Raw genomic sequence first — 144,179 nt, 5'->3', positions numbered from 1 at the left:
ACTTCTGTAAGGCAAACGATGCTGCCAAAAGAAAATAATAGCAATCTAATATTGGGAAAAGATCTCTACCAAGCCAACATGTGATGAACTGCAAATATCCAAAATATCCAAAGAATTCAAGAAGTTAGACTCCAGAGAACGAAACAACCATATTAAAAATGAGGCAAACAGCTATACAAATAATTCTCAAATGAGAATTCTCAAATTGCCAAGGAACACCTTAGGAAATGGTCAATATCCTTAGTCATGAAGAAAATGTTATTCTACCTTACCTCAGGCAGAATTGCTAAGATCCAAAACTCAGGCAATAAAAAATATCAGCAAGGATGTGGAGAAATTGTACTCCTCCATTGCTGGTGGGAATTCAAGCTGGTAAAACCGTTTGGGAAATCAGTCTGGTGGTTCCTATAGAGAGCCTTATTGAGTTGCCAAGCCACCTGACAGGAAATTGACATTGACCAATGTCAAGCCTCTCCCAGCCTTTGAGTGGGAACTCCTGTGTTAGCCATAATTTCCTCCACCTAGGGTGGAGTGCTTAGACAAATTTGATGCCTATTGTTCTTCAAGGACCTGCAGTTTCCTGAGAAACACCAGCCAGCTGTGGAGCAACTGAAATGATTCTGCTGAGAAGCTTCCAGCCTTCCCTCCCCCGCCCATCCCCCCAGCCTATATATATTGGAAGTTCTTTATTAAACTTTGAAACCTTGAATAAAAGGTGTTATCTTGGTCTCCTCTTTTTGCCACCTTCCCGTACATTCCCAACTTCCCTTCTAGGAAACCCGCTCAATGTAACTGCGGGCAATTACAGATTGGTACCTGAACATGGGGTTGGATACAGGAAGCTCTCCTGTGGTGAATCTGTCTTGGCGAAGCTTCTCAGAAAACAGAAAAAGATGGTATTCTGCACTGTGAGCAACTACAGGGGTTGAATACTAGTGCTAATCTAAAATTTCATTTTTTAAGCTGTTGTTGTAGGTGCAAAAGGATATAGGCTAAGTGGGACAGTGTTAACCCAGCGCTGAACTTGCTTAGGGGTTGACAGTGGAAAATGGAACAGGAAACTTCTAAACAGGAATTTGTCCGCAGCTGCTTCAGGCAAAAGGAGAAGGTTTTGAAAAACAATGGTTAGAAGGTTTTTTTCAATCAGATAGATTCTTGTTGGTCCTGATTTCAAGAAAAAAAGAACTTTAGGTTGAGAACCTGGGAAAAAAATTGGGAGAGTGTTAAGAGCCACCAAGGCAGATAATACTACCATCTGCCACTGGAAGCTTATAAAAGACATTATTGATGAAGAGAATAGGAAGCCTGCCAGAGAGTACTTTCTCAGAGAAGGATCCTCTCAACCCTAAATTAGAACAATATACAGATACTACCAATGAGCTAACATTAGAGGAGAAAGCTCATTCAGACGAAGGAGATGGCAAATATTGTGACGAGGATTGGCCTCCTAGTGCACCTTCTGCTCTGCCTATGGTCTTTACTGTACAATATGATACTCAGATGGATATGGAACTACATAAATTGGAGTTTGAAATTTTGTTGCAAAAATTGGCTAATGAGATACAGGAGCTAAAAAGAGTATCAAGTGGAAGAAGGAGGATTGATTGTGAGATGCACCAATCACCACCAGAACGAGCTGTAGGACAGGCTCGCAGGGAAGGACAGGATATATCTGAACTGCTGGCTTTCCCTGGTGCTGAGATCATAGACCAGCAGAATATAGTTAGACAATGTCACATCCTGACGTTCAAAGTGATAAAAGAATTAAAAACATCTGTGGCAAAGTGCTGCCCTAATGCTCCTTTTACACAAGCTTTATTGGGTACTGTAATGGAGTCAAATTTAACCCCACAAAATTGGAAGATTCTATGTAAGGCTATTTTGTGAGGAGGAAACGTCTTGCTTTGGAATTCTGAATAGTGTAAAGCTAGTAAGAGAACTGCCACAATGAATGATCAGTCAGGTGATGCAGACTGGGAAACTAACATGCTACTAGCAGAAAGTCAGTATGAAAGCAATGGTAATCATATTGGGTTTCCTGTTGGAGTGTAAGTGCAGGTTGCAATGGTTGTCCAACATTCATGGAAGCAATTACTGACTAAAGGGGATCATAGTGGAAGTTTAGCTAGCATTAAACAGGCTCCTGGTGAACTTTTTCAGAATTTTGTGGATTGGCTACTGATATCAGCTAATAGAATTTTTAGAGATTCTCAAGTAGAAAATCTGTCACACAATTGCCTTAATTGTCTTATGAGAATGCTAATGCAGCTTGTTGCACCACCTTTAGACCTTACAAGGGAGAGGCAGACATAACTGGGTATATTCTCCTTTGTACAGAGATTGGGTCTTCATAATATCAAAGTCTAGCCATGGCTACAGATTTGCAAGAAACCACCGTACAGTGGATACTTTCACAGACAAAATGGAATAAAACCTGTTTTAAATGTGGAGGTTTGGGTGATTTTAGAAGTGATTGCTTTAGGAACAGAGGTGCTATAAGTGGGCAGTCAAGTTATGAGCCAGGAGTTTGTCCTAGGTGCAGGAAAGGTAATCATTGGGCTAGAGATTGTCCATCTAAATTAGATATTCAGTGTCATCCTGTGACAAGAAATGGGCAAAGGGCCAGACTCAAGCCCCCAGACACCCACAGCAAGAAGCTTATGGGGCCATGAAGCTGTGGCCAGGCCAGAGAAATCTGTTTTTGAAATTATCAGGGCAACACAAGGGAGCACAGGTTGGATATCTACTCTAACTTCCATGCAGTATTAACCCCAGAAATGGGAATTCCAACCCTGCCTACAGGAGTTTTTGGACCTTTGCTTGTAGAAACTTGGGGATTACTACTAGGATGAAGCAGTACTATTGTAACAGGACTGCAGATTTATCCAGGTGTCATAGATAATGATTATGAGGGAGAATTTAAAATTCTAGCTGCTTCCACTTATGGTATTATAACTGTGCCTGTTAACCAAAGAATTGTTCAACTTATCTTAGTTCCCTTGCATCCACTACCTTCCAGATTCATTAAGAGTAAGAGAGAACAGAGTGGCTTTGGTTCTTCTTATGTGTATTGGGTTCAATCTATTACTCGTAAGAGATATAACCTTAAATTAACAATTGAGGGGAAAAGCTTTGAAGGATTAATAGATACTGGAGCTGATATGATGATTATTAGAAGACAAGATTGGCCATCAACTTGGCCCTTGTCAGATACATTCACTCACCTCCAAGGGAAGGGTTATGCCAAAATCCAAGGCAAAGCACTAAACTTCTAACCTGGAAAGATGAAGAGGGCAACTCATGACAAATTCAGCCTTATGTTATCACAAATTTGCCTACTACCTTTTGGGGAAGAGATCTCTTGTCACAGATGGATCTTATACTGTGTAGTCCTAATCAAGTAGGGGCTAAGCAAATGCTAGAGCAAGGATTTTTGCCTGGTCAGGGGCTGGGAAAAGAAGAATATGGCATTAAAATGTTTGAAAGTCCTAAGCCTCACACTTAAAATAGAGGTTTGTGGCATTTTACATAATGGCCTGTATCTTGCCTGCATCCCATGCTGATAAAATTCAATGTCTTTATGAAAATCCAGGCTGGGTTAATCAGTGGTCTTTATCTAAAGAAAAAAAATAGAAGCTGCCTTTTCCCTAGTACAGGAGCATCTAGAGTCAGGATATCTAAGAGAATCTCAGTCACCATGGAATACTCTAATATTTGTTATCAAGAAAAAAAATCTGGTACATGGAGATTGTTACAAGATCTAAGAAAGGTTAGAAACCATGGTACCATCTCCAGTGGCTATTCCTAGAGGATATTATAAAATAGTAGTAGATTTGAAGGATTGCTTCTTTACTATTCCTTTGCACCCTGAGAATTGTAAAAGATTTGCTTTCATTGTTCCTTCTATTAACTTCGTGGGACCTATGCAAACGTGTAAATGGACAGCTCTTCCAGTTCTTCCTCAAGGCATGGTCAACAGTCCTACCTTATGTCAAAAGTTTGTGGCAAAGGCCATTCAGACTGTAAGACAACAATGGCCAGGGATATACATTCTTCATTACACAGATGAAATTCTGGTAGCAGGAAAATTCCTCAGGACTTGCTGTTATGCTATAGAGATTTACAACAGGATTTAGCTGATAAAGGCTTGCAAATAGCTCCTGAAAAAGTACAAACCCAGGATTCTTATAATTATTTGGGCTTCAGACTTACAGATCAAGCCATGTTTTCCTAGAAGAAATTTTTCGCAGAGACAGTTTAACAACTTTAAATGATTTTCAAAAGTTGTTAGGTTTTATTAATTGGCTTTGCCCCTATTTAAAGCTTACTACAGGAGAATTGAGACCTTTATTTGATATTATAAAAGGGAGTGTGGATCCTGCATCCCCTAGATCTTTAATGCCAGAAGGGCTACTGGCTTTACATCAAGTAGAAAGAGCTATTTAAAACCAATTTGTTACCTACGTAAATTATTCTTTGCTTTACATCTGTTGATTTTTAATATGACTCATATACCTACAGGATTATTATGTCAAAGGGCTCCTTTTATGTGGATTCATTTGAGGGTGTCTCCTAAATGTAATGTCCTGCCATATTATGAGGTAGTAGCCCAGATGATTACACTTGAATGGAAACAGGTGCTGACTTATTTTGGCAAAGAACCAGATATTATCATTCCGCCTTTTAATGTAGATCAGGATACTTGGCTGAAGCAGCATAGTGCAGATTGTTTACTTGCTCAAACAGGATTTAAAGAAATTATATATAACCATTATCCTCAAGATAGGCTGATAAAATTTTTAAATGTGCATAAGGTTGTATTTCCAAATATGACTTCTTTACAGCCACTGCATAATGCTCTTTTGATTTTCATGGACCACTCCTCTAAAGGAAGATCTGGACATCTTATCAACAGGTGGTAATAGAGACCCCTGGGCTCTCAGCTCTATTAGCAGAGCTGACATCACTACTAAATGTTTTTCACTCTGTAAATGATACTTTTAAACTTTTTACTGATAGTTTGAATGCTGCTGAATCTGTTCCTCTGTTGGAAACTTGTAGCACCTTTAATTTTAATACACCTGCAGGGTCTTTTTTTCACAATTGCGAAGCATCATTCTTGCTAGGGAAAATCACTTTTATATTTACCATATATGAGCTCCCTCCAATCTTCCTGACCTTTAACTTCAGGCAATTATTTAATTGAGAGAGCTCTAATAGGAGAGACCTTAGTTTCAGAACCTGTTCTGTCCCTTCTCCCCACAGCATTTAGCTGTGACCTTCCTGGCTAGCAACCCCCACCCTTTACCAGGCGTTATCTCTGGCCTATTCAAGCTGCGGCATTCCTGGCCTACAGCCTCCACCCTTCCCCTGGCGTTATCTCCGGCCTATTCAAGATAACAATACAGCCGATTTCACCTCAGCAAAGCTCCACGCGGAGACCAACAGAAAACTGTGTGATTGAAAGCAGACAACCCCTTGAGAAGAAGATCTATGAACTCTCGGCCATTTTGGGGGCAGGGTGGTTTTTCCTAAGATTATAAATATTGGCTTAATGATAGTAAAGTCGGTCTCTATGGGCAACTGTCCTCTTGACTCATTTCTCTTTCGCCCCCTTCCCGTTAACCTCAGAATTCTCTTCCAGGTAACCTGGTTCTATGTGGCCGCTGGCGGCCTACATATTGGCGCGTGAACGTGGAATAGACCTGATACGGGAGAATTTCCTGGGGTGACCCTATCTGGCAAAGCTTCGCAGAAAAAGTGGAAAAGAAAATGGTATCCGCACGGTAAGCAACATAGAAGTCAAATGCTAGCGCTAGTGTAAAATTTTATTCTATTGTTGTGAGTGCAGAGGGATACGGTTTAGCAAGCAAAATTGTGCTGACCCGACACAGTGGCCGCTTGGGTTGAGTGATAGGGAAAAATGGGACAGGAAAGTTCACGTGAAATTTGCGCCAGCAACATTCAAGAGTTGCTTCAGGTGAAAGGTATAGGGTTTGAAGAAGGAAGATTGGAGGATTTCTTGGACCAGATATATTCTTGCTGTCCTTGGTTCCAAGAAAAATGAACATTAAACGATTGAACTTGGGAAAGAATTGGTAATTCGCTAAAGGCAGCCAAGGCAGATAATATTACTCTCTGCCTCTGGACACTTATAAAGGATATCATAGATGAAGGAGGTTTGGAAGAATTAGATACTATTCAAGAAATTGAGGAATCTCAAGAAGAAAGCCTGCCGGAGAGGACCTTGCAAAGGAGGACCCTCCACCCCCTAAGTTACAAAAATGCAGAGATAGTGCTGATGAGCCAATTGTAAAAAAGACAGCTCATCCCAAAAAAAAGAGCAACTAAATCTCATGGGGAAGAATGGGCCCCTATCGCACCATCTGCTCCGCCTATGACCTTGATGGCAGGAGACGAGATCCAGAGAGACATGCAGTTACAAAAGTTGGAGTTTGAAATTAAATTGCAGAAATTGACTAATGAATTACAGGAGCTAAAAAGGGTGTCAAATACTAGAGAGAACAATAATTCTGAGACCCGCCAATCACCACTAGAAAGAGTGATAAGCCAGGCTCGTGGAGAAGGGCAGGATACGTCAGAAATCTTAGCTTTTCCAGTCCTTGAGATAGAAGACCAGGAAAATGTGATTAGACAATATCAGACTTTGGAATTTAAAGTGATAAAAGAATTAAAGCTAGCTGTAGCCCAGTATGGCCCAACAGCTCCTTTTACACAGGCGTTATTGGATACTGTGATAGAGTCAAATTTAACTCCACAGGATTGGAGAACCCTGTGTAAGGCTACCTTGTCGGGAGGAGATTTCTTGCTTTGGAGTTCTGAATAGCGTGAGGCTAGCAAAAGAACTGCCATCACAAATACTCAGGCAGGCCATCCAGAATGAAATGCTGATATGTTACTGGGAGAAGGTGTATATGAAGGAAATACTAACCAGATTGGGTTTCCCATCACAGTGTATGCGCAGATTGCGATGGCTGCCCGCCATGCTTGGAATCTTTTACCATCAAAGGGAGATCCTAGTGGAAACTTAACAGGTGTCAAACAGGCTCCTGATGAGCTTTTTCAGGATTTTGTGGATAGATTGCTAAAAACAGCTAATAGAATTTTTAGAAATTCTCAGGCAGAAAATCCGTTGGTTACTCAACTAGCCTACGAAAATGCTAATGCATGCGGCCTGCCGGGAGGCGATCAGACCTCATAGGGAGAAGACAGACTTCGCTGGTTATATTCGTCTCTGTTTTGAAATTGGCCCCTCGTATAATCAGGGTCTAGCAATGGCTGCAGCATTGCAGGGAACCACCATTCAGGGAATACTTTCGCAGAGACTAGGAAATAAAAGGTGTTTTAAATGTGGCAGTCTGGGTCATTTTAAAAGTGATTGCCCTGATAACAGGGGTACTATAAACGGGCAATCAGTTTGTTCACCAGGAACATGCCCGAAGTGTAGAAAAGGAAATCATTGGGTTAAGGGATGCAAGTCCAAAACTAATATTCAAGGCAGACCCGTGTCGGTCTATGACAGTCCCACAGACAGTCTATGGGGCAACGCAACTGCTGCCGAGCCAAGAAAATCTATCTTCGAGCTCGCCAGAGCTATACCAGGGAGCACTGGACTGGACCTCTGCAGTATATTCCATGCCGTATTAACCCCAGAAATGGGCGTCCAGATCCTGCCTACAGGAGTTTTTGGACCACTACCTGAAGGAACTTGGGGATTACTGCTAGGACGAAGCAGTTCTACTGTAAAGGGACTGCAGATTTTTCCAGGTGTCATAGACAGTGACTATGAGGGAGAAATAAAAATTATGGCTGCTTCCCCTCATGGTGTCATAACTATACCTGCTAATCAAAGAATTGCTCAGCTTGTCTTGGTTCCTTTACATCCACTGCCTTCCAAATTCGTTAAAGATATAAGAGGAAAGGAGGGCTTTGGCTCCTCCGGAGTGTATTGGGTTCAATCTATCACCAATAAAAGACCTAACCTTAAATTGACTATTGAAGGAAAGAGTTTTGAAGGATTAATAGATATGGGAGCAGATGTAACAATTATTAAAGGACAAGATTGGCCGTGTAGCTGGCCATTGACGGAGACACTTACGCATCTCCAAGGCATCGGATATGCTAATAATCTAAAACAGAGCCCGAGACTTCTAACTTGGAAAGATACAGAGGGAAATTCAGGGCAAATCCAGCCTTTTGTTATGCAAAACTTGCCTACTACACTTTGGGGTAGAGACCTATCACAAATGAATCTGATTATGTGTAGCCCTAATGAAATAGCCTCTAAGCAAAAGACAGAGCAAGAATCCTTGCCTGCTCAGGGGCTTGGGAAAGAAGAGCAAGGCACTAGAAAGTTTAAAAGCCCCCAGCCAAATCCTAACTCTAGAAGTCTGGGGCATTTTTGGTAATGGCCACTATCTTGCCTGCATCCCACACTGATAAAATTCAATGGCTTAGTGATAATCCTGTGTGGGTTGATCAGTGGTGTTTATCTAAAGAAAAATTGGAAGCCGCCTCTTTGCTAGTGCAGGAACAATTGAAGGCGGGACATTTAATAGAGTCTTTATCTCCATGGAACACGCCAATATTTGTTATTAAAAAAAATAATCCAGCAAATGGAGATTGTTACAGGATTTAAGAAAGGTTAATGAAACTATGTTGCCCATGGGAACTTTACAAGCTGGTCTTCCATCCCCCGTGGCTATTCCTAAAGGATTTCATAAAATAGTCATAGATTTAAAAGATTGTTTCTTTACTATTCCATTGCATCCTGAGGATTGCAAAAGATTTGCGTTCAGTGTTCCTTCTATTAACTTCAGAGAGCCTATGAAAAGATATCAATGGACAGTTCTTCCTCAGGGCATGGCTAACAACTTGGCTTTATGCCAGAAATTTGTAGCACAGGCCATTCAGCCTGTAAGACAGAAATGGCCAGATATTTACTTTATCCATTTCACAGATGATTTTCTAATTGCAGGAAAAAATCCTCAGACCTTGCTTTTATGTTTTAAAGATTTACAGCAAGCTTTGGCTGCTAAAGGATTGCAAATAGCACCAGAGAAGGTGCAGAACCAGGAGCCGTATAATTATCTGGGTTTTAAACTTACAGACCAAGAAAATTTTTCCCAGATGATAATTATCCGCAGGGACAATTTAAAAACTTTAAATGATTTTCAGAAGTTATTGGGTGACATTAACTGGCTTCGGCCGTATTTAAAGCTTACTACAGGAGAATTACAACCTTTATTTGATATTCTAAAGGGGAACACTGATCCTACATCCCCTAGTTTATTAACTTCAGAAGGACTTTTGGCTTTACAGACAGTGGAGAAAGCTATTGAAAATCAATTTGTTACCTATATAGATTATTCTTTACCTTTGCATCTGCTAATTTTTAATAAGACTCACTCGCCTACAGGTTTATTATGGCAAAAGGCTCCTCTGATGTGGATTCATTTGAGGGTGTCTTCAAGGTGTAATATTTTGCCATATTTTGAGGCAGTGGCCCAAGTAATTATGCTTGGAAGAAAGTAGGCACTAACTTATTTTGGCAAAGAACCAGATGTTATTATACAACCTTACAGTGTAAATCAGGATGATTGGTTAAAACAGCATAGCACAGATTGGTTGCTTGCTCAAATAGGCTTTGAAGGGACTATAGATAACCATTATCCTCAAGACAAATTAATAAAGTTTTTAAATATGCATGAGTTTGTATTTCCTAAAATGACATCTTTACAGCCGTTGTATAATGCTCTCTTAATTTTCACAGATGGCTCTTCCAAAGGAAGAGCCGGATATCATATTAATAATCAACAGGTGGTCGTAGATACCCCTGGGCGTTCTGCTCAGTTATCAGAGCTGACAGCGGTGTTGTGTGTCTTTCAATCTGTAAATAGTACTTTTAATCTCTTTACTGACAGTGCTTATGTTGCATTTTCTATACCACAATTAGAAACTTGTGGCACATTTAATTTTAATACGCCAGCTAGATCCTTGTTTTCACAATTACAAAATATCATTCTTGCTAGGAAAAATCCCTTTTATATTGGCCATATACGAGGCCACTCAGGACTTCCTAGACCTTTGGCTCAGGGTAATGAGTACATTGACAAAGCTCTCATTGGTCAAGCTTTGGCTCTTACACCTATAGAACTGGCGAAATGTGATCATGATAAATTCCATCTTTTTAGCCATATATTGAAACTCCGTCATAAGATCACAAAGGAACAAGCAAGAATGATTGTAAAACAATGCCCTAATTGTCTCATTTTAGCACCAGTGCCCCACTTAAGGGTTAATCCACGTGGTCTTATGCACAATCAAATTTGGCAAATGGATGTAACTCACTATGCAGAATTTGGGAAATTAAAATTTATACATGTTTGCATTGATACGTGCTCGGGATTCATTTTTGCCTCCCTGCATTCGGGAGAAGCCTCTAAAAATGTAATTGATCATTGCTTACAAGCTTTTAATACCATGGGATTACCCAAAGTCATTAAGACAGACAATGGACCAGCCTATACTGGTAAGAACTTTATCACATTTTGCAAGGAATTTAATATAAAACTTAAAACTGGAATTCCTTATAATCCAATGGGTCAAGGAATCATAGAGCGTGCTCACCGCCTCCTTAAAAACTGGCTTCTTAAAACTAAGAAGGGGAACCTTTACCCTCCTAGGTCCCCTAAATCACATCTTGCTTTTGTCTTATTTGTTTTAAATTTTCTCCAAACGGATGCTAAAGGTCAGTCTGCAGCAGACTGACACTGGCACCCAGCTACTTCCAATTCCTAAGCCATGGTTGAGTGGCAGGACCCTTTAACTAATACATGGAATGGTCCAGACCCCGTTTTAATCTGGGGAAGAGGGTCTGTCTGCATTTTTTCTCAGGGAGAAGACAGTGCATGCTGGCTGCCAGAGAGATTGGTATGACAGGTAAACACGCCCTAAAACTGCTGGTAAGTATAATTAATTCAAAAGGCTTCCCTAAGCTGCTTACTTGGGAAGTAAGGTTCCTTTGTGTTCTTGCAAATTAAGTTGCAAGCCAGGCTTCTTGCCTGAGGACACTGATTTTCTTTTTCTTTTTCTTTTTTTTTTTTTGTCTTTTTTTTTTTATTTGATATAATTTATTTACATTTCAAATGATTTCCCCTTTTCTAGCCCCCCCCCACTCCCCGAAAGTCCCGTAAGCCCCCTTCTCTTCCCCTGTCCTCCCTAATTAAACTAAACATCTAGGGCCTTCCGATACTGACCAAACAGGTTTTTTTTCTCTTAATCTCCTTTTATATTTCAAGCAGATAACACTCAGAAGATAAGCTCCTCCAGCAATGGCCGCCAGGTTGAGAATGGGTGGTTATTATAGTCAGCCAGCGCTTATCCGCAGAGCATTTACTTTACCAGTGGATTCCTCAAAAAGGAGGCTGCATAGTATTCGGAACTATGCATGTTTGTTAATATAACAAACATGGGCATCAGTTTGAGGTGCGAGGTGAGGCACTGCAAGGGAAAAGGAAAAAATCCTGTCTCCGAATTTCCCTGAAAAGCACATCCAGCTGCATGGGGGTTGACATTGAGAGACTGTCCTTAAATTATTAAGGCAGTCTATTCCCCCCCCCCCTGAAAAAGATGTCCTTAACGTTTAAGTGGGTTGGACCTCTGCTTTCCCTCACTGGTGAAAGCCCATCATCCATTGCATGAATATACTTATGTCCACTGAGTTGTTAAAAATTAATAATTAGGGGGGAATTGTCCCTTCCCCCCACAGCATTTAGCTGTGACCTTCCTGGCTGGCAACCCCCACCCTTCCTCAGGGGTTATCTCTGGCCTATTCAAGATAACAATACAGCAGATTTCACCTCAGCGCAGCTCCACCCGGAGACCAAAAGAAAACTGTGTGACTAAAAGCAGACAATCCACTGAGAAGAAGATCTATGAACTCTCAGCCATTTGGGGACAGGGTGGTTTTTCCTAAGATTATAAATATTGGCTTAATGATAGTAAAGTCGGTCTCTATGGGCAACTGTCCTCTTGACTCATTTCTCTTTCGCCCCCTTCCCATTAACCTCAGAATTCTCTTCCAGGTAACCCGGTTCGTATGTGGCCGCTGGCGGCCTACACTGTTCTGTTGGCTAGATGTGACCATAAGTTTCATCTTTCTAGCCAGCCATACCTTAAGACTCAGACATAAGATCACTAAGGAGCAAGCAAGAATGATTGTGAAACAATGCCCTAAATGTCTTACATTATCTTCAGTTCCTCATTTAGGGGTTAATCCATGAGGCCTTATGCTCAATCATATTTGGCAAATGGATGTAACTCACTAAGCAAAATTTGAAAAATTAAAATATATACATGTTTGTATTAATACTTGTTCAGGATTCGTTTTTGCTTCTCTACATATGGGAGAGGCTTCTAGAAATGTAATCAATCATTGTTTTCAAGACTGAATTTTGTCAAATGATTTTTCAGCATCTAATGAAATGATCATGTGGTTTTATTTCTTTGTGTTTTTTATGTAGTGGATTACATTGATGGATTTCCATATATTGAACCATCCCTGGATCCCTCAGATTAAGTCTACTTGTTCATGGTGAATGATTGTTTTCATGTGTTCTTGGATTTGGTTGGCAAGAATTTTATTGAGTATTTTTGTTTCGATAAGGGAAATTGGTTTAAGGTTCTCTTTTTTTATTGGATCTTTGTGTGGTTTTGGTATCAGCGAAATTATGGCTTCATAGAACGAGTTGGGTAATGTTCTTTCTGTTTCGTTTTTGTGGAATAGTTTGAAGAGTATTGGCATTAGGTCTCCTTTGAATGTCTGATAGAATTCTGCACTAAAGCCATCTGGTCCTGTGCTCTTTTTTTTTTTTTTTTTTGGTTGGGAGACTGTCAATGACCAAATGGATGGAACTAGAAAATATCATGCCAAATGAGGTAACCCAGACACAAAAGGACACATATGGTATGTACTCATTGATAACTGAATATTAGCCCCAAAGCTCAGACTACCCCTGATAAAACTCTCAGAATTCATGAAGCTTATTAAGAAAGAAGTGTGGACGTTTCAATCCTACAAAATAATCCCAGGAGGTAGAGTAAGGTAGGGAACTGGGAGAGAGAGAGAAGAAAAAGGATATCAGGTTAAGGTATGGAAAGTTATAGGAGAGAAATCCAGTGGCCCACGAGAATGAATATATAAATGAACCTGTGGAGGAGTCTTTGGGGGACACACTATAATTCCCTGATGACAAGAATGTGAGAGGCTCCCAGGACCCAATGGGATGACTTTAGCCAAAATACCCAGCAAAGGGGAAGCAGAACCTGTAATGATCACCACTTGTGGATAGGCAGGGCCCATATTGTGGAATGGGGTCAACCAACTCAGGTCAAAAATTTTAACCCATAATTTTTCCTGTCTAAAGGCAATGCAGGGACAAAGGTGGATCAAATACTGAAGGAAAGTCAATCCAGAGAATGACCGACAATGGGATCCATCATATCTGCTGACAAAAGTCCCTGACATGTAGCTAATGTCAAGAAGTGCTTGCACAAGAGTCTAGTATGGCTGACCTAAGTGAGGCTCTGCCAGTCCTACACTGTGAAAGATAAAGATAATGGTAACCATCAAAATGAGCCCAGGTACCCCAATGGAAAAGTTTTGGGAAGCACTGAAGGAGCTGAAGTGGATTGCAACCCCATAGGAAAAACAGCAGTATCAACTAACCGGGTCTGACTCCTAGGGAATACACATCCAACCAAAGAATATAGATGATGGGGTCCATGGCTCCAGCTACATATGTAGCAGAGGATTGCCTAATCTGGCATTACTGGGAGGGCAGGTAACTTTGTCCTGTGGAGGATTGTTGCCCCACAGTAGGGGATACAAAAGAGGTGAAATGGAAGTGTGTGTGTGTGTGTGTGTGTGTGTGTGTGTGTGTGTGCGTGTGTGTGTGTGCGTGTGTGTATGTGTGTGTGTGTGTGTGTGTGTGTGTGTGTGTGTGAACACATTCTAAAGAGAAAAAGGGAGGTGGGAATGTGATGGGTGATTTAAGAATGGAAGTCTGGGAAGGGGGACAATATTTGAAATGTAAATAAATAAAATAATTAATTAATAAAGAAATATTTCTGGACTCTAGGGGTAGTATGAGAACATTATCTTCCTACTGGTCACTCCATCCAATCCTGATATGAGAGATTGTTTCTGCAACTTTTTATTTTTCTTTGGTTGTTATCACTATGAGCACTGATCATTTGTAAATTAAAATAGAAGAAGGAAGCAGTTATTCTGTAATAAAGATGGTGAGTTTGAGTGGAAAACTGGGAGGATAGGACAGAGTAGAGTTTGAGTTCTAGATGCACTTTTGAAAGAAAAGTAAAGGAAAATAAGAGGGTGTAAAAGGAAGACATTGAAGGTTGTCTACAGTTAGATTGTGAGTTTAAGACCATACTGAGCTCCATAAGAACTTATAAAAATGCAACAAGTAAAAATTATATCATAATACTGAAGAGATGTCTCAGCAATTAAGAGTTCTTACTATTCTTCCACAGATCCTGCATTTGAATCCCAGAAAACACATGCTTGCTTACAAATCGTTTGTAATGTGATCTGTTGCCCTCTTCTGGTATAACTGAAGAGAGATAAACTGTACTCATATGCATATTATGAATAAATCTTAAAAAATCATATCATCAAAATATATCAATCTATTCCATACGATGATGTAATAAAAAATTTAGCTGTAGAAAAATTTTCAGGACAAGTAGTCATGACTTTTTCTCTCTTTTAAATGCATTTAATGCACATAAAACAGATACATTATCACAATATTGATAATTAAAAGATGGAGTTAATTATAATTTATTCAGGTTCAGGTCAATAGAAGTAAATTTAAAATAACATTTAACATTTATGTAACAGTGGATAATTAAATACTAGGTAACTTTTTAATAATTATAATTATAACATAATAATAATAATAATAATAATATTAAGAAAAGTGGCAATCCATATTTTTTGGAGATAGGGTCTCTCTGTGTAGCCCTGGCTGTCCTGAAACTCACTCTGTACACCAGGCTGGCCTGGAACTCAGAAATCCACCTGGCTCTGCCTCCTAAATTCTGTAATGTTGCAAAATTTATTTTAGACCCTAAAAAGTAGAACAGAAAATGCAATGTACAAACCAGGCAAATGAACTGTGCAATATTAAAAATGCTCAGATTTTCAATCTGACACACAATATATCTCCCCATTTTCTTTTTAAACTGGAAAGAATCTCAGAAAAAGACCTGAAAATTATATTTTACCACATGAATTTGTAAATCAAAGTCCAAGGAAGATTAACAAAAATATTTTCATTTGCTATTGGCGATGTGAAAAAATATTTGCGAGTGTTCAGGGTAAGTTTTCTAGATGTTGTTTTCTTGTAGCCGTAGCTCTCAAATTCTGTACCCTCTCTTACTAAGAACCACAAACACCACTCAAAAATTGCATGCTGAAAATTTTATTGGAATAATGTAGAATCAACACTGATTCATTTATATATGTATTTCCAATAACTTTCTCATGTATGCCCTAAAAGAGAAAAAGAGAGGAGAAAAATTATTGAAAATTTGGAACTAGCTGGAGGTTCTTCAACTTTGACTGGTTCTACCATTAGAGTGTGATGGGTGGGAGCACAGTCCCTCTTTTTCCTCCATATGCTATATTTCATTGCTTCCCCATTTTCTTAGGTTTACATTTCTCAGGCACAGAGAAGAAAATGGAAATATGTTATTTCATACAAAGTGGATGCGAATGAGTATTCTTAAATTGTTCATCCATTTTAAAGATTAAAGGATATATTTCTAATATTTTTCAGTGCTGTGAGCCCCGACTAGTTGAAAAACTGAAACTAGTATAAATATTTATGAACCCAGTAAGCCCTGAACAGATAAAGACATATCATGCAATTTAGCATTTTACCAAAAAGAATCCTGAGTGTAAAAAACAGCAAAATAAAACCAAACAAAGCATACTGTGGAATATCCACACTTATAAAGCAATGAAATTTTCTAAGAACTGTGATTTTTAAATGAATCCCTTATAAGTCCTCATAGAATATTATTCATATAATGCTCAATTTTATATTACATAAACCCACATATACATACTAATATTTCTAAGCAGATTGCCAAAGTATTAACAGTCACAACATTTAAGAAAAAATGAGAACTTAGGGTAATATAAAATAATAATATTAAGTCATTTGTACTCTAAAGGAAGATAAATTCTGAATAATGGAGGCATACACACATTTAACAAAAAAATTATATATCTGAGCAAGGTTAGAAGTGTTTCTAATGTATCACATAAAGACATTTGCCCTAAACATCCCTGTGTGAGTGGGGCATATTTTACATACTTGAGATGAGAGGTCAGTGAGGGTGAATTCAAAGAACATAGGAACAAAAGGTGATTGTTTCTGTACATCTATAAACCAAGACAACTGAAAATGTAAACATGAATAAAAACATAAAAAAATAAAATGAATAAAAAGTACATGAGGAACACAGACTAAAGAAGCAGTGGATCCTCAAAAGCACTATTACATTTGGGAGCTTGGGAAAATTCTTCTTACACCATCAAGGATATGTCACTTTTAATATCAGAATGACAAGATTTGAAATGACTGAGGCTAATGTCATGCCCATATGCTTCCAGTTAACTAATTTTCATACTATGATTTGACATGTAGAGACAGATGGTATTTATATCTATTTATTTTGACTCATTAATCTTACTTATATATTCCATTTGTTTCTCTCTTTTAAATGTCTAGAAAGAGAGTCTATTCCATTATTTCCTGTTATAAGTGTAGTAAAGAGTATCTTACGTTATCCCTTTGAAAGTATCTTCATTTAGTTCTTCTTCATATGTTTCTGGTGAATTTTCTGGAAAAGAGAAAGGGAGCTTTTAAACTGGTTCTGTGATTTGTTGCCCCTGTTGACTTTTCTGTTCGTTCTCATATTTGGTAGAAGGCTCCTTATTCTTAGCTGGTGGTGATTCCTCCTGTAGAACTTTATTTGAATTTCCACTAGCAGAAGAGGGCTCAGAATTTGGGTTCTGTGTTTGTGGCAGAAAATCTGCATAGAAAGGGTCACAAAGTATTGGACACTGATAAAAGTCTTTCCTCTTGTTTTCTTTCCCTGACCTAAAAAAAAATCCTTTCTCTCAGCACCTTTCTGCCAAATGTTAACTTACTCTCCCATGCATCTTCATCATGCCTTTCTAATTCAACATTTCAAAAATACAGAAGATTGTGCATTTGTAATTCTCTGTGCACAAGTATAAAACCTTACATCTGGCAAAGAAGAAGGTTTTTGACCCTCCTTTATCACATTAGGTGTCTCTAAAGTCAAAAGAGTAATAATGGAAACAAAACTAGATTAATGTTAGGAGGGATGCAAATTGTACTACAGTTCATGATATTAAGCTCTTTTCTTGTGCAAAGCGTTTTTGTCAGAGGTTGCCATCTCTAGAATGAAATACACTTTAGTTGTACAGTACATATACACTACAATCTGAAAAGAGACTAACAATTCTGGTGACTAATAAATTCACTAAGTTTCTGCAGACATTATGTCTCTATTTTCTTTTAATCATTGACAAATACATAGAAACAGGAGATTCAAAGAGAAAATGGGGAAAGCCATGTATTTCTCCATTTTGTTCATAACGGTCTATAATTACATACATACACACCAAGGAAGAATGAGATCATGGACTCTCTCACAATCAGAGGAGTCAGTATTAAGGCACTTTTGCTTTCTGCCTTGTCTTGAGGTGGTGATTTGCGATAGGAAGTAAACAAATTTCTTCTGCAGTTAAGGAAGCATTATTTCTCCTTCATTGAGTTTGCTAAACTCAATCATATCTGCATTATAAAGTTGGGGATATTTGTTAATATGTATATAAAGAGCAATATTTACTCATCTCTAAAACAAATATATGATGAGATAGCAAACTGAATTACAGACAGTTAAACAGCATGCAAGGATGATGGATGGAATTTACCTGACTGAACATCTGAGGTCTCAGCATGGTTGCCCTCTAGAAATAAAGAATAGGATAAAGAGAAATTTCTGACCATAATCTTTCAGAGCTTACCAAAGTCTAATAAAAACAGGACTTTCAGAATCAAACTTCTAAACACAACTAAGCTCAAAAGTTAGTGTCTGACATGCTTCTGGAAAAGTATTAGGGTGTAAAAGAATGTTTGATTTCTCTGTGTTCTTCACCTCTAGCACATAATGTAAAGATCATTTTAATTGTTTCTAAATAACTACTACCAGTCTGTTCCCTATTTGCAATTATTCTGCATATTTCAAAATTATGTTGAATAATTCTGCTTGAGAATATATTCCACTAATTTGATTCCTTCATGATCCTAAGGACACTCAGGATGCAAATCCCAGAAAACAAATATGATAATGTTCCACTCTTTGCTTAACATTCTGGATGAGGGCTGAGTCAAATATGTAGATTTGACTATGAAAATTGTATGTCAGTGTCGAGTGCATTACATTTATTCTATATTTCTATTCTTTTGAATTAATCTTAATGTGGTTGTCTGTATCACGTTTGGAGCACCCACTATGACAAAAGTGGCTGTTCCCAAGATTCAATCTGACTATGATAATAGACTCACAAATCTGTCCTTTTATTAGATGTCTGTTACAGTATGGAAAGGACTTTTCTAAACACAAAATGGGTCAGATTGTTACTCCAAAAGCATTTTGTAACTTTTACAATTAATATTAATTAGACTATCATATATTCTGAAGACATAACAATTGTACCCTTTATCACAGAAATCCTATGGGCCTATCTTTCTTTAACACATGTCTGCCATTTCTCCCCTCTTTTCTTCACTGATTTCCCTGAATCTCTCCTGATCCCACCCTGTACTCCATGATACCTTGATCTGTGTGCTGAGCTGAGAACAGGGCCAGCAAGGCTGCTGTGAGAAAAACCACCAGCATATTGGAGCAGGCTCTGGACATTTTCCCAACTGTGTGCTGAGACATGAAAGGCCATACGTTTTTATAAAAGGAAGACAAACAATGGTATCTTTGTGCATCAGTTGAGTGACTTTCCTCCATTATTGCTCTTTGGGACAGTAGCCCAGCAGAGTGGAGTGTGGGAAATTGTCAACTTGCCATACCTGTAGGAAAAGCATCTAAAGAGGAAATGTTATTAAAGAATAATTGTCTCTTTACAACCAAGTGTTATTCTACTATTTTTATGTTCTCAATCCACTCAGTAAATGTCAGACATTTATATTGTTTCGTCTTAGATATGGTAACTGGAGTGACAGTGAACATGTGAGCAAGTATCTGAAGAGTGGAATGTTGAATTTTTTGGCATATGCCAAAGAGTGGATATTATTCTGGATAATCTGAAAATTTTATTTTTAATTGGTCAGAAATCCACAGCCCTATTTCCATACTACTTGGCCTTGTTTCTTCTCCCATCAAATAAACGAGATTTCAAATTTCCAATATCTGCAGCATATGTTGTCAGCTCTTTCCTGATATTCACCATTCTTACTGATAAATCATCAAATCTCAGAGGATAATTAATTTGGAAATTTCTAACTTCCAAGAATTTTGAACACTTTCTTAAATGTTTGTTAGCCATTTTTATTTCTTCTTTTTGAATGCACTGTACAGATCTTGTGCCAGTTTTCATTTGAACCATTAGCTTTCTGGGTTGTTTCTTTGTTTTGGCTTCTTTGTGTTTTCTGAATATTAATCTCTTTTTTTTTCAATATATATTTTTATTTACATTTCAAATGATTTCCCCTTTTCTAGACTCCCACTCCCTGAAAGTCCCATCACCCCCCTTCCCTCCCCCTGTTTTCCCACCCAACCTTTCCCACTTCCCTGTTCTGGTTTTACCCTATACTGCTTCACCAAGTCTTTCCAGAACAAGTGGCCACTCCTCCATTCTTCTTGTACCTCATTTGATGTGTGGATTATGTTTTGGGTATTCCAGTTTTCTAGGTTAATATCCACTTATTAGTGAGTGCATACCATGATTCAGCTTTTGTGTCTGGGTTACTAGTATGATGTTTGACAGCTCCATCCATTTGCCTAAGAATTTCATGAATTCATTGTTTCTAAGGGCTGAATAGTAATCCATTGTGTATATATGCTACATTTTTTGCATCCACTCTTCTGTAGAGGGATACTGGGTTCTTTCCAGCTTCTGGCAATTATAAATAGGGCTACTATGAATATAGTGGAACATGTATCCTTATTACATGCTGGGGAATCTTCTGGGTATATGCCCAGGAGTGGTATAGCAGGATCTTCTGGAAGTGAGGTGCCCAGTTTTTGAAGGAACACCAAGACTGATTTTCATATTGGTTGTACCAATTTGTAACCCCACCAGCAGTAGAGGAGTGTTCCTCTTTCTCCACATCCTCACCAACACCTGCTGTCTCCTGAATTTTTAATCTTAGCCATTCTGACTGGTGTAAGGTGAAATCTCAGGGTTGTTTTGATTTGCATTTCCCTAATGACTAATGAAGTTAAGCATTTTTAAGATGCTTCTCCGCCATCTGAAGTTCTTAAGGTGAAAATTCCTTGTTTAACTCTGTACTCCATTTTTTAATAGGGTTATTTGGTTTACTGGAGTCTAACTCCTTGAGTTCTTTATATATATTGGATATTAGCCCTCTATCTGATGTAGGGTTGGTGAAGATCTTTTCCCAATTTGTTGGTTGCCAATTTGTCCTTGTGATAGTGTCCTTTGCTTTACAGAAACTTTGTAATTTTATGAGGTCTCATTTGTCAATTCTTGATCTTAGAGCATACGCTATTGGTGATCTGTTCAGAAACTTTCCCCCTGTACCAATGTCCTCAAGGGTCTTCCCCAGTTCCTTTTCTATTAGCTTCAGAGTGTCTGGCTTTATGTGGAGGTCCTTGATCCATTTGGAGTTGAGCTTAGTACAAGGAGACAAGGATGGATCAATTCGCATTCTTCTGCATGCTGACCTCCAGTTGAACCATTTGTTGAAAAGGCTATCTTTTTTCCATTGGATGTTTTCAGCCCCTTTGTCGAGGATCAAGTGGCCATAGGTGTGTGGGTTCATTTCTGGATCTTCAATCCTGTTCGATTGATCCGCCTGCCTGTCACTGTACCAATACAATGCAGTTTTTAACACTGTTGCTCTGTAGTATTGCTTGAGGACAGGGATACTGATAACCCCAGAATTTCTTTTATTGTTGAGAATAGTTTTAGCTATCCCGGGTTTTTTTGTTATTCCAGATGAATTTGAGGATTGCTCTTTCTAACTTTGTGAAGGATTGAGTTGGGATTTTGATGGGTATTGCATTAAATCTGTATATTGCTTTTGGCAAGATGGCCATTTTAACTATATTAATCCTGCCGATCCATGAGCATGGGAGGTGTTTCCATTTTTTGAGGTCTTCTTCCATTTCCTTCTTCAGAGTCTTGAACTTCTAGTCATATATATCTTTCACATGTTTGGTAAGAGTCACCCTAAGGTACTTTATACTGTTTGTGGCTATTGAAGTTTGTCATTTCCCTAGTTTCTTTCTCAGCCTTCTTATCCTTTGAGTATAGGAAGGCTCCTGATTTGCTTGGGTTGATTTTATAACCTGTCACTTTGCTGAAGTTGTTTATCAGCTGTAGGAGTTCTCAAGTGGAGTTTTTTGGGACACTTAGGTAGATTATCATATCATCTGCAAATAGTGATAGTTCGACTTCTTCCTTTCTAATTTGTATCCCCTTGACCTCTTTATGTTGTCTAATTGCCCGAGCTAGTACCTCAAGTACAATAATGAAAAGATAAGGAGAGAGGGGGCAGCCCTGCATAGTCCCTGATTTTAGTGGGATTGCTTCAAGTTTCTCTCCATTTAGTTTGATGCTGGCTACTGGTTTGCTGTATATTGCTTTTACTATGTTTAGGTATGGGCCTTGAATTCCTGTTCTTTCCAAGACTTTAAGCATGAAATGATGCTGAATTTTGTCAAATGCTTTTTCAGCATCCAATGTAATGACCATGTGATTTTTTTATATGAGTTTGTTTATTTAGTGGATTGCATTGATGGATTACCATATATTGAACCAACCCTGCATCCCTGAGATAAAGCCTACTTGATCATGGTGGATGATCGTTTTGATGTGTTCTTGGATTTGGTTGGCAAGAATTTTATTGAGTATTTTTGCATCGATGTTCATAAGGGAAATTGGTCTGAAGTTCTCTTTCTTTGTTGGATCTTTGTGCAGTTTTGGTATCAGCATAATTGTGGCTTCATAGGAGGAATTGGGTTGTGTTCCTTCTGTTTCTATTTTGTGGAATAGTTTGAAAAGTATTGGTGTTAGGTCTTCTTTGAAGGTCTGATAGAATTCTTCACTGAAACCATCTGATCCTGTGCTTTTTTTTTTTGGTTGGAAGACTTTCTATGACCCCTTCGACTTCTTTGGGGGTTATGGAACTGTTTACATGATCTATTTGGTCCTGATTTAATTTTGGTATTTGGTGTCTGTCAAGGAAATTGTCCATTTCCTCCAGATTCTCCAGTTGTGTTGAGTATAGGCTTTTGTAGTAGGATCTGATGATTTTTTGGATTTCCTCAGTTTCTGTTGTTATATCCCCCTTTTCATTTCTAATTTTGTTAATTTGGATACTTTCTCTGTGCCCTTTGGTCAGTCTGGCTAAGGGTTTATCTATCTTGTTGATTTTCTCAAAGAAATTCATTGATTCTTTTTATGGTTCCCGGATTCATTGATTCTTTTTATGGTTCTCTTTGTTTCCACTGATTTCTAGAGTGGTTTTACAAGCTTGCAATCCTTCCAGCAATGGAGAAATGTTCCTCTTTCTCCACATCCCCTCAAGCATCTGCTGTACCCTGAGTTTTTCCTCTTAGCCATTTTGACCAGTGTGGCATAGAATCTCAGGGTTGTTTTGACTTGCCTTTCCCTGACAACTAAGGATGCTGAACAATTCTTCAGGTGCTTCAGAGTCATTCAAGTTTCTTAATTTGAGAATTCTCTGTTTACCTATGTATTCCATTTTTAATAGGCTTATTTGACTCTCTGGACTCTAACTTCTTGAGTTATTTTATACATTGGATATTAGCCCTCTATTGGATATAGGATTGGTAAAGATCTTTCCCCAATCTGACGGTTGTCATTTTGTCCGATTGACAGTGTACATTGCCTCACAGAAGCTTTGCACTTTTATGAGGTCCCATTCATTGATTCTTGTTCATAGAGCATAAGCCATTGATGTTCAATTCAGGAAATTTTACTGTGTACCCATGTGGTCAATGCTCTTCAACATTTTCTCCTCTATATGCTTCAGTGTATGTTGTTTTATGTGAAGGTATTGAATCACCTTGGACTTAAACTTAGTACAAGGAGATAAGAATGTATAGATTTGCCTTTTTCGACATGTTGACCTCCCATTGATCAAGCACCATTCATTAAGAATACTTTCTTTTTTCACTGGATATTTTTTAGCTTCTTTGTCAAATATTAGTTGATCATAGGGATGTCATTATTCTTAATAGCTTAGTAGTACTACATGTGTAAATGTACCACATTTTATTTATCCATTCTTATGCTGAGTGACATCTGGGTTGTTTCCAGCTTATGGTTAGTATAAATATGACTGCTATGAATATACATGTGGACAAGGAATCCTCCATTGCTCCTGGGACTTCAAGGTGGCAAAACTACTTTGAAAATCAATCTGGAAGTATCTCAGAAAATTGGAAATAGTTTTACCTGAAGATCCAGCTATATCACTACTGAGCATATAGCCAAAAGCTGCTTGAATATATAAAAACAACAGAAATGGTACTATATTCATAGCAGCCATATTTATAATAGCTGAAAGCTAGAAACAACCCAGATGTCACTCAGCATAAAAATGGATACAGAAAATGTGATACATTTACACATGTAATCAAATAAAATAATTAATTAAAGAAATAAAAAGTAAAAGGAGCCGGGCAGTGGTGGGTCAAGCCTTTAATCCCAGCACTTGAAAGGCAGAGGCAGGCAGATTTCTGAGTTCAAAGCCAGCCTAGTCTATGGAGTGAGTTACAGGACAGCTAGGGCTACACAGAGAAACCCTGTCTCCAAAACCAAAAACAAAACAAAAACAAAAATTTAAAAGGAAACCCACATATGAGTATGCATAGCTAGAGTTAGATAACATTTGATAAAGATGCCAAAAATGTAGGTAAGATAGCATCTTTAACTATGATCACAGGAAAACTGAATGTACTCATGCAGAAAATCTATATCCATAATTAACACTCTGCACAAAATAATCAAATAGAAATGGGTCAAAGATCTTACTGTGCACCATAACATTCCAAAATTACTAGTTGAAAACATAGACAGGACTGAATAAGCTTCAAGTTTAGTAAAGGGCTTTCTGAATAAGACTTCATTCAGACAGGATTTAAAACTAATAATTGACAACCAGGGTCACATAAAACTAAAATCTGTACAGTACATGAAATAATCAATCAAGCAAAGATACAGCTTAAAGGGTAGGATAAAATCCTTGACAGCTATACTTCTAATAAGTGATTAATATCCAGAAAATACAAGGAAGCCAAACCAAAGAAACCACCCAGAAAGCTAATGGTTCAAATGAAAGCTGGCAAAAGATCAGGTAAAACTATTTCCTATTTTCTGAGGAACTTCCAGATTGATTTTCAAAGTAGTTTTACCACCTTGAAGTCCAAGAACAATGGAGGACTCCTTTTCCACATGTTGCAAGCATCTGTCATTACCTGTGTTTTGGAAATGAGTCAATTTGATTGGTGTGAGATCAAATCTCAAGGTCCTTTCGATTTTCAGTTCCTTGATGACTAAGGATGGCGAACACTCCTTTAATTGCTTATCAGTCATTATAGTTGAGAATCATTTTAGCTCTGCACTCCATTTTAATAGGATTATTTGGTTCTCTGGACTCTATATTCTTGAGTTCTTTGTACTCAAGTTTTTAGTACTATAAAACTCTAACAAGGATTGGAATCTGATATTATAATTCCACCCAAACATTTTGTTTTCTTAGTATAGCTTTGATGATCCAAAGAGTTTTGTGCCCCTATTTACATTTTATGATTTCATACAATTTTCGTGAAGGAGTTCATTGCTATTTTGGTTGAGATTATGCTGAATCTCTAAATATTTTTTAGGATATACAAGTATTCAATGCTAATGATATCAAACCATGATCATGGGAGATCTGTCATCTTCTGATACATTCTGAAATCTATTTTCTTCAAAGACTCAATGTTTTCATTTTAGAAATTTTTCACATCTTTATTTAGGTTACCTATAGTTTTTGATATTGTGAATATGAGTATTTCCATATTATGCTTTTCAGTATATTTGGAATTTGTGTATGGTAAGGTTATTATTTCCTAAGTTGATCTTGTTTCTGGACACATTGATTAAATATTGATCCATTCTCAAAGATGTACCAGTGATATCAATAGACAAAGAAGTTATGAGAAACAGAAAATCAAATTCTACCTGTTCTCTTTTGTTTATCGTCATACCTGGGAATCTTCAGATTTGAATATTTATCTTAAAGTATACATGGAAGTAAAAATGCCAAACCATGGGATGGAAGAAAAAAATCTAGAAAAAGCAATGATAGAATTAAGATGCTGTAACAAATGATGGAAAAAAATCAGAAAAAATATCTGGTAAATATGGCCATATGGAGGTAGAGGAATGAATTAAGGAACTAAACATGATTCAAATGCAATAGTAACACATTTTATTTTTACTTAATACAAGTTGAATATATAACTATATATGTATCTAAAAATTACAGGTATACATTAAATTAACTTCACTGCTTGTATGATAATGCTGTATGATAATGCACAAGAAATAAAAAATAACAAACAAAAAACACAAAACCAGGCATGGAAAGCTTTTCTTAGTATTGTTGGATCAAGAAACAGACAAAAAATATAACCTATTGTTATTGTTCCTGATTGCATTCTATAACTTCAATTTAAGACCCTGTTATAGCTAACTCTACATACTTTGAACATACGATGGGTTAGGTTAAAGATGGAAACTTTCTGGAAATTTCCAGGATGAAAACTACCTCCCACAACATCCCAAAGCTCCTGAGAAGTTTGTTAATGAAGACAATTACTTTACTTTACATGTACTTTTTCAAATATTTTTAATCAACTTTCAAACCTTTATGGTTTTACTTCTGTTAGTCCCAGATGAATAAACCCAGAGCAGAATCTAAAAAAAAAAGAATAATAAAAGCAGTCAGCAGTCTCCATAAATAAATCCAATTACTTGTACTCTCCTAAATCAGTATAATCTCTAAATACAATCTAAATTCTTATACTTTTGCTATGCAATAATGCGTGTCTATTTGATGGAAAAAATGCTAGCACTCACACAAGCTACTCTATTTATGACTTCATAGTTCTTTCTATGCTTAAGAGCTCTAAGAAAGTTAGAGAAGGTGCTTATTTTTGACAGTTCCTTCTGTAGAATGCAAGGGAACTGTAAGGTTTCTGCAGATACTAAATTAATAGAGAGAATAACCTGAGTGGTTTTCATTGGGTGGTTTAAGAAGGCTTCAATGGGAAAGGTAGAGAGAAAAAAATATAAGAAAGTAGCAGGCTGGCTCTTTCATACTGTTTATTCATGGAAACAGAACTCCTGGAACAGCCCAATCTTGTACTTGACTTTGTGTCCTCAAGCACAGTGGTAGTTTCTGCTAAATGTCATTCAATACAGATCCATTTCCTGACTTCCTTCAGTGTCAACAATGAGTGAAGAGGTAATGTTCCATGAAAGAAAAATATCTCCTCTGATCTTAAAGGAAACACAAATCAGATTATGAACAAGTCGACAAGCAAATATTTTAGGGCAGAAATAGGAGATGATGAGTGGACCGGTGTCAGATTAAAGACACATCTTAAACACTTCTATTGCTTTAATTTTATAATATCTAATACAATTGTTTATTCACAGAATGTATATTTTACTTTTCAAGAAGTCCAAACATGTATAAGTGAAATTAGATTGGATATATCCCCTTTTCCTCCTTCATTTCCATACTCTCCACTGAACTGGGAATGTTTTCTTAGTTTTGTGTGTTCTTTCTTTGAAAGTCACTTAGTTCACCTGCATATGCACTGGAGTAAAGTTAGATTATTTACTTTAGATTGGTGATGTTCAATTCTATCCATTTGCTTGAAAAGAACCTAATTATGTTATTTTCTTATGCATTTTACTTAGGATGTTTTCATTCATACAAAATACAATGTTTTTGATATGTTCATGCATACATATCACTGTCCTGTTCTCATGAACATATCTGACACTAATTTCCTCAATTCTTTCTAACACTAATCTTCCCTTACTTATGCTTGCATGATTCTCTGTCTCTCTGTCTCTTTCTCTATCTCTCTTTCTCTTTCTCTCTATAAATGCACATTTGTATGTGTGTGTATGTATTTGCATGTTTGTATGTGATCCTGCCAAATTTGTATTGCCCAAATGTTTTTAGATATGTACCATTTATGTTGCTCCCACTGACTTTCATACAGCTATGAATTTTATTTAATGGAAATTTTAACTTGTAGGTTTATGGACAATATTCCTAAGTATTTCTCAGTTTGATGTCAGATTGTCCAGTTAGAATTAGGTAAAATTTCAAAATATTCAATAAATAATATTCATTTAAAGTGCCTACATTTTTGCTATATTCAATTTTAAAATTTTAAAAAATATATTCATTGTAGTTTACATTTACTTGATTGAAAGATAATACTAACCCTAACACTGACCCTATCCCTAACCCTATCTATAACACTAACCCTTACCTAATTGCCTAAATAACATAAAGCAAATAGGTCTTTCTGATAAAAATATAAATTGTGTTATCCAGACTTTTAAAGATGAAATACAAAAAGGAGAGTTACACATGTCTTCATGAACACTTCATGAAAATACCTAAATATTAATATAAATGAATGAAATTAACTAGACTCCAATAAAATTAAAACATTAAAATAATTTAATATTTTTTTCATCATGGTATGTTTCATATCATTTGAAATTTGAATGCAATAATCTTAAAGACAGTTGAGATAAAGGATGTCTGTTGAGTATTTAATGAAACTAGAAATTATAATGAAAGCTATAGATAGATAAGGGTGTAGAAAACTGTAAATCTTCGTAGTGAAAAGAAATTATTCCAACAAATACCAAAATGTCAAGTAAACTTAAGAAGAAATTAGGATATATTTATCCTGTTTTGTATCTGATTTGTGCAATGAGATACATTAATTTCAAAGAATGGTTCTGTTGTGAAAGAATCTTCTTTTCTTACCTAAAAGTACAAACGGAAGGAGGGAGAAAGGAAGAGAGTGAGGGAGGAAGTGATTAGGGAGAGAATTAAGGATGAAGTAAATTAGTGAGGGAGAGGGAAAAGTAGGAAGGGAGAGAAGGTAATAAAGAAGGAGGAATGGAGGAAAGGAGTGAGGGATGGAGACAGAAAGGGTGGGAATAAGTAAACTAGTGAAAGAAAGGGAACTTTAGTCCTGGTAAGGTCTGCAAGTGTTTACTGGAACTGCCTTGACTCTTCTGTTCATTTGCATAGTTGGGTAAAAATGTCCTCTTGTTTTGAATACTACAAATTGTGCCTTAGCAGGTTATAAGAACTTGGAAAATGATGTCAAGTTTCCTCTCATGTTGAGATATTGCAATTCAGTGTGCTAGCCGTTCCTCAACTCTGTTATTATTATTATATTCAACATTAAATTTCCAAGTGATATTCTTAAACCACCTTATTGATTGCACAGACGCTTTAAAAAATCTTGTTCAAATTTCTTCTCCTATTGACTGAATCTACTGATGTCTGCTGAAGGCTCTCCCTGAGGTTGGCTGCACACCATTATGCTGGAGCCCTCTTTCCTTTTATTTTCATTCAATATATTCTTTATTTACATTTCAAATGATTTCCCTTTTCCTGGTCCCCACAGAAAGCCCCATAAGCCATCTCCCCTCACTCATTCTTTTTTTTTTGTTTGTTTTGTTTTATTTATTTATTTATTTTTTAATATTTTTATTTTCTATATTCTTTGTTTACATTCCACATGATTTCCCCTTTCCCGGATACACCCTCCTCATATGTCCCATAAACCTTCTTCTCTCCATCCATTCGCCAATGACCTCCCTCCTTTTTTTCTCTGGCTTTATATTCCCCTTCAATGCTAGATCAATCCTTTCCAGGATCAGGACCTTCTCCATACTTCTTCATGGGAGTCATTTGTTATGCGATTTTTGCCTTGGGTATTCAGAGCTTCTGGGCTAATTAATATACACTTATCAGAGATTGCATTCCATGTGTATTCTTTTGTGACTGGGTTACCTCACTTAGGATGATATTTTCCAGATCAAACCATTTGCCTAAAAATTTTGTGAATTCATTGTTTCTAATTGCTGAATAGTATTCCATTGTGTAAATATACCACATTTTCTGTATCCATTCCTCCTTTGAGGGGCATCTGGGTTCTTTCCAGCTTCTGGATATTATAAATAAGGCTGCTATGAACATAATGGAGCATGTGTCTTTATAGCATGCTGGAGAATCCTTTGGGTATATGCCCAGGAGAGGTATAGCAGGGTCCTCTGGAAGTGTCATGTCCAGTTTTCTGAGGAACCGCCAGACTGATTTCCAAAGTGGTTGTACCATCTTACAGCCCCACCAGCAGTGGAGGAGTGTTCCACTTTCTCCACATCCTTGCCAACACCTGCTGTCTCCTGAGTTTTTGACCTTAGCCATTCTGACTGGTGTAAAGTGAAATCTCAGGGTTGATTTGCCTTTCCCTAATGACTAATGATGTTGAACACTTCTTAAGGTGCCTCTCGGCCATCCAAATTTCTTCAGGTGAAAATTTTTTGTTTAAATCTGTACCCCATTTTTAATAGGGTTATTTGGTTCCCTGGGGTCTAACTTCTTGAGTTCTTTGTATATATTGGGTATTAGCCCTCTATCAGATGTAGGGTTGGTGAATATCCTTTCCCAATTTGATGGTTGCCGTTTTGTTCTTTTAACAGTGTCTTTTGCGTTACAGAAACTTTGTAATTTTATGAGGTCCCATTTGTCAATTCTTGATCTTAGAGCATAAGCTATTGGTGATCTGTTCAGGAACTTTTTCCCCCATGCCCATGTCCTCTAGTGTCTTCCCCAGTTTCTTTTCTATTAGTTTCAGTGTGTCTGGTTTTACATGGAGGTCCTTGATCCACTTGGAGTAAAGTTTAGTACATGGAGATAAGAATGGATCAATTCGCATTCTTCTACATGCTGACCTCCAATTGAAACAGCAACATTTGTTGAAAAGGCTATCTTTTTTCCACTGGATGTTTTTGGCTCATTTATCGAAGATCAAGTGACCATGGGTGTGTGGGTTCATTTCTGGATCTTCAATTCTATTCCATTGGTCCTCTTGTCTGTCACTGTACCAATACCATGCAGTTTTTAACACTATTGCTCTTGTAGTATTGCTTGAAGTTAGGGATACTGATTCCCCCAGCATTTCTTTTGTTGTTGAGAATACTTTTAGCTATCCTGGGTTTTTTGTTATTCCACATGAATTTGAGAATTGCTTTTTCTAACTCTGTGAAGAACTGAGTTGTGATTTTGATGGGGATTGCATTGAATCTGTATATTGCTTTTGGCAAGATGGCCATTTTAACTATATTAATCCTGCCAATCCACGAGCATGGCAGATTTTTCCATTTCTGAGGTCTTCTTCGATTTTCTTCTTCAGATACCTGAAGTTCTTGTCATATAGATCTTTCACTTTTTTGGTTAGAGTCACACCAAGATACTTTATATTGTTTGTGGCTATTGTGAAGGGTGTCATTTCCCTAACTTCTTTCTCAGCCTGCTTATCCTTTGAGAATAGGAAGGCAACTGATTTGCTTGAGTTGATTTTATAACCAGCCACTCTACTGAAGTTGTTTATCAGCTGTAGGAGTTCTCTGGTGGAGGTTTTCGGGTCACTTAAGAAGACTATCATGTCATCTGCAAATAGAGATAATTTCACTTCTTCCTTTTCAATTTGTATCCCCTTGACCTCCTTATGTTGTCTAATTGCTCTAACTAGAACTTCAAGTACTATATTGAAAAGATATGGAGAGAGAGGACAGCCTTGTCTAGTCCCTGATTTTAGTGGGATTGCTTCAACTTTCTCTCCATTTAGCTTGATGTTGGCTACCGGTTTGCTGTGAATTGCTTTAATTATGTTTAGGTATGGGCCTTGAATTCTTGTTCTTTCCAAGACTTTTAGCATGAAAGGATGCTGAATTTTGTCAAATGTTTTTTCAGCATCTAATGAAATGATCATATGTTTTTTTTTTTCGTTGAGTTTGTTTATGTAGTGGATTGCATTGATAGATATCCATATATTGCACCATCCCTGCATCCCTGGGATGAAGCCCACTTGATCATGGTGGATGATCATTTTGATGTGTTCTTGGATTCGGTTGGCAAGTATTTTATTGAGTATTTTTGCATCGATATTCATAAGGGAAATTGGCCAGAAGTTCTCTTTCTTTGTTGTATCTTTGTGTGTTTTTGGTATCAGTGTGATTGTGGCTTCATAGAATGAGTTGGGTAGTGGTCCTTCTGTTCCTATTTTGTGGAACAGTTTGAAGAGTATTGGTGTTAGGGCTTCTTTGAAGGTCTGATAGAATTCTGCATTGAAGCCATCTTGTCCTGTGTTTTCTTTTTTTTTTTTTTTTTTGGTTGGGAGACTTTCTATGAACCCTTTTATTTCTTTAGGGTTTATGGGACTGTTTAGATGATATATTTGATCCTGAATAATTTTGGTGTTTGGTATCTGTCTAGGGAATTGTCCATTTCCTCCAGATTCTCCAGTTGTGTTGAGTATAGGCTTTGGTAGTAAGATCTGATTATTTTTTTTGAATTTCCTCAGTTTCTGTTGTTATATCTCCCTTTTCATTTCAAATTTTGTTAATCTGGATACTGTCTCTGTGCCCTTTGGTTAGTCTGTCTAAGGGTTTATCTATCTTGTTGATTTTCTCAAAGAACCAGCTCCTGGTTTTGTTGATTCTTTGTAGGGTTCTCTTAGTTTCTACTTAATTGATTTCAGCCCTGAGTTTAATGATTTCCTGCATTCTACTCCTCCTGGGTGAATTCACTTCTTTTTGTTCCAGGGCTTTGAGGTGTGGCATTAATCTGCTATTGTAAGCTCTCTCCATTTTCATTTTGGAGGCACTCAGGGCTATGAGTTTTCCTCTTAGCACTGCTTTAATTGTGTCCCATAGATTTGGGCATGTTGTGTCTTCAATTTCATTAAATTCTAAAAAGTCTTTGATTTCTTTCTTTATTTCTTCCTTGACCAAGGTATCATTGAGTAGAGTATTGTTCAGCTTCCATGTGCATGTGGTCTTCTTGTTGATTTTGTTGCTATTAAACACGACTTTTACTCCATAGTGATCTGATAGGAGGCATGGGATTATTTTGATCTTATATTTGTTGAGGTCTGTCTTGTGACAAATTATATGATCGATTTTGGAGAAGGTACCATGAGGTGCTGAGAAAAAGGTATATTCTTTTGCTTTAGGGTGAAATGTTATATATATATATATATATATATATATATATATATATATATATATATATATATATATGTTAAATCTAATTGCTCCAAAGCAAAATTATCACTATTTGCAGATGACATGATAGTATACTTAAGTGACCCAAATAACTCCACCAGAGAACTCCTACACCTGATAAACATCTTCAGCAAAGTGGTATGTTATAAAATCAACTCAAGCAAATCAGTTGCCTTCCTATACTCGAAGGATAAGCAGGCTGAGAAAGAAGTTAGGGAAATGACACTCTTCACAATAGCCACAAATAATATAAAGTATCTTGGAGTGACTCTAACCAAACAAGTGAAAGATCTTTATGACAAGAACTTCAGGTCTCTGAAGAAGGAAATTGAAGAAAACCTCAGAAAATGGAAAAATCTGCCATGCTCGTGGATTGGCAGGCTTAATATAATTCAAATGGCCATTTTGCCAAAAGCAATATGCAGATTCAATGCAATCCCCATCAAGATCCCAACTCAGTTCTTCACAGAGTTGGAAAAAGCAATTCTCAAATTTATCTGGAATAACAAAATACCCAGGATAGCTAAAACTATTCTCAACAGTAAAAGAACTTCTGGGAGAATTAGTATCCCAAACCTAAAGCAATACTACAGAGCAATAGTGTTAAAAACTGCATGGTATTGGCTCAGGGACAGGCAAGTGGACCAATGAAATAGAATTGAAGATCCAGAAATGAACCCACACAACTATGGTCACTTGATCTTCGACAAAGGAGCTGAAAACATCCAGTGGAAAAAAGAAAGCCTTTTCAACAAACGGTGCTGGTTCACCCGGAGGTCAGCATGCAGGAGAATGTGAATTGATCCTTTCCTATCTCCTTTTACTAAGCTCAACTCCAAGTGGATCAAGGACCTCCACATAAAACCAGACACACTGAAACTAACAGAAAAGAAACTGGGGAAAATCCCTTGAGGACATAGGCACAGGGGAGAAGTGTCTGAACAGAACACCAATAGTTTATGCTCTAAGGTCAAGACTTGACAAATGGGATCTCATAAAATTACAAAGTTTCTGTAAGGCAAGGGACACCATCAAAAGGACAAAACGGCAACCAACAAATTGGGAAAAGATCTTCACCAACCCTACATCTGATAGAGGGCTAATATCCAATATATACAAAGAACTCAAGAAGTTAGACCCCAGGGAACCAAATAACCCTATTCAAAAAAGGGGAACAGACCTTAACAAAAATTTTTCGTCTGAAGAAATTCAGATGGCCGAGAAGCATCTTAGGAAATGCTCAACATCATTAGCCATTAGGGAAATGCAGATCCAAACAACCCTGAGATTTTACCTCACACCAGTCAGAATGGCTAAGGTAAAAAACTCAGGAGACAGCAGGTGTTGGCAAGGATGTGGAGAAAGAGGAATACTCCTTAACTGCTGGTGGCATTTTAAAATGGTACAACCACTATGGAAATCAGTCTGGCGGTTCCTCAGAAAACTGGGCATTACACTTCCAGAGGACCCTGCTATACTGCTCCTGGGCATATACCCAGAGGATTCCCCAGCATGCAATAAGGACACATGCTCCAGTATGTTCGTAGCAGCCTTATTTATAATAGCCAGAAGTTGGAAACAACCCAGATATCCCTCAGTGGAGGAATGGATACAGAAAATGTATATATACACAATGGAGTACTATTCAGCAATTAAAAACAATGAATTCGTGAATTTTTGGGGCAAATGGATGGAACTAGAAAATATCATCCTAAGAGAGGTAACACAATCAAAAAAGAATACATGTGGAATGCAATCATTGATAAGTGGATATTAATTAGCCCTGAAGCTCTAAACACTGGAGATACAATTAGCATATCAAATGATTCCCATGAAGAAGGAAGAAGAGGGCCCTAATCCTGGAAAGGGCTTGATCCAGCATTGTAGGGAAGTATCAGGACAGAGAAAAGGGAGGGGGAAAGATGGGAGAATGGATGGAGAGAAGAGGACTTATGGGACATATGGCGGGGGGGGGGGGGACTGGGAAAGGGGAAGACTTTTAGAATGTAAACAAAGAATATAGAAAATTAAAAATAAAATAAAATTAAATTGAAATTAAAAAAAGAAATAAAAAAAAGAATAAGAAAAGGGAAAACTACGACAAACTTACCCAGGAAAGAAAAGGACTAGCTCAGACCTCTAGGAGTGGAAGTTTGGGTGAGTTGTTTCTTGGGGTTAAAACTGTGAGCTTCTGAAAATCATGGGAATGCATAAGGTAATGTGAGGGCAGCTGGGAAAAGTAGTTACAAGTTTCTACTGTGAACACATGAACAGTGATGGAACAGCAGACTGTTCTGTTCTAAGGATATTCTCTTCATGTTATTTTCTTATGGGAAGATTTGTGTGTTTATATGGGTAATAAGCAAAAATCTTTGCTTTTTTCCCCAAATCATCTTTGTTTCTCTTGTAACATAACCAATATTGAGTTAATATTAATATTTAAACATTGTCAGTGTTGGATTAATCAAATTATGAAGGGTTAAATTAAGGTAATACTATATGACTTAAGTATAGTATTTAAGGGAATACTATATTTCCTTAAAATACTATATTTTTAGGAAAATTTACACATTTCTTTTTATAATTTCCTTTATCATCTGTCTCATTTTGAGAGCTTTACTTTCTTATTTCCCCAAATATACTTCTCCCTATTTGTTATTAATAACCATATGCCTAAATTTGGAGATTATTGACCATATGTTAAATTTCTTTTCCTGTAAAGCATGATGTTTGGTAGCAAAATAGAATCTTTTCTGCCGATGTATGAAAATAAAATAGATAATTAAGGAAAAAAAATAAAAGAAATATTATTTGGGACTGTTGTGAAGGGTGTCATTTCCCTGATTTCATTCTCATCTTGTTTATCCTTTGAGTAGAGGAAGGCTACTCATTTGCTTTAGTTAATTTTATATCCATCCACTTTGCTCAAGTTGTTTATCAGTTCTAGGAGTTCCCTGGTGAAAGTCTTGGGGTCGCTTACATATATATATATATATATATATATATATATATATATATATACTATCATATCATCTGCAAATAGTGATATTTTGATTTCTTCCTTTCCAATTTGTATACCTTTGACCTCCTTTTGTTGCCTGATTGTTCTGGCTAGGACTTCAAGTACTATATAGAATAGATAAGAAGAAAGTGCTCAGCCTTGTCCTGTCCCCGATTTTAGTGGAATTTCTTCAAGTTTCTCTCCATTTAACTTGATGTTGGCTACCAGCTTGCAGTATATTGCTTTCACTATGTTTAGGTATGGGCCTTGGATTTCAAAACTCTCCAAGACTTTTATCATGAAGGGATGCTGGATTTTGTCAAAAGCCTTTTGAGCATCTAATGAAATGACCATGTGTTTTTATTTTCCTTTAGTTTGTTAATGTAGTGGACTACATTGAGGGATTATTTATGTATATTGAACTATCCCTGTATCCCTGGGATGAAGCCTAGCTAATAATGGTGAATTATAGTTTGATGCATCCTTGGATTTGCTTGGCCAGGATTCTGTTCAGTATCTTTGTATCAATGTTCATGAGGGAGACTGGACTGAACTTCTCCTTCCTTGTTTGGTCTTTGTTTGGTTTAGGTATAAGTGTTATTGTGGCTTCATAGAATGAGTTGGGTTGTATTCCTTGAGTTTCTATTTCATAGGATAGTTTGAAGAGTATACATATTAACTCTTCTTTGAAGATCAAATAGAAATCCTTGCTAAACACATCTGGTCCTGGGATTTTTTGATGGGAGACTATTAAAGACCTATTCTATTTCCTCAGGACTTATGGGACTATTTAGATGGTTTATCTGATCCTGTTTTAAAATGGGCACCTGGTATGTATCTAGAAAGTTGTCCATTTCATACAGATTTTCAAACTTTGTTGTGTATAAACTCTTGTAGTAGGATCTGATGATTTTGTGAATTTCAACATTTTCTGTTATTATGTCTCCCTTTTCATTTCTGATTTTATTAATTTGGATACTGTTCATGTGCCCTCTGCTTAGTCTGGATGAGAGTTTTTCTTGTTGACTTTTTCAAAGAATCACCTCCTTGTTTTGTTGATTCTTTGCATAGTTCTTTTTGTTTCTGTTTGGTTGCTTTCGACCCTGAGTTTGATTATGTCCTGCTGCCTACTCCTCTAGGGTATTTTTGCTTCTTTTTGTTCTAGAGCTTTCAAGTGCACTGTCAAGCTGTTAGTGTAAGCTTTCTACATTCTCTTTTTGGAGGCACTCAGAGCTATGAGTTTCTCTCTTATCACTGATAATTTTGGTATGATGTGTCTTTATTTTCATTAAATTCTAAAAGGACTTTAATTTATTTATTTATTTCTTCCTTGACCAAGCTATTGTTGAGAACAGCATTGTTCAGTGTTCACATGTATGTGTGTGTTCCATTGTTTTTGTTTGAGTTTAAGACAACTCTTAGACCTTGGTGATCTGATAAGATACATGGATTAATTTCAATATTTCTCTATCTGTTGAGGTCCATTTGGTGACGAATTATAAGGTAAGTTTTGGAGAATATACGATGTGGTGCTGAGAAGAAGCTATGTTCTTTTGCTTTATGGTGCAATGTTCTACAAATATCTGTTAGATCCCTTTGGTCCATAATTTCAGTTAGTTTCACAGTATCTCTGTTTAATTTCTGATTACATGACTTGTCCATTTTTAAGAGTGGGGTGTTAAAGTCTCCCACTATTTTTGTGTGTGGTCCAATGTGTGCTTTGAGCTTTATTAAAGTATCTTTTATGAATTTGGGTACCCTAGCAATCAGAGCATAGATGTTCAGAATTGGTAGACTTTTCCTTTGACCAGTACAAAGTGTTCTTCCTTATCTTTTTGGAAAACTTTTGGTTGAAAGGCAATTTTATCCGATATAAAGTCTTCTTCCATTTCCTTCTTCAGAGTCTTGAAGTTCTTGTCATACAGATCTTTCACGTTTGGTAAGAGTCACCCCAAGATACTTTATACTGTTTGTGGCTATTGTGAAGGGGGTCATTTCCCTAATTTCTTTCTCAGCATGCTTATCCTTTGAGTATAGGAAGGCCACTGATTTGCTTGAGTTGATTTTATAACCTGCCACTTTGCTGAAGTTGTTTATCAGCTGTAGGAGTTCTCTAGTGGAGTTTTTTGGGTCACTTAGGTAGACTATCATGTCATCTGCAAATAATGATTGTTTGACTTCTTCCTTTCCAATTTGTATCCCTTTGACCTCCTTATGTTGTCGAATTGCCCGAGCTAGTACCTCAAGTACAATATTGAATAGATAAGGAGAAAGGGGGCTGCCCTGTCTAGTCCCTGATTTTAGAGGGATTGCTTCAAGTTTCTCTCCATTTAGTTTGATGCTGGCTACCGGTTTGCTGTATATTGCTTTAACGATGTTTAGGTATGGGCCTTGAATTCCTGTTCTTTCCAAGACTTTAAGCATGAAAGGATGCTGAATTTTGTCAAATGCTTTTTCAGCATCCAATGAAATGACCATGTGGGTTTTTTTTTTTCTTTGAGTTTGTTTATGTAGTGGATTGCATTGATGGATTTCCGTATATTGACCCAACCCTGCATCCCTGGGATAAAGCCTACTTGATCATGGTGGATGATCGTTTTGATGTGTTCTTGGATTCGGTTGGCAAAAATTTTATTGAGTATTTTTGCATCGATGTTCATAAGGGAGATTGGAATAGCCACTCCAGCTTGTTTGTTGGGACCATTTGCTTGGAAAATTGTTTTCCAACCTTTGACTCATAAATAGTGACTGTCTTTGTTACTGAGCTGGGTTTCTTGGATGCAGCAAAACATTGAATCTTGTTTACTTATTCAGTCTGTTAGGCTATGTCTTTTTATAAGGGAATTGAGAGATATAAAGGAAAAGTGATTGTTGCTTATTCTTTTTTTTTTAAACAAGATATTTTTTTTATTCGATATAATTTATTTACATTTCAAATGATTTCCCCTTTTCTAGCCCCCCCACTCCCCGAAAGTCCCGCAAACCCCCTTCTCTTCCCCTGTCCTCCCACCCACCCCTTCCCACTTCCCAGTTCTGGTTTTGCTGAATACTGTTTCACTGAGTCTTTCCAGAACCAGGGGCCACTCCTCCTTTCTTCTTGTACCTCATTTGATGTGTGGATTATGTTTTGGGTATTCCAGTTTTCTAGGTTAAAATCCACTTATTAGTGAGTGCATACCATGATTCACCTTTTGAGTCTGGGTTACCTCACTTAGTATGATATTCTTTAGCTCCATCCATTTGCCTAAGAATTTCATGAATTCATTGTTTCTAATGGCTGAATAGTACTCCATTGTGTAGATATACCACATTTTTTGCATCCACTCTTCTGTTGAGGGATACCTGGGTTCTTTCCAGCATCTGGCAATTACAAATAGGGCTGCTATGAACATAGTAGAACATGTATCCTTATTACATGGTGGGGAGTCTTCTGGGTATATGCCCAGGAGTGGTATAGCAGGATCTTCTGGAAGTAAGGTGCCCAGTTTTCGGAGGAACCGCCAGACTGATTTCCAGAGTGGTTGTACCAATTTGCAACCCCACCAGCAGTGGAGGAGTGTTCCTCTTTCTCCACACCCTCTCCAACACCTGCTTTCTCCTGAATTTTTAATCTTAGCCATTCTGACTGGTGTAAGATGAAATCTTAGGGTTGTTTTGATTTGCATTTCCCTAATGACTAATGAAGTTGAGCATTTTTTAAGATGTTTCTCCGCCATCCGAAGTTCTTCAGGTGAGAATTCTTTGTTTAACTCTGTACCCCATTTTTTAATAGGGTTGTTTGGTTTTCTGGAGTCTAACTTCTTGAGTTCTTTATATATATTGGATATTAGCGCTCTATCTGATGTAGGATTGGTGAAGATCTTTTCCCAATTTGTTGGTTGCCGATTTGTCCTCTTGATGGTGTCCTTTGCCTTACAGAAACTTTGTAATTTTATGAGGTCCCATTTGTCAATTCTTGCTCTTAGAGCATACGCTATTGGTGTTCTGTTCAGAAACTTTCTCCCTGTACCGATGTCCTCAAGGGTCTTCCCCAATTTCTTTTCTATTAGCTTCAGAGTGTCTGGCTTTATGTGGAGGTCCTTGATCCATTTGGATTTGAGCTTAGTACAAGGAGACAAGGATGGATCAATTCGCATTCTTCTGCATGCTGACCTCCAGTTGAACCAGCACCATTTGTTGAAAAGGCTATCTTTTTTCCATTGGATGTTTTCAGCCTCTTTGTCGAGGATCAAGTGGCCATAGGTGTGTGGGTTCATTTATGGATCTTCAATCCTGTTCCATTGATCCTCCTGCCTGTCACTGTACCAATACCATGCAGTTTTTAACACTATTGCTCTGTAGTATTGCTTGAGGTCAGGGATACTGATTCCCCCAGATTTCCTTTTGTTGCTGAGAATAGTTTTAGCTATCCTGGGTTTTTTGTTGTTCCAGATGAATTTGATAATTGCTCTTTCTAACTCTGTGAAGAATTGAGTTGGGATTTTGATGGGTATTGCATTGAATCTGTATAGTGCTTTAGGCAAAATGGCCATTTTAACTATATTGATTCTACCGATCCATGAGCATGGGAGGTTTTCCCATTTTTTTTTTTTTGAGGTCTTCTTCCATTTCCTTCTTCAGAGTCTTGAAGTTCTTGTCATACAGATCTTTCACATGTTTGGTAAGAGTCACCCCAAGATACTTTATACTGTTTGTGGCTATTGTGAAGGGGGTCATTTCCCTAATTTCTTTCTCAGCCTGCTTATCCTTTGAGTATAGGAAGGCCACTGATTTGCTTGAGTTGATTTTATAACCTGCCACTTTGCTGAAGTTGTTTATCAGCTGTGGGAGCTCTCTAGTGTAGTTCTTTGGGTCACTTAGGTAGACGATCATGTCGTCTGCAAATAATGATAGTTTGACTTCTTCCTTTCCAATTTGTATCCCTTTGACCTCCTTATGTTGTCGAATTGCCCGAGCTAGTACCTCAAGTACAATATTGAAAAGATAAGGAGAAAGGGGGCAGCCTTGTCTGGCCCTGATTTCAGTGGGATTGCTTCAAGTTTCTCTCCATTTAGTTTGATGCTGGCTACCGGTTTGCTGTATATTGCTTTTACTATGTTTAGGTATGGGCCTTGAATTCCTGTTCTCTCCAAGACTTTAAGCATGAAGGGATGCTGAATTTTGTCAAATGCTTTTTCAGCATCCAATGAAATGACCATGTGGTTTTGTTCTTTGAGTTTGTTTATGTAGTGGATTGTATTGATGGATTTCCGTATATTGAACCAACCCTGCATTCCCGGGATAAAGCCTACTTGATCATGGTGGATGATCGTTTTGATGTGTCTTGGATTCGGTTGGCAAGAATTTTATTGAGTATTTTTGCATCGATGTTCATAAGGGAAATTGGTCTGAAGTTCTCTTTCTTTGTTGGATCTTTGTGTGGCTTTGGTATCAGCGTAATTGTGGCTTCGTAGAAGGAATTGGGTAGTGTTCCTTCTGTTTCTATTTTGTGGAATAGTTTGAAGAGTATTGGTGTTAACTCTTCTTTGATGGTCTGGTAGAATTCTGCACTGAAGCCATCTGGTCCTGTGCTTTTTTTGGTTGGAAGACTTTCTATGACTCCTTCTATTTCTTTAGGCATTATGGGACTGTTTAGATGGTCAAGTTGGTCCTGATTTAATTTTGGTATTTGGTATCTGTCAAGGAAATTGTCCATTTCCTCCAGATTCTCCAGTTGTGTTGAGTATAGGCTCTTGTATTAGGATCTGATGATTTTTTGGATTTCCTCAGTTTCCGTTGTTATATCTCCCTTTTCATTTCTAAGTTTGTTAATTTGGATACGTTCTCTGTGCCCTTTGGTCATTCTGGCTAAGGGTTTATCTATCTTGTTGATTTTCTCAAAGAACCACCTCCTGGTATTGTTGATTTTTTGTATGGTTCTCTTTGTTTCTACTTGATTGATTTCGGCCTGAGTTTGATGATTTCCTGCCTTCTACTCCTCCTGGGCGAAATAGCTTCTTTTTGTTCTAAGGCTTTCAGGTGTGTCATTAAGCTGGTAATGTATGCTCTCTCCATTTTCTTTTTGGAGGCACTCAGGGCTATGAGTTTTCCTCTTAGCACTGCTTTCATTGTGTCCCATAGATTTGGGTATGTTGTGTTTTCATTTTCATTGTGTTCTAAAAAGTCTTTAATTTCTTTCTTTATTTCTTCCTTGACCAAGGTATCATTGAATAGAGTATTGTTCAGTTTCCACGTGTATGTGGGCTTTCTGTTGTTTCTGTTGCTATTGAAGACCACTTTTACTCCATAGTGATCAGATAGGAGGCATGGGATTAGTTCTATCTTCTTATATTTGTTGAGGTCTGTCTTGTGACCAATTATATGGTCGATTTTGGAGAAGGTACCATGAGGTGCTGAGAAAAAGGTATATTCTTTTGTTTTAGGATAGAATGTTCTATATATATCTGTTAAATCTAATTGGTCCAAAGCTTCAATTAGTTTCATTGTGTCCCTGTTTAGTTTCTGTTTTCCTGATCGGTCCATTGAGGAAAGTGCAGTGTTGAAGTCACCCACAATTATTGTGTTAGGTGCAATGTGTGCTTTTAGTTTTAATAAAGTTTCTTTTACGAAAGAGGGTGCCCTTGCATTTGGGGCATAGATGTTCAGGATTGACAGTTCTTCTTTTTGTATTTTTCCGTTGACCAGCAAGAAGTGTCCCTCAGGGTCTCTTTTGATGACTTTGGGTTGAAAGTCAATTTTATCTGATATTAAAATGGCTACTCCAGCTTGTTTCCTGAGACCATTTGCTTGTAAAATTGTCTTCCAGCCTTTTACTCTAAGGTAGTGTTTGTCTTTGACCCTGAGGTGTGTTTCCTGTAAGCAGCAAAATGTAGGGTCCTGTTTACGTTTCCATTCAGTTAGTCTGTGTCTTTTTATTGGGGCATTAAGTCCATTGATGTTAAGAGATATTAAGGAATAGTGATTGTTACTTCCTATCATTTTTGACGTTATTTTTTAAATTTGAATGCTTAACTTCTTTTGGGTTTGATGAAAGGTTACTATCTTGCTTTTTCCAGGGTGAAGTTTCCCTCCTTGTATTGGTGTTGTCCTCCTATTATCCTTTTTAGGGCCGGGTTTGTGGATAGATATTGGGTAAACTTGTTTTTGTCATGAAATATCTTAGTTTCTCCATCTATGGTGATTGAGAGTTTTGCTGGATATAGTAGTTTTGGTTGGCATTTGTGTTCTCTTAGAGTCTGCATTAGATCTGCCCAGAACCTTCTAGCCTTCATAGTCTCAGGTGAAAAGTCTGCTGTGATTCTGATAGGTCTTCCTTTATATGTTACTTGGCCTTTTTCTCTTACTGCCTTTAGTATTCTTTCTTTGTTTAGAACATTTGGTGTTTTGATTATTATGTGACGGGAAGTATTTCTTTTCTGGTCCAGTCTGTTTGGAGTTCTGTAGGCTTCTTGTATATTCATGGGCATCTCTCTCTTTAGTTTAGGGAAGTTTTCTTCCATAATTTTATTGAAGATGTTTGCTGGCCCTTTAAGGTGTAAATCTTCACTCTCATCTATGCCTATAATCCTTAGGTTTGGTCTTCTCATTGTGTCCTGGATTTCCTGGATATTTTGGGTTACAAGCTTTTTGCATTTTTCATTTTCTTTAACTGTTGAGTCCATGGTTTCTATGGAATCTTCAGCATCTGAGATTCTTTCTTCTATCTCTTGTATTCTGTTGTTGATATTTGCATCTCTGTCCCCTGATTTCTTCCCAAGGCTTTCTATCTCCAAAGTTGTCTCCCTTTGAGTTTTCTTAGTTGTTTCTACTTCTGATTTTAGATCCTGGATGGTTTTGCTTAGCTCCTTCACTTGCATGTTTGTGTTTTCCTGTAATTCTTTAAGAGATTTTTGTGTTTCGTCTTTCATGACCTCAGCCTGTTGACCAAAGTTCTCCTGTATTTCTTTAAGAGATTTTTGTGTTTCGTCTTTCATGACCTCAGCCTGTTGACCAAAGTTCTCCTGTATTTCTTTAAGTGTTTTTTGCATTTCCTCCTTGTTGGCTTTTGTATTCTCCTGGATTTCTTTCAATGATTTTTGTGTTTCCCTTGCAAGGGCTTCTAACTTTTGATCCATTTTCTCCTGAATTTCTTTATGTATGACCTTCATGTGTTCCTGTACCAGCATCATGACCAGTGATTTTAAATCCAAATCTTGTTTTACTGGTGTGATGGGGTATCCAGGACATGTTGGTAGAGGAGAATTGGGTTCAGATGTTGCCATATTGCCTTGATTTCTGTTAGTGACGTTCCTGCGTTTGCCTTTTGCCACCTAGTTCTCACTGGTGTTAGTTTATCTTGTCAGTGCTGGACTCACCAGTGCAAGCTGCCCCTTCCCAGTTGGCCTCTGGTGCACAGCTTACCTCCTGCACTGCTTGTAGACAGTGTGCTGCCGCCCAGGCTGTTCAGATCCCAAAGCAGGCACCCGAAGGCTCCCGGTGGGGCCTGCTGGATTCACTGGAGCACACTGACTTCTCCCAGCTGGCCGCCCGGAAGCCCAGCTAGCCACTTGCAGGACTTGTAGATGTAATGCTGCCGCCCAGACTGATCTGGATCCGGAAGCGGAGAGAGTAGAGCTAAGGGCTTCTGCCTGAGGCCTTGCCCCAGATTGTGTCTGTGGAGCAGATGGAGCCCGTGTGCACTCCCAGGGAGTGCCGATGGTGTATGCTACTGTGACCTCCCCTGTGTTCCGCTCACTCCGCTGGGCAGCCGATCCGCCAACCGGGCTGTCGCACACAAGGTTAGCCTGGCCGCCCAGTCCCTGAGTCCAGGCAAAAGCCTGGGAGGCAAAGGTCCGAGCAAAGTTCCCCTAGGGCTATGACTGTTAATTGGGTCTGCCAGGTGACTAGGATGGCGGGCGTGCGCGCCCGCGCTCCCTGAAAGCGCCGGGAGAGTCTGCTTTGCTAACAATCACCTGGGCGGGTTGACTCACAGATGGCCCACCAAGCCGCCCAGTTCTTGGGGTCAGTCCTGTGCCTTTTGGGGCCTGGACCCCCGCTTTGTTAGCCTTAGGCTATGCCTGTTACAGGTCTGCCCGCCTGAGCTCTCTGTCGTACTGCAGGCAAAATGGCGGCGGCGGGCTCGCAGGCCTGGGCAAAAAACCTCCTGGCTGGGTTGGCACCCCGATGGCCCCCCGACCCGCCCAGGGCCTGGGTGCAGGCCAACGCCCTTCGGGCTCAGACCACCGCGGTGTTGGCCTCGGATTATGTTTGTGTACCTCAGTCTGTCCGATCCCTGGAGTACGGAACCAAGATGGATGCACCTCTCCTGACTGGTGGGAGGCCGAGTTCGGAAGTGGCCTCTGTGCAGGAAAGGCGCCGCACAACTGCAGCTGCTTGCTCCAGCTGGTCAGCGAAGGTCAGTGGTCGTGGGCGCAGAGCCTAACTGGTCCCTGTGATGCCTTGGTTCCACTGCTGATGGCCCTTCAGCTGGAGCAGCCACTGCTGCCGCTGCCGCCGCCGCCACCTACCGCCGACCAGAACTCTGTTGCTTATTCTTATCTTTTTAGTTAAAGGTGAAATTCTGGTTATGTAGCCATTTTCTATTGGGTTTGTTGAAAGATTACCTTATTGATTTTTCTACATTGTTATTTCCTTCCTTGTGTTGGTATTTTCCACCCATTATCCTTTGCATAGCTGGATTTGTGGAAAGATATTATGTGAATTTGCTTTTGTGATAGAATGTCTTGTTTGCTCCGTCTATAGTAATTGAAAGTTTTGCTGGGCTGACATTTATGTTCTCTTATGGTCTGTATGACATCTGCCAAGGCTCTTTTGACTTTCATAGTCTCTGGCGAGAAGTCTGGTGTAATTCTGATAAGTCTGCCTTTATGTGGTACTTGATCATTAACTCTTACTGCTTTTAATATTCTTTCTTTGTTTAGTGAATTTGGTGTTTTGATTATTATGTGAAAAGAGGGATTTTTGCTCTGGTCCAATCTGTTTGGAGTTCTGTAGGCTTCTTGTATGTCCATGGGCATCACTTTCTTTAAGTTAAGGAAGTTTTCCTCTATAATTTTGTTGAAGATATATTTACTGATCCTTTAAGATGCAAATCTTCACTTTCTTCTATACATATAATTCTTAGGTTTCATCTCCTCATTGTGTGCTGGATTTCCTGGATGGTTTGGGTTACAAATTTTTTGCATTTTGCATTTTCTTTGACTGTTGAGTCAAAGTTTTCTATGGAATCCTCAACATCCGAGATTCTTTCTTCTATCTCTTGTATTCTGTTGTTGATGCTTGTATCTATGACTCTGGAATTCTTTCCAAGGTTTTCTATCTTCAGAGATGTCTCACTTTGTGATTGCTTACGGTTTCTATTTCCATTTTTAGATATGGACTATCTAAACTATCCTGGATAGTTTTGTTCAGTTCCTTTACTTGTTTATTTTTTCATGAAATTCTTTAAGGAATTTTTGTATTTCTTCTTTCAGTGCTTCTACTTGTTGTCCCACATTCTCATGAGTTTCTTTTAGGGATTTTTGTGATTCCTCTTTTAGGTCTTCTGTGTGTTGACCCATGTTTCCCATAATTCCCTATGGGATTTTTGTGTTGCCCCTTTAATATCTTCTACCTCTTGACCCATGTTCTCCCGTGTTTTTTAAGGAATTTTTGTGGGTGGTAGTGAATATAATTGCAGACCCAGAAATAAACCCTCATATCTATGGTCACTTGATCTTTGAAAAAGGAGATAAAATCATTCAACAAATGGTGCTGGCTTGACTAGCAGTCAACATGTAGAAGGATGCAAATTGACGCATTCTTATCTGCCTGTAAAAACCTCAAGTCCAAGTGAATCAATTACATCCACAAAAAATTGGATACACTGAACCTAATAGAACCTGGAACACATGGGCACAGAGAAAATATCCTGAACAGAATACCAATAGCTTATGTTCTAAAATCAAGAATTGCATAAAATGGCACCTCTTCAAATTGCAAAAATTTCTTCTGAAAGAAAAAGGAAACTGTGAATAGTACAAAATCCTTATTTTGTTCTTGATTCCAATTGTATTATATCTTTCTGGTAAAACAACTAAATCCATCTCCTTAAATTTTTTCCTAATATTATTTAAGTAAAATCAGGAATTCTATATAGTCATTAACTAATTTAACACCATTAATTCATGAAAGATCATCTTCATGCTGATCTGTAGGAAATTTTACCAATAGGGTTGGCAGAGGGTAATCATGCAAGTCAAGAGGCAATGAGGATCTCCTGGTGTTCCCTTTCACCAAGCCAAATAAATGATGAGTATTACAATGAAAAACATGAGAAAGCATCTCAGCAGCAGGAAGCATCCCTGGGATAAAGTCCCTGGGATAAGCCTCACCAGAGCATACCTATTATAGCATATCAAAATGATGATGGGTCTTCTCTAAGAAGCTGACTTGTCCATTATAGGGCTTCCTGCATGGTACCTGAAAATAAACAGAGGGAGGAAGTCCTTCTGGCAGTGATAGCGGCAGTCTGCTCTAGGCAGTTTGATGTGTTTAAATCTGATATTTCCTTGTGAGGGGAACATGGCATTAAAAGATAATTATGACTGAAAGGCTGCAATAGTCATAAAAATCACTTCTCAAAAAGAAGAGGACACATGGTCCTATGTCTTGTGTATTTCAGATGACCGAACTGCTAATTTCCTCAAATTAAGCCATGGAATAATGATTATTCTAGACTTTTCCTGAAAACTAGAATCTGAATTTTCACTAAAATCTCCTCTCTGTCCCTGTGGTCTCCACTATTCCTGAGAACATTTGCTTATTTCACTCTCTTTCCTATCAATTCTTATAACTCAATGAACATTTTCTCTTCACTATAATGACCTAGGACTTCCATCATTGAAGCTCATGGGGCAAAGATATTACTTCAGCCATGTTGTTAGGTAGAGTGGAGTCAGCAAAATCATCTGGGGTTTGATCTCTGCTGTCATTAGCTCTCTACTTGCAGTGATGAGAACTCTTTGCTCTCTCTTAACAGGATAATTCACCATTCCCTTTTGCTCCCACTGCTTTTGTGACAAGGTAGGAACAAAGCTATTGATTTGGGTCATAAGATGCATTCAGTTCTGAAAATGGATGCCATTGGAAGAACACTTATTTGCTTAGATGAATGTACAAAGGCATACAAAGGAGGGAAGGAAGGAGAGGAAAAGACATTGCAGGAGAAAGGGAGAATAATAGAATGATAAGGAAGAAGAACATGGCAGATTTAATTGTATATGCCCTTTGGAGCAGAGACAGCAGAGGGGTAAGATATAGCTGCTATAGTTACTTAGTATCACAGTGGATCCTCAAGGATCTGCCACCAGAGGGATCAGGTGTTAATTAGGCTTATAAGATTAGGTTTTAGTAGTTGCACTGAGATATTGTGTTACCATTGTTTCTGAACAAAGTTTGTGTTGCATTTTCCATCATGCAGGAGCTTGTCTCTTTTCAAGAGAGAAAAGTAGGGAAGCCAAGTAGGATTTTGCCTGAGGTACTCCACAAAGACCATTGGAAATTTGAACTGTAGACCCACTATTTGGAAACTAGTGAGCTGGTTGGAGAATTTTCAGAAGCTGCAGGATAGTGAATCTCCAGTGCATGGCCAGTCAGGCCTCCATGGGAATGTGCCACTTCTACTTTTTAAATATTTTTCCCAACAGGCCACCAAATCCAATAGCAAACAGATGTGCATTTGAAGGGTTTTAAAATGATATGCTGCCATAAATCCAGAATACTGCTACAAGGGCCACCCATGGGTGACCTCTATAATGTTGGCCCCTTACTTTGACAGGAAAGTCAACTTGGTTTCCTACTTCTGTAGGGCTGTTCTCTATAGCTTCAGAGACATGAATGTAGTAATATGGGTCTGCGTTCATTTTGTCCTTGTTAACACTCAACTTTTTCTCTTACCTCATGAACAGGTACTTCTCCAGAATTGAGGCAGAATAAATGAGTACAGAGACAAATGTCATCATGTTGGAAGACAGAAACTGCCCTATATCAGATGTCACTAGTTCCATCCAAAGTACTAGATGTCATTGTCCCAGCATCCAAAGAGGACACTGGGAATGTGGAGAGGTATGGTGACTCTCTGTGAAACAGAGAGGCTTTCCTGCAGGAAGGATCAATATAGCGGACAAGAAATACCTATCCAGGCATCATAAAACCACACCTTCTCTTACAAGAAGTTAAATACTTTGCAAATCACTTTTGAGTTACACTTTGACATAAGGTCTGTAGTATGTTTATGTCAGTGGTAGAATCATTGTCTGTGTTATCCTGGAGAGTAATAGATGATAATTGTTTCATGGATGTGTTTAGTAAGGCAATACTGTCCTTCTTCATTGAATGGGTGTAGTAGGTCAGCAGTTGAATTTAGTACATCTTTGTTGGTTAATTCTAGTAGTTTTTTTTACTATAAGTGTCAAGTGGCTAATCACTGATTGTTTCTGGAAGGGAGTTGACTGATTATATTTGCATATAACTAGTTAAACTTAGTAGATACTTAGTTGTTTCTAGTACTTATGCACTACTAGATTCTAACAAGTTAGTATCAGACACTAAAGAAGCCCAGTGAAAAAGAGCAGCTCAAGTCATCCCAGTTAGCATGTCTCTGTGATCTCTACCTATTTGTGTTCTAAACAGTTTGTTTAGGGGAAAGAATTACAGTGGCTGTTGGAAGCATGATCTCATCAACTAATTTCAGTAGCCAAACTCCTTTTTCTAGAAACTTTTCATTACACATGTTTGTGTACTTACTCCTGCCTTCTTTGAGGGATCAGCTGAGGGAAGAAAGTCTGTGATATACCTTTATATGAGTGCTAGTGAGACTGGAGCGCTAGAAAAATTTAGGACTCACCTCCATAAACCTCCCGGATTTGTCAAATCCACAAATAAAATTTCCAGTGGCTAAATTTAAAGAAACCACTTTCATCTTGTATAAGCAAGAATGGAATCACCCTCAACATGTTACATTCCATATATTTTTCATTTATCATTCTGATTCCTGAACTCATCTTAGGATATCCAAAACCTTCAGCTATAAGGCAATAGGTCAGCCATTATTTCTTGCACACTCACAACTGTGTGATCTGTAGAGAATAGGTCAGGTGTCACAAGGACAGATGGGTCTCACTGTGGCAGGAACTATCATCAGTTGAGTCACCAACATTACTGTCTCTATCTCTCTTCACTCCTCATTTTGCTTCAACTCAGTGCATGTAAATTGAACAATTCTAGCCAGCATCCCAAAAAGAAAGTTTCACCTGGCAGTAGCAGGTTAAGTGGGACAGGTAACTCTATCAGAGTTGGAAGAGAAGCTGCTGGAAATTGCCTTCATGACCTCTAAAAAAGCAGTTTAACTTTGATAAGTATGATGTGTCCTTCCATGTCTCCTTTAATTAGTTTTGGGTTTATGTCTATAGTATTATGTTAGAATGCTTACTATAGCTTGCTTTGGGGTCCATTTTCTTGGAAATCTTTTTGCCAACACATTCTTTGAGGTAATATCCATCTTTATTTCTAAGGTGTATTTCTTGTATGCAGCAGAAAGGTCGATCCTGTTTTCACATCCATTCTATTAGCATAGGTGTTTTTGTTGAGGAATTGAGTCAAATCATGTTGAGACATTATAATGACCACTTGTATTTCCTGTTATTTTGATGTTTGCTGAGTTAGTGTGTGTGTCGGAAGGTATGGAGTGGTGTTTCTGTGAGCATGACTTGTGTTTATTGGTATGAATTACACACTTCCTATGATTTCTTGGCAATAGTTATTCTTTTTCATTTGGTAAGAATAAAACACTGCTTGGCTTGATTTTATTGAACCAACTGCTGGGCAAAGACTCCTAGAGTTTGGTCCTAATGATATTTTTAAGCCATAATTAAGCACAGCATAATTTTGAAAAAAATATGTAACAATTAACTTAGTCCCAAGTTCAGAACAATTTTAAGATATAATTTTACGGAGATTCTTGAGAAAGTACATCTTGATACTTCCAAACAAATGGGTACTTTTGACTCTGAGATCCTACCCAAAATATAGGACGTAGGGATCCTGACTGACAGAATCATAGTGATTGAAGATATCAGGATTGTCCTGACACTGATGTAATTATAAGTCAGGCTGTTGTTAAGTACAGTGACATCCCTCATGCAAATAAGTTATACGACCTGAATGTAGAGTCCAAGATTTATGAGAAAGGTCCTGGGATAAATTAAAACATAAATTTTGGGAGATACAGGCAGAGCATGAACCACCAGACAGAAAAGATCACTAGGCTGGTAAACTATATAATACCTATTATTCCAATAAGAGCAGCTATATACATCATCTCATTGAAGAGATTAACAGTGTGATTAACTTTCCTGTTCATTCTAATCTCATATGTATACACAACATTGTTTTCAATTTTTGGCCTTTTTCATTTCTCTCTCTCTCTCTCTCTCTCTCTCTCTCTCTCTCTCTCTCTCTCTCTCTCATGTGTGTGTGTGTGGGTTTGTGTGTGTGTGTGTGTGTGTGTGTTTATGTTTCTATGTCTGTGGGGGGGTTGTGAGTATATCTGTGTGTACAAATATGTGCCTGTATGTCTGTGTGATTATTTAGTCCTGTTCCTGATACAGTGTGTAGGTAGATGTTGGAAGACAGCTTGCGGGGATCAAGTCTCTCCTTCAAACATGTGTGTCTGGTAAAAAACTAAGGTGATGAGGGAAAACTATATTAGGCTGAAAGAAAGCTTACAAAAAGTATCAGTGAATTTTATGTGTGTTAACCATCTACTCCTGGCCAAGGAGCCTATTCTGAAATGAGGCTGATAAAGTTATTGGAGAAAACTATTTATTTCTTTGCAAATGTGGGCAGCTTTCTGATAACCTCTTGGGTACAATGAGAGCCTGTATATATTCCCTCCTGTCAGTGCTGGAACCCCACCTGACTTAGTCATGTGGAGACCCTGCAAATATTAGCACAGTATCTATGAGTTATATGCCCATATTTCCTATTGACATTATTTCTTTGGAGTCATCCATCACCTCTAGCTATTAAAATTATTCTGTATCATCTGCTATATAAGTCACTGAGCCCTGGGAAGACATATTGATGAACACACCCCTTTGAGTCATATGTGTGTCATTATCTCCATTCTCTGCACATTATACATCTATATAGATCAATATTCTTGAATGTAGTCCAGTTACTATCTTGTAGTATAAAATTTGTCAGCATACTAATACATGAAGTTTTCATTATTTACATAAATTTGCCATTAATCTGACAAATGCTTGTTACAAGCAGACATAGCCTTATAGACATACAATAAAAATAAGAATATATTGATATATTTTCAATGAACATCTAAGCATGTCAACATATTGCAGTTTTTCATCATCAATAATCATTTATGAAATTTGTTTAAAAATATGAAATTGAAACACATATGAAGTCTCTCGACAGATGTTCTAAAATTACATAAAGCAATTTTCATTATTATTTTGATTGATTTAATTTTTCTTTTAAAGCAGAGATAATAATAAACTCTAGGAAATAAATATGTCACTCAACATACAGCATAGCAGACCTTGCTTTCTCCACAGGGCTGAGATTGCTTACTATGCTCTATTAGAGAGAAAAGAAGTGAGGCTTTGGGAACTGGTCTCTTTTGGGGAATGAAGAGGTATAAGTTCCACCAAAGCTCACCAGTTTACAACAAGCAGTAAGAGAAGAATGTGGCACAAGCTGCTCTGGTTTGGTCTCAGATAAAGACCCAGCATCTTTGACAAGTGGGTACCAACTCACCACAGTTTCTTCCCTTGATCTCCCTGAAGCAGAATTACTCTGTTCTATCCATTTGGAGTACATTCCAGTCATCTTCTCAGTCTTCCCAGGGTAAAAGTTCAGGCATAGGCAGTCTCCTTGACATCAGAGATTACAGTGAGTATATGCAAAAACCCAGGGAAATGTTCCTCATCAAAAAGGATTCAAGTTCTTAGGAAATTTGAGAATAGTTTCTTATCCAGAAGATGCTTTCTCTTACATCTCCCCTCTATCCCAAGATTGCCCCCTCTTTGTGGCTCAAAGCTTCTACTTTCTCATTGTCCTTCCAAAAGATGAGTCTTAATTCTTTGGGGCAAACATTGTAGAAGCAGAAAACTCATATCTACCAGTTGTCCTCTGACCACCACATAGGTGGTTGGACTTTGAAACAAATAAAAATAACGGTACAGAGAAAATTAATTCTATTTCCATATGTAAAGCTGAAGCATTAAAAAAAGAATTTAAATATCTTTGAAGCATCCCTACAGGTAGAGAACATAGAGCATTATCAGAAAACAAACTGGGAGCAAATAAACAAAGAAGAGACAGCTAGCAAGGTGAGAGTGAGTCTGCTTTTCCAGCATTAAATTCAGTTCAAGTACAAGTTACACTACAGGCAGAACAGGACAGGCAAGGGCAATGTCATGCTTTCAGTCTCTGAATATTCATCACTCACCTTCCTTGTGTAAGGTATAGAATTTACTATCTTATAGTATGAATTACATTCAGCAAAATAATACAGGAAATTTGTATCCCAGTGAAGATGATAAATGTTTCTTCTAATGAGTCTAAAAAACAGTATATTCTCGAGTTATGTAAAAATACCAGTTACCAGGTGAACAATATATTTTTCAAATAATGACCATAAATATTTTAAACTTATATCTAAGCAGTAAACACAACTAGTATGGATGTTTATATGTCCCTGCTTTGGGGGGGAGGACACACCAAATGGTTTGAGACAATCTCAATTGGCTGAGAAGCACTATTTTTCACAACCTTGTAAGGACAGTGTATGTTAGCAGTATTAAGCACTTGAAATGGACCTAAAGACTTGAGAGAGGTTATTAAAGGAATTCATTTTTAAATACTTTACAAAAACATGTCAATAAAAAGAGCATGTGTGGCCATGCTTTAAATGTCCTAGATCAGTTTTGTGTCTATCATGTAGAACAATTTGCATAAAGTGGCTCACCTGAGTCAACAATTATGTTACATAACTGAAGTCAGAAGGGTCTTTATTCAAAGGTTTGTGCATATAATTAGGACTGCAATTAGGTTTGATTTAAGCTGAGTGTCAGCTTAAGCTGCTAATGACAACTACAGTCAACTCAAAGATATAGTGCTGTCTAAGTGTATAAGGCTGATATTTCCTCATCTGTCGAATATGATACTAGCCCATACTTATTAAAATATGCAGAGGTGACAGGAATCTAAGACAAAGTGAAGCTGATACCTTTTCTCAATCTCAGATATTATGGCCATGCCATTGCGAATGTCCTCAAAGAGAATGATGGATTAAGGGATATCCTTGGCACTCACTGAAAAAGTATAAACCAAATTATCTTTGAATTGTCCTGCTTGTGACTGTGGCCTATGCTTTTTATATGATGATTTTCCCCTTTTTTCTTTTCCCTCCTCAATTCTTTTAACTCATTGAATGTTTTCTCTTGAATGTGAAGCCCTACAGGTTTCCCTCTCAAATGTTCATGTGGCAAAGGTCTCACTTCACTCCCTATGTTACTTGGTGCTAGAGTGAGCAAAATCCTCTAAGGTTTGTTTATTCATTATCTGTTATAAAGACAATTTGCCCCATATTCTCAGGCCAAGTCATCATTAACGTTGATCCTAGTGATTTATGTGCAGAGCTCAGAACACAGTGGATATCTGACTCACAGTTGTTTATTGTTACATTTTCAATTTAGGGAAATATTTAACAAAAAGCAACAGACATAACACGTAGGGTCACAAAAATTGTTGACAAGAGTTTCTGGGTTTGCTGTCCCTTAGACAGTTTTAGATCATGTTTTTAAAAAAAAAGTCACAAAATAAGATACAGATAGTAGTGCCTTTCCATGAATAAGTGGCATTAACTTTACAGCTAATCACTGCATTATAGTTTATGGTGTAAATGATTTAACAAGTGGATACTCATTTTTTAAATTTTTGGTCACATAAATCATACAAATTATATCTCTGTTTCTCATGAAAACATAGATTGATTTTTTTTCTTTTATTTGGGAAATTTAAGAAGCTGGAACCTCAGTTGTGAAGATGCACATGTATGTTTCATGGAAATTCCCAAGGACTAATAATAAATGGATAAAATTAACTAGCCTCCAATAGAATTAAAAGTTAAGATTTTAATCTTTTCTCAATCAGAATGAGTTTCTTATCATTTGAAGTTTGAACAAAAGCTAATTGAATGTTTAATTACAAGATGATGTCAATATGACATGGAACTGAAATTATAGTAAAAGGGAAAGATATATAAAATCATCAAAATGTAAAACTTTATGAGGGGCAGAGTTAACTCCAACATATACCAAAATGTGAACTCAACTCAATAATAAATTAGAAAAAAAATAAACATATGACATTATTTGCCACAGGGGCAATATTTTATAAGATTAGATGATGCAATCCTAATAGTAGTTCTATAAGTATCATGTCCTCTTTTCTTAGTTAAAGTTATAAAGGGAATGAGGGGGAGGGAAGTAGGGAGGGAATTAGGCAGGGAAAGAGAATAAGAAGGAAGAAGAGCATGATAGATTTATGCATTCCATAAATATTAATACTATAAAATCCTAGTTTGCTCTCTAGATAAGGAGTTCCAAGTAAATCAGAAATACGTAGTGAGATTCTTATTGAATCCACAGCAGCAGCAGCAACAACATTAACAGCAACAGCAGTAGGATCAGTAATAAACAAACGCTAAATAATATAGTAAAGGAAGGTACACTTTATTCTTGATCAGATCTGAAAATAGTTACAGGAACTTATAGGATTAGCCTTTTTGTTCATTTGTGTAGTTGTGGGAATAGATCTTTTTGTTCTGAAGACTCCAAATTGTACAATATGTTACAGCTTGGGATATTTTAGCTTGGGAAGTGATGGCAAATGTCCCCTTAATATGTAAGATTATAATGTATGGTGTTAGCACAACCATCAAACACATGAGTCTATAACTTCTCTAAGAAGAATAACATTTCTACATGAAGCTTATTTCCTTGGTTGTTTTCAATTCTTATTCAAATTACCTCTAACAGGCCTTAATCTCTTTTTGCCTGCTGAAGAACTTCCTCTTCTGGTGTTCACAATTATGCTGGAACCACATTTCAGAAAAACAATATTTTCAAAAGGTCAGAAAATACCCCTCATGCTTTCTACCCTTTAAGAAACCAGTGAAGTATTAATAACAAAGAACCAATCATGGAAAATAAGTTTATTATTAAACAGCCCTGCTATTAAACTTTGTAGAACTGAGTGAAAAAATCCAGAACTCAATAAAATATGTCCTAGACCTCAGAGACACTATGTAATAAGGGAGGGTTCAAGGGAGATTCATGGACCAACCTGGGAAAGGAAAATAAAATTGATAATATAGGCTTCTTTGTGGAAAATAGGATTAGGAATGGGGGTATCAAAGGGATAGATTGATGAAGAGACATAGTCCTCAAGGGAAGATTTGAACTCAAAGTATTCCCATGGATGAGGTAGAAATCTAGTGCAATGTAAACTCCTAGTGAGGACTCCTAGTAACAGGGGATACAGAGCCTAAAATGTCCATTATCTTTAATAACTCAAACTTTCAAATGGAGGGAATGGGACACAAACATAGCCACAAAATCTTTGATCAAAAATTTTTCCTGCCTGCAAGATATGCTGGGGAAAAGAGTGACCTAAAAGTTTTTGGACTGACCAAACAAAAACTAATACAACATAAGACCCATACTAATAGAGAGAACCTATGCCTGGCAATGCCACTTTCCCAAGAATCAGATGGTAGGTAGCCTATAAATCTATTCTGGAACAAAGCACTACTGACAAAAAAAAAGAAGCAATGTCTGAACTCTAATAATATTCCCCTATACACATAAACTGGAACCTAGAATAATACCCATCAGAGAAGCATCATTCAGCAAATGATACGAGCAGATACAGTGACAAAAATCCTACATATTATTCAGGGATGAGGCAGTCCTTCAGAAATTGCAAAGGAAGGATTGAAGAAGTCAAAGCAGTGAAGAACACCACAATAAAATGTCCAATAGAATCTACTAACCAGTATTCATAGAGGCTCACAGATATTGACACAATAATCACAGACACTTCATTGATCTGCACTAAGTCAGAATCCACCAGATAAGATTTCTTACAGAGAATACTTGATGAGTTTAGGACAATAAACTCTGAGCCCAGAAGTTGTGTTCGATGTTAATTCTAAATTAAGGTTGCCTGGGGTTTTACATTCAAGGAGACTTACATGGTCTACAGGGGATAGTGCCAGTCATAGCAGGCTAGCCATTGGAGACAGATGGCTGGGAATATGAATGGTTCAATGAAAAGAAAATAGTGGGAAATTGGGCAGACAGTCACTTGGAGATAGAATTGGGAGCAGAGAGACCACCATTGCTGATTCATAGCTGTAATTAGTGTGGATTGTTTTTTAATAATTATACACTATAGGAAAAAGACCAAGTATCATATGAAGGCAGACCTATCAGAGATACAATAGATTTCTCTACAGAGAGTCTAAAAGCCAGAGGATCTTGGACAAATATCATGTCGACCCTAAAAGAACACAAATGCCAGCCAAGGTTACTATACCCAGCAAAATTCTCAATCATCCAGATGGAGAAAACAACATATTCCATGTCAAAACCAAATTAAATAATATCTTTTCATTAAACTACCCTACAGAGGATAGTAGAAGGACAACTCAAAAAAGAGGGAAACTTCTCTCCCCCAGATCAATAAAATAATCTTTGCACAATAAATCCTAGAGGACCATACAAACAAAATTGTGCCTTTAACACAAAAATAACATGAAGTAACAATCATTAGTCTTTAATATCTCTCAACATCAGGGGACTCAATTCCCTAATAAAAACACATAGGCTAATGCACTGAATATGGGGAAAAAAGACCCAGAATTTTCCTGCATATGGTAAACACACCTCAGTGATAAAGAAAGACACTGCATCAGGGACAAAGGCTGAAAAAAATATTTCCAAGAAAATAGGCCAATAAAACAGGCCAAAGTATCCATTATAATATCCAATAATTTATAATTCAGCCAAAAGCTTTCAAAAACCATCTCATATGCATGAAAGGAAAAATCTTCCAAGATGAACTTGCAATTCTAGACATCTATTCCTCAAATGCAAGTGCATCCATACTCATAAAAGTAACTTTATTAAAGCTCTAAACACACATTTAACCTCCCACAATAATAGTGAGAGTTTACAGCACCCAACTCTCACCAATGGAAAAATCAGGGAAACTAAACAGAGATACATTTCACCCTAAAACAAAATAATAAACCTCTTATTAGAACCTCAGAGTACCTTCTCCAATATTATCCATGTAATGGGACACAAAACAAGCCTCAATAGATGTAAGAATATTTAATTAATCCCATGCATTCTATCAGATCACCATGGAATAAGACTGTTTTTCAATAAAAACAACAGCAACAACAGGAACAACAACAACAACAACAAAAATTGAAAACCCACATATTCATAGAATCTGCCAACTCTCTACTCAAGAATAGGGAAGAAATAAAGAATGAAATTGAAGAATACCCAGCTTTCAACAAAATTGAAGGTACAGCATAGCCAATTTTATGAGACACACTGAAAGCACTGCTAAGAGGAAAACACATAGCACTGAGTGTCTTCATAAAGAACTTGGAAAGATCTGATATGAGCAACTTAACAGGACACCTGAGCACTCTAGAACAAAAAGAAGCAAGCACACCCAAGAGGAATAGATGGCAGTAAGTAATCAAACTCGGGGCTGAAATCAACTAAGTCAAAATCAAAAGAACTACACAAATAATAAACAAAATTCAAAGATAGTTACTTGTGAAAATCAACATACTTAGTTTAACTAAATAAAGGGCACAATCACAGTATTCAAATTAACAAAATCAGAAATTTAATGGGGACATAATAATAGAAAGTAAGGAAATTCAAATATTATCATTACAAATACAATTACAATTGTCTATCCTAAAGAAAGCTGGGAAATCTAGATGAAATGGATAAGTTTTTATACAGATACCAGGTACCAAAGTTAAATCATTATAAGATAAAGTATCTAACAGTCCCAAAACAGCTAAGGAAATAGAAACAGGCACTAAAAGTCTCCCAAACAAATTTATGAAAAATGCCTATGGCCAGATGTTATTAGCACAAAATTGTACCACACTTTCAATACTCATATTAATACTTCTCAAACGACTCCACAAAATAGAAACTGAAAGAATTGTATCCAAGAGGCTTAGACTCTACAATCTAATAAATGAGACCTCATGAAATTGAAAAGATTCTGTAAGGCAAAGGACACTGTTACTAGACAAAATGGCAATCTAAGTATTGGGAAAAGATCTCTACCAACCCAGTATGTGATGAAGTGCAAATATCCAGAATACACAAATAATTCAAGAAGTTAGACTCCAGAGAACCTAACAGCCCTATTAAAAATGAGGTATACAGCAATACAAAAAAATCTCAACTGAGAATTCTTGAATGGCTAAGATCAAAAACTCCGGCAATAAAAAATGCTGGCAAGGATGTGGAGAAAGTGTAAAACTTCTCCGTTCCTGGTGGGACTTCAAGCTGGTAAAACCATTTTATAAATCAGTCTGGCAGTTCCTCAGAAAATTGGAAATAGTTCTCTCTGAAGAACTAGCTATACCAACCCCTACTGTGCATATACCCAACAAATGTTTCAATATATAAAAATGACATGTTCTACTATATTCATAGCAGATTTCGTTATAAAATCCAGAAGCTAGAAGCAACTCAGATTTCCTTCAATGGAAAAGTTGATACAGAAAATGTGCTACATTTAAACAATGGAATATTACTCAACTGTTATAAACAACTTCATGGTTTTGCAGGAAAATGGATTCAACTAGAAAATATCATCCTGAGTTAGGTAACAAAAGAACACTTATGGTATGCACTCACTGATAACTGGATGTTAGCTCCAAAACTTAGAACACAACCCCTGATACAGATCTCAGACCTCATGAAGCTTAACAAGAAAGAAGACCAAGGTGTGGATGTTTCAATCATACAAAATAATTGCATGAGGTAGAGAAAGGGAGGGACCTGGGAGAAAGAGAAGAAAAAGGACAGCAGGTTTAGATATGGAAATATATAGGAGAGAAATCCTGTGGGAGTGGAAAATGAATATAAATATGAACCGGTGGGGGTGTTTTGGCGGAAGGCAGTATAATATTCCTGATGACAGAGATATGAGAGGCTCCTAGGACCCAATGGGATGACTTTATTAGAAATACACAGAAGAGGAGAGACAGAACCTGTAATCATCCCCTCTTCTGGATAGGCAGGGCCCATAGATGTGGGATGGGGTCAACCTACCCAGGTCAAAAATTTTAACCCATAATTGTTCCTTTCTAAAGGCAATGCAGGGACAAAAATGGATCAAATACTGAAGGAAAGTTAATCCAGAGACTGCCCGACCATGGGATACATCACACATGCTGGCAGAAAACCCTTACAGTGTTGCTAATGTCAAGACATGCTTACACACAAGTCTAGTATGGATGACCTAAAAGAGGCTCTGCCATTCCTTCACTTTGACAGATAAAGATAATTATTATCAGCAAAATGAGCCTGGGTACCCCAATGGAAAATGTATGGGAAACACTGAAGGAGCTGAAGTGGATTGCAACTCCATAGGAAAGACAACAATATCAACTAAGCTGCTCTGGCTCCACTTCCAACCGAAGAGTATAGATAATGGGGTCCATGGCTCCAGCTACATATATAGCAGAGAACTGCCTAATCTGGCATCACTGGGAGGGCAGGCACTTTGCCCTGAGGGGGGTTGCTGCCCCAGGGTAGGGGGATGCAAGGGAAGTCAAGTGGAAGTGCGTGTGTGTGTGTGTGTGTGTGTGTGTGTGTGTGTGTGTGTGTGTGTATGTGTGTATGTGTGTGTGTGAGTGCAATTGTGTGTGTGTGTGTGTGTTTGTGTGTGTGTGTGTGTACATTCTAAGAGGCAAAGGGAGGTAGAAATAAAGTGGATGATTGAAGAATGACAGTCTGGGAAGGGGACAATATTTGAAATGTAAATAAATAAAGTAATTAATAAAGAAATATTTGTGAACATTAGTGCTTACTATGAGAACATTACTTCCTACTGGCTTACTCCATCCAAATGTGACATGAGAGTTTGTTTTGGAACCTTTTTATTCTTCTTTCATTAATATCACTAGGATCGCTGTATATTTACAAATTAAAATAGAAGTGGGAACCAGTTATTCTGGTATAAAGATGGTAAGTTTGTGTAGAAAACTAGGAGGATAGGACAGAGTAAAGTCTGTGTTCTAGATGCACTTTTGAGAGAAAAGTAAAGGAAAATAAAAGGGTATAAAATAAGGCATTGAAGGTTGTCTACAGTTAGATTGTGAGTTTAAGACCAAACTTGGTTCCATAAAACATTATCAAAAATACAACAAATAAAAATTATATCATCGGCTGATAAGATGTCTCAGCAATTAAGAGTTCTTACTATTCTTCCACAGATCCTGCATTCAAATCCAAGAAACCACATGCTTGCTTACAAATCATCTGTAATGTGATCTGTTGCCTGCTTCTGGTGTATCCGGAGAGAGCTAAACTGTGCTAATATGCATAAAATGAACAAATCTTAAAAAATCATATCATCAGAAAATAAATAACATATTTCATATGATGATGTCATAAAAAAGTTTAGCTGTAAAAACTTTTTCAGGACAAGTGGTCATGACTTTATGTCTTTTTAAATGCATTTAATGCAAATAAAACAGAAGCATGGAAACTGTACTGATAATTAAAAGATGGAATCAATTACAATTCTTGTTCAGATCAATAGAACTAAGTTTAAAATAGCATATTTATCATTTATATAACATTAGATAATGGAATACTGACATTTTACTGAGCAAAAATGCTCAATAAAATTCTTGCCAACCAAATCCAAGAACACATAAAAACGATCATCCACCATGATCAAGTAGGCTTTATTCCAGGGATGCAGGGTTGGTTCAAGATACAAAAATCCATCAATGCAATCCACTACATAAACAAACTCAAAGAAAATAAAAACCACATGGTCATTTCATTGGATGCTGAAAAAGCATTTGATAAAATTCAACATCCTTTCATGCTTAAAGTCTTGGAAAGAACAGGAATTCAAGGCCCATACATAAACATAATAAAAGCAACATACAGCAAACCGGTAGCCAACATCAAACTAAATGGACAGAACCTTGAAGAAATCCCACTAAAATCAGGGACTAGACAAGGCTGCCCCCTCTCTTATTATCTTTTCAATATTGTACTTGAGGTACTAGCTCGGGCAATTAGACATCATAAGGAGGTCAAAGGGATACAAATTGGAAAGGAAGAAGTCAAACTATCACTATTTGCAGATGATATGATAGTCTACCTAAGTGACCCAAAAACTCCACTAGAGAACTCTTACAGCTGATAAACAACTTCAGCAAAGTGGCAGGTTATAAAAGCAACTCAAGCAATCAGTAGCCTTCCTATACTCAAAGGATAACAGGCTGAGAAAGAAATTAAGGAAATGACACACTTCACAATAGCCACAAACTGCATAAAGTACCTTGGTGTGATTCTGACCAAACAAGTGAAAGATCTGTATGAGAAGAACTTCAAGTCTCTGAGGAAGGAAATGGAAGAAGACCTCAGAAATTGGAAAAATCTCCCATGCTCATGGATTGGCAGGATTAATATAGTTAAAATGACTATTTTGCCAAAAGCAATATACAGATTCAACGCAAGACCCATCAAAATCCCAACTCAGTTCTTCATAGAGTTAGAAAGAGCAATTCTCAAATTCATCTGGAATAACAAAACACCCAAGATAGCTAAAACTATTCTCAACAACAAAAGAATTTCTGGGGGAATCCCTGACCTCAAGCAATACTATAGAGCAATAGTGTTAAAACTGCATGGTAGTGGTAAAGGAACAGGCAAGTGGACCAATGGAATAGAATTGAAGACCCAGAAATGAATCCACACACCTATGGCCTCTTGATCCTCGACAAAGGATCTGAAAACATCCAGTGGAAAAAAGATAGCCTTTTCGACAAATGATGCTGTTTCAACTGGAGGTCAGAATGCAGAAGAATGTGAATTGATCCATCCTTATCTCCTTGTACTATGCTCAACTCCAAATGGATCAAGGACCTTCACATAATGCCAGACACTCTAAAGCTAATAGAAAAGAAACTGAGGAAGATCCTTGAGGACATGGATACAGGGGGAAAGTTCCTTAACAGAACACCAGTAGTGTATGTGCTAAGATCAAGAATAGATAAATGGAACCTCATAAAATTACAAAGTTTCTGTAAGGCAAACGACACCATCAGAAGGATAAATTGGCAACCAAAAAATTGGGAAAAGATCTTCACTAACCCTATATCAGATAGAGGGCTAATATCCAATATATAAAAAGAACTCAAGAAGTTAGATCCCAGAAAGCCAAATAACCCTATTAAAAATGGGGTACAGAGCTAAACAAATAATTTTCACCCGAAGAACTTTGGATGGCTGAGAAGCATCTTAAAAAATGTTCAACTTCATTAGTCATTAGGGAAATGTAAATCAAAACAACCCTGAGATTTCGCCTTACACCAGTCAGAATGGCTAAGATTAAACATTCAAGAGACAGCAGGTGTTGGCGAGGATGTGGAGAAAGAGGAACACTCCTTCACTGCTGGTTGGGTTGCAAATTGGTACAACTACTCTGAAAATCAGTCCTGCGGTTCCTCAGGAAACTGGGCATGTCACTTCCAGAGGATCCTGCTATACCACTCCTGGGCATATACCCAGAGGATTCCCCAGCAGGTAATAAGGATACATGCCTCACTATGATCATAACAACCCTATTTTAATAGCCAGAACCTGGAAAGAATACAGGTATCCCTCAACTGAAGAATGGATACAAAAAATGTGGTATATATACATAATGGAGTACTATTCATTCATTAGAAACAATGAATTCATGAAATTCTTAGACAAATGGTTGGAGCTGGAGAACATCATACTAAGTGATGTAACCCAGTCTCAAAAGATTAATCATGGTATGCACTCACTGATAAGTGGATATTATCCTAGAAAATTGGAATACCCAAAACATAATCCACACATCAAATGAAGTACAAGAAGAACGGAGGAATGATCCCATCCTGGAAATACTCAGTGTAGCAGTATAGGGCAAAACCAGAACAGGGAAGTGGGAAGGAGTGGATTGGAGAACAGGGGGAAGGAAAAGGGCTTATGGGACTTTTGGGGAGTTGGGGACCAGAAAAGGGGAAATCATTTGAAATGTAAATAAAAAATATATCAAATAAAAAAATTCTTCCTCTGGAATTTGTGCATGATTACAGGAGATAGCCAGCTCCATATCACCCATTGTTAGGAGTTTTAGGGACACCCTTGTAGCTTCCTGAGAGTTTCCATTGACCTAGGTTTCTAGCTCATCCTAGAGATGCCCCCCTCTTGATTCCAGATATTTCTTTCAATACTCTCTACTTCCATCCTCTCCCCATTCCTTATGTCTGCTGTTTTCAACACTACTCCTCATTCAGATGATTCTTGCCATCTACCTGCTATATCTCTTCTATTTTCCCTTCCCAGGGAGATTCCTGTATCATCCCGCTAGTGCTCCTTATTTAGCTTCTTTAGGTTGTGGATTATAGTATGGTTTCCTTTACTTTAGGGGTGACATGCACTTATAAGTGATTGCATACTGTTTTTTTTTTTTGGAGTCTGTATTACTTCATTCAGAATAGTCTTTTCTATTTCCTTTTATTTACCTGAAATTTTTATGGTTGAATTGTTTTTTAACACCTGAATGGTTCTCTGTTGTATCAATGTATCACATTATTTATCTTCTTTGTTTGAGGGATATCTGGGTTGTTTCCAGGTTCTGGCTATCACAAATAAAGCTTTAATCAACATAAAAAAAAGAAAAGTGGCAATGCATATTTTATATCCTAAAAAGAATAACAGAAAATTCACTGTACAAACCAGGCAGATGAACTGTGCTATGTTACAAATGCTCAGATTTTCAAACTGACACACAATACATCTCCCCATTTTCTTTTTAAACTGCAAAGAATCTCAGAAAAAGACCTCATAATTATTATATTACAACATGAATTTGTAATGCAGAGTCGAAGGTTAATTAAACATTTTCACTTATTATTGGTGATGTGAAAAAATATTTGTGAATGCTCATGGAATGTTTTCTAGGTGCTATTTCTTGTAGCCAAAGCTCTCAAATGTCTCCTCTCTTACTAAGAATGACAGAAATCACTCAGAAATTGCATGCTGAATATTTTATTGGAATAGTGTAGACAATCAACACCAATTCACTGAAATTTATGTCTCTAATAACCTTTTCATGGAATCCCTGAAACAGAAAAAGAGAGGAAACACATTATTGAAAATTTTGAACTTGCTGGAGGTTCTTCAACTTATACTGGTTTTACAACTAAAGTATGGTGGGTGGGAGCACAGTCTCTCTTTTTCCTCCATCTCCTATGCTTTATTGCTTCCCCATTTTATCAGGTTTACTCTTCTTGGGCACAGAGAAGACAATGGAAGTAATTTAATACAGATAAGGTGTATGTGAATGAGTGTTCTTAAATTGCTCATCTGTTGGTTCTGATTTAAAAGGTTAAAGGATATATTTCTAATATGTTTCAGAACTCTGAGCCCCAGCTAGTTGAACAACTGAAATTAACCTAAATATTTATGAACACTTAAGCCATTAACTGATAATGATATACTATGCACTTTAGTCATGTATGAAAAGGAATCCTGAGTATAAAACCAGCAAAATAAAACCAAACAAAGCATGCTGTGGAATATCCATACATTTATAAAGCAATGGAATTTTCTAAGAACTGTGCTTTTAAAATGAATCACGAATAAGTCCCCATAGAATATTATTCATTTAATGCTCAATTTTATATTATATAAACCAGCATGTACATACTAATATTTCTAAGCAGATGCCAGAGTATTAACAGTATTCAAGAAAAAAATGAGAACTTAGGATAACATAAAATGATAATATGAAACCATGTGTGCTCCTAAGAAGATAAATTCTGAAGAACTGGGGCATATGCAAATTTAGATGAACATATTAAAAGTCTGAGCAAGGTTAGAAGTATCTCTAATGTATCGCTTTAAGACATTTGCTCTAAACATCCCTGTGTGAATGGGGCATATTTTATACAGTTGAGATGAAAGGTCAGTGAGGGTGAGTTCAAAGAACTTAGGACAAAATGGTGATTGCTTCTGTATTTGTATAAACCAAGTCAACTGAAAAGGTAAATATGGATAAAAATAAATTGATAAAATATATAAAAATAAAGGAGGCACATAGTCTAAAGTAGCAGTGGTTCCTCAAAGGCAGTATTATATTTGAGAGATTGGGAAAATTCTTCTTATACAATCAAAGATATTTCACCTTTAATATCAGAATGACAAGATTTGAAATAGAACTGAGGCTAATGTCATGTCCATATATTGCCAGTTAACTAATTTTCACACTATGATATGACATGTAGAGAAGGAAGGTCTTTATATTTATTTAGACTCATTATATATATATATATTCCATTTCTTTCTATCACTTAAATGTCTAGGAATACAGTCTATTCCATTATACCATGTTAAAAGGGCAGAAAGGTATTTCTTACAAAAACCCTCTGAAATGAGTTGAGGGTGCAGCTTGTTTATGTTGGTATGATCCTGGTGATTTTTGATGAAAGGAGGAAAGGTGTTTTTGAGCTGCTTTTGTGTTTTGTTCCCCCTGTTGACGTTTCTGTTCATTCTCATATTTGGCAGAAGTCTCTTGATTCTTTCCTGGTGCTGACTCCTCTTGTTGAACATTCTTTGCATTTTCATTAGCAGAAGGGGGTTCTGAACTTGAGTTCTTTGTTTGTTGCAAAATACCTGCAGAGAAATGGTCACAAGGTGTGGGGACATTGATAAAAGACTTTTCTCTTGTTTTCTTTACCTGACCTGGTCACAAAATCCTTTTTCTCAGAACCTTTCTGCCAAATGTTAACTTAACCTCCCAGGCATCTTGCATTTCTAATTCCACAATTCAAAAATACAGAGGACGGTGTACTTGTAAACCTCTGTGTACAAGTATGTGACCTTACATCTAGCAAACAAGAAGGGTTTTTTCCCCCTCGTTTATCACTTTAGGTATTTCCAAACTCAAAAGAGTATTAATGGAAAGAAAACAAAATTAACATCAGGAAGGTTGCAAATTATACTTCATGTCATGATTATAAACTCTTTTCTTGTGCACTGTTTTAGTCAGAGCTTGCCATCTCTAGAATGAAATATAAGTTAGCTGTTCAGTACATATACACTACAAGCCAGAAAGAAACTAATGATTATGGTTTCAAACAAATTCACTATGTTTCTGGGGACAGCATGTCTATATTTTATTTTAATCATAAATAAATACCTAGTGACAGGTGATACAAAATAGGGAAATCCACATATTTATCAATTTTGTTCATAAAGGTATAAGGAACAATGAGATTATGACTGTCTCATAACTAAATGATTCACTATTAAGGCACTTTTGTTTTCTGTCTCATCTCATCATGGTGATTTGTGATAGGAAGTAGACAAATTTCTTCTGCAGTTATGGAAGCTTTAATTCTTCTTCATTCAGTTGACTGAATTCAAACCTATCTGCATTATCATGTTGGGAAATATTTATTAATATGTATAAAGAAAGTAATAGTTACGCTTCTTTAAGACAAATATATGATGAGAAAATGCACTGAACAGACAGTTAAACAGTATGCAAGAATTATGGGTTGGGCTTTACCTGGTTGAAGATCTGTGGGGTTAGCATGGTTGCCATCTAGAAATAAACAAAAGGATAAAGAGAAACTTCAGACCATAATTCTATGGAGCTTACAAAGGTCTTACAAAACAATTCAGAGTCAAAATCACAAAAACTACAACAGTTAGTGTCTGAGATGTTTCTGGAAAAGTATTAGGGTGCAAAAGCATGTACGATTTCTCCATGTTCTTCTCCAGGACAAGCTGTAAAAATCATTTTCATTCTCTTGGAATTACTACTCTCAATCCATTCTATTTTGTAAGATAAAATAATTTGTAAATTATTCTGCATATTTCAAAATTATAATGCATATTGTTGTTTGAGAATATGCTCCACTCATCTGATTCTTCTGTAATCTATAGTATACTTAGGATGCAAATTTGAGAAAACAATTATGATTATGTTACATATTCTGCTTCACATTCTGGATGAACCTATGAGTAAAATATGTAGACTTGGCTATGAAAATTTTATGTCAGTGTCCAGAGCGTTAAATACATTCTGTATTTCTATTCAAGGAAATCAGTGAAGAATATAACATAGTCTAATTAGTATTCATTGTAAAAGTCACAAAATACTTGCAGAGGAACAAGATGACCAATGTTGTCTTATGAGGTTATAACAATTCTAGCCTTTATCACAGAAATACTGTGGACCTGTCTTCCTTCTAACACATTATCTGTCATTTCTCCACTCTTTTCTTCAATGATTTCCTTGAATCTCTCCTGATCCCACTCTGTTCTCCTTGGTACCTTCATCTGTTTGCTGAGCTGAGCTCAGGGACAGCATGGCTGCTGTGAGTAGGACCACAAACATATTGAAAGAAGCTCTAGTTTTTCTTCCAATTGTGTACTGTGACATGCAAGGTCATATTCTTTATAAAAGGAAGACTAACAATGGTTTCTTTGAACATCAGTTGAGTGACCTTGCTCAATTATTTCTCATTGGGACTGTAGCCCAGCTGAGTGGATTGTCAGTTAGTCATAACTATATGAAGAACATCTAAAGAGGAAATATTTTTAAAGGATAAATACAAATTTTACAACTAAGTATTATCCAACAAATTTTATGTAACATGTTCTCAACCCACTCAATAGATATCAGGCATTTATTTTGTTGCTTTTTTCTAGATATGGTGACGGGAGTAACAGTGAACATGAGTAAGTTTCTGAAGAGTATGAGGTTGAATTTTTGGCATATGCTAAAGAGTGTTGAATCTAGGTAACCTCTTAAATTTATTTTTAAGTAATTAGAATTTCCCACCCCTCTTTCAATACTGTTTGCCATAGTTTCTTCTCCCAACAAATGAATGGGCTTTCACACTTCCAATATCGTCTGCATTGTCAGTTCTTTCTTGATCTTCACCATTCCTACTAGTATACCATCAAATCTCAGAGAACCATTAATTTGAAATTTTCAAACTTCTAAGAATTTTAAAAACATTCTTAAATGTTTGTTAGCCATTTTTATTTCTTCTTTTTGAATGCTCTCTACTGATCTTTTTCCTGCTTTCATTTGAGCCATTAACGTTCTGGGTTATTTCTTTGTTTTGGCTTCCTTGTGTTTGGTGGATATCAATCCCTTATCAGAATTATAGCTGGCAAGGATTCTCTCCAACTATTTGGGCTGTACCCTTACTTGATCAGTTGATTTCACTTGCTGTACAGATTTTTAGTTTTATGTGATCCTGGTTGTCAATTATTAGCCTTAGATCCTGTCTGAATGAAGTCTTATTCAGAAAGCCATTTCCTACACATTAAGCTTATTCAGTCCTGCTTGTTTTTTTCTAGTAGTTTGGGAGTTTAAGGTGCACACTAAAATCTTTAACCCATTTCTATTCATTTTTATTTTAATGTGTGTGTGTGTGTATATTTGTGTGTGTGTGTGTATGTGTGTGTGTAGAGGGATAATTATGAATATCATTTTCCTGAAAGTGGACATTCAGTTCTCCCATGATCATTTGTTGAAGATGCTATCTTGCCTACGTTGTAAATTTTTAGCATCTTTATCACATGTCATATGACTCTATGCATACTTATGTGTAGATTTCCTGCTACTTTTCATTTCTTTAGTTAATAATTTTATTTGATTATATTTCAAATGATATCCCTCTTCCCTATTTCCCCTCAAAAATGCCCCCAAACCAAGCTCCTCTTCCCCCTCTGTGTTGCCTATATGATGGTACTCCTTCACCCACACCCTCACTCCCGCCTCACTGAACTAGCATAACACTATGCTGGGGCATCGAACCTCTACAATACCAAGGACATCCCCTGCCATTAATTTTAGACAAGGCCATCCACTTCTGAATATATATCTAGAACCACAGATTCCTCCATGTTTTCCCCTTGGAGGGTGATTTAGTCCCTGGGAGCTCTGCATGGTCGATATTGCAAGTTGATATTGCTTTTCCTACAGGATTGTAATCCCATTGAGCTCCTCCAATCCTTCCCTTAATTATTCCATTGGGGTGCCAAGGATCAGTCCTATGATTATCTGTGAATATATTGGTATGTATTAGGCAGGTGGTGGTAGAGACTCTCAGGGAACAGCCATACCAGGCTCCTGCCAGTACTCTTCTTATCATCAGACATAGTGTTGAGGTATGGTGTCTGAAAAGGAGATTGATCCCTAGGTAGGAAGGTCTCTGGACACCCTTTCCTTTAGTCTCTGTTCCATTTTTATCCCTCTCTTTTCTTTGGACAAGAACAATTCTGGGTTAATTTTTTGAAATGTGTGGGAGGCCCCACCCCTCAATTTGGGAGCATGCCTATCTAGTGGATGTGGTCTATACAGTTTCAACCTCCCCTCTATCAGTTATTTTGGCTAGAGTCATACCTGTTACATCCTGGGAGACTCTTGCTTCCCTGGCATCTGGGTATCTAGTAGATACACTTAGGTCCCCATCCCAAAATTCTAAATATTTCTATTCAATTTCCTGACCCTCTGTATTTGTCTCCTATTCCTTCCATTACCTGATCCAGGACCCCTTTTTTCTCTCTCTCTTCCTCCTCTCTCCCTCTAGTATTTTTCCATTCCTCTATCTGTTCTTCTATGAAGGCTTGAAACATCCCTACTTTGATCTTCCATTTTTTAGCTCCATGTGATCCATGGGTTATATTATGGGTATTCTGAGTACAGAACATGTATTTTCTATTGTGTCTGGGTGATGTAGAAAAGGATGATATTTTCTAGTTCCATCGATATGCCTGTGATTTTCATGATGTCATTATTTTTAATGGCTAAGTAATACTACATTGTGTAAATGCACCACATTTTCTATATCCATTCTTCTGTTGAGTAACATCTAGGTTGTTTCAGCTTCTGGCTATTTTAAATAAGGCTTCTATGAATATAGTGCTATTTTGGTCTTTGTATATGTTGGAGCATCTTTTGGGTATATGCTCAGTAGTGGTAAACCTGTGTCTGCAGGTACAACTATTTCCAACATTATGAGGAACTGCCAGATTGATATCCAGAGTGGTTTTACCACCTTGAACTCCCATGAGCAATGGGGGAATGTTCCTCCGTGGCAGTATCTGCAATTGCATGTGTTTTTGAACTTAGTCATTTTGATTGGTGTAAGGTAGAATCCCAAGGTCGTTTTGATTTGCAGTTTCCTGATGACTAAGGATAGTTATTGTTCTTTTAAATGCTTCTCAATCATTCAAGATTCCTAAGTTGAGAGTCTGTTTATCTCTGCACTCCACTTTTAAGAGGATTATTTGGTTCACTGGAGTCTCTCTTCTTAAGTTCTTTGTATATTTTGGATTTCAACGCCAAACATCAGGTTTTGCTAATACCAAAGTTTTTAGTATTATAAAACTGTAACAAGGATTGGAATCTGATATTATAATTCCCCCAGAACAAATTTTTCTTAGAATAGCTTTGGTGATCCAAAGTTTTTTGTGCCCATATTAGAACTTTTTCAGAATTATTTCAGACAATTTCTGTGAAGAATCTCATGGCTATTTTGGTTGGGATTATGTTGAAATTCCAAATATTCTTAGGGTACACATATTTTCAATGGTAATGATAACAAACCATGATCATGGAAGATCTTTCATTCTCTGATGGCTTCTGAAATCTCTTTTCTTCAGAGATTTGATATTTTCAGTGTAGAAATTATTCACGTTTTTGTTTAGGTTACATTATAAGTAGATTTTGATGTTATTGTGACTATCAGTATTTTCATTTATTGGAAAGTGTTGCCTTTTCAGTATATTTACACTTAGTATAAGTTACAGGTATTTTTTTTCTTACGTTGATCTTGTTTTCTGCCACTTTGATTAAAACATTTATCCATTCTCAAAGATTTACTAGAGAAATAAATGGATCAAGAAGGTATGAGAAACAGAAAAGCAAATTCTACATGGTGACTTTTGCCTATGAGCATACCTGAGAATCTTTAGATTTGAATATATAAAATAGAGTAAACATGGAAATTAAATGGATAAACCATGGCATGGAGGAAAGGAAGATCTAGAGAAGGCAATGATAAAATAAAGATGCTATGAGAAAATATGAAAAAAATGAGAAAAATTACCTGCTAAAGATGGCCATATGGAAAAAGAGGACTGAAAGAAGGATATATATATATATATATATATATATATATATAGATATAGATAGATAGATAGATAGATATAGATATATAGATATAGATATAGATATAGATATAGATATAGATATAGATATAGATATAGATATAGATATATTACATATATACTTTAAATTAATTTCACTACTTGGATGATAATGCTCCCTACAAGCAGTATAAACTAACAAACAAAAAACACAAAACAATGCATAATAAACTTCGTTTAGTATTGTTGGAGCAAGAAACACACAAAATTTATCAGCTATATGTTGTTATTCCTGCTTGTACTCTAGAGCTTCAATATAAGACCCTGTTATAAATGGCACTCCATACTTTGAAAATATGGTGTGTTAGGGTAAAGCTGGATACATCCTGGAATTGTCCAGGATGAAAACTACCTCCCACGGCATCCCAAAGTTTCTGAGAAGTTTGTTAATGAAGTCAATTACTTTCATTAACATGTGCCTTTTCTAATATTTTTAGTCTACCTTCAAAATTTTATTGTTTTAATTCTGTTAGTCCTGAATCAATAAACTTGGAGAATAAAAAAAAAATAGAAAAAGAAAAGCAGTCAATAGTATCCATATAGAAAACCAATTACTCACACTCTCCTAAATCTGTATAATCTCTGTCTACATTCTAAATTCTTATATTTTTTCCCATGTGAAAATGAGTGTGTATTCTTAAGGGAAGGTGCTAGCAATCACCAACTCTACTCCACTTATGACTTCATAGTTCTCTCTACACTTAAGGTCTCTAGGGAAGATAGAGAACGTGCTTATTTCTGGCAGTTCCTTCTATTGAATACAAGGGAGCTATAAGGTTTCTCCAGATACTAAATTAACAGAAAGGATAACCTGAGTGGTCTTCATTAGCTGGCTTAGGAAAGCTTCATTGGGAAAGGTAGAAAGAAACAACATTGGAAATTAGCAGGCTGAATGTCCCACGCTGTGTGGTCCTGGAAAGAAAACTCGAGCAGCTTAGTCAATCTTGACATTGACATCCTCCAACAAATTAGTAGGTTCAGCTAAATGTCATTCTATTCAGATCCATTTCCTGACTTCCTCTAATGTCAACAATGAGTGAAGCGTGTAATGTTTCATGAAAGAAAAATATCACCTCTGATCTCAAAGGAAACAGCAATTAAATTATGGAAGAATTGACAAGCACAAATATTAGGGAGGAAATTGGAGATGAAGAAAGTGCAGGTATAAATTTAAAGCTCTATACATCTTAAACAAGTTCTCTTGCTTTAGTTTTATAATATTTAATGCAATTGTTTTTTATGGAATGTTTATTTTTACAGTTCAAGATATCCATACATTTATATAATGAAGTTTGATCGGATCTGTCCCCCTTTCCTCCTTCATTCCATACTCTCCACCCAGCTGAGAATTCTATTTTAATTTCATGTGTTTCTTCTTTGAAAGTCACCTACACGTGCACTGGTGAAAAACAAGATTATTTATCTGAGATTGGTGATTCACTATAGTTTGGCCTTTACCTCATTTAATACTAATTCTAAACCTAACACTAACCATATCCTAAACCCTAACTGTAACCCTAACCCTTACATAGTTGTGTAAATAGTATACTGAAATTATCTGTTTCTGATAAAACATAAATCATTTCCTTCAAATTTGGAAAAATATAAAAAGCTAAAGCAAAATTATAAATGTCTTCATGAACACTTTATGAAAATTACTTTATATTAATATTAAAGGAATAAAATTAATTAGACACTAATACAATTACATTTTTTTAAATCATTTAATCTTTTCATCATGCTGTGTTTCATATCATTTGAATTTTTAAGGCATTTAGCTTAAAGACAGTTGAGATACAGGATGTTGTCTGTTGTGTATGATGTGGAACTAAAAATATAATGAAAGGTGTAGATGCATAAGACCAGTGAAAACTATAAATCTTCATAATGAAAAGAAATTATTCCAACAAATACCAAAATGTAAAGTAAACTAAAGAAGAAATTGAGACATATTTAGCATGATTCATATCAGAGTCACAGAATTGTGCAGTGAGAGCCATTCATTTCTGAGAATTATTCTGTTTGGAAATGATCTTCTTTTCCTACTTAAAGGTACAAAGGGAAGATTGGAGAAAGGAAGGGATGGAAGGGGAGAGTGAGTGATTGAGTGAAGGAATTAGGGAGAGAATTAGGCAGGGAATAAATTAATGAGGGAGAGAGTAAAGTGGAGAGGGAGGAAGGGAAATAAGGAAGGATGAATGGAGGGAGAAAAGGAGGAAAGGAGAGAGGGAAGGAGGTAGTAAACTAGTAAAAGAGAGGGAAATTTAGTCCTGGTAAGGTCTGCAAGTGTTTATAGGAACTGACTGCCTTGACTCTTCAGTTCATTTTCATAGTCGGGTAACTTGTCCTTTTGTTTTGAAGATTACAAATTGTAGCTTAGTAGGTTATTGCAGCTTGGGAAATGATGACAAATAATCTGTAATGCTGAGACATTGCAATGCATTTTGTTAGTACTGTCACCACTGTGTTAGTATTATATTCAATATCAAATTTCAGAGTGGAATACTCAACCCCTAATGGATTGCACAGATCTTTTAAAAAATTCTTGTTGGAATTACTTCTCCTGAGGACTGAATCACCTGCTGCCTGCGGAAGGACCTACCTGAGGTTGCCTGCACACCATTATTCTGGGACCATATTTCCCAAAAGTGATGGGTTTTCAAGAAATCATTGCTGTGGCATTTGTTTTCCATCTTTGCAGGATATATAGAAATGATGAGAATACAGAAACAAACCCACAACAGAGAAAACACATGTGACAACCTTATATTCAATAAGAAGAACTGATTATTGGCAGGTCGGTATCCAGGAATCCAGACCAAAATAAAATGTGAATGTTGCTATTAAGACCTGGGCAAAGCAATGTCTTAGTGGAGAAGAGCTCCTGAAATTTTCCTTTTGTTGATGACTGAAAGGCAATGCTCTCACCATGTTCAGTAATCTGTGATCTTAAAAGTTGATGTGTTTCCTTTGAGTAGCTGAGGAATATAATATTGTGCAAACTTACTAAATTTTCCTTATCCATTTTTCAGTTGAGAGACATCTACTTTACTTCAGTTTCTGACTATTATGAATGAAGCTGCTGTGAACATAGATGAAGTATTCTTGTCATATGGTCAAGCTTTTACCCAGGAATGGAACAGTGAGATCTTGAGGTAAGACTACCCCCAATTTACTGAGAAGTGACAAATTAACTTGGAAAATAATTGCACATGCTTTCACTGTAATCAGCATTAGAGGAATTTTCCCTTGTGTCACATTCTTCTCACCATGAGTGACCACTTGAGTTTTGATCTTAGATATTCAGATTGCATTTCACTGATGACTAAATATGGTGAACAGTTTGGTATGAGCTTCCTAGCCATTAGATATTCCTGTCAAGAATTTTTGTTTAGATCTGTATCCAATTTTTCAACTGGTTTGTTAACTGATTTTATAATCGGTAGTATCTTGTTTTGTTGTTTTTCTTGAGTTCATCCTATATTTTTAATGTCAATCCTCTATTCGGTACAGAGTTGATTGATTTTTTTCTACATTCTATAGGTGACTTCTAGTAATTTATGAGGGCAACCCTGGTTAATACTTGTAGTAATGGGAACATGAATATGGAAGAAGAAATAAGTCATACTTCGAGGCAAGACTTCGAGTGGAGGGATTGAGACAACAAGCCAGCCATGAAAACCTTGACCCATAATTTGTCATGTCTGCAAGATATGCAGGCATAATGATGGAGTAGAAAGTGAAAGGATGAACAAATAATGGCTGTCATAGCTTGAGACCAATGCCATGAGAGGGATCTCACTAATGACACTATGGAATATATACTGCTATATTTGCAGACAGGAGCATAACATAAGAGTCATAAAGGAAGTTTCAAAATGCAACTGGTGGAAACTTTCAGAGATCCTCAGCTGAACATTGACTGGAGCTTGAGAAATTCTATGGAAAGGAAAGAGGAAGAATTGAGGAATAGGATACACAAAAATATTCATAATCAATTAACCAGGGGCTGTGTGCCTCATAGAGCCTGAACTGCCAACTAGAGAATATGAATGGATTTTCTCCAACAACTGAGTGGGAAGGTACAGCCAGGAGTGCAGGGAACACAGAAGCAGGACAGCAGCTGGGCCAGGGACTGTTCAGCTCCCAACTCCAACCAGGAGCTGGGCAGCAACACAGCACTCTGTGTGAGGGAAGAACCAGTCACCCAGGGATGCTGACACAAGCATGTAGTCACAGAGGAGGGATAAGCACCAGCCAGAGACAGCAGGACTAAGTAACACTAGAGATATCCAGATTGCAAAAGGCAAATGTAGGAATGTTACCATCAGAAATCAAGGTAACATGGCATCATCAAAACCAAATTCTCCTAATACACTAAGTCCTGGATACCCCAACACACAAGAAAAGCAAGATTTGGATTTAAAATCATAGCTCACGATCCTGATAAAAAGCTTCAAGAAGGACATCAATGACTCCATTAAAGTAATACAGGAGAACACTAGTAAAAAGGTAGAAGCCCCTGAAGAACTACAGGAAAGCACAACAAAACAGATGAAAGAATGGATCAAAACCATCCAGGATCCAAAGCTGAAGATTTCTATCACAATAAAGAAATCACAAAGAGAAAAAACTCTGGACATAGAAAACCTAGGAAACAAGTCAGGAATCATGGAGACAAGCATCAACAACAGAATAAAAGTGATAGAAGAGAGAATCTAAGATGCAGAAGATACCATAGAGAAGCATTGAAAGAACAGTCAAAGTAAATCCAAAATGTAAAAAAGCTCCTAATCCAAAACATTCAAGAAATCCAGGACAAAATTAGAAGACCAAACCTAAGAATTATAAGTATAGAAGAGAGTGAAGATTTCCAACTTAAAGGGCCAGTAAATGTCTTCAACAAAATTATAGAAGAAAACTTCCCTAACCTAAAGAAAGTAATGTCCGTGAACATACAAGAAGCCTACAGAACTCCAAATAGTTTGGACCAGAAAAGAAATTCCTCCAGAAAAGTTATATAATAATTAACCCACCAAATGCACTAAACAAAGAAAGAATTTTAAAAGCAGTAAGGGAAAAATGTCAAGTAACATATAAAGGGAGACCTATAAGAATTACACCAGAGTTCTCTCCAGAGACTATGAAAGCCCCAAGACCATGGACAGATGTCTTACAGACCATAAGGAAACATAAATGCCAGTCTAGGCTACTATAACCAGCAAAAATCTCAGTTACCTTAGATGGAGAAACCAAGGAATTCCATGATATAAACAAATTTACACAGTATGTTTCCATAAATCCAGCATTTAAAAGGATAATGCATGGAAAACAACAAAAAATGGAGGGAAACCACACACTAGAAAAAGCAAGTGATTTCTCTTCTTTAAACAATCCAAAAAGAAGAGAGCCACACAAACATAACTTCACCTCTAATAACAAAAATAACAGGAAGCAACATAGTAGTCTTGTTTATAATAGCCAGAAACTGGAAAGAACCCAGATGTCCCTCAATGGAGGAATGGATACAGACAATGTGGTATATTTACACAATGGAATACTACTCAGCAATTAAAAACAATGAATTCATGAAATTTTTAGGCAAATGATTGGAACTGGAAAATATCTCCTAAGTAAGGTAACCCAATCACAAAAGAATACATATGGAATGCAATCACTGATAAGTAGATATTAATTAGCCCAAAAGCTCTGAATATCCAAGACACAAATAGCATATGAAATGATTCCCATGAAGAAAGAAGGATAGGGCTCTAAGGCTTGATCCAGCATTGTAAGGGAGTACTGGGACAGAGAAATGGGAGGGGTGATTGGAGAATCTGAAGAGAGAAAAGGGCTTATGGGAAATATCAGGAGGGGGAAACAGGGAAAGGGGAAAGCATTTGGAATGTAAACAAAGAATATAGAAAATAAAAATAAATAAATAAATAAATAAGAATATCATAGTCTCTGAGTATAACCTGTACTTGCCTAGTATACTATAAATGAAACACTAGATCAATTCACCAGCACAATATAATAAGAACACAGGTGTAATTCATGCATTGGGAAAGAAAAGACAAAAGTATTAGACAATGTTCAGTGCACAGGGGAAAGTAGCAATGAGAACAAAAAATAATTTTTAGGGATGTACTGGCAGAGGAAGAGAGTATGGGTGAGAACACAGGAAGACCTACTATTTAGAAGGTAATGTGCAAACCTGGTGCAGTGGAAACTTCCTAGGACCTATGAGGGTTAGCTTAGTGGAGGGTATGGACTCTAAACTGACTAGCTTCTGTAACAAAGCCAGGCTCCAATTGACAGGACTAGGACCCCTACCAATCCACAAAAGTTTGAACCCTAAAAACTCTGATGCCTGCAAGATGTTCTGAGACAGTATTGGTTCAGAGATTGTGGGTGTGATCTACGAATGACTAGCTTTACTGAAGGACCAAAGCACTAAAAGGAGCTCATGGGTAGCATTACATGCATGGGCAGGACCTTAAAGATAGATGACTCAGAGTCCCAAGATAGAACCAAGCAGGAATTAGAAAAAAATAATGAAATGATTTCTAGTGCTGTATTTATAGATCAGGACCTAGCTCATTCTGCATCAGAGTCTTCCTCCATCAGGTAATGAGAATAGATGCAAAGAACAATATCAAAAAACAGCTGGAACTTGGGAAGGGGGAGAAATGATTTTCAGACCTAAATGGGTCAAGGATACTAGGATGTCAAGTTTCACGTAATCAACTAAAAGGGGCTTATAGAAGGTCACAGACACTGAAGCAGTAATCATGGCTCCATCATGGGCTTTAGCTAGGCCCTCATCAAATATGCTGTGTTTATTTAGATTTGGACTTTGTGGTATTCCAAACAATGAGAATGGATATTTCTCTGACTTGTTTGCTTGCTCATGTGAAACTTATCCTATTAGATTGCCTAGTCCAGCCTTGATAAAAGGGTCTATGTCTGAACTTATTGCATTATGCTGTACTGTATTCTTTTGTTATATTTGGCTGGGCTATTCTACCAGAGGAAATCAAAGGAGCAGAGGATCTTCAGGAAAGGACATCTGGGGGCACTTGGATAAGGGAAGGAGGGGAGCCTTTTATTCAAATACATTATATGAGACTAATATAAAGAAAAAAGAGAAGGTATTTGAAGTTTTTCTACAATTACATAGTGTGCTTAAGGCCAGCCTGGGTTTCATAAAATCCTATCTGAAATACAACTGTTTAAAGTTCTATCATCAAATAACAACAACAAGTCCAAAACAAACAAAGAAATATCAACTTGTACCACATAGGACATCCGCAGATAAAAAACTCTAGGAAATAATACAGGACATAACAAGATGCCAACATATTTATCTGGTTGGACTAAAACTGAGGTTTCTATTATAATTTGGTCATTGGGTATCCCCAAGCATCAGGTAATTGAACAGAAATTAGCTTTTGTAAAGGAAAATTAGCTTATATTATATATGTTAGGCTGTGTACATCATTGTTTATGGCTAAATAGCTATAGATATGTAATTTTATAATGTTCATATTTGATACAGAAACAGAGGCATTTATGACATTACTATAAGCCTCTGGAAACACTGTTGTGTCACAGATGTGGAAACAGTACTATCTCTAATTGAAGACTAATAATGTAGTTATAGATAGTTCACAGTTATAACCACAAAACAGAAATTTACATATTGTAAGGAATGTAAACTCTTATGTTTGTATTAATTGCTTGGATAGTAGTTCTTCAATAATATTGTATAAGTAACAGTATTATTAAACAATATTGTTCAAGTAGTGTATCCACTATTTATGAGGAAACTGTACATTTCCATCATACTGTATTCTGCTGAGCCAAAATCTAAAAGAGAAAAAAGATGTGTGGGACATCCAGCTGTGTCAGATATGAGCACAGTGGAGTTGTAAAAATTATCGTTCTTTTGATCCTTTTATTAAGGGAGATTTCTTATATACTCCAGCATCCACTGCAGAAAAATTCTAGAGTCTCGTCTAAGATACTGGTGGTCCTGGTGTACCTAAGCTCAGCTAAGAGCACAGATGAAGGTATGAGAATTAGAATATGGGTGTTTGTGACTGTGTTTGGGGCTGAGGAGACCACACTGCTGAGAGAAAAGCATAATGGAGTAAAGTAACTTGAAACACAACTGACTTTTCAGTTCACAGGAAAAAGATATAGTTTAAGTCCTCCCAATGCATCAAGAACTTTTGCTATTAATATACATTTGGAACTATGTGAAAGACTAAAAAAGGAACAAAGCAGCCAGGATAAAGGTATCACTACTAAAAAGATCTGCTATGCTGTCAGGTTGCATTGGAAATTGCAAAGCTGATAAAAACAAAACAAAACTAAACTAAACTAAACAAAAAAGACCAACTGTGAAAATATGAAAATCCAAGCATAAATAGTTACAACTAGCCAGGTTCTACACAAGATGCAAGGGAGATAAAGGAAATAAAAGATATATCATACATATATCATGTCTTCTTCAAAGACAGAATGTCACACAAGGAAGTTTCCATTCTTTAGAGTGAGAAATATATAAAGGTCCATTATACACAGTTCCCAGTCACTATTCTATTTTATTTTATTATATTTTATTTTTTTAGTATTTTTTTTAATTTTTTTATTCGATGTAATTTATTTACATTTCAAATGATTTCCCCTTTTCTAGCCCCCCACTCACCGAAAGTCCTGTAAGCCCCCTTCTCTTCCCCTGTCCTCGCATCCACCCCTTCCCACTTCCCCGTTCTGGTTTTGCTGAATACTGTTTCACTGAGTCTTTCCAGAACCAGGGGCCACTCCTCCTTTCTTCTTGTACCTCATTTGATGTGTGGAATATGTTTTGGGTATTCCAGTTTTCTAGGTTAATATCCACTTATTAGTGAGTGCATACCATGATTCACCTTTTGAGTCTGGGTTACCTCACTGAGTATGATATTCTCTAGCTCCATCCATTTGCCTAAGAATTTCATGAATTCGTTGTTTCTAATGGCTGAATAGTACTCCATTGTGTAGATATACCACATTTTTTGCATCCACTCTTCTGTTGAGGGATACCTGGGTTCTTTCCAGCATCTGGCAATTATAAATAGGGCTGCTATGAACATAGTAGAACATGTATCCTTATTACATGGTGGGGAGTCTTCTGGGTATATGCCCAGGAGTGGTATAGCAGGATCTTCTGGAAGTGAGGTGCCCAGTTTTCGGAGGAACCGCCAGACTGATTTCCAGAGTGGTTGTACCAATTTGCAACCCCACCAGCAGTGGAGGAGTGTTCCTCTTTCTCCACACCCTCTCCAACACCTGCTGTCTCCTGAATTTTTAATCTTAGCCATTCTGACTGGTGTAAGATGAAATCTTAGGGTTGTTTTGATTTGCATTTCCCTAATGACTAATGAAGTTGAGCATTTTTTAAGATGCTTCTCCGCCATCCGAAGTTCTTCAGGTGAGAATTCTTTGTTTAACTCTGTACCCCATTTTTTAATAGGGTTGTTTGGTTTTCTGGAGTCTAACTTCTTGAGTTCTTTATATATATTGGATATTAGCCCTCTATCTGATGTAGGATTGGTGAAGATCTTTTCCCAATTTGTTGGTTGCCGATTTGTCCTCTTGATGGTGTCCTTTGCCTTACAGAAACTTTGTAATTTTATGAGGTCCCATTTGTCAATTCTTGATCTTAGAGCATACACTATTGGTGTTCTGTTCAGAAACTTTCTCCCTGTACCGATGTCCTCAAGGGTCTTCCCCAGTTTCTTTTCTATTAGCTTCAGAGTGTCTGGCTTTATGTGGAGGTCCTTGATCCATTTGGATTTGAGCTTAGTACAAGGAGACAAGGATGGATCAATTCGCATTCTTCTGCATGCTGACCTCCAGTTGAACCAGCACCATTTGTTGAAAAGGCTATCTTTTTTCCATTGGATGTTTTCAGCCTCTTTGTCGAGGATCAAGTGGCCATAGGTGTGTGGGTTCATTTATGGATCTTCAATCCTGTTCCATTGATCCTCCTGCCTGTCACTGTACCAATACCATGCAGTTTTTAACACTATTGCTCTGTAGTATTGCTTGAGGTCAGGGATACTGATTCCCCCAGATTTTCTTTTGTTGCTGAGAATAGTTTTAGCTATCCTGGGTTTTTTGTTGTTCCAGATGAATTTGATAATTGCTCTTTCTAACTCTGTGAAGAATTGAGTTGGGATTTTGATGGGTATTGCATTGAATCTGTATAGTGCTTTAAGCAAAATGGCCATTTTAACTATATTGATTCTACCGATCCATGAGCATGGGAGGTTTTCCCATTTTTTGAGGTCTTCTTCCATTTCCTTCTTCAGAGTCTTGAAGTTCTTGTCATACAGATCTTTCACATGTTTGGTAAGAGTCACCCCAAGATACTTTATACTGTTTGAGGCTATTGTGAAGGGGTTCATTTCCCTAATTTCTTTCTCAGCCTGCTTATCCTTTGAGTATAGGAAGGCCACTGATTTGCTTGAGTTGATTTTATAACCTGCCACTTTGCTGAAGTTGTTTATCAGCTGTAGGAGCTCTCTAGTTGAGTTCTTTGGGTCACTTAGGTAGACGATCATGTCGTCTGCAAATAATGATAGTTTGACTTCTTCCTTTCCAATTTGTATCCCTTTGACCTCCTTATGTTGTCGAATTGCCCGAGCTAGTACCTCAAGTACAATATTGAAAAGATAAGGAGAAAGGGGGCAACCTTGTCTGGTCCCTGATTTCAGTGGGATTGCTTCAAGTTACTCTCCATTTAGTTTGATGCTGGCTACCGGTTTGCTGTATATTGCTTTTACTATGTTTAGTTATGGGCCTTGAATTCCTGTTCTCTCCAAGACTTTAAGCATGAAGGGATGCTGAATTTTGTCAAATGCTTTTTCAGCATCCAATGAAATGACCATGTGGTTTTGTTCTTTGAGTTTGTTTATGTAGTGGATTGTATTGATGGATTTCCGTATATTGAACCAACCCTGCATTCCCGGGATAAAGCCTACTTGATCATGGTGGATGATCGTTTTGATGTGTTCTTGGATTCGGTTGGCAAGAATTTTATTGAGTATTTTGCATCGATGTTCATAAGGGAAATTGGTCTGAGGTTCTCTTTCTTTGTTGGATCTTTTTGTGGCTTTGGTATCAGCATAATTGTGGCTTCGTAGAAGGAATTGAGTAGTGTTCCTTCTGTTTCTATTTTGTGGAATAGTTTGAAGAGTATTGGTGTTAACTCTTCTTTGAAGGTCTGGTAGAATTCTGCACTGAAGCCATCTGGTCCTGTGCTTTTTTTTGGTTGGAAGACTTTCTATGACTCCTTCTATTTCTTTAGGCATTATGGGACTGTTTACATGGTCTAGTTGGTCCTGATTTAATTTTGGTATTTGGTATCTGTCAAGGAAATTGTCCATTTCCTCCAGATTCTCCAGTTGTGTTGAGTACAGGCTCTTGTAGTAGGATCTGATGATTTTTTGGATTTCCTCAGTTTCCGTTGTTATATCTCCCTTTTCATTTCTAAGTTTGTTAATTTGGATACTTTCTCTGTGCCCTTTGGTCAGTCTGGCTAAGGGTTTATCTATCTTGTTGATTTTCTCAAAGAACCAGCTCCTGGTATTGTTGATTTTTTGTATGGTTCTCTTTGTTTCTACTTGATTGATTTCGGCCCTGAGTTTGATGATTTCCTGCCTTCTACTCCTCCTGGGCGAAATAGCTTCTTTTTGTTCTAGGGCTTTCAGGTGTGTCATTAAGCTGGTAATGTATGCTCTCTCCATTTTCTTTTTGGAGGCACTCAGGGCTATGAGTTTTCCTCTTAGCACTGCTTTCATTGTGTCCCATAGATTTGGGTATGTTGTGTTTTCATTTTCATTGTGTTCTAAAAAGTCTTTAATTTCTTTCTTTATTTCTTCCTTGACCAAGGTATCATTGAGTAGAGTATTGTTCAGTTTCAACGTGTATGTGGGTTTTCTGTTGTTTCTGTTGCTATTGAAGACCACTTTTACTCCATAGTGATCAGATAGGAGGCATGGGATTAGTTCTATCTTCTTATATTTGTTGAGGTCTGTCTTGTGACCAATTATATGGTCGATTTTGGAGAAGGTACCATGAGGTGCTGAGAAAAAGGTATATTCTTTTGTTTTAGGATAGAATGTTCTATATATATCTGTTAAATCTAATTGGTCCAAAGCTTCAATTAGTTTCATTGTGTCCCTGTTTAGTTTCTTTTTCCTGATTGGTCCATTGAGGAAAGTGCAGTGTTGAAGTCACCCACAATTATTGTGTTAGGTTCAATGTGTGCTTTTAGTTTTAATAAAGTTTTTTTTTTTTTACGAAAGAGGGTGCCCTTGCATTTGGGGCATAGATGTTCAGGATTGACAGTTCTTCTTTTTGTATTTTTCCTTTGACCAGCAAGAAGTGTCCCTCAGGGTCCCTTTTGATGACTTTGGGTTGAAAGTCAATTTTATCTGATATTAAAATGGCTACTCCAACTTGTTTCCTGAGACTATTTGCTTGTAAAATTGTCTTCCAGCCTTTTACTCTAAGGTAGTGTTTGTCTTTGACCCTGAGGTGTGTTTCCTGTAAGCAGCAAAATGTAGGGTCTTGTTTACGTATCCATTCAGTTAGTCTGTGTCTTTTTATTGGGGCATTAAGTCCATTGATGTTAAGAGATATTAAGGAATAGTGATTGTTACTTCCTATCATTTTTGACGTTATTTTTTAAATTTGAATGCTTAACTTCTTTTGGGTTTGATGAAAGGTTACTATCTTGCTTTTTCCAGGGTGTAGTTTCCCTCCTTGTATTGGTGTTGTCCTCCTATTATCCTTTTTAGGGTCGGGTTTGTGGATAGATATTGGGTAAACTTGGTTTTGTCATGAAATATCTTAGTTTCTTCATCTATGGTGATTGAGAGTTTTGCTGGATATAGTAGTTTTGGTTGGCATTTGTGTTCTCTTAGAGTCTGCATGAGATCTGCCCAGGACCTTCTAGCCTTCATAGTCTCAGGTGAAAAGTCTGCTGTGATTCTGATAGGTCTTCCTTTATATGTTACTTGGCCTTTTTCTCTTACTGCCTTTAGTATTCTTTCTTTGTTTAGAACATTTGGTGTTTTGATTATTATGTGACGGGAAGTATTTCTGTTCTGGTCCAGTCTGTTTGGAGTTCTGTAGACTTCTTGTATATTCATGGGCATCTCTCTCTTTAGGTTAGGGAAGTTTTCTTCCATAATTTTATTGAAGATATTTGCTGGCCCTTTAAGTTGTAAATCTTCATTCTCATCTATGCCTATAATCCTTAGGTTTGGTCTTCTCATTGTGTCCTGGATTTCCTGGATATTTTGGGTTACAAGCTTTTTGCATTTTGCATTTTCTTTAACTGTTGAGTCCATGGTTTCTATGGAATCTTCAGCATCTGAGATTCTTTCTTCTATCTCTTGTATTCTGTTGTTGATATTTGCATCTCTGTCCCCTGATTTCTTCCCAAGGCTTTCTATCTCCAAAGTTGTCTCCCTTTGAGTTTTCTTAGTTGTTTCTACTTCTGATTTTAGATCCTGGATGGTTTTGCTTAGCTCCTTCACTTGCTTGTTTGTGTTTTGCTGTAATTCTTTAAGAGATTTTTGTGTTTCCTCTTTCATGAGCTCAGCCTGTTGACCAAAGTTCTCCTGTATTTCTTTAAGAGATTTTTGTGTTTCGTCTTTCATGACCTCAGCCTGTTGACCAAAGTTCTCCTGTATTTCTTTAAGTGTTTTTTGCATTTCCTTCTTGTTGGCTTTTGTATTCTCCTGGATTTCTTTCAATGATTTTTGTGTTTCCCTTGCAAGGGCTTCTAACTTTTGATCCATTTTCTCCTGAATTTCTTTAAGTATGTCCTTCATGTGTTCCTGTACCAGCATCATGACCAGTGATTTTAAATCCAAATCTTGTTTTACTGGTGTGATGGGGTATCCAGGACATGTTGGTAGAGGAGAATTGGGTTCAGATGTTGCCATATTGCCTTGATTTCTGTTAGTGACGTTCCTGCGTTTGCCTTTTGCCATCTAGTTCTCACTGGTGTTAGTTTTTCTTGTCAGTGCTGGACTCACCAGGGCAAGCTGCCCCTTCCCAGTTGGCCTCTGGTGCACAGCTTACCTCCTGCGCTGCTTGTAGACAGGGTGCTGCTGCCCAGGCTGTTCAGATCCCAAAGCAGGCACCCGAAGGCTCCCGCTGGGGCCCGCTGGATTCACTGGAGCACACTGACTTCTCCAAGTTGGCTTCCCGGAAACCCAGCTAGCCACTTGCAGGACTTGGAGATGTGGTGCTGCCGCCCAGGCTGATCTGGGCAGCAGAACTCCCAACCGGGTTGGTGCACACAAGGCTAGCCTAGCTGCTCAGGCCCTGAGTCTAGGCAAAAGCCTGACAGGCCAATGTCGGTGCAAAGTTCCCCTCAGCTGTGGGTGTTAATTGGTTGTGTCAGGTTGCTAGGATGGTGGCGTGCGCGAGTTCCCTGAGAGTGCTGGGAGAGTCTGCTGGGCTAACAACCTCCTGGCTGGGTCAGCACACAGATGGCGCAACGAGCAGCCCAGGGCCTGGGGGCAGTCCAGGGCCTGACCGTCTGAGACCCCTGCTATGTCCTCCTTGGGCTATGCCTGTTAGCTGGTTTGGTTTTGCCTGCTAGGTCTCTCTGGCTTCCCGTAGGCAAAATGGCGGTGGTGCGCAAACTGGCCCGGATAAACAACCTCCTGGCCGGGTTGGCACACAGATGGCCCACCGAGCAGCCCAGGGCCTGGGGGCAGTCCAGGGCCTGGCCGTCTGAGACCCCTGCTATGTCCGCCTTGGGCTATGCCTGTTAGCTGGTTTGGTTTTGTCTGCTAGTCTCTCTGGCTTCCCATAGGCAAAATGGCGGCGGTGCGCGCTGGCCCAGGCAAACAAGCTCCTGGCTGGGTCGGCACACAGATGGCCCACCGAGCAGCCCAGGACCTGGGGGCAGTCCAGGGCCTGACCCTCTGAGACCCCTGCTATGTCCGCCTCGGGCTATGCCTGTTAGCCGGTTTGGTTTTGCCTGCTAGGTCTCTCTGGCTTCCCGTAGGCAAAATGGCGGTGGTACGCAAACGGCCCCGATAAACAACCTCCTGGCTGGGTTGGCACACAGATGGCCCACCGAGCAGTCCTGGGCCTGGGGGCAGTCCAGGGCCTGGCCGTCTGAGACCCCTGCTATGTCCGCCTTGGGCTATGCCTGTTAGCTGTTTGGTTTTGCCTGCTAGGTCTCTCTGGCTTCCCATAGGCAAAATGGTTTGCCGGCCCAGGCAAACAAGCTCCTGGCTGGGTCGGCACACAGATGGCCCGCCGAGCAGCCCAGGACCTGGGGGCAGTCCAGGGCCTGACCGTCTGAGAACCCTGCTATGTCTGCCTCGGGCTATGCCTGTTAGCCGGTTTGGTTTTGCCTGCTAGGTCTCCCTGGTTTCCCTTAGGCAAAATGGTGGTGGTGCGCGCGCTGGCCCGGGAGGAAAAAAACCTCCTGGCCGGGTTTGCACCCCAGTGGACCCCCGATCAGCTCAGGGCCTGGGTGCAGGCCAACGCCCATCAGGCTTAGACCCCCGCGATGTTGGTCTCGGGTTATATTTGCGTACCTCAGTCTGATTTCTCTGGCGACCGAGAACCAATATGGAGCCCTGGTAACTGACTGGCGGGAGGCAGAGTTCTCCAGTCACTATTTTAAAATGAAACTAATAGTATGTATACTATTGCCCACAGATTATTCTCTTAGATTCACCAACGGAGAGCATGCAACTAGAAATGAAGGGTTTAATGATAGAGATTGGGTAAACAGATACTAAAATAAACATTAAAATAAGCAGAGTAAATCCAGTTATAATGGCTCATATTTATTATTGAATCCCCAGTTAGGGGCATGAGGAGTTCAATTTCATTTTCAAGTACATAGTGACATTGAGGCTAGTGTGAGCTACACGAGATTCTGTTCATTTCATTTTTAATTATTTTTAATTATTTTACTTTAATCATTTTACACTCCAGTTATTTTTCCTGTCATGGTTTACCTTGCAACTGTTCTTCATCTCATTCCTTCTTCCCGATCTCCAAAAGGATGTCCCCACCCTTCCCCACCCCCAACCATATCTCCCACTCCCTGGGACCTCAAATATCCTAGAGTTAGGAGCTACGTCTCTCACTGAGAACAGACTAGGCAGTCCTCTGCTGAACATATGTTGGGACCTCATATCAACTAGCATATGTTTCCTCATTGGTGGCTTGGTATCTAAGAGATAAAAGGGGGTCATTTTAACTGAGAATGCTGTTCTTCCTATAGGCTCACCTGCCTCCTCAGTTTCTTCAAGCTTTTTCTTAATTCCAACACAGGGATCCTGGACTTCTATCCATTGGTTGTGTGGAATTATCTGCATCTGAGTCATTCATCTGCTTGTTGGACCTCTCAGAGGCAGCCATCCTAGGCTCTTGTCTCTAAGCTCACCATAGTATCAGTAAGAGATACTATTGCTTGAGCATATTTGGAGCCTTCCCTTGAGATGGATCTCAATTTGGACCAGGCCCTGGGCCTCCTTTCCCTTGGTCTCTTTTCCACTTATGTTCTTGACGTTCTTTTAGAAAGTAACAATTCTGGCTCAGAGTTTTTGATGGTGGGATGGCAACTCCATCCCTGCAGTTTAAACCCTGTTTTTCTATTGGAGGTGGGCTTTACAGGTAACCTCTACCCACTGTTGGGAATTTCATCTAAGGTCCATCCCTTCCAGGTCCAGGTCATCTCTCACTTCCAAGGTTTCTGATACATTCTAGATCGTCCCACTACCTGCCTCCTGAAGGTGCCTGCTTCCATTCTTTCTCCTTGTCCTCAGAGCTTCATTCCTTTTTTCCCCACCCTAAATACCTGATCTTATTCCCCTTTTCACTTCCCTGTCACCTTTTCCATCCAAGTCCCTCTATCCTTCTGCCCTCTGTGAATTTTTTCTTCTCCCTTCCAAGGGAGATTGAGGCATCCTCACTTGGGCCATTCAGTTTGTTAACATTCTTGAGTTCTCTGGATTTTATTCTTGTTTTCATGAGTTTTTGGCTAATAACCATTTATTAGTGAATACATTCCATGCACATCCTTTTGGGTCTGAGTTACCTCACTCTGCATGACATTTTACAGTTCCATCCATTTATCTGTAAAACTCATGATGTCTCCTTACTTAATAGTTGATTAGTATTGCATCATGTAAATGAAATACATTTTCTCTATCCATTCTTTCATTGTGGAACATCTGGGTTGTTTCTAGCTTCTAGATATCAAAATTAAGGCCAATATGTATGTAGTAGAACATGTGCTCCTGTGGCATGATAGGGAATCTTTTGGGTATATGAGAAAGCACCAATTGTTGAATAGGCTACCTTTTATCCTCTAGATGAAATTAGCTCATTTGTCAAAGATCAAATAGCCATAGGTTTGTGGGTTCACTTCTAGGTCTTCAATTCTATTTCATTGATCAACCTTCCTGTTACTGTACCAATACCATGCAGTTTTTAACACTATTGCTCTGTAGTACTGCTTGAGGTCTGTGATACTGATTCCTGCCAGAAGTTCTTTTACTGTTGAGGATAGCTTTAGCTATCCTGGGTTTTTTGTTATTCCAGATGAATTTGAGAATTTTTTTTTAATTTATGAAGAATTGAGTTGCAATTTTGATGGGGATTGCATTTAATCTGTAGATTGCCTTTGGCAAGATGGCCATTTTTACTATAGTAATCCTGTCAATCCATGAGAATGGGAGATCTTTGCATCTTTGGAGTTCCACAATTCCTTTCTTCAGAGACTTGAAGTTCTTGGTATACAGATCTTTCACTAGTTTGGTTAGAGTCACAGAAAGATACCTTATAATTTTTGTGACAATTTTGAAGGGTGTCACTCCTCTAAATTATTTCTCAGCCTGTTCATCCTTTAAGTATAGGAAGGCTATGGATTTGTTTACATTAATTTTATATCTGGGTACTTTGCTGAAGTTGTTATTTACCTGAAGGTGTTGTCTGGTGGAGTTTTTTGGGACACTTAAGTATACTATCATATCATCTGTAAATAGTGATTATTTGAATTCTTCCCTTCTAATTTCGAACCTTTTGAACTCCTTTTGTTGACTAATTGCTCTAGCTAGATCCTCAAGTACTATGTTGAATAAATGTGAAGAGAGAGTTCAACATTGTGCAGTCCTTTATTTTAGTAGGATTGCTTCAAGTTTCTCTCCATTTAGTGTGGTGTTGGCTAATAGTCTGCTGTTTATTGCTTTTACTTTGTTTAGGTATAGAACTTTCCCCAATTTGTAGGTTGCCATTTTGTCCTGTTGTTGGTGTCCATTGTCTTACAGAAACTTTGCAATTTTATGAGGTCCCACTTGTCAATTCTTGATCTTAGAGAATAAACTATTGGTGTTCTGTTCAGGAACATTTCCCCTGTGCCCAGGTCCTCAAGTGTCTTCCCCAGTTTCTTTTCTATTAGTTTCAGTATGTCTTGTTTTATGTGAAGGTCCTTGATGCACATGGAATTGAGCTTAGTACAAGGAGATAAGAATGGATCAATTCGCATTCTTCTACATGCTGACCTCCAGTTGAACCAGCACCATTTGTTGAAAAGGCTATCTTTTTTCCACTGGATGTTTTCACTCCTTTGTCAAATATCAAGTGAGAATAGGTGTGTGGGTTCATTTCTTGGTCTTCAATCCTATTGCATTGATCTACCTGCCTGTCACCATACCAGCACCATGCAGTTTTTAACACTATTGCTCTGTAGTATTGCTTGAGGTCTGGGATACTGATTCCCACAGAAGATCTTTTACTGTTGAGAATGGTTTTAGCTTTCCTGGGTTTTTGTTATTACAGATGAATTTGAGAATTGCTCTTTCTCACTCTGTGAAGAACTGAGTTGGGATTTTGATGGGGATCGTGTTGAATTTGTAGATTTCTTTTGGCAAGATGGCCATTTTAACTATATTAATCCTGCCAATCCAGGAGTATAGAAGATTTTTTCCATATTCTGAAGTCTTCTTTGATTTCCTTCTTCAGAGACCTGAAGTTCTTGTCATACAGATCTATCAGTTGTTTGGTTAGAGTCGTGCCAAGATACTTTGTATTGTTTATGGCTATCGTGAAGGGTGTCATTTCCCTAACTTCTTTGTCAGCCAACTTATCTTTTGAGTATAGGAAGGCTACTGAAATGTTTGAGTTGATTTCATAACCAACCACTTTGCTGAAGTTGTTTATCAGCTGTAGGAGTTCTCTGGTGGAGTTTATTGAGTCACTTAAGTAGACTATCATATCACCTGGACATAGCAATAGTTTGATTTCTTCCTTTCCAGTTTGTATCCTTTTGACTTCCTTATGTTGTATATTGCTCTAGCTAGAAGTTCAAGTTCTATATTGCAAAGATATGGAGAGGGCAGTCTTTTCTAGTCCCTGATTTTAGTGGGATTGCTTCAAGTTTCTCTTCATTTAATTTGATGTTGGCTACTGGCTTGCTGCATATTGCTTTAACTATGTTTAGGTATGGGCCTTGAATTCCTGTTCTTTCCAAGACTTTTAGCATGAAAGGATGCTAAACTTTAACTAATGCCTTTTCAGCATCTAATGAAATGACTATGTGTTTTTTTTTTTTTTAATTTGTTTATGTAGTGGATGGCATTGATGGATTTCCATATATTGAACCATGCCTGCATCCCTGGGATGAAGCCTACTTGATCACGGTGAATGATTGTTTTGATGTGTTCTTGGATTCCATTGGCAAGAATTTTATTTAATATTTTTGTATCGATATTCATAAGGGAAATTGACCTGAAGTTCTCTTTCTTTGTTGGATCTTGATGTGGTTTTGGTATCAGAATAATTGTGGCTTCAGAGAACAAGTAGGGTAGTGTTCCTTCTGTTTATATTCTGTAGAATAGTTTGAAGAGTATTGGTGTTAGGTCTTCTTTGAAGTTTCTTATAGAATTCTGCACTAAAACCATCTGGTCCCGTGCTTTTTTGGTTGGGAGAATTTCTATGAACCCTTTTATTTCTTTAGGGGTTATGGGACTCTTTAGATGATCTATTTGATCATGATTTAATTTTGGTGTTTGGTATCTGTCAAGGAAATTGTCCATTTCCTCCAGATTCCAGTTGTGTTGAGTACAGGCTTTTGTAGTAGGATCTGATGATTTTTTTCAATTTCATGAGCTTCTGTCGTTATATCTCCCTTCTCATTTCTAATTTTGTTAATTTGGATACTGTCTCTGTGCCCTTTGGTTAGTATGGCTAAGAGTTTATCTGTCTTGTTGATTTTCTCAAAGAACCAGCTCCAGGTTTTGCTGATTCTTTGTATGGTTCTTTTTGTTTCTACTTGATTTCTTTCAACCCTGAGTTTGATGATTTCCTGTCTTCTACTCTTCCCGGGTGAATTGGCTTCTTTTTGTTCCAGGGCTTTAAGGTGTGCTGTTAAGCTGCTAGTGTATGCCCTCCAGTTTCTTTTTGGAGGCACTCAGGGCTATCATTTTTTCTCTTAGCATTGCTTTCATTGTGTCACATAGATTTGCGTATGTTGTGTCTTCATTTTCATTAAATTCTAAAAAGTCTTTGATTTATTTCTTTATTTCTTCCTTGACCAAAGTATCATTGAGTAGAGTATTGTTCAGTTTCCATGTATATGTGGGCTTTCTGTTGTTTTTGTTGATATTGAAGACTAATTTTACTACATAGTGATCTAATAGGAGACATGGGATTAGTTCAATCTTATTATACTTGTTGAGGTCTGTTTGTGACCAATTATATGATCGATTTTGGAGAAGGTACCATGAGGTGCTGAGAAAAAGGTATATTCTTTTGCTTTAGGATGAGATGTCCTATATATGTCCATTAAAACCGATTGGTCCCAAGCTTCAATTAGTTTCACTGTGCCCCTGTTTAGTTTCTGTTTTCCTGATCAGTCCATTGAGGAGAGTGGAGTGTTGAAGTCACCCACAACTATTGTGTTAGGTGAAATGTGTGCTTGGGGCTTAAGTAAAGTTTCTTTTATGAATGAGGGTGCCCTTGCATTTGGATCATAGGTGTTCTGGATTGAGAGTTCTTCTTGGTGTATTTTTCCTTTGACCATCAAGAAGTGTCCTTCCTTGTCTTTTTTGATGACTTTAGGTTGAAAGTCAATTTTATCTGATATTAGAGTGGCTACTCCAGCTTGTTTTCTGAGACCATTTGCTTGTAAAATTGTCTTCCAGCCTTTTACTCTAAGGTAGTGTTTGTCTTCGACACTGCGGTGCATTTCCTGTATGCAGCAAAATGTAGGGTCCTGTTTATGTATTCAGTCTGCTAGTCTATGTCTGTTTTATTCAAGTATTTTTAAAGTTATTTTTATTTTCTATATATGGACGTTTTGTCTGCATGTCTTTCTATTATTAACTGCATATATAACTGGTACCTATAGATGATAGAAACATACATTCCAGGTATTAGTGAAGTACTATATTTGTGGTGGGAACCAAACCTGAGTCCTCTACAGGAGCAGCAAGAATAATTGATGGATAAGCCATCACTGCTGCAGTTGTTCTTAATATTTTGGTTTTATTTATTTATTTATTTATTTATTTATTTAGAAATTGTGACAAAAACTCCATGGTATTAGAGTCATATTAAAAACACAGAAATAAACAGAAATTATTATAGATACTTTATTTTTCACAAAGACCTGAAACCATTAAATGGAACAAAGAAAACATCTTCAATAAATGGGACTAGTTTATTTGCATGTTTGTCTGCATGTAAAAGGATAAAAGTAGAACCCTATTTATCAGCCTCCACAAAAATCAAGTACAAGTCAATGAAAGACCTCAACTTAAAATCTGTTACACTAAATCTAATAGCAGCAAAAGTGCAAAATAATCTTGAAGAAGAAAATTTTCTGAACAGAACACCATGACTGAGGTTGTTAGATCAAAAATTGATAAATATGACATCATGAATTGAAAAGATTCTGTAAGTTGAAGAACACTGTCAATAGGACAAAACTGAAGCCTACAAATTGACAAAATGATCTTTACTAAACTTCCATCTTACAGAAGACTAATATCTAAAATATGTAACAAACGCAATATGTTAGACATCATTGTTTGAATAGGTTGTTTGGCTTTTTGAAGATTAGCTTCTTGAGTTCTTTATATACTTTGGGTATTAGCCCTCTATCAGATATGAAGTCAGAATATTATTTCCAAATCTGTAAGTTGCTGTTTTGTTCTATTTACTATGTACTTTGCATTACAGAAGCTTTTCAGTTTCATGAGGTCCCATTTATCAATTCTTGATTTTAGAGCCTGACCCATTGAAGTTCTATTTAGAAAATTTGCCCTCATGCCAATGAGGTCTAGGCTCTTTCACATTTTCTCTTCTATTACATTCACTATATCTGGTTTGATGTTGAGGTCCTTTACCCAGTTGGACTTGAGCTTTCTGCAAGGTGACAGATATAGATATATTTTAATTTTTCTACATTCTGACTGCCATTTAGACCAGCATCATTTATTGAAGATGCGTCTTTTGCCATTATATATTTTTGGCTTCTTTTTCAAAGATAAGTGTCTACAGGTATGTGCTTTTATTTCTGGTCTTCAATATTCTTCTGTTGATCTACCTGTCATTTTCTGTTGCAATAGCATGCCTTTTTTCCCATCACTATTGCTCTGTACTATAGTGTGAAGTCAGGAATGGCGATTCCTGTATTATAGCTTGAGGTCCAGGTTGCTGATTCCCTTAGAAGTTCTTCAATTGTTAAAATTGCTTTCATTTTCTTGTTTGTTTGGGTTTTTTGTGTGTATGCATGTGCCTAACAGTGGGGAGAGGAACTTCAAGAGTCTACCTCCAGTAGAAAGACAGGGCATCACTTGCAGGAATGGAGTTGACATCTCACAGTCAAAAACTCTGACCCAGAATTGTTCCTGTCTAAAATAACTGCAGAGTCAAAAATAGAAGAGAGACTGAGGGAAAGGAGGTCAAGGGATTGGCCCAAAATGTGACCCCACTCAAGGGGAGGCCTCAAGGCCTGACACTGTTTTTGATGTTATAATACACTTATAGACAGGAGCTTATCTTGGCTACCCACTGAGAGACCCAACAAGCAGATGACTGGGAAAGAAGCACACATATAGGGGCCTCTACAGTTGAATTAGTGAAAAGCAGGAAGAAGTTGAGGAGTAAGGCAACCCTATAGCAAGACCAGCACTCTCAATAAAACATGGACCCCCAAGATCTCAGACACTGAGTCACCAACCAGGCAGTAGACTCTAGCTCTTTAACCCTCCTCCCACCCCACCCCAACAAACAGAAGACTAATGCCTTGTCTGGCCTTAAAGAGAGAAGACACACCTAATCCTTGAGATACTTGGGGCCCCAGGAAATTCAGAACTCTGGAGTGTGGGGTATGTCGGAATGTGGGAGTATCCTCTTTGAGAAGGTGGAGTAGGACTTGAATGAAGAACTATCAGAGGGTGGACTAGAAAAGAGATAATAACTGGATTGTACAAAAAAAGATTAAAGATAATAACAATATTATTAAAAGATTAAAACATAATAATAAAATGAGAAGTTAGGTATTAACAAACCAAATAACCCAATCAAAATAAGTTTACAGTGCTAAACAGAGAATTCACAACAGAGGAATATTGAATGGTAAATTACCAGTTAACAAAATGTTCAACAACCAGACTACCAGGGAAATGCAAATCAAAACAGCCCAGATATTTCATCTTACATCCAACAGAAGGGCTAGTATGCATCTAAAGCAATAGCACATTCAGGCAATGACCCCAGTAGAAGGATAAGGACACTAAAACATCCATAAAATTTTATCTCAAAATTGGTCTTGCATAAAAGAAATTCAGGGACAGGACATAGAGCAGAGAATGAGGGAACAGCCAAACAATTACTGACCCAACTTGAGACCCATCCCATGGAGAAGTAACAGTCCTCGATACTATAATGATACTCTACTATACTTGCAAACAGGAGCCTAACATAACCATCCTATGAGAGACTCTACCCAACAACTGACTGAAATAGATGCAGCTTCCCACAACCAAACATAGGATTGATGTCAGGGACTCTTAGGGAAGAGTAGGGAGAAGGACTGAGAACATTGAAGGGGATAGGAACTCCAAAGAAAGATCAACAGAGTCAACTAACCTGGAGCTCTAGGAGCTCTCATAGACTGATTCACTATATTAGTCAGGGTTTTAGTGCTGGGAACAGACACCATGATGAAGGCAAGTCTTATAAATGAAAACATTTAATTGGGACTGGCTTACAGGTTCAGAGGTTCAGCTATTGTCATCAAGACAATAGCATGGCAGCATCTACGCAGGCATGAGGCACGAGGAGCTGAGAGTTCTACACCTTTATCCAAAGGAAGTCAGGAACAAACTAGGTATGCACAGGCACCTAGGAGGAAGGTCTCCAAGTTCATCCCCACAGTGACATACTACCTCAAGCAAGGCCAAAGCATCTAATAGTGCCACTTCCTGGAAAAAGCATGTACAAACTATTACAGCCACTAGCCAAATTCCATTAAGAAGCTAGATCTAGGCCATTAGCACAATTGTAACAGACATACTGCTTAATATTCATGTGGGTCATCTGGAGACATCCGGAGAGAGGTCTGTCCCTAAATATGTGGAATACATTCCCCAACAGGGCTGCCTTGTCTAGCTTTAGTGAGTGAGAATATGCCTAATCCTTGCAGGAAGGAGGGAAGATTTCAGTGGGGGGAAGGCAAACCAGGAGAGTGCTATAATTTGGAATATAAATAAATTAATATACAAACAAACAGACAGACATGCAATACTGGCAGACTATCTAGTGGCCACTCAAAAGTTTATTTGAAGACAAAGGCTCATGTTATTTGTCTTCTATATTCTTGAATAAATGCATTCAAACAAATCAAGTTTTCAATAAAGAGAGAGAAAGAGAGGGAGAGGGGAGAGAGAGAGAGAGAGAGAGAGAGAGAGAGAGAGAGAGAGAGAGAGAGAGAGAGAGAGAGAGAGAGAGAGAGAGAGAAAGGAAGGAAGAAAGAAAGAAAGAAAGAAAGAGCCTCATAAATAAAATGTTACACTAAAGGAGAATTACTGTAGGATGCTGATAGTTCCTTATAGCATTGTTTCATTCTATGAGCTCATTATAAGTTCAAAGCAACAGGTTCACATGGCCTTGTTTTATCATATTGCATACCTTGGGCTTCAACTTGGACCAGACCAAGAATGAATGTTTTTCCTTGATCACAATTCTGTTCCAAACATATAAGTCTTGTTAAACGATTTATAAGTGCTCATTTTATTCCATGTTATGCAGTCTTTACATACTATTCTATGAAGAAGGTCCACATTTTATTCTTGATTCTAATTGTATTATATCTTTCTGGCAAAATCATTAAATCTATCTCCTTAAGATTTCTTCCTAAATTTATTTTAGTAAAATCAAGAATGCTATATAGTCATTAATGCATCTAAACAGCATTAATTCGTGAAAGTTCATCTTCATGTTGATCTGCAGGAAATTAGACCAATAGGGTAGGCAAGCAATCACCCAGAAAGTAATCATACCAGGCTATAGACAATGAGGATTTCCTGGTGTTCACTCACACCAAGCCAAATATATAAGGAGTAGGAACATGATAATCATGAGAAAGCATCCCAGTAGCAAGAAGCAATTCTGGGATGAAGTCTCAGGGGACATGCCTCACCAGAGAATACATATCATAGCTGAACAAGAGATGATGGATCTTCTCAAAGGAGTTCACTTGCTCATTGTAGGCCTTCCTGCATGATACCTGCCAATAAACAGAGAGATGAAGTCCTTCTGCCAATGATAACTGCAGTCAGCACAAGGCAGTTTAGTGTGTTTAAATCTGATATTTCCTTGTCAGGGGAACATGGCATTACACCATAATTATGATTGAACAGCTGAAATAGTGGTATGAATCACTTCTCAATGAGAGGAGGTCATCTGGTCCCATGTCTTGTGTAATTTAGATGACAGAATTGCTAATGACCTCAAATTAAACCGTGGAATAATGATTATCCTGGGCTCTCACTAAAAATTAGAATCTAAATGTTCACAAAAACCTCCTGTCCGTGCCTCTGGTCTCCATTATTCTTACAAATGTTTGCTTATTTCATTCTCTTTCCTACTTGTGATCAATTCTGATAACTCAATGAGCAGTTTATCTACACTACAATGATGAAGGACTTCCCTTCTCTAAGGGCTTCATATGGCAAAGATCTTACTTCAGACATGGTATTAGGTGGAGTAGACTAAACAAATTCATCTGAGCGTTGGTATCTGCTGCCATTAGTTCTCCACTTGCAGTGGTGAAAACTGTTTGTTTCCACTTAACAGAATAATTCATCATTCCCTTTTGCTCCCACTGGTTTTGTGCATAGGTAGTAACAAAATTACTAATTTGGGTCATAAGAAGCTTTCAGTTCGAGAAACTGTTCTGTTTGGAAGAACACTTCTTTTCTTAGATGAGTGCACAAAGGCATGACGGGAGGGAAGTAGGTCTAGAGAAGAAGAAACAGTGCAGGAAAGAGGGTGAGAATAACAGAATGAGAAGGAAGAACTTGGGAGAATTAATTGTATATGCCTTTAATCCCAACTCTCAGCGAGATCACAACTTGATCTCTATGTAGGGAGTTCCAGACCAACTAGTACTTTGTAGTGTGACAAAATAAACAGCAACTAAACAAAAAATAGAAAACTGAAAGACACTTTAGCCTGAAACTGTCTGAAAGTTGTTAGAGGGACTGAATTCCTGAGTGCTTCTGAGAATTTTTAAAGTTGGGAGAAAATGTTCTCTTGTTCTTATGACTTCGAATTATGCCAGAACATGTTATTAGAACTTCAGAAATCATGAAAAGTGATCTCATCCTGTAATATAACAAGGCATTTTGTCAGCACCTCCTCACATGTAGAAGCAAGTATCAGACTGAAATCCTCACACCTTAACAATTGCACAGACACTATTCAATTTGTGTATAAATTACTTGTCAATGTGGCTTAATTTACTGGGTGCTATGTAAATGCACCCATGTTTCTGGTTGCACACAGTTGTAGTGGGGCCAATTTTTTCAAAATTGCTGTGTTTTCAAGAGAGTTGAAATTGTCTTTCATGTTTTCAAACTTATAACAATCCATTAAACTACAAAGAATACAGAATATACCCCACAAAAGAAAACTCATCAAACAAAGTTGCCTCTATTTGGAAACCATGATTTTAACAAAACTGTATCCCAGAAACCATAATATGATAAAATGGGGATGTTTCCATCAAGGACAATGTACAGCAAAGTCTGAGGGGAGAAGAGCAGCTTAGGTATTTCTCCTGACCCTCAATGATGACAGTACTCTCTCCTTGTCCAGTAATGTGTGATCTAAACTTTTAACTGCAGGTGAAGAAATAGCCCTCCAATAAGAATCTCATGGCCTAAGTATCTAGCATTTGGCACCTCATAGTGGCACCTGTCATTCGATCACTAGGGATATAGAGGCAAAAAACCAGAAATTCTGGCTTTATACAGTTGCACAGTGACTTAACTTCAGCATGTTCGCAATGAGATACTATCTCAAATGTAAAATAAAAAGGAAGAGTAATGGATCATTTTTGAACAGAAAAAGAATATTAACAAAGTTAGTGTCTCCTGTCTTTTTTTTTTTTAGATTTTTTTATTCGATATATTTTTATTTACATTTCAGATAATTTCCCCATTTCTAGACCCCTACTCCCCAAAAGTCCAATCAGCCCCGTTCCCTCCCCCTGTTTTCCCACCCAAATCTTCCCACTTCCCTGTTCTGGTTTTGCCCTATACTGCTTCACTGAATCTTTCCAGAACAAGGGGCCACTCCTCCGTTCTTCTTGCACCTCATTTGATGTGTGGATTATGTTTTGGATATTCCAGTTTTCTAGGTTAATATCCACTTGTTAGTGAGTGCATACCACGATTCATCTTTTGAGTCTGGGTTACCTCACTTAGTATGATGTTCTCCAGCTCCATCCATTTGCCTAAGAATTTCATGAATTCATTGTTTCTAAGGGCTGAATAGTAATCCATTGTGTATATATACCACATTTTTTGCATCCACTCTTCTGTGGAGGGATACCTGGGTTCTTTCCAGCTTCTGGCAATTATAAATAGGGCTGCTATGAACATTTCAGTGCAGAATTCTATCAGACCTTCAACAAAGACCTAACACCAATACTTTTCAAACTATTCAACAAACTAGAAACAGAAGGAACACTACCCAATTCCTTCTGTGAAGCCACAGTTAAGCTGATACCAAAAAACACACAAAGATCCAACAAAGAGAACGTCAGACCAACTTCCCTTATGAACATCGATGCAAAAATACTCAAAAAATTCTTGCCAACTGAATCCAAGAACATATCAAAACGATCATCCACCATGATCAAGTAGGTTTTATCCCAGGGTTGGTTCAATATACAGAAATCCATCAATGCAATCCACTACATCAACAAACTCAAAGAAAAAAAAAACCACACGGTCATTTCATTGGATGCTGAAAAATCATTTGACAAAATTCAGCGTTGTTTCATGCTTAAAGTCTTGGAAAGAACAGGAATTCAAGGCCCATACCTAAACATAGTAAAAGCAATATACAGCAAACCGGTAGCCAGCATCAAACTAAATGGAGAGAAACTTGAAGCAATCCCACTAAAATCAGGGACCAGACAGGGCTGCCCCCTTTCTCCTTACCTTTTCAATGATGTACTTGAGGTACTAGCTTGGGCAAGACAGCATAAGGAGGTCAACGGGATACAAATTGGAAAGGAAGAAGTCAAACTATCATTATTTGCAGATGATATGATAGTCTACCTAAGTGACTCAAAAAACTCCACTAGAGAACTCCTACAGCTGATAAACAACTTCAGCAAAGTGGCAGGTTATAAAATCAACTCAAGCAAATCAGTAGCCTTCCTATACTCAAAGGATAAGCAGGCTGAGAAAGAAATTAGGGAAATGACCCCCTTCACAATAGCCACAAACAGTATAAAGTACCTTGGGTGACTCTTACCAAACATGTGAAATATCTGTATGACAAGAACTTCAAGTCTATGAAGAAGGAAATGGAAGAAGACCTCAAAAAATGGAAAAACCTCCCATGCTCATGGATTGGCAGGATTAATATAGTTAAAATGGCCATTTTGCCAAAAGCAATATACAGATTCAATGTAATACCTATCAAAATCCCAAATCAATTCTTCACAGAGTTAGAAAGAGCAATTCTCAAATTCATCTGGAATAATAAAAAACCCAGGATAGCTAAAACTATTCTCAACAATAAAAGAAATTCTGTGGGAATCAATAGCTCTGACCTCAAGCAATACTACCAAGCAATAGTATTAAAAACTGCATGGTATTGGTACAGTGACAGGCAGGCGGATCAATGGAACAGGATTGAAGATCCAGAAATGAACCAACACACCTATGGCCACTTGATCCTCGACAAAGGGGCTGAAAACATCCAATGGAAAAAGATAGCCTTTTCAACAAATGGTGTTAGTTCAACTGAAGGTCAGCATGCAGAAGAATGCGAATTGATCCATCCTTGTCTCCTTGTACTAAGCTCAACTCCAAATGGATCAATTGTCTCGTGTCTTTAACTATAGATTGACTTTAGTTTTCCATGCAGTAATGGGGAAGTGGACATTTATTGCCTACCAGAGGATGATATTCTTGCTGTCTTCCAAGAAAGAAACAGCTTCTATCCTTCTTTATGAGGTATAACTTGTATGTTTTCAGGAGAAGGGAGAGATTCCACTTGTACCCGTTTAGTTGGTTGCTTCTGTGGGTTAACCTGTTTATTCCCAATGTCAGCACTGACTTTGATATTGGGTTCTGGATACTTTCTTCAGGATGTGAATGAGTAAGTCCAGAAGATAGGAGCACATTGGTTAAAGACTGTTGTTTTCTTTTCTCTGTAATGATCACACAATCCTTTCTTTTAGAACCTGTCTTCAAATGGCTAACTCCCTCCTTAATATATTTTACTTCTTCACTTTTTTATTCTACATCTCAATGATACATAAAAAATTAATGTATGTTTCTGAGACAAGTATGTTTCCATACATCTGGCAAACTATAAAATTAGAGGAATCTGATTCCACACATGGAATATGTCCAAATCAAGACGGGCAGTATCTCAAAGGGATACTTTAACATTAGATGTGTTGATAATTATGCTTCAGGACACTTCATAAACTCTATGCCTATACTATAGTTTCTAGTTTTGGTTTCTGAGTCCTAAAATACAATTTCAGTTACCTGTTCAATACCTTTCGTTTCTATACTGAAACCAGAAGAGAATAACAACGATGGTCCGTATCAAATGTATTAAATTCCTGGACAAAATTTATTTTATCAATTTAAATCAAAGAAAGTTACATAATAAATGGGGGGACAAAGAAAAATTGGAAAGCCAAGCACTTCTCCATCTTGTCATGAAGCTGTGCAATTATAGACGTGATGAATGAGAAGTAAACTACTGAACATGATACTATCACAGTTGTCAGTGTTAAGACACTTTTGGATTCTGTATCATCTCACAATGTTCATTTCTGGACAGTGGAAAAATTTCTTCTGTTGTTACGGAAGCTTGATCTCTTTCTTCTTCATTCAGTTTTGTGAGTCAATCATGGTATCTAGCATCAAGTTTGGGGGATAGTTATTCATGTATTTAGAGAAAGTATATTCACTTGTTCATAATACAAAAAATGATTAGGTGACACAGTGAAACAGACAATTAAAAGCCAAGCAAGGATAATGGGTCAGGGTGTATGTGCTACTTTAATGGAATCCTTATCATTGGTGATATCTAGAAATAAATTGTGGGATAAAGTAAAATTTCATTTCACAATCTTTAAGAGTTTACAGATCTCCTATATCCTAAATTTGTATTGTAAAATATAATAGATCTCACCTTCATGGAAATCAACCAAAGGCAATAACAACACAATACATTGATTTGGAGGTGTCCTGAATCAAGGAACTTGAGGGAAGTTTCCCAAACTTGGCCCAATTTCTTTCTTAGGTTGTCTATTCCTCTTTGGGGAATTAGAAGATTAATATCCAATATGAGCAACTGCCATTGTGAATTGTTGCTTTCTAGAACATGAATTTAAGACCCCACTACAGATTGTCACTATACATACAAGACATGGATCTTAGAAGAATCAAGCATGTACCACCCTTTAAACCTCTAGCCTGTTAACAAACTCTCATATCATTCAAAGATGCTGAGAAGTTGTTAAGGAGAAAAGCTGTCAACAGACCTACTACAGCTATATTCACTATGGCCACAGTCTTAACAAGTACAATTTCTGGGTATATTCTAAATACTTGAAAACTTATACCTAAGATAGTATAGCAACTCTCCACCTTCATTCAAAGAGATTACAAAGGTCAGGGATCTACTGACCACTGGGTCCCCAACCACAGTTTACTCTTCTACATTACAATGTCTACATATAAACTAGAGATTTAGGGATTATTTCTTCCTTTAGCTTTCTAATGAAATTGCTAATGTTACAGTTCCTACATAATCTTAATTCTTAATTTTGAACACATGATATTGTTTCCTGTGACCTCCTTGGATACATATTCTATTGGCTGTTTTCTCTAATGCTCTTTGGTTGTGATACCAAGCATTTTCCTCTTTACTTCCTCCTCAATACTCAAAATTAGTAATGACATCAGCTGACTTTTTCTTGCACACTCTGCTGAGAACTACACTGTGTTAAGTTTAGTGCAGATTGGTGATATAAGTGATGGAGGTAATGAATCTAGTGCCTTCTTGGTGGAAATCGCAAAAAAAAGTCTCCTTCAATAACTGTAGATAACTGATTCTATCACTTGCTTATGAAAATCTAACCCTCAAGGGAGTGAAGGCCCCAGGGAGTTTAAAGGTTAAGTAGAGTGATGGGTAGGGACACCCACTTGGATACAGGGGGAAAGGAAGAGGTATGGAATGTGGAAGAGTGGGAAGTTGGACAGGAGTTGGCAGGGTGTTGAATAAAATATTCAATGTATAAAAATAATTAATAAAATAATTCTCACAAAAAATAAAGTGTAAAGGTGTAGAGATTTTACAGGGATGACCCTAACAACTCTGTAGTCACCAATATTTCAGACCTTAAAACTTGACAATTATAATTTTCCCTACTCTGTAATGAGTGTATGTTCATATACGAGGATTTGTCAAATCTACACCAGCTATTAGAAGCTTTACATTGCTCCCTTGACTTAAAGGATTTAAGGGACACAGATAAAATGCTTAATCCAGGCAGTTCTTTGTCTTTGATACCAGGGTGCTGTCTGATTTCTACATATATTAAATAGAAAGTGAGAATGGTTTCAATGTTCTTCAATAGTTGCTTAGTTATGCTTAAAAGTGGGAAAAGTTTTGAGAAACACATAAGGAAAGAACAAGGCCAATTCTTACACAACATGTGCTACTATAAGTAAACATTCTATTTAAAGTTATCCTTGACCTTAGATTACTGTGTTCTGTAACACAGGTTTAGATTCTGCCAAATGACACTAAGATACTATCATTTGCCTGTCACTCTTCAATGTAAGCAATAACTGAAGAGCATAGTGTATCATAAAAAGTAACACTTTCTGAAATCAATTGACACAGGAAATTCAGATTGTGGAAGACATGACAAAGGTACCAGGAAGGAAGATGGTAAAGAAGAAACAGACTGGTGCCAGCTTGATATTACACACCACCTATATTACTGTTTTGTTTTAATTTTATAGTATTTAACAACTATTGATTTATGCAATGTTATTTTTGATTTTTGAGAAGTTCAAACATATATATGAGAGTTTTTGATCAAATATTCTATTTTTCTTCCTCTAAAGTGTATAAATTCCACTCTATGGGTATATCTTTTTCTTAGTTTCATGTTATCTTTTTGAAACATTCTGAGTTTATCTGAATTCTACCAAAATAAAACTAGATTTTTAGTGTAATATGGTATTGCCCTACTCTATAACTTTTCAGTAAAATAACATACTTTTATTTTTTAATGAGTTTTTTATTAACATATAAAATAATGACTTTTGATATGATATATTCTTACATATCTATCATTATAATATTCTTATATTCATCTCTAATATTGCCTTCCTTTATTCATGATAATATGATTCTTCTTGTAAATACATTTACTGCTACTTTTATGTCTTTGTAAATGCATGTGAGTGTGTCTGTGTGTGTGTGCACATGCATTTGTGTGTGTGTGCAAAGTCAATTTGTGCTGCCCAAATATTCTTGAATATGTATGTAGTCTTCCAACTGAGTATGGCAACTTATCAAGTGTTGTATTCTCAGGGGAAAAAATCAACTGCTTCTTTTACAGAACTTAAACATTGCCAATAGCTCTATAGATAAGGATAATATTGTATTCACAACTCCCTTTTTCATGCTGAAATATTCTTCAGTAAGCATATGGATTTCACTAGAATCTGCTATAATGCCCTCTTTTTATCTTTATAAATTATGTCTTTTAATATTTGTTTGTTCTTTCTTTATTGCTTTCTTCCTTGATTTGTTACTTTTGTAGCATTGGGGGTAGTTTTGTTTTTGTTTTTATTTTTTTGTTTTGTTGTTTTTGCTTTATTTCTTTGTGACAAGGTCTAATAAATATCAGGCTGTACTCAAAACCACTATGAAGCCCAGGGTGAACTTGGACAATTTATCTCCTTCTTTTGTATACCAAGTACTAAGGGTAATTCTAAGAGATACTGTTTGTTTATTTTATATCTGCAAAATCGTCATTTAAATTATTTAAACAAGAATGTATCCCAGAGTAGAAGGAACTGGTACAATACACTCCCTGTCAGCACAGGCTGAGCTGCTGTCTCACTTCTCAACCGCGTAAACTTCACATCAATTTCCAATCACACTGGAAGACAAACGATTTATGCAATAGGATAGATTATATATTTTTATACATTTGAACAGTTTTCTATTCTTTCAAAACAGAGGCACATGTGGTTCTATTGTTCTTAAATTTCATAATTTAAAGTTTCCTTAAGGTACAATTGAAAAAATCCAGGATTTTAAAAAAGAAAGTAACATTAAATCCCTAGTTTTTTAGGACTAATCTATTTAAGCGATAAAGAAATATAACTAAATGCAAGAATAAAACCAATTCTCCAGGGAACAAAGTCATTTTATTCTGTAAAGAAGTAAAATAAAGATTGTAAAAGTGAACTTACCTAGGACATATTATAAACATAAAAACAAAATTGATTAGAGTCACATCAAGATATTTTATATTGTTTGTGGCTATTGTGAAGGGTGTCATTTCCCTAATTACTTTCTCAGCCTGTTTATCCTTTGAGTATAGGAAGGCTACTGATTTGCTTGAGTTCATTTTATATCCAGCCACTTTGTTAAAGTTGTTTATCAGCTGTAGGAGCTCTCTTGCGGAGCTTTTTGGGTCACTTAAGTATACTAACATATCATATGCAAATAGTGATAATTTGACTTCTTCCTTTCCGATATGTTTATCCCTTCAACCTCTTTTTGTTGTCTAATTGCTCTAGCTAGAATTTCAAGTACCATATTGAATAAATATGAAGAGAGATGGTAGCCTTGTCTGGTCCCTGATTTTAGCAGTATTGCTTCAAGTTTCTCTCAATTTAGTTTGAAATTGACTACTGGTTTGTTGTATATTGCTTTTATTATGTTTAGTTATGGGACTTGAATACCTTTTCTTTCCAAGACCTTTACCATGAAAGAATGCTGAAGGAGAGGCCCCTGGTCCTGGAAAGGTTCAGTGCAGCAGTACAGGGGAATACCAGGACAGGAAAGTGTGAAGGGGTTGATTGATGAACAGGGGGAGGGAAGAGGGCTTATGGGACTTTCAGGGAGGGAGGATCCGGGAAAGGGGAAATCATTTGAAATGTAAATAAAGAATATATCAAATAAAAAATTAAAAAATTGATTTATAGAGACCATACCTATGGTAATGCTAATAAAAAGTGATTTTATGGCTGGTTGAAAAGTAGTGATTAACTGACAAAAGATTTAAAGATGATATAATCTGAACTTTTCCCAAATTATGACTATATTTAATAACAGGTCTGGAAAAAAAGTGATAAAATTCAAGCTATAACCTGTTCTGAATGGTCCTTGTAAGAAGCAAACATCTGAACACAGAATAGGGATGCACATGAACAAAGGAAAAATCTAGTAATACAACACTGGACTCTAAGAACTGAGGAAGCAGACTTTCTTCCCAAGTAATTCAGTCACTGGAGCCTACATCCACCTGAAAAGGAAATTTTTTTATTTTCACTTAGTGTACAGGTTTATGTAATATTCTTTATTATATTTCATTTGTTTTGTTTTTGCCAGCCAATCTAAATTAATACAAAAAAGTATATGAATGTGAAAAGTGGAAAATGCTAATTGTATTTGAGTAATATTGAGCTTGAAATAGATTTAAAGATCAAATGACAGTGGGAAGACTTCCACAACACTAGGTAATAACAGGTCAGTTCCATGGCAGTCATTACTTCAATCCTACCCTTCCTAACTCAGTTTTCTCTTTTAGTTTTCCTCTAGATCCTGTATTTATTATTTGAGTTCATACTTCAAATTTATATTTTGTAATACAACTCTTCCCTCATTGTTAACAGTGTAGACACACATGGTGTGTTTTGTGAACCATAGAACAATGGACTGTAATGACTTGCCCCACTACTGCCAAATCCAAGGTCATCCACAAAATACAAGCAAGTTTTCACTTCCTCCATCAGTCTTCTCACTATCATAATTTCTCATCTGAAGATCTACCATATGCTACTTGTCAAGGCCACTCACCTCCTGATTACCTCCCCCCATGAATCATTGTAGACTATATGTCCTTATTCTGTCTCAGAATAAGCTCAGAAGCATGGAAAGAAAGAAGGAAGTTTTATATTTCCCATAACTGGGATAGATTTACTATCTGCATATGATATCTCTTTAGAATATAACTATGTTTATGCCATTGAAAACACCATTTAGGCTTTCAAGGGCCAAAGTAAAAGTGACATTCCCCATTAATTCCTGTAGTAGTCACTCTATGGTTTAATGAAGGTCCAGAGCTAACCTTCATAGGCAGAACCCAGGAACCTATCTTTCATACTGAAACAGTTTTTTTTAATAGAAAAAATAATAATATTGTCCTCCTCACCCACCTATAGCCAAACCATAAAATATCCCACAACTCTGCACTATTCTAAATGAACCTGTATATTTCTCAAGGCATGAAACAAAAGGCATTTATTTACATTAACCAATTTACTTCACTCAGGGTAAAGAGAAGCAGGAAAGAAATAAGTAAAACAGATTTCCCAACCATTAATTGGAAAATAATCAGTCCAGTTACACTAGATATATAAAGAAATATTTTAAAATATTTTTAGCATGTCTCAAAAATAAGAGTAAGCTGAAGATATGTTGTTGAGTTCTAGAGATTTGACATAGAAAACTAAAAGTCAGGCTGGAGAGGGAACTTGGTGCTTCAGAGCTGTTCTTGTAGAAAATGTGGAACCGATGTTCATTTCCTAAAAGACAGTTTAGTATGTAGCTCTGGTTTCCAGGGATCTAATGCACTCTCCTGTCCCCATTGCACACCTTTCATACATGTAAGGTGCATATACATATATGCATGCATGCATACAAACATATATACATACATACAAACATACATGCATACAACTTGAAAAGCAACCATATACAAGGGTAAACATATTTTTAAAGTTTTATTGAATACTGAATAAATATATTTCTCCAAAATAAATGAAAAAAATAAGAATAAAATTAACAAAAATATGAATTAAGAACTGAGAATATTAAACTCTTTTCACAAACTGAGAATGAATCAGATTGAATTGGAACTTTCTTATACAGAAGACAACTGTGAGAGAAAAGCATAGAACACGTTTGCAAAGTACAATAAGAATTATATAGAATAGATGAAAAAGTGTATGAGAGAAATGTAATATAGTACTAAATTTTGTTCAGGAAAACTACTTAGTAGCAGAAGTGAATTCTAAAGACAAACCAAGGTAATATACTGAGATATAGTGGAATAATATAGAAGTCTTACAGATATTAAACACAAAAAAATCATTCTAGGAAAGTTATATTCATATAGATCTACACTGGAAATCCCACAATACTCATATTGACTATTTTCACTGTGATAAGTTGAATGATATTAATAAAACAAAGTATTTGAAGGCATCTAATCAAAGTCTCTATGAAATCTCTATTTAAAGCTCCATTTATTGGTTTTGGAATAATCTCTCCATCTGAAGAAACTAGAGTTAATCTTCTGCTATCATCTGACTATAAATATGTGGATATATACATCATAATAGGTGGAAGCTTTGCTCTATCTAAAAAATATGCATATCTTCATTTAAGTTTCAATTAATTGAGCAACATACTATCTAATTAGAGTCTTTAGAACCATTTATGGTATACAGATATGCTGAGTATATACCACACAATTTTAACACAGTAATGTGGAGTTTTACAGTTCCTACAACAAAGTAAAAATTGAAATAATTCAAGAATTTAAATTCTTATATCCATGTGTACTGCTTATAGAGTGTACATTATACATCATATTTTACTTTGGGAAATGACATCAAGAACCTCCTCCACACACCCACCATCCTGCTGTCTAAATTAACAAAGAGAAATAAGATGGACAGGACAGTTTGTGTGAAAATTACATATCAGAACACCCAGATAGAATTTAAAGGCACAATTTTTTTGTTCTTCCTTACTGAGGAAGCTGCCTTGTTTCCTCCAGTAGAGAATTGGGAGATGCTCCAGAGATCTTCCAAGACATTATTAGAACTGTACACAGCAAGTATGATGACCCTGAGCTCAATTTAGTGCCCAGAAGACACTATGAGAATAATGTGGGGACTGTGGGAGGAAGAATGTAATCAACAATGAGATGAAACATTGTGTTGTTGAGTTCATCCCACAGAGTAAGAGCAGTTATGTCATCACTATAAATGAAAACGTTATTAGCATGCATTTAAAACAAAACAAAATGGGTATTTGATGCATGCTTTATATCTTAGCACCAAGGAGAAAGAGGCACCTGAATCTCTGTGAGTTTTAAGCTAGCCTTGTCTACCAAGCAAAATAATGAATAAGATGAGGGCACATCACAGCTACAATGGGGTCTGACCGCCACTTAAGAAATCTTAACCTCTTCTAAGAAAATGCATTACCAGAATGAAATTTACAAATTTCCCTAAAACAGAACAGGATTTTAGTTGCTACAAGTTGTGTATATGGCATTACACTGGGTTTTGGTTCTGTGAGTCACCAGTGAAAACCATGGGAACACAATAAACCGTGGAATGATGGGAACTTCTGAAAATAATAAAATGAAGCATTAAAATTTGTGGAGTCGAGATAGGTATGGTGGCACACCCCCGAAATTCCACCATTCAGGATCTAAAGGAGGAAAAACAAATAGGTCAAGAGCATCCTTAGCTAAAAATGGAGTATAAGGCCAGCAAAAAGTAAGATATAGTCAAAATATATGAAATGTGCTAAATATCAAGCAAAAATTGTAAATTTTCAGAGTCCCAGGGGGTAAAAGTTGAGTTTGTTTCTTTGATTAATTTGAATAAACCTAAATAATATTTGGACAGGATACACTCAAGCCCTCATTTTACCTATGCCATGAAAATCTTAGAAACCCTACTATTTCCCTATTTATGATGGTATGGGTTATAGTTAGAATTCATGTCATCTTGCAGAATAGCTGTGACATCTAAAAGAAAGAAAATGACAACTATACATAATCCTGTGTTTCATTTCCTACAGGACATCAACAACATCTCTTCTGAGTCACTAACAGATAGGTCCAATTCATTGCTCATCAACTCTTATTTTGGTCATTCATTAATGGTTTTCTTAGTTGATATTGATACCATGTCCTCAAAGGAATGGACAAGCATTAGCTGCACACAAAAGGCAGACATCAATGGAAATTTGAGGCTGGAGATAATGAGGAGGACCAGCAAGTGCAATAACAAACAGATGAGCATTTTAGGGGGAAAGAGTGTGCTGTCCTCCATCCAGAATAGCTGCTCTCAAGGCAACCCATGGGGATATCAGCAATGCTGGCCCCTCATTTTGACAGGAAATCAAACTTGGTTTCCTCCTTTTGTAGTGCTGTTCTCTACAACTTCAGAGACATGAATGTAGAAATATGGGTCTGTGTAGATTTTGTTTTGGTTTCCACTCATTTCTGTCCCTTACCTCATGAATGGTACCTACCCCAGAACTGAGGCAGAAGAAATGTGCACAGAGACAGATGTCAACATGTTTAAAGACAGAAACCGCCCCTACCTCAGATGTCACTATCTTCATCCAAAATACTAAAGGGCATTGTCCCAGCATCAAAAGGGGACACTGGGAAAGTGGAGAAGTATAGTGACTATCTGTAAAAGAAAGCAGGCTTTCCTGCAGGAATGTTCAATATATTGGACAAGAAATGCCTATTCAGGCATCTTTAAAACACACTCTCGATTACCAAAAGTTGTATGCTTTGCAATTCATTTTTTAGCTTGACATAAGGTCTGTGGTATGTTTAAGATCAGTGATAGAATAATTATCTGTGTCATCCTGGAGAGTAATATATGGTAATTGTTCCTTAGATCTCTTTAGTAGGTCGATGATTGAATCCTATCCTTCTACATTGAATGGGTGTAGTAGGTCAACATTAGAATTTAGTAGACCTGTGACGGCTAAATCTAGGTGTTATTCACTGGCGGAATCTAGCTATTCTTCATGTGGAGCATCTTGTGGCTCATCTTTCGTTGTTTCTGGAAGGGAGTTGGTTGATTATACTTGGATGTAACTAGTTAAATCTAGGACATAATTAGTTTTTTCTATTACTTTTATACTACTAGATTCTAACAAGTCAGTATCAGACTCAAAAGAAGCCCAATGGAAAAGAATTGCTCAAAACATTCCAGTTAGCATGTCTCTGTGGTCTTCACCTATTCCTGTTTTGAACCATTTGGTTAAGGGAAGGAATTAAAGTTGCTGCTGGTGGCATGATGTCATTGACCACTTTCAGTAGCCAAAGTCCTTTGTCTAGAAGCTTTTCAGAGAATATATGATTGATCCTACTTCAAATCTTCTTCTTTCCCTCAAAGAAGGGAAATATTCTTTGAGGGGTCAGTGGAGGATATAAAATATCTGTTATACCTTTATCTCTGTGCTGGTAAAATTATTGCAATAGAAAAATTCATGACTCGCCTCTAAAAAACTTCTAGATTTCTGAAATCCACAATTCCTTGAGTAATCTGGAGTTTGATGTGGGTTTATATGATTTACCAGTTTGGTGTATGCTTCAGCTAGGTGTGTTCCACATGTGCCTTCTGAGTCTCCAGGTCTCGACCTGCCCAACCTTACCAAATTTCCTGACTTGGTTTTAGGTACCACACCTCTGCTTTACTTCTCCTCAGACAAGAAGAGACTTCCAAGAAATATCAACCTCACATGGCATACAATTTTACAATAAGACTAGGCATAAAACATTATTCAAACCTAAAATGCACCAGCTTATCAGAACTAGGGAGTCAGTTAAGCCCAATGAAAATCTACATTTCTCCCTCTTCCCCCTCCAAATACAATTTCCTTGTTTCATCAACAGCTATGAAATAAAACACTTCCTGTACTCACCTTCTTCCTCTGACCAGATTTTCTGTAAAATCTCACACATCTTCCCCTTCTACATTTCTCCTCACTTGTTCATTTATCCAGCTCCCATCTCCAGTAAGTATGCTTCAACAACTCACAGACCACTCCTGCCAAGAGAGCATGTTAGCTGTCTAAAATCCATTCTATCTATTCCTGTTCTAAATGCAACCCCAAATACCATACCCCTTATTTAAGCAGATTCTCTATGATGACCTTCACTGTCTTCCTGCATTCTAAGAAGATAAAATAAGCATAGCCTTATTGAACACACTGCTCTCCTCCTCCAGTTGTCTCCCCCAGATCCCTAGCCTATCCTCATTTCTGAGTGTCAGTTCCTAATATCCAGAAAGAAATTTTATTTAACACTTGGTGGCAACAACTATCAGGCTCAAGGAAATTTTATACAAGACAACACACAGTCACCACACTCACCAAAATTTCAGTTAGGAAACAGAAATTGAGGAACAAAACACCTACCAAATGAACACAAATTCAGAAATCTTCATTTAGGCCTAAAATTCACATAGTACCAGATGTCTAGAGGATCCGTTTAAAAACAGAATAATAGTCAAGGCAATATGTCTTCATTAAATCTCACAGAAAACCATGAATATTCTTTGTTTGTTGTTTTGTTTTTGTCAAGACAGGGTTTCTCTGTGTAGCCCTGGCTATCCTGGAACTCACTCTGTAGATCAAGCTGGCCTCAAACTCAGAAATCCACTTGCCTCTGCCTTCCAAGTGCTGGCATTAAAGGAGTGTACCACCCCTGCCCAGCATACAATGAGTATTCTAACATACCTGAACCATGAGAAAAATAATATGAAAATTGCTTATATAGAGAAGATAGAGATCCTTAAAGAGGAAATTAATAAATCTCTTAACGAAATCCAGGAAAATACAGAGTTTAAGCAAACAAATAAAAATGTTAATGAAAAGAGAAAGGAAATAGAATTAGTAAAGAAAACTAAAACTTAAGGAAATATGGAAAAGAAATATTTAAAACTAAAACAAGAACTACAGTGGCAAGTGTCAGAAAACATAATGATAAAATTTTAGGCATTATAAATAGGACAGAAGAAAACAATATATTGACAAAAAGAAGAAAACTGTACCTGTCAGATATAAAGAATTCTTACAAGAAACATCCAGGAAATCTGGGACACTATGAAAAAAACTACTAGGAATAATAATAATAATAATAAAGTATGGAGAAGAAGAAAAGCTAAAAGACCCAGAAATACTTTCAAAAAAATCATAGAGGAAATTTTCCCCAACCTAAGAAAGGAGATGTCTATAAAGGTAAAAAGAATACATAAGATACCATATCAATGTTGGGTTGATTTTTAATAACTGAAAAGAAAAGTCCCCATCGCCACATTATAAAAAGCATTAAACATACAAGAAAAGAAATGATATTAAAATCATAAGATCAAAAGGCCAAATAACACATAAAGACAAACAATTAGAATTACAACTGACTTCACAATGAAAACTCTAAAATTCAGATGGTCATGAACAAATGTGCTGCAAATTTTAAGAGACTAAGAATGCCATCCCAGAAAAGTATGCCCAGGTAAATTTTCCATCAAAGAGAATGTGAAAACAAGATATTTCATAATAAATCCAAATTTAAACAGTATCTATATACAAATCCATCCCTACAGAAGGTGCTAGAAGAAAAATAACAACCTGCAAAGTTTAACTACACCCAAGAAACCACAAAAAATAATTAAGCTCAAAAACCAAATTCAACGGGGTGATATGACAGAGATAAACAGCAGCAAAACAAGAGGAATCAATGATAATTGATCATTGATGTCCTTCAACACCAATGGACTCAGTTTCTCAAAAAATACACATACTAATGGAGTAGATGCAAAAACAGGATTTAATCTTCTGTTTCATCCAAGAAACAAAGAATGAGTAAAGAAAATGTGGTACCCACACACAATAGTATATCAGTCTGCTATTAAAAATGAATACAGAAAAGGCATAGATAAATGTGTAGAACTAGAAAAAAATCATCCTAAGAAAGGAATCTGAGACCCAAAAAGAAAAGAAAAGCATGTATTTGCTCACATGAAGATATTAGGTGTTAACTCAGTGAAAACCAAGCTATAGCCCATAGAACTGCAGATGGTAGATATGGAGAAATAGAAATTCTTAAGAAAATGAAATAGAAAAAATAGTTATGGATGGATTGGGTAGAGGAGAAACTGAAATAGGAAGGTCAAGTAAAGATGGGAAACAGAAATGAGGGATGGAATTGAGAGATACAGCTAAAATAAAGGACAAATAGAGGGTAACTATGGAAACCCAATACTATAAAAGCTTTCTAAAATACATGCATATATTAAACTGTTCTAAATAAAATTGACAAATAATGGGAGTGACAGAATCCAAAATTCTCACCATCACTTGTCACTAAATATAAGCTTCCAGTACAGCCTTGGGTTGCAGCGAGTTGATTTGCTGGCCAAATATGTCCCATGGTAATTTCCAAATAACCCAAGCCATTGCTATGAATATTGATTGCTCTCCACAAATTGAAAGCAAGGCCATATGGTGATTTGGAAATTCTTGGCCCAAGGGAAGTGATGCTATTATAAAGTGTTGAGTAGGTGTGCCCTTGTTAAAGGAAGTGTCTAACCATCAAGGTGTTGTGCTCTGAGGTCCTACATTCAAGCACTGCCTTGTGTGGAAACGAACCTTCTCCTGTCTGCCTGTAGAAGAGACAATCTTACAGATTCCTCAGTATCAAGATGTAGAATTCTCAGATCCTCCTCCAGTGTCATGTTTGCCTGTTTGCTGCCATGCTTCCTGCCCTGATAATAATGAGCTGAACCTCTGAAACTGTAAGCCATCTTCAATTAAATGTCATTTATTGGAGTTGCCTAGGTCATGATGCCTCTTCATAGCAATGAATCCCTAAGACAGACTTCATTGTTGAAGAGAATAAAATTGTTGCCTACATACAACTTTTACCCCTTCATACTAGCAGCTTCAATATGTGTTTACTCTATATATTATCAAAGAAGAAATGTCAACACTAATCATTCTGAGATCTATAAGAAAGCAGTTTGTACAAGCTGTGCCAATCAACCAAATTAGCAACACATATCCATTATCATATCCTGCCTCCATGATCCAGCTCAGTTTAAGTTCATGTCTGAAGTGGAAATTTATGGTGTCTTCTGAAACTCAGTTATATCATGTGATGTTTTTGTGGAAATTGTCTTGTGACAGGATGATTCAATGAAATAGACATATGCAAAGACACTTGAGATGGCATGTGATGCTTGGAAAGAGTATAAACAGAACCACACAGACAATGAAGGATGTTCAGGCATTGCTATACCTTGTAATACTTCACTAATGTTTGGTGACCTGCACTTATCTTCACCTTGTCAAGCAAAATGTAACAAAGGACTTTGCTTGGTATCAGGATGACTCTTGCAACTTCCACTCACACATCCCAATGAAGCAGATCCTTACTGTTTCTGTAGGAAAGAATTGGTTCTACTGATTTTTATTTGGTGTTTCCTAGTGGACTGGACTTCTGATATCCTAACAACAAAAAGTGGAATTTCCCTAAAAATAACTTCTAAAGAGCTCAACCAACCCCTTTCCATTCTTACCAATGATCAGTGGGCTAGAAGGAAGGTTGATGCATTCTAGAACCCTAACTAAAGTAAAAATTGAAAAATCTAAACCAAAAGCTGTACATAACACAGATGTCCTTCAGCAGATGAATAGATACAGAAAAATGTGGTACATTCAAACAATGGAGTACTACTACTCAGCTATCTAAAACAATGAATTCATTAAATTGTTAGGCAAGTGGATTGAATTAGAAAATATCCTGAGTGACATAACTCAGTCACAAAAGAACTCTAATGGTATGCTCTCACTGATAAGTTGATATTAGCCAAAATTCTCAGAATACCTGAGATAGAATTCACAAACTACATGAAGCTCAAAGAGAAGGAAAAGCAAACCATGGGTGTATTGGTCCTTTTTAGAAGGGGGAACAAATACTCAAGGGAGAAAATATGAAGTGTGGAGCAGAGACTGAAGGAAAGGCCATCCAGATACTGCTCCAGCTGGGGATCCATTCTATATACAGACACCAAACCCTGACACTAATTTGGATGCGAAGAAGTGTTGCTTGGTGCCAGGAGCCTGATATAGCTGTCTCATGAGAGCCTCTGCCAGAGCTTGACACAAAGAGGTGGATGCTTGCTGCCAACCATTGTCATGAGCATGGGGTCCCCATGGAAGAGTTTGAGAAAGGACTGAGGAGTTGAAGGGCTTTGCAAATCATAGGAAGAACAATATCAACAAACCAGAAACTCCAGAGTTCCCAGGCACTAAATCATCAATCAAAGAGTATATTTGGAAGGATCCATGCCTCCAGCTGCATATGTAGCAGAGAATGGCTTTGTCAGATACCAGTGGGAGGAGAGGCTCTTGAAGGCTTGATGCCCCAGTGTAGGCAAATGTCAGGGCAGAGATACAGACATGGGTGGGTGGGTCAAGGATCACCCTCATAGAATCAGGAGGAAGGAAAATGGGATAGGCAATTTCAGGAGGAGAAACCTGGAAAGGGGATAACATTTGAAATGTAAATAAATAAAATATACAATAAAAAATAAAAATCTAAATCTGTACTTGTCCTGACTGTTTTCAGTGATGTACAGAAGTATGAAAGCATAAGTAAAAATAAATTCTTTTCTTCCTAACTTGCTTTTGAGTCATTGTGTTTCACTGCAGCAATAGAAACCTAAAACGTTGTTTATTGCAATAAAAAAGAAATCTTAATGACATTCAGCTATACCGATAGTTCAGCCTTGCTCAGTCAACATCAGAGAGGCTTCCTCCTACATCAGATGAGAACAAATAAAGATCCACAGTCAGACATTATAGAGAGTGAGAAATCTTGGAACAATCAGTTCTAAAAGGGATATCTCTATCAAATCTTATTCATCAGGGCTCTGGAAAATTCACAGAAGAGCAGGTGGAAACAGTGTTAAAGCCAGAGGGGATGAAGGATAAAATAAACTCAAGGTCCTCTGAATCAATATGACTGATGGAGATATGAATGCACATAGAGTGAGGCAGTATACCCAGAACCTGTATGGTAAAGAGAGTTATGAATAAAATTCTATCCTTATCTATAGAGCTATTTGTAATATTAAACATATGGAAAAGTAAGGGTCAGGTTTTTTCTAAGAGTATAATATCTGACAACTGTGCTCTCTTTAAAGGTTACATATACAAGAATATTTGGGCATCACAAATTAGCCTTGGGCACACACCCAAAGACATGCACATACATGCACATACACACTTACTAAGAAATGTATGTATAAATAAACTCTTCTAGAATAAGAGTGAGATAGCAAGAATGAGGGAAGATAATGTCAAAGATGCATATGAGGACATTACAGTGATATATTTATGAATATAAACTAAGAAAATACATTATTTTGTATAATAATCACATATCTCTACATAATCTGTAATTGTATGTATGAATAAAAACACATAGGTAAAAAGAATAAAACTATGTCATTTTCACAAAACAGGATAGATCATGGAGTCATCATATTACACTAAATAACGTACAGGTGGACTTAGTATGTCTTTAAAAAGAACTCATAAAATTAAGAAACAATACCACTTATGTGGTTCATATGGCAAGTAGAGGGGAGTGAAGGAGGGTGGATAAAATCAAACTCATAATGTACATGTATGAATTTCTCAATATCATTTTATAATAAAATAATTGTGTTAAATATTTTAAGATTAAAACAAAACAATAATGTTGGCTGTATCTAATATTAAGATGACAGCAGCTCATCTCTTCATCACCATCTCCCTGCTGGTAGATTCGTGTAAGTTCAAGAAAAATTTACTCAAGAGCTTTTAGCTATGCTATCTCATTATTCAGTCAATTTTAGGTAATATTTTTAAAAACTCAGAAAATAAGTTTAAGTTGCCAATGCCTTTCCACAATTTCATGGTACTGTTACCATTAAAAAGTCATTTTACTATATTTTGACCTTTCACCTGGTTTAAGCTAAATAAAAATACTTTTTCAATTACCTAAGTGATACAACTAAAACTCTGTTTCTGATGAAAATATTGAATTATGTTGCCCATAATAGTAAAATTGTAATAGGAGCTAAGAAAATCGTGAAAGATTAGAAGTTTAATTGTTTATATATACATGTACACTTTATTGAATACCTTAAATACTCACCTTAAATAAATAAAATTAACTAACATCCACTAGAAATAAAAGTATAAAAGCAATTATTTTTTCCTAATTAAAGTGTGATTCTTGTCATTTAACCTTTGAACACAGCAAATATGTGTGTGTGTGTGTGTGTGTGTGTGTTAATATGCAATTGTGAGAATAAATTCAAGTTAGAGGGAACTGTCTTGAATATAAATGTATACATGCACATGTGAATCTGCAAATGAATTTATGTGTCTATGCATAATTCCTTATGTAAAAGTTTTATTTACCTTCTGTGAGATTTATTCTCTTCTCGTCATTCAAAAGAAATTTATTGCTCCAATCTTCTCCTTAGCCTGACAAGTAGAAGTCATCTGTACAAATAAGAATAGACTGTAGAAATTAATCCTTTAAACTACTGACAAGCAATCCTTTAAACTACAAATGAGAAAAGTCTCTAGCAATTAATCCTCTAAACTACTGCTCTTTTAGGATGAGGTGCTAAGTACCAGAGACTGCGGTTTCAGACCTCAGAGGAACACCGTAGCAAAGTAATTTAGAATTAGATAAATAAACTTTTAATTGTTATAGAGCAACCCTAAATATCATCTAAGAAAAAGTCTTAGCTTTCACTCATGCTCTTCTCCTTTGCCAGTCCCAAGAAGAGCCACCAAGAAACAAGACCTAGCCCAAGCGGCCCCCGCAGCAGACAGGCTCTCCTCTGATTTTACCATAACTTAATACACTTTGTTTATTTTAACCTACATTCTCTCACATGACAGGTTACCTGTGCTCAGGTAACAAATTTATCACATTGTCTGTTATCACATTGTCTCTTTCCTCACTCTATTCCAGAATGCTTTCTGCCTCTCAGATGTCCCACCTTCTATTTTACCCTTTCCTATAGGCCATACTTTGTAATTTACAGATGATGGTTGTATAAGATACAGAAGATATATTCTCTACAATGTGTGAATGTGTATAACAATAATCATTGTAAAATATCTCATGAAATTGAGAAGAAATGAGAAAGGAGAGCAAATGTGAGAGGTATAAAAGGACGGGACAGAAAAAATGCAAATATGGTATCCATATAAGAAAACACTAAAAGAGTTTAAAAATATTTTTCCATGAACTAAGCCTGGATGTTAGAATAAAATCTTGTCCATTCTTGGAATTTCAGTGTAGTAGACAAGGTATGTTAATACTTGGCGATGTTTTTATGTGTGGTATGGTAGATGAAGTGCATAGATGTGAGCATACATGTCACTAAAATCGATAAGCTTCAAAAGCACATTGACAGACTCTATCTGATAATGAATGTAGCAAGATCATATCTCTCATAATGTACATGGTCTTTTTTTGAGACATATAATTATGGTTTTGTTTATGTGGATATAATTTCTACCCAGAGCCTTAATGTATAAGGATATAACATTAACAACATCAGTGGTCTGAGGCACACAAGGTATTACCAAAAAAAATATTTCCTTCAGAAGAGACATGTATTACATATAAAGATTGCATGATCTAAAACACTCCTCCACTGATGATGTGATTGCAAGATGATGCAACCACTTTGGAAATCAGTCTGGCGGTTCCTCAGAAAACTGGGCATAAAACTTCCTGAGGACCCTGCTATACCACTCCTGGGCATATACCCAGAGGATTCTTCAGCATGCAATAAGGATACATGGTCCACTATGTTCATAGCAGCCCTATTTGTAGTAGCTAGAATCTGGAAAGAACCCAAGGGTCCCTCAACAGAGGAATGAAAACAAAAAAATGTGGTATATTTACACAGTGGAGTACTATTCACCCATTAGAAGCAATGAGTTCTCGAAATTCTTCGACAAATGGATGGAGCTGGAGAACATCATACTAAGTGAGGTAACACAGTCTCAAAAGATCAATCATGGTATGCACTCACTGATAAGTGGATTTTAGCCTAGAAACTTTGAATACCCAAGACATAATCCACATATTAAATGAGGTCCAAAAAGAATGGAGGAGTGGCCCCTGGTTCTGGAAAGACTTAGTGCAACAGTATAGGGGAATACCAGAACAGGGAAGTGGGAAGGGTTAAATGGAGGAACGGGGGGGGGGGAACAGGGCTTCTGGGACTTGCGGGGAGTGGGGACCCAGAAAAGGGGAAATCATTTGAAATGTAAATAAAAAACATATCGATAAAGAAAAAAATTAAAAGAATATTTCCTTCAAAAGAGACATGCATTACATATAAATGATCTAAAACCTTCCAATTCTGATTAAGATATTGAAGGTTGGTAAGATAAAAGTGGCCAAAAATCCTCCAAAGGAATATAGATTATGAATATGTATTTTCCAGAATTCACATGTGCTTCACGCAGTGAGAGTTCTTAAGAAATTCCTGCCTCTTCCAGCATGTTCCATGAGGCTGAGTTAAGAAGCTTCCTGTTAAGAAGCAGTTTTACATACTGTCACCAATAGCAACAATGCCACATGTGCTTACCCTATTCTACACAGATTTTGAATAGGAATTGTGTCTGTGGTCTATGCACTGTTTTACAGCCTCCATTTTTGAGGTTATCAGATTGATTTTTAAAACAGAAGAGTTCCTGCAAAATCCTGATTCTTTTTATTCTCCATTTTCCTAGTGAAAATAGTTTGTTGATATTCTCTCTCCTGAATTAATTTAAGGTCACATATTTATCTCATTTATTTTTGTTAATATACCTTCCCCACCATATTTATAATCTTAATTTGGAACTCAAGGTGGTCTGTGCCCAGTGACTCTTCTTTTAGAACACAGTCAGTGATTTTTTTTCTCTCCTGTTATTTGTTTACTAAACCTATGAATCGCCTATTCATACTTTACTCAGATACTTCAAATTAGTCAGGAAAACCAGCCACTTCTATCATTTAATATTCCATGGGAACTTCAAGAAGAAAAGACAGAAAGAAACAGCAGAGGGAAGAAGCAGGCTGTATGTATCATAGTGTGTGCTCCTGGAAGCAGAAATCCTGGTAGAAGCCAGTCTTGACTTTTGCTATGTGTCCTTCAAGACAAGGGTAGCTTTTGCTAAAAGCCACTCAGATCACAATTCTGCCATTTTTAAATATCAACAATATGTGTAGATGGTAATGTATCATGAAAGAAAAATATCGCTCCTGTTCTCAATGGACATAGGGAAACTGGATTATGAAAGCATTGACAAACAAAGGTATTAGAGAGGAAGGTATAGATGACGAATGAACAGGCATCAAATTGAAGTTATAAATCATTATCACTTTGTTCTGCTTAGACTTTATATGTTTAATGTAATTATTTACTTACTCTAAGTTTATTTTTGTTGCTTTAGAAGTGCATACATGTGTACAATGAAGTTTCTTCAAATCTACAACCCTTTCTCTCCAGTCTAATTTCAATACAATACACCCAACTTGTTCTGTTTCATAATTATGTGCTGTATTTTGAAACTTACTGAGTGCCCCTGGGTGTGTACTCCTGTAGGGAAAAATTATTCAGCTTAAGATGATGATACCCATTCCTAACCATTTTTTTCAAGCAACATAATTGTATTCTCTTTATGTTTTTTTACTCAATATTTTTAATCATGCAAAATCATAGTTTCTGTTGTTATATGCATATATATCACTGTAATATTTGCATAAGCATCTCTGCAACTACCTTTGTCCATTCTAATAGATACCTTCTCATCCTTATGTTTGCATATCTCACTCTGTGTATGTATGTGTGCGTGTGCATATGTGTGTGTGTGTGTGTGTGTGTGTGTGTGTGTGAGAGAGAGAGAGAGAGAGAGAGAGAGAGAGAGAGAGAGAGATCAAACCTATTTTGTGCTGCCTACTAGTTCCCAGATTTATAGCTTTCTAAATGTGAATGATAAGTTAAAAGGGGCTATATTCTTAGAGGAAATAAATCCTTCCTTTCCAAATAGTTAAGAGTTGCCAATATCTCTATAATTTGGGGTGGAAGTTTATACCCAACTTTTCTCTCCTTGGTTTGGTTAACATTCAATAAACCATTAACTCTCACTGGAACATTATGTAAATCTCTCTTTCAAACATAATTTTATTAATTTGCAGTTTTCTGTTTCTTTATTTTGGCATGATTTCTTGCTTGCTTGTTCTTTTGAGACAAGAACTTATGTGTCCAAGACTAACCAAAAACCCACTCTGTATCCAAAAATAACCTTGAACACTTTATATGGATCCTCTGCATCCAAAGTGATGATAGTTAAAAGCTGAGAGATATTTTTTATTGGTACTGGTATCTCAAAAATGCTTAGTTAGTGCATTAAAACAGAAATGTTTTGGAGCTGGGCAGTGGTGGTGCACAACTTTAATCCCAGCACTTGGGAGGCAGAGGCAGGCAGATTTCTGAGTTCGAGGCCAGACTGGTCTACAAAGTGAGTTCCAGGACAGCCAGGGGTACACAGAGAAACCTTGTCTCGAAAAATACCAAAAAAGAAAAAAGAAAAAAGAAAGAGAGAGAGAAAGAAAGAAAGAAAGAAAGAAAGAAAGAAAGAAAGAAAGAAAGAAAGAAAGAAAGAAAGAAAGAAAGAAAGAAAGAAAGAAATGCTTCCCCAAACAATAGGACCTGGTAGAATTCACTCGCTGTTGTCACAGATTGAACCCCTGTCTCACTGATCACCCTGGTATACCTCATTTCAGATTCCAAACTCAATGGGGGATAATGATTTGATGTACAGAGTAGATTCTATAGTTTGAGCCATTTAAAGGACTTACTACTCTTCAAAATCAGAGGTATATGTGATTGCCTTTGGAGATGCAGTTTCAAATTTGCAACTTACTTCAGTACAATGCAGAATGGATGCAGATTTTAAGCAAGTGACAGGCTTGGGTTAATCTCTACATTGAAAGTATGACTCTGGCTCTTGAGAGGGGACAAGATAAGAAGTAATTGAAGGGGAGAATTATATCAAGCCTCTGGGGGTGAGAAAATTTAATTCTAAAATAGGACAGAAAATTCAGATTAAACAAATAATCTTACCAATGATGTATTTTGTAGATACTATCCAAGAGATTGTCACAGCAACCAAATCTGTAGCAACAGCAAATAAAATGACTTATATAACTGTGCTTTTAAAAATATGATTAACAGAAAAGATGAAAAAACAAAGGATTGGAATAATACCCAAAAGTGTACAATGTTTGGTACCAGACTTTGGGAGAAGTGATAAAATTCATAACTTTTTGGAGATCCATAACCTAATCTATTCTGAATTGTTCTCAAAAGACTCAAACATTTGAAGAAAGACTGAATAGAGAAGTACTTGCATAGAGAAAAACATGAAAAAACACCACTCTGGACTCTGAGCACTGAGGCATATGAACAAACAGAACTTTCTTCCAAAGTAATCTTGACATTTGAGACTACAACCCATGTGAGAATAAAATTTTGCTTTTCATCCACATTGTCTGAGGGATTATTTTGGTTTTATTTACTCACTTTTTATTTTAGGTTTGTTTTTTGTTTGTTGATTAATGACAGCCAAGGAAATCTAACACAGAAAACAGTAGGGGTGTGGAGAATGCAAAGTAATAACTCCGTGGAATCATATTATATTTGAAATAGAATTAGAAGCCAGATGACAGTTAGAGGACATCGACAGCATGAAGTGCTAAGGTACAAGCAACATGTTACTAATTGTGTCCATCCCAGACTTTCTATCTTAGTTTTTTTGTCAGCTTTTTTTCTCAATTCTCTTTTTATTGCCTCTAATGAGTTCATTGTTCATATTTCTATTTCATGATACAATAAATACTTTACTCATTCTTGAGAGAGGAAATAACTTATGACGGACTTAAACTGAGTGCCAATTGGCAGGTTCACATGCTAAATTTTGAAAACCAGAAAACAATGTACTGTGATGATTTGCCAAGTACTGATACATTCAAGGTCACACACATAACATTATAACATCACTGTGACACTCTTCTTTGGTCCTTTTCTCTATTTAATTATGTGAAGGTCTACTATGTTGCCTTGGGCAAGATCATTCATCTTTGTTTCCTCTCACATATTATTTTAGACTAATTACTTGTATTCTGTCTTCTGAGAAACTCAAATGCTTGGAAATAATTTTTATTACATTATAAAAAATAATCCTTAAAATATGTGCACCTAGGCTCTACTTTTCTCATGAACTTTTTACTTCTTTGTTCTTCTCCCACCTGTGAGCAATTCAGCTAACTCATTGTTCAGCTTTGATTCACCATGGTATATTAGACTTTCTTCTCATGTGTTCTTATGGCAAAGCCCTCACTTCAGATCCTGTGCTAGGTGGAGCTGGAGTGAGTAAAGTCATCTAGGGTTTGTCTTCTGCTTATATTAGTTCTCTTTTTGCTGTGGGGAAGTCTGTCCTGTTTTCATAGGCTATGTTAGTTTGAAAATGCTTGACTCGGGAAGTAGTAATTTTAGGAGATGTGTCCTCTTTAGAATAAGTGTGGCTAATATTTTCCAGTTCCAACCATTTGCCTAAAGGTTTCATGAATTCATTGTTTTTAATTGCTGAGTAGTATTCCAGAAAATGTCATCCTAAGTGAGGTAACCCAATCACAAAAGAATATACATGGAATGCAATCACCGATAAGTGGATATTAATTATCCCAGAGTCTCTGAATACCCAAGACACAATTAGCATAAAAATTACTCCCATGCAGAAGTAAGGAGAAGGCCCTGACCAGGGAAAGGCTTGATCCAGCATTGTAGGTGAGTACCAGGACAGAGAAAAAGGAGGCAGGTGATCAGAGAATTGGTGGAGAGAAGAAGGCTTATGGGACATATGGGGAGGGGGGAACCAAGAAACGGGAAATCATTTGGACTGTAAAGAAAGAATATAGAAAATTAGAAAAAAAAGAAAGGAAAAGAAAAAATAACAAGTGTGGCTTTGTTGGAGGAAGTGTATCAATATGTGGTGGGCTCTTTCTAACCATGTGGGAGAGAGCCTTCTCCTATTTGACTTCAGAATGCAAGGTAAAACTCTTAGTTACTCCAGTTGCAGGCCTGTCTGATTGCTGCCATGTTTCCTTGCCTTGATGATAATGGACTGAACCTGTTAAGCTGTAAGATAAACCCAATTAAATGTTGTACTTTATAAGAATAGCCTTGATCATGGTGTCTCTTCACAGCAATGGAAACCCTAACTAAGACAGAAGTTGGTACCAGGAGTGGGTTATTTTTCTGATAGCTGTGATCATTTTTTTTTTAATTTGGAGCAATATGGATTTTGAGACTTTGGAAAGCAGTTGAATGCTTTAAGTAGGGCTTAATGGACCACACTAGAAAAAATATGGAATACATTGGTTCTAAAAAGAGTTGAACTGTACAGACATGGCCTAAGAGTTTTCAGTAGAGAAGAATGTTAATATGTGGCCTTCAAACAGGTTTTATGACATATTGTTGAAGAAAATGATTGTTTTTACCATTGACTAAAAAGCCTGCCTGAGACAAAGGTGAAGAGATTTAGATTAATTACTGTGACAAAGAAATTCTCAGAAGACCCTGCTATAAATCTTTTCATGTGTTTACTTAAGTCCAATTTTCTCATATAATTAGTTTTATTATTCAGATCATATATTAAAGTATAAGTTTTTAAAACATTATAAAAAGACTTAGTTGTAAACTTTCACACTAGGTTTACAAAAATATATAAAAGGGCAAATTAAATATCAGAAATTATAGTAGTCTTTCCTTAAAATGAGGGAGTCTTCTTTAATAGCCTTTAATGTAGCTTACTGGAAATTTAAAAAATTTCCAGAACCCCCACAGTCCAAGTTTGCCAGCCACCATCTTGTGCAAGCAGCACAACAAGATATGCAAAGGGCAGAAGATTAAATGATTGCCCAGGATACAGCCTGTCTGGGTTCCTTCCACACCAGGGAGCCAGGTAGCTCTACAGCTGCCTGGGCATGCATCCTGCAGGGAGCGTCTGACCTGCAGAGGGTCCTGCAGTTAGACAAAAGTCCACGGTCTGAGGTCACCAGAAACCATCCTGGCTCCAGCAGCTCAGCCAGGGAAAAGCCTGACCTTCAGAGGGTCCCATGGTTGGAGAAAGCCCCCGTGGTCTGAAGTCACCAGCCACCATCTTGCACAGGCAGATCAACCAGGAAGTCCTGTGGTTAGAATGAGCCCCATGGTCCGAGGTCACCAGGCAGCATCCTGGCTACAGCAGCTTAACCAGGGATGTGCCTGACCTGCAGACAGTCCCGAAGTTAGATGGAGCCCCGACAGTCCGAGGTTGCCAGAAAAAGCAAGATAGTAAACTTCTTTCATCAAGCCCAAAAGAAGATAACCACTCAAATATAAAAATAACATAAAAAATAACAGGAAGTAATAATCACTAGTCCTTAATATCTCTTAACATCAATGGACTCAATTCCCCAATAAAAAGACATAGACTAACATACTGGACACATAAACAGGACCCTACATTTTGCTGCTTACAGGAAACACACCTCAGGGCCAAAGACAAACACTACCTCAGAGTAAAAGCCCGGAAAACTATTTTAAAAGCAAATGGTCTTTAGAAACAAGCCAGAGTAGCTATTCTAATATCAGATAAAATTGACTTTCAACCTAAAGTCATCAAAAGAGACATGGAAGGACACTTCTTACCAGTCAAAGGAAAAATCCACCAAGAACTCTCAATCCTGAACATCTATGCTCCAAATGCAAGGGCACCCTCATTCATAAAAGAAACTTTACTAAGGTTCAAAGAACACATTGCACCTAACACAATAATTGTGGACAACTTCAACATCCCACTCTCCTCAGTGGATAGAACAAGAAAACAGAAACTAAACAGGGACAACACAGTGAACCTAATTGAAGTATTGGACTAATTGGATTTAACACACACACACACACACACACACACACACACACACACACATATATATATATATATATAATTGGTCACAAGACAGACCTCAACAAATATAAGATCAAAATAATCCATTGCCTCCACTCAGATCACTATGGAATAAGAGTGGTCTTCAATAGCAACAAAAAAACAGAAAGCCCACATACACATGGAGGCTGAACAATATCCTACTCAATGATACCTTGGCCAAAGAAGAAATAAAGAAAGAAATCAAAGGCTTTTTTAGAATTTAATGAAAATGAAGGCAAAACATACCCAAACTTATGGGACACATGAAAGCAGTGCTAGGAGGAAAACTCACAGCCCTGAGTGCCTCCAAAAAGAAACTGGAGAGAGCATACACTAGCAGCTTAAAGGCACACCTGAAAGCCCTGGAACAAAAAGAAGCTAATTCACCCAGGAGGAGTAGAAGACAGGAAATTATCAAACTCAGGGCTGAAATTAATCTTGAAAAAACAAAGAGAACCATACAAAGAATCAACAAAACCAGGAGCTGGTTCTTTGAGAAAATCAACAAGATAGATAAACGCTTAGCCAGACTAACCAAAGGGCACAGAGACAGTGTCCAAATTAACAAAATTAGAAATGAAAATGGAGATATAACAACAGAAATGGAAGAAATTCAAAAAGTCATCAGATCCTACTACAAAAGCCTATATGCAGCACAACTGGAAAATCTGGAGGAAATGGAGAATTTCCTAGACAGATATCAAGTACCAAAATTAAATTAGGATCAAATAGATCAAGTAAACAGTCCCATGACCCCTAAAGAAATAAAAGTGGTCATAGAAAGTCTCCCAACCAAAAAAAGCACAGGACCAGATGGTTTTAGTGCAGAATACTATCAGACTTTCAAAGAAGACCTAACACCAATACTCCTCAAATTATTCCACAAAATAGAAACAGAAGGAACACAACCCAACTTGTTCTATGAAGCGACAATTACAGTGATACCAAAACCACTCAAAGATCCGACAAAAAAGGAGAAATAGAGGCCAATATCCCTTATGAATATCGATGCAAAAAGACTCAATAAAATTCTTGTCACCTGAATCCAATAACACATCAAAATGATTATTCACCATGATCAAGTAGGCTTCATCCCAGGGATGCAGGGATGGTTCAATATATGGAAATCCATCAATGCCATGCACTACATAAACAAACTCAATGAAAAAAAAAAACATGGTCATTTCATTAGATGCTGAAAAAGCATTTGACAAAATTCAGCATCCTTTCATAGTAAAAGTCTTGGAAAGAACAGAATTTCATACCTAAACATAGTAAAAGCAGTATACAGAAAAGGAGTAGCCAACCTCAAACTAAATGGAGAGAAACTTGAAGCAACCCCACTAAAATCAGGGAATACACAAGGCTACCCCCTCTCTATATATCTTTTCAATATAGTACTTGAAGTTCTAGAGCGATTAGATAACATAAGGAGGTCAAAGGAAGACAAATGGGAAAGGATGAAGTGAAACTATCACTATTTGCAGATGATATGATAGTATACTTAAGTGACCCCCCCCCAAAAAAAAACTCAACCAGAGAACTCCTACAGCTGATAAACAACTTCAGCAAAGAGGCTGGTTATAAAATCAACTCAAGCAAATCAGTTGCCTTCCTACACACAAACTATAAGCAGGCTGAGAAAGAAATTAGCGAAATGATACCCTTCACAATAGCCACAAACAATATAAAGTATCTTGGTGTGAATCTAACCAAACAAGTGCAAGATCTATATGGGAAGAAGATTTCAGGTGTCTGAAGGAGGAATTGAAGAAGACCTCAGAAAATGGAGAAATCTTCCATGCTCCTGGATTGGGAGGATTAATATAGTAAAAATGGCTATCTTACTGTTGCTGCCTTCAACAGTTTCAGGGGAATCAGAGCCCTGAAAGAGAATACTGGGGATATACTGGGAGGCAATGAAAGAGAACTGAGTCAGGATGACATTCACCGAACATGATCAAAGCTTTAATAATATTTAAATATTATTAAATAAAATAATTTATAGCTTTCAGAAGAAATCCCAGCCCCCAGACTTCAAGGAGAGATCCCAGAACCTATTGGCTCCAATCACATCAGGTCACCTGCTGAGATCAGAGCACTTCAGGTCTAACAGGTCTAGGATGCTTCCAGGTGAGACTGGCCTGAGGCTGCCATGTCTTCCAGGTGAAAGCAGCTGTATTGTTCTCTGAAGAACAAAGGCCAGGAATAACACAAGCTGAAAGTTGGGGCTGGTGGCCAGGAATGTTGCAGGTTGACCTAAGAGGATAAAAACCTAGCTCAATGCTAGAGGGGGAAGGGACATTTTACCAAAAGCAATCTACAGATTCAAAGCAACCCCCCCTTTTTTTTTTTAAATTTTTTTTATTCGATATAATTTATTTACATTTCAAATGATTTCCCCTTTTCTAGCCCCCCACTCCCCGAAAGTCCCGTAAGCCCCCTTCTCTTCCCCTGTCCTCCCACCCACCCCTTCCTACTTCCCTGTTCTGGTTTTGTCGAATACTGCTTCACTGAGTCTTTCCAGAACCAGGGGCCACTCCTCCTTTCTTCTTGTATCTCATTTGATGAGTGGATTATGTTTTGGGTATTCCAGTTTTCTAGGTTAATATCCACCAACTCAGTTCTTCATAGAGTTAGAAAGAGCAATTCTCAAATTCATCTGGCATAACAAAAAAAAACCCAGGATATTTAAAACTCTTCTCAACAGTAAAAGAACTTCCAGGGGAATCAGTATCCCGAACTCAAGCAGTAAAAATAGTGTAAAAAACTGCATGGTACTGGTACAGTGACAGACAGGTAGATCAATTGAATAGGATTGAAGACCCAGAAATGAACCCACACACCGATAGTCACTTGATCGTTGACAAAGGAGTTGAAACCATCAAGTGGGAAAAAGATAGCCTTTTCAACAAATGGTGCTGGCTCAACTGGAGGGCAGCTTGCAGAAGAATACCAATTGATCCATTCTTATCTCCTTGTACTAAGCTCAACTCCAAGTGGATTAAGGACCTCCATATAAAACCAGACACACTGAAACTAATAGAAAAGAAACTGGGGAAGACCCTTGAAGACTTGGGCACAGGGGAAACGTTCCTGAATAGAACACCAATAGCTTATGCTCTAAGATCAAGAATCAACAAATGGGACCTCATAAAATTATGAGGTTTTGTAAGGCAAAGGACACTGTCAAGCTGACAAAACATCAACTAAGAAATTGGGATAGGATCTTCACCAACCCTACATCTGACAGAGGGCTAATATCCAATATATATAAAGAACTCAAGAAGTTAGACTCCAGAGAGCCAAATAACCCTATTTAAAATGGGGTAGAGAGCTAAACAAAGAATTTTCACATGAAGAACTTTGGATGGCTGAGAAGCACCTTAAAAAATGTTCAAGATCATTAGTCATTAGGGAAATGCAATCAAAACAACCCTGAGATTTCACTTTACATCTGTCAGAATTGCTAAGATTAAAAACTAAAGAGACAGTAGGTATTGGCAAGGATGTGGAGAAAGAGGAATGCTTCTCCACTGCTGGTGGGAATCCAAGTTGGTAGAATCTCTCTGGAAATTAATCTTGCTGTTCCTCAGAAAACTGGGCATAACACTTCAGGAGCACCCTGCAATACCACTTCTGGGAATATACCCAGAGGACTCCCTGTCATGCAACAAGGACCCATGCTCCACTCTATTCATAGCAGCCCTATTTATAATAGCCAGAAGCTGGAAAGAACCTAGATGTCTCTCAATGGAGGAATGGATACAGAAAATGTTGTATATTTACACAATGGAATACTACACAGCAATTAAAAACAATGAATTCATGAAATTCTTAGGCAAATGGTTGGATCAGGAAAATATCATCCTAAGTGAGATAACCCAATGTACTAGCTGGTTTTGTGTGTCAACTTGACACAGGCTGGAATTATCACTGAGAAAGGAGCTTCAGTAGGAAGTGCCTCCATGAGATCCATCTGTGGGCCTTTTCTCAATTAGTGATCAAGTGGGGAGGGCCCCTTGTGGGTGTTACCACCTTTGGGCTGGTGTTCTTGGGTTCTATAAGAGAGCAGGCTGAGAAAGTCAGGGGAAGCAAGCAAATAAGGAACATCCCTCCATGGCTTCTGCATCAGCTCCTGCTTCCTGACCTGCTTGAGTTCCAGTCCTGTCTTACTTTGGTGATCAACAGCAATGAAGAACTGTAAGTTGAATAAACCCTTTCCTCTCCAACTTGCTTCTTGGTCATGATGTTTATGCAGGAATAGAAACCCTGACTAAGACACCCAATCACAAAAGAACACACATGGAATACAGTCCCTGATAAGTAGATATTACCTCAGAAACTCTGAATACCCAAGACACATTTCACATATCAAATGACTCACAAGAAGGAGGAAAGAGAGGTCCCTGGCCCTGAAAAGGCTTGTTCCAGCATTGTAGAGAAATACCAAGACAGAGAAGTAGGAGGGGATTAATAGGAGAATGAGCAGAGGGAAGAGGGTTTAGGGAACTTATGGGGAGGGGTTACTGGGAAAGGGAAAATCATTTTGACTGTAAACAAAGATTATTGAAAATAAAAAATTATAAAAATAAAAAAAAATTCCAAAAGCTCACTCATGTTGTATAAGACCTCAAGGAAAAAACTAAGAAAACTCATGAATAATTTTCCCTGCTTGTTTGTAAAGTTCATGATCAAAGCAATTATAATCTTCTTTAAACAGAATGTAAGGCACACACAATATGGTTGCCTTGGCTGTGAATTTTCCAAATGCTTCTTTGACTTTAGAAATTTCTTTGTCAAGTACCTCCATCAATTCATTGGTTCCATTTTTCCTTCTCAATCTGAAACAATTAGCATTTTTTTTCATTGGGATGAATCTTTTCCAGCTTCTCCATGAAGCACACAGTTCCTTTTCATATACTAAGACATATTTTAACATGTTGGGCATTTCATTATGTCCACCACCATTCTGCCGCCAACACTCAAAGTTTGCTCTTATGAAGAGTGTTTTAGCAAAAAGTAGTAAACTGAGAAAAGAAAAACACAAACACTACTGTTCAAAGAATAAAGAATCACCACAAAGTAATACAGAACTGAATGCTATGTTCAGGAAGATAAACAGATTGCGAAAGTAGTGATCTCAAAGCAAGATCCTACCATGCTAAGCTTTTTGTTTATGTTTTGCAGTTGATAAAGAAGCTTAGTTATTGTTTTCATTTGGACATTTTATCTGAAATGAACTGCTATCCTGAAATGAAGAGCACCACTGTGATCCACATCTTGAGGCTGGAAGATATAGGCTTCTGATAAAGACCTTTTAGGAGTAGTGGCCATGAAAAGCTTAGGCCCTGACATGAAGGTATATATATTTTGTCCCAGGAGATAGAGGCAAGCAGATTTCTGAGTTCATGGGCAGCTTGGTACAGAGCGAAATCTAACCAGAGAAAAACTTGGGTCCAGGAATGGTTTTATATTATTTTGATTCCAGCATTCAGGAGAGGAGTCGTGAAGATCTCTAAGATCAAGGTCAGTCTATAGAGCAAGCTCCAGGACATTCAAGCTTAAGAAATGAAGCTTTGGAAAACAGAGGCTGTTGAAGACATAATAGAAGGGGACCATGTTTCACCTCTAGAAAGCAGCACAATTTTGCAGCTTCAGCCACATGCCTCTGGCTTCATGTCAAGAATAGAAGGGACTGCTCAGAAAATTGATAGCTGGTTAGCTGGAGTTAAAAAAAAAATAGCTTCAATTAAGAAGATACAGTCATCACTGAGTCTAAACCTTCTGGAAAGTGTTTTCTAATAACAAAAAGAAGTTTTGTTCCTGAGATAGTCAAGGATGTAACTCACATTGCACTGAATGTGGTAATATGCAAAAGTCAAACAGATGGCAGTGGTTTTGAAGTCATGAAGGCATCATTAACAGCTAACACTCGGCATCATGAAAGGCTAGGGAAACCCATTTTTGAAGGTGTACCCTCAGTCACAGATTACAGTCTAGGAGTGAAGGAGTCATGCAAGGAAGATGAGGCTTGGCAACAAGAAGAGAGCCTATGAGAGGCTATAGGTAAAGCCAAGTTACAACAGAAAATAGCAGCATATTGAAGATTTCATAACCATGAAATTATCACTAAGAACAACAGGAGCTATGGAGTAATGTCAACCAGGTCATAGAGTGCTACAGAGAGTAGAGCTGGAGATGTGATACAAGATCTTAGCAGGAGGACAGATAGGTCTTAGACATTGGAAAAAGAAACTGAAATTTTGAAGTTGCCTTGCAGACCCCAAGATGTTTGATATGCCAAAGCCAAAGGATACCTGCCAAGAAAAGCTGCTAACAGGTAATAGAAATAGTCCAAAAGAAAGAAGTTTTTTGCCATCAACAAAGTTGATAAGAGTTGGACATCAGAAGAGTGCTTTGACATCAGATATGGAGATACAGAGTCTGGAGTTTGTCCAGGTTGTTGTTTTTTTTTTTTTTTATTAGTTTTGTTCTAGTATTTCCCCCTATGACATTTTGGAATAGTAACGTGAATTCCATCATATTTGAAGTATGTTACTTGATTTTTGATTTTCACTTTATTGGGGATTATAGGTAAGTGATTGAATGAATCACAGAAAAGACTTAGAAGATTGAGCTTCTAACATTTTTGAGACTCCTATAGACTTTGGGGACTTTTGAAGTTGCACTAAATTTACTTCATGTTTTGCAATGATTAGGTACTTCTCACATAATCTAATGTGTTTTCACAATCCTATGGGAACCATGGAGAGGAATTTGATGGTTTAAATATGTTTGGCCCAAGGAATTTCACTATTAGGATGTATGGCCTTATTGGAGTAGGTATGTCCTTTTTGTAGGAAGTGTGTTACTCTGAAGAGGGCATTCAGGCACTCTTCTTAGTAACATAGGAGCCAGCCCTAACTTCTTGGACTTTAGAATAAGATTTAGAACTATCAGCTCCTCCAGTTCCATTCCTGCTTGAATGCTGCCTTGCTTCCTTACATTCATGATGCTAGACTGAAACACTAACAAAGACATAAGGAAATTCATACTTTCCTATTAAATCTACTGTTTACTATGTTCAGATAGGATCATACAAAGTTTCTTACTCAGAGCTGTTTGCCATTATATTTTGGATTTAGGTTAATAGTAACACCTTGTTTAGGGAAATATCCACAATGTTTTCTGGTTTTTTTGTCAGGTGAATGACTAAGTTTTACATTATATTTTCAAATATTGTAAAAACAAGATTCATATAAAAAGATTAAACTAATCCCAAGCCTCCTATCAGACCAATATACAGTAATGGTTGTCTTCAATAGCAACAAAAACAACATAAAGCCCACATACACATGGAAGCTAAAGATTACTCTACTGGTCAAGGAAGGAATAAGGAAAAAAATCAAAGACATTTTAGAATTTAATGAAAATGATGGTACAACATACTCAAATTTATGGGACCCAATGAAAGCAGTGCTTAGAGGAAAACTCATAGCCCTGAGTGCCTCCAAAAAATACTGGAGAGAGCAAACACTAGCAGCTTATTGGCACACCTGAAAGCTCTGGGACAGAAAATGCACCCAGGAGGAGTAGAAGCATAAAGATCATCAAACTCAGGGCTGAAATCAATCAAGTAGAAACAAAAAAGAACCATACAAAAAATCAACAAAACTAGGAGCTGGTTCTTTGAGAAAATCAACAAGATAGATAAACCCATAACCAGACTAAGCAGAGGGCACAGAGACAGTATCCAAATTAACAAAATCAGAAGTGAAAAGGGAGATATAACAACAGAAACTGAGGAACGTCAAAAAATCATCAGCTCCTACTACAAAGTCTATACTCATCACAACTTGAAAATCTGGAGGAAATTGAAATTTTCCTAGACTGATGCCAAATACCTAAATTAAATCAGGATCAAATAGACCATCTAAACATGCCCATAAGCCCTAAAGAAATAGAAGTGGCCATTGAAAGTCTCCCAAACAAATGAAAACACAGGACCAGATGGTTTTAGGACAGAATTCTATCAGACCTTCAAAGAAGACCTAACACCAATACTCTTCAAACAATTACACAAAATAGAAACAGAAGGAACACTACCCATGTCATTCTATGAAGCCACAATTACACTGATACTAAAGCCACACAAAGATCCAACAAAGATAAAAAACTTCAGACAAATTTCCCTTATGTATGTCAATGCAAAAATATTCTGAAATTCTTGCCAACTGAATCCAAGAACATGTCAAAACTATTATTCACCACAATCAAGTATTCTTCATACCAGGAATGCAAGGATGGTTCAATATATGGAAATACATCAACGTAAATCACTATATAAACAAAATCGAATAAATAAAAACACATGGAGATTTCTTTAGATGCTGAAAAAGCATTTGACAAAATTCAGCATCCGTTCATGCTAAAAGTCTTGGAAAGATCAGAAAGCCAATGCCCATATGTAGCCATAGTAAAAGCAATATACAGCAAATGAGTAGCCCACATCAAACTAAATGGAGAGGTACTTGAAGCATTCTCACTTAAATCAGCGACCAGACAAGGCTGCCCTCTCTCTCCATATGTACTCAATATAGTACTTGAAGTTCTTGCTAGATAAATTAGACAACAAAAGGAGGTAAACATGATACAAATAGGAAAGGAGGAAGTTGAGTTATCACTATTTGCAGATGATATGATAGTATACTTAAGTGAACCATAAAACTCAACTAGAAAACTCCTACAGCTGACAAACAACTTCAGCAAAGTTGCCAGATATAAAATTGACTCAAGCAAATGAGTAGACTTCCAATACTCAAAGAATAAACAGACCGAGAAAAAAATTGTGGAAGTGACTCCATTCAAAATAGTCACAAACAATATAAAATATCTAGGGGCAACTACCCAAACAAGGGAAAGATCTGTATGACAAGGACTTCAAGTCTCTGAAGAAAGAAATCAAAGAAGACCTCATGGATTGGCAAGATTAATATAGTAAAAAATGGCCATCTTGCCAAAAGCAATATACAAATTCAAGTCAATCTGCATCAATATCCCTACATAATTCTTCACAGAGCTAGAAAGAGCAATTCACAAATTCATCTGGAATAACAAAAAACCCAGGATAGCTAAAACTATGAATAGTGAACAACAGTAAAAGAACTTCTGTGGGAATCAGTATCCCAAACATCAAGCAGTAAATAATAAATGAGAGAATCTCCTGTCTATGTTCATATAATCTCCTCTATGAACATACAAAAGCTGAAGGACAAACTCAGACCTAGAAATTAGTCTAAGGAAAGCACTCCTGAACCATCTGATGATGGGAAATTTGGAGATAATAATACACAGCAGGAACCATTAGCAGAAACTGACCAGCAAAAAACTTCCCCACCACATATGAACAAGAATATTCTCGAGGGCAGCAGCGGCAGCAGCAGCAGCAGCGGCGGCAGCTGGTCCAGAGGAAGGGCCATCAGCAGTAGAACCAAGAAGACAGGGTCCAGGCAGACCCTGTGCCCACGACCACTGGCCATCGCTCGCCAGGCAGGCTTCGAGCAGTGGAGGATTTATGGTGCCTTTCACCACACAGAAGCCACATCAGAACTCTGCCTCCCGCCAGTCAGATACGAGGCCTCCATATTGGTTCTTGGTCGCAAGAGAAATCAGACTGAGGTACGCAAATATAACCCGAGACCAACATCGTGGGGGTCTAAGCCCGACGGGCATTGGCATGCACCCAGGCCCTGGGCTGATTGGGGGTGCCACCTGGGTGCAAACCCGGCCAGGAGGTTCCCCCACCCCCAGCCACCGCCATTTTGCCTAAGGGAAGCCAGAGAGACCTAGCAGGCAAAACCAAACCGGCTAACAGGCATAGTCCGAGGCAGACATAGCAGGGGTCTCAGACGGTCAGGCCCTGGACTGCCCCCAGGCCCAGGGCTACTTGGTGGGCCATCTGTGTGCAGACCCGGCCAAGAGGTTGTTTATCCGGGCAGGTTTGCGCACCACCACCATTTTGCCTATGGGAAGCCAGAGAGACCTAGCAGGCAAAACCAAACCAGCTAACAGGCATAGCCCGAGGCAGACATAGCAGGGGTCTCAGACGGTCAGGCCCTGGACTGCCCCCAGGCCCTGGGCTGCTCGGTGGGCCATCTGTGTGCTGGCCCGGCCAGGAGGTTGTTAGCCCAGCAGACTCTCCGAGCACTCTCAGAGAGTGCACACAGCCACCATCCTAGCCTCCTGACAGACCCAATTAACACTCACAGCTGAGGGGAACTTTGCTCCGACATTGGCCGGCCAGGCTTTTGCCTAGACTCAGGGCCTGAGCAGCTAGGCTAGCCTTGTGTGCACCAACCCGGTTGGGAGTTTCGCTGCCCAGCAGAGAGATCAGCACTCAGAAAAGGTCCCTGCAGCATACAGGCTCAGCACTCCCTGAAGGAGCAGAAGGCACCTTCTGCTTCACAGACACAATCTGGGGCAAAGGACACTAGGGCTGCAAGGGCACCCAAGAGGAGGAAAGCACATTAGCAATCTGCAACAGGGGAAACCCAGCCCTCCAGTGTTGCAGAAATAGCCCTAGAGCCTCTCAGGAGGCTGAAACACAAGCCGGAGACAAGACCACTTAGCTCCAGAGAACAAGATGGCAAAGGGCAAACGCAGGAATGCTACTAACAGAAATCTAGGCAATATGGCAGCATCTGAACCAAACTCTCCAACATCAGCAAGTCCTGGTTATGCCAACACACCAGAGAAACAAGATTTGGATTTAAAATCACTGTTCATGATGCTGCTAGAAGAACACAAAAAGGACATGAATGAATCTCTTAAAGAAATACAGGGGAACATGAATAAGTTAGAAACCCTTATAATGGAAACACAAAAAACACTTAAAGAACTGCAGGAGAATAAGGCCCAAGAGATAGAAGCCAATAAAGAAGAAAGGAAAAAAAAAAACTTAAAGAAATGCAGGAGAACTTGAGTCAACAGGCAGAAGTCATGAAAGAGGAAATACAAAAATCTCTTAAAGAATTACAGGAAAACACAGACAAACAAATGATGTAACTGAGCAAAACCATCCTGGACCTAAAAACAGAAGTAGAAACAACTAAGAAATCACAAAGGGAGACAACTTTGGAGATAGAAAACCTTGAGAAGAAATCAGGGGCCATAGATGCAAATATAAACAAGTGTGATACCTTGACTTCCTCTTTGCCAGTTTGTATCTCGTTGATCAGCATTTGTTGTCTGATTGCTCTAGCTAAAACTTTGATTACTATATTGAATAGATACAGGGAGAGTTGGCATCCTTGTCACTTATTTGAGTGGGACTCCTTCAAGATAGTTGATATTGGCTGTTGGTTTGCTGTATATTGCTGCTATTATCTTTCTTTATGGACCTTAAATTCCTAATATCTCCAATAATTTTAATATGAAGTATATTTTGTCCAAGGCTTCTTCTGCATCTAATTAGATATTTGTGTAATTTTTTCTTTGAGTTTTTATATCATAGATTATGTTGATGCATTTCTGTATATTGAACTAATTTACATCCCTAGTATGAAGCATACTCATTCTTGGTGAATGATGATTTTGATGTGTTCTTGGATTCATTTTTTTTTTGAGAATTTTATTGAGTGTTTTTGCCTTGCAATATTCACAAGAATAATTGGTCTGATGTTCTCTTTTTTGTTGGTTACTGGTGTGGTTTCAGTATCAGAGTAATTGTGGCTTTATAGAATGAATTAGGTAGTGATTCTTCTGTTTACATTTCATGGAATAGTTTGAGGAATGTTAGTATTAGCTCTTTTTTGAAGATCTGGTGGAATTCTGCACTCAAACAATCTGGCCCTGCATAATTTTTGTTGGAAGGTTTTTAATGACTTTTTCTATTTCCATAGGATGTATTTCCTGTGTATATAGTTTACCTACATGTAATTTTTGTGTGGTATGTGTTATCTCTCTAGAAAACCATCTGTTTTCATCTACGTTTTACAGTTTTGTTGAACATAGGCTTCTGCAGTAGGATCTGATTTTTTTTAATTGCCTCAGTTTCTGTTATTGTATCTCCATTTTCATTTCTGATTTTGTTAAGTGTATATTGCCTCTGGGCCCTTTAGTAAGTTTGACAAGTGGTTTATGCATCTTGTTGATTTTTCTTGAAGAACTAGCTTTTGGTTTTGTTGGCAATGTATTGTTCTCCTTGTTTCTGCTTTTTTAAATAGTCCCTGAGTTTAACTATTTCCTGTCATCTATTCCCCTTGAGTGTGTCTGCTTCTTTTTGTTCTAGAGCTCTCAGGTGTGTTTTTAAATTGATAACCTATGATCTCTCCAATTTCTTTACCAGGGTACTTAATGGAATGAAATTTTCCATTAGTACTGTTTTCCTTCTGTCTGATAGTTTTTGGATGCTGCCTCATCACTTTCATTAAGTTCCAGGAAGTGTCTCCTTCCTTTATTTCTTCCCTGACCAAAGTGTCATTGGGTAGAGAGTTGTTTATTTTCCATTGGGTTGTGGATTTTCTGTTGTTCTTGCTGTTATTTAAATCTAGCCTTAGTTGATGGAGATCTGATAGGATTCTTGGGATTATGTGAATCTTCTTGTATCTATTTAGGCTTATTTTGTGACCAAATATATGGTCAATTTTATAGAAACTACCGCAAGGTGCTGAGAAAAAGTTATATTATTTTGTTTTAAAATAAAATTTTCTGTATAAATCTGTTAAATCCATTTGGCTCATATCATCTATTAGTTTCATTGGGTCTCTGGCTTCTGTTTCAATTACCTGTCCACTATTTTGGTCTTTTGAAATATCCCTCCATTGCTGTGTGAACTTATTTTTTAAGTTTTTCTAATGTTTTGTTTATTCATACCGGTGCCCTTGCATTTGGAGCATAGATATTCAGATTTAAGACTTTCTCATGGTGGATTTTTCCTTTGATGAATATTTAGTGTTCTTTCTCATCTCATTAGATAACTTTTAATTAAAAGTCTATTTTATTGGATATTATGTTGGCAATTCCATCTTGGTTCTAGGGACCACTTTCTTGGAAGACTTATTTTTCAGCCTGTTACTCCGAGGAAGCATTTCTCTTTATTGAAGTGTTTTTCTTGTATGCAGAAAAATGCTAGATATTGCTTGTATATCAAGTCTGTCAGGTTATGCCTTTTTATTGAAGAGTTAGTTCCAACAATATCAAGAGAAATTAAAGACAAATGATTGTTAGTGATATGTTTGTTGTTGTAGGTGGCATTATGTGCATGTAATTCTCTCCTTTTTGCTTTGTTGTGAGATGAATAATATCTTGTTTTTTTTCTTTGGTGTACGTATCCTCCTTGTGTTGGAGTTTTCTGTCTATAATTCTCTTTAGGGTTGGATTGTTAGATACATGTTGTTTCAATTTGGTTTTGTCCTAGAATATTTTGGTTTCTACAACTGTTGAGAGTTTTGGTATAGTAGTCTGTCTGGCATTTATATTCTCTTACAGTCTGCATGACATCTCTACAGGCTCTTATGTCTTTTAGAGTCTTCATTGAGAAATTTGGTGTCATTCTGATAGGCCTACCTTTATATTTTACTTGTCATTTTCCTTATAGCTTTTAATATTCTTTCTTTGTTCTGGGCATTTAGTGTTTTAATTAGTATGTCACTAGAGCATTTTCCTTTCTGGTCCAATATATTTGGAGTACTACAGGCTTTTGGTGCATTTATGGCCATCTTTTTATGTTGGGGAAGTTTTCTTCTATGATTTTGTTGAAGACATTTTCAGATTCTTTGAGCTGGGAATCTTCCCTCTCTTCAATTATTATTATTATTAGGTGTAATCTTTTTGTTGTATCCCAGATTTGTCGAAATTTGGGGGTATAGACTATTTTATGTTTTGAATTTTTTTAACACTGGAGTATCTTCTAAATTTTATTCTATACCTGAGATTCTCTCTTCTATCTCTTGCATTCTGTTGGTGATGCTTGCATCTGTAATTCCTGACTTGTTTTCTAAGATTTCCATTTCAAAGGTTGCCCCGTTGCTTTTTTGTTATTGTTTTGTTTTGTTTTTTATTGTTTCTACTTCCACTTTTAGGTCTTGGACCACTTTGATCAATTCCTTCACATGTTTCATTGTGTTTTCTTGTGTCTTTTTATGGCTTTATTTGTTTCTTTTTTATGGCCTCTATGTGTTTACTGGTGTTTTCCTTTATATCTTTCAGTGAGTTTTTTATATCCCCCTAAAAGGACACTATAATCTTCATGACAGAGGCATTTAGGTAAGCCTCCCAACTTTCAGGTGTGTTGGTATATCCAGGACTTTCTTTTGTTTGAGGACTGGCTTCTGATTATGCCAATGTTTTTTTTTTTTTTTTTTTTTTTTTTTTTTTTTTTGCTTCCTTTGCTTAATGTCTTGTACTTGATCTCCCCAACTGGTGTTATCTAATCTGGGTGTCTCTATGTGGAGATTGCCTCCTGTGTCCCTGGGTCTTTGCAGGTCTCCTAGGAGACTTGTGGCCCTGGTTGTAGCAGAACTCTTGTGAATCCTTCAGACTGTGTGGTTCTTAGAGGTATATGTATGTAGTTGACCTATTGCCCTGATTGCAGAGGCTCACCTGAGAGACCTTCAGACTGTTGGATCATCAGAAGACAATGCAAGCTGGTGTCTTGTTTGTATACTTACACCTGGTAGGCCTTAAAACTGTGGGGTCTGTTGCCTTGTATGCAGCAGAACTCCTGGGAGATATTTAGACTGTGGAAGTCAGTTGCCCTGAGTTCTGCAAAACTCCTATAAGACCTTCAGATTACTGGGTTTTGAGAGGAGAATACAAGCTGGTGATCTATCTCTGCAGAAATTGCACACTAGAAGGAGAGTAGAGATTGGGGGTAGGGAGGTTTGGGGGAGAGATTGGTCCTGAATCTGCTGGACTCCTTGGTATTACCAATCGCTGTCGTTATTTGGAAGTGTCTCTAAGCTTGATGCATTCTACTGCTTCCAGCAGAATCTCATCTTAGTTGACCAGATTGTATATGGCTGTTTAGGTAGAAACTCGAGGTTAATTTTTTCTACTGCATATTTGTGACCTGAGTAGTTGTGATTTAAGTTTTCAAGTAATCTTGCCCTTTATCTGTAAGTGATCCAGTTTGAATAATATTCCCACTAAACATGAAAAATTCTCTCAAATATTTCTTCTTTCCATTAATCTTTCTTGAATCACTAATGCCTTCTTATGACTTTAATGTAAATGAATCGTAGTATAATAACTCCATTCAAAGTGCAGAAACCTGTCATGGTCTTGAACCTATAAATATGACCAGAGAATTCGAATTCAGTAATAAACCCAATTTTAATGATAAGTGTATCTGTCCCCTGCCCAAATGACTACTATGAGATGAAGTCAATGGGAAATGTTTAATGGTCCATTTTCCATGGGAATAGTGAACTACAGGAGCTTTCATCATCTCTATAGGGTTTTGTCTTTGCCCTTTATCACTATGTTTGTGTTCTAATATGTTTCTCTCCTCATAAAAAGTGTAGCATGATTGCTCAGTATAAGGTATATACTTCCTCTGCCTCTTCTTCTTTCTTACATTCATCCCTCTGTGCAGTTCCCAAACCATCTGCTGCAACTGTCACTTAACTACAGGTCTCAAAACATTTTGTGAGCACACAGGCTGTAAGTCAATACAGTGCCTCAGTCCATCACTCTTCACATAGCTGCATTTGACCCTTTTCTTTATTTACTTTTTAATTTTGAAATATCTTGGTAAAGTAATGGACTTTGAACCTAATTT

This window comes from Apodemus sylvaticus, chromosome 2 (assembly GCF_947179515.1).
Source record: "Apodemus sylvaticus chromosome 2, mApoSyl1.1, whole genome shotgun sequence".
Lineage (NCBI taxonomy): Eukaryota > Metazoa > Chordata > Mammalia > Rodentia > Muridae > Apodemus > Apodemus sylvaticus.
Note: the sequence above shows the minus strand (reverse complement) of the source record.